General features: G+C 41.3%; 1 protein-coding gene, 1 long non-coding RNA gene and 1 pseudogene across 14 annotated transcripts; 2 read left to right on the plus strand and 1 right to left on the minus strand.

The window, feature by feature from the left end:
• The first annotated feature begins 29,992 nt into the window (after positions 1 to 29,992).
• Positions 29,993 to 31,493, plus strand: LOC138445071 (histone-lysine N-methyltransferase SETMAR-like; annotated as a pseudogene).
• A 13,181-nt stretch (positions 31,494 to 44,674) lies between these two features.
• HMGN3 (high mobility group nucleosomal binding domain 3) lies at positions 44,675 to 99,271 on the minus strand. 13 transcript variants are annotated; one of them, XM_069598048.1, is made up of 8 exons: positions 98,945 to 99,142; positions 79,859 to 79,909; positions 73,755 to 73,784; positions 70,460 to 70,510; positions 68,568 to 68,641; positions 68,228 to 68,344; positions 68,009 to 68,108; positions 67,433 to 67,683 (listed from the first exon to the last, which is right to left on the minus strand). In XM_069598048.1, exons 1-7 carry the CDS (start codon positions 98,957 to 98,959, stop codon positions 68,039 to 68,041), a joined length of 408 nt encoding a protein of 135 aa, XP_069454149.1. In that variant the 5' UTR covers positions 98,960 to 99,142; the 3' UTR covers positions 67,433 to 67,683; positions 68,009 to 68,038. The 13 variants fall into 13 exon arrangements, with proteins under 13 accessions (XP_069454160.1, XP_069454149.1, XP_069454154.1 ...); XM_069598053.1 differs by lacking the exon at positions 68,568 to 68,641 and having other exon boundaries at positions 98,945 to 99,271; XM_069598054.1 differs by lacking the exon at positions 68,009 to 68,108.
• LOC138444718 (uncharacterized) lies at positions 98,562 to 105,878 on the plus strand. Its single transcript, XR_011258552.1, has 2 exons — positions 98,562 to 99,429; positions 102,670 to 105,878. It is a non-coding gene; the product is annotated as an uncharacterized lncRNA (long non-coding RNA).
• Positions 105,879 to 144,179: the final 38,301 nt, after the last annotated feature.

Genomic DNA, 144,179 nt, shown 5'->3' on the forward strand with positions numbered 1-144,179 from the left:
TTCAGCCAACTGATGAGATTAGGTTAGGAGATTGAGCCACCCTTTATACTTGATATGAGATATCAAAGGAAAGAGGTTTGAACCTAGGCTAGGAGGCTCTCTATAGCTGAGGGCAATTCCCAAAGAAAGCTCCAAGCTAATAGCTGTCAGCAGGCAAAATTCCTAGGCTCCCCAGAGAATAAGACATTTAGTCATGGAAGGGGACTCTAGGCAGTGCAGCACACGATCCAGAAGTCGTGGGGAACACGTGTCATCTCTGGGGCAGGTGTTGGCTACGGATATGAGGTGGAGATAATATTTGAGTGGTCCCCTTCTCCTCAAGGGCTTCCCTGGTGGCTCAGAGGTTAAAGCGTCTCCCTCCAATGTGGGGGATCTGGGTTCGATCCCTGGGTCAGGAAGATCCCCTGGAGAAGGAAATGGCAACCCACTCCAGTATTCTTGCCTGGAAAATCCCATTGATGGAGGAGCCTGGTGGGCTACAGTCCACAGGGTCCAAAAGAGTCGGACACGACTGAGCGACTTCACTTTCACTTTCACTTCTCCTCATACACGTTCCTATAGTCCATACTTCTCTGCCATTGTCTCTGCAGAAGGTTGAAACAGCAGAATGCAGAGAACAAATGGATCAATTCTTTGCTTTTGAGTTTCAAGCATTGGCCTTGGCAAAGACAAAATATTTGGAAGAAGGTAGAAAGTGTCAGAAGAGAAGTTTTCTCAGCTCCTTCCAGACTAGGCAGAGAATCCTTTGGCTTTGGTAGGGAATGTGAAGAGACTTAGAAGCCTGTAGATTCCTGTGGTACAGCTTAGGGAGCTGAGAGGACAGGAGCGAAGAAGCCAAGACCCCTGTCCCTGCCCTCATAGAACTTACAGAGAAGATACATTCAACAAATAAATGCAATAAAACAAATTAAATTATTATGATAGAACATATAAGAAGGGGATCTCATCTGGCTTATGAATCTGGGGACAACTCATTTAAAAAGAGATATTTAATTTGAAACCTAAAGCATATGTAGATATTGTCTAAACGGAGAGTAGAGAGACAAAATCATCTCAGGGAAAAGATGATGACTGTAGCCTGTTTTGAAAGTGAAGAGAAGACCGATATAATGACTGGAATACAGAAAAAGAATAGTAGAAAAGACAGGCAATGGGCACACTCAGTCACTCAGTAGAGTCCAACTCTTTGCAACCCTATAAACTATTATAGCCCACCACGTGCCTCTGTGCATGGAATTCTCCAGGCAAGAATACTGGAGTGGGTTTCTATTTCCTACTCCAGGGGATCTTCCTGACCCAGGGATGGAACTTGAGTCTCCTGTTACAGAATCAGTACTGTAATCGAGAATGGAAGAGAGGGACTTCCCTGGTGGTCCATTGGCTAAGTCTGCATGCTCCCACTGCAAGGGGCCTCAGTTTGATTTGGTCAGGGAACTGGATCCCATATGTCTAAAGAACTAGATTCCACATCCTTAGTTCTCACCTATTCACAAAAATAAGTCTTCAGTGCAAAAGTTTGGATAAATGAATCAATAAGCAGAGCTCACCAAAGAGTATAACTTTTGAGCTGTCAGGAAAGTAAACTTCCACGAGACTCAAAACTTTTCCTTCCCTCCACCCTCCTATTTCCACCTAGGAAATTGCTGGGATCTTTAGACCTAAAGACCTAAGGATGAATAGCAATTAAAGATGACTGAGTACCCTGGCAGCTCTTTCAAAGTGAAAGTGAAGTCGCTCAGTCATGTCCGACTCTTAGCGACCCCAGGGACTGCAGCCTACCAGGTTCCTCGGCTCATGGGATTTTCCAGGCAAGAGTACTGGAGTGGGTTACCATTGCCTTCTGCCATTGCAGCTCTTTCAAAGCTGCCTCCAAATCACTAGCCCTAAAGGATCACCCCTAAACCTAATTTCATTTATCAGCACTGTAGGATTGAAAATATGCAGCTCTTCAAATTAGATTGAAACCTGTCCAATAGACTTTTCTTTTACTTATATCTTTCAGGAGATTTCCTGATCTCTTCCAAGCGCAATTAGTCATTTCAACCTTCTACTCAAAGCCCCTACATGACACTTTCTTAGAGCAGCTCTCTTTCACTTCTTTTCCATCCCTGAGCTATTATTATAATGCTATTATTCAATAGCTAACATGACCACCTCCAATTCTGTCCTACCCATGTAAGTTAACGTTGAGTGTATCTTGAGGGACTTCCCTGGAGGTCCATTGGCTGAGATGGCACATTGTCAATGCAGGGGGCCCAGTTTCAATCTCTGGTCAGGGAACTAGATCCCACATGCCACAACTAAGAGTTTGCATGCCACAAATAAATATCCCACACTCTGCAGTGAAGATCCTGTGTTTTGCTGTCCCACAACAAAAGATATAAAGAAAGAACCACAATGGGGTAAGTAGGAGGGGTGGAGATGAGATTGAGTCAGGATCTCCCCTCCTGGTGTGATAACCCACAAGCAGGTAGGCTATCCCAACCACAGAGGTTCTCCCCAAGGAGGGCAGGGTCTGAGCCCCACACCAGGCTCCCAGGCCAGTTTTCTTACACCATATACTAATAGATTAAAGACTATAGATTAAAGACTAAAGACTCATAGATTAAAATAAACTCATAGATTAAAGACTTAAATGTAAGACCTTGAAATCATAAAACTTCTAGAAGAAAATAGAGAAAAAACTTTGACATTGATCTTAGCCATATTTGGGGGGAATATGTGTGCTCAGATAAGGGCAACAAAAGCAAAAATACAATAAATGGGACTACATTAGACTAAAAAGCTTTTGCACATGAAAGGAAATCATCAACAAAATGAGAAGACAACAGTCTTAATGGGAAAAATATTTGCAAATGATGGTAAGTTCAATAAAGCATTGATATCCAAAATATATAAAGAACTCACACATCTCAGTATTAAAAAATTAAATCAACAAATCAGTTTAAAAATGGGCAGAAGATCTGAGAGATATTTTTCTAAGGAAGACTTACAGGTCAGCAATAGATACATGAAAATATGTTCCAATATCATTAATCATTTAGGAAATGCAAACTGAAGCAACAGTATGATATCACCTCACACCTGTTAGAATGGCTATTATCAGACATAAGAAATAGCAAAGACAGGCAAGAAAGTGGAGAAGAGGAAACCCTTGAACACTATTGGTGGGGATATAAACTGGTGTAACCACTGTGGAAAACAGTACGTAGGTTCCTCAAAAGATTAAAAATAGAACTACCACATAATCCAGCAATTCCTCTTTTGAGTATTTATCCAAAGAAAACAAAAACACCAATTCAAAACCACGTATGCTTCCTATGTTTGATGGTGATGGTTTAGTGGCTAAGTCAAGTCTGACTCTTGTGACCCCACGGACTGTAGCCTGCCAGGCTCCTCTGTCCATGGGATTCTCCCAGGCAAGAATGCTGGAGTGGGTTGCCATTTCCTTCTCCAGCCTCCTATGTTTACTGCAATAGCAACCTAAGTGTCTATAAATAGCTGAATGGATGAAGAAGATGTGAGATACATATAGAAGGGAATATTACTCAGCCATAGAAAGAACAAAACACTGTCAGTTGTGACAATGTGGGTCTAGATGGTATTAAGCTAAGTGAAATAAGTTACACAAAGACAAATACTGTATATTCTCACTTATATGTGGAATCTAAAAAAACCAATAAACAAACAAAACAAAACAGAAACACACCCATATAAAGAACAAACAGCTTATTGCCAGAATAAAGGGGAGTGAGTGTGGGTGAAAAGGGTGAAGGGGATTAAGGTGCACAAACTTCCAATTATCAAATAAATAAGTATGTAATCCAACTCTTTGCGACCCCATGGACTGTAGCCTACCAGGCTCCTCCATCCGTGGGATTCTCCAGGCAAGAGTACTGGAGTGGGTTGCCGTTTCCTTCTCCAAATGTACAGCACAGGGAAAAAAGTCAATAATATTGTCATTTGTATGGTGACAGATGGTTACTAGACTATTGTGATCTATTCATAATGTGTATAAATGCCAAATCACTGTTCTACACCTGAAATGAATATAACATTGTGTACCATCTATACTTCGGTTTAAAACAAGAAATGCAAAAAAGGAAATTACTGAAAAACAAACAAACAAGCAAACAAATCCTGAGTTAAAAGTAAAAATCTTTCCTTTCCTCCCCTTCCTGACCATTGCTCCATCTTTCCCTTAAACATCTTTCCACCAATGTAGCCATAAATTCATAGTTTGTTGTTGTATATTTTTTCAAAATCTTAAAGTATGTTTTATGTTTAAAAGTAAGGATTTCTATCTCACAAACAATAAGAAAGTAGTTTTTTTAAGGTCCACTCTCAGTTGAAAACTGGCAGAAAAGAGCAACACCAAGCAGGTGACTAAATGGAACACACACACGCACATTTCTAGTAGTTTTCACAAAATTACTAAGCACAGATTTCAAGGAAACCCAGACTGACTTCTTAAAGATTCAGCCAACTCACCAAACCATTTTACTAAGTGCTATCAGAGTATGTTTGCTAAGCAATACTGCACGTACAACCTCAAAGTAAACCCTTGCTGACAACTGTTATTTCAGCTTGTTCTACAGGTCAGGGTGTGAAAGGCAATGGAAACTAACCTTAAATAAGGAGAGGGAGATGGTATTAGTATCAGCCTCATGTCTCTTTACTCTTTCTGCTGAGTTGTAAATATTATGTATGAAGCCCCTGTATTGAGGAAGGAATACAAGCTAGTATTGACTTGTATACATTTTTTAAAACTCCAGAGTATGCCAAGAGAGACTGACATTTTAACCATTAGAAAAATTTTAGAATGTATGTATATATATTATACAAATGTGTATTATAAGCATTATAAATACTTGGTGAATTTGTAGGTAATTTTTTCCTACCATTATAAACACTGCTTCAGAATTATTTCCAGTCCTTGATATAACATTCTGCTTGCAAAGTATAGTCACCCTAGAAAGAGTTAATTAAAATTTCACAACCAAAAGGAGAGATGGTAAAAATTCCACAGTGTTATTTACTGAAGACCTCTGTGTCACACTTTTCAAAAAAAAATCATTTTTCATAGAGAGCATAGATGATTATTCTTGTAGGTTAATTTTAGAGACTTTTCATAAAATGTTTTTTTACATGATCACCTTTAGTGAACTTTCTAGCTTATTAAGTGGAATTAAAAATTAAAGAACAGCTACAGTTCATGGTGAAATAATTAACATAAGATTTACACAGAATTTTGCATATATCTATGTATTTATAAAGTACAATGGATTTGTAGCTTAATGTAATAAACATGAATAAATTAAGCTACAATTACATATTATTTCAGAGAAGGCAATGGCACCCCACTCCAGTACTCTTGCTTGGAAAATCCCATGGTCGGAGGAGCCTGGCAGGCTGCAGTCCATGGGGTTGCTAAGAGTCAGACACGACTGAGAGACTTCACTTTCACTTTTCACTTTCATGCATTGGAGAAGGAAATGGCAACCCACTCCAGTGTTCTTGCCTGGAAAATCCCAGGGACTGGGGAGCCTGGTGGGCTGCCGTTTATGGGGTCGCACAGAGTCAGACACCACTGAAGCGACTTAGCAGCAGCAGCAGCACATATTATTTTCTCTAATTTATGAATTTGATATGTTTTACTGTTTTACTATTATGATATAAATAAGGTGATTTCTTTAAAATATTAAATTGTAAGGGAAATATATGTCAGTTAACAAAGAACCTAGATTTAAAATGTATACTATAGAAAGAAACCTGTAATACTGCATAATATGTTTTTGTAAAAGAGTATGACAACTTTAAACATGCAAGGAAAGTTGAGTAATTAAAATTCAAGGCCATCTTCAGACACATCTCCATGGTAAAATCATAGTTGGCCTGTCTCCACTTTGTATATATAGTAGCGGAAAGTCTGTTTTCTCTTGTGCAGTTATATACTCAGTAGTATACACACACACACGCATACCTTTTCCACGTTTCTTTTTTTTCTGCTAGCTTGCTTTGTAGACAAACCAACTTGCAGTCCAACCTCCAGTAGAGTTTAGTTGCAAACAAACTCTACCACTTCAACAGTAAAGAAATTTGTTGGAAGGATATGGGTCAGCTCACAGGATCAAAGATAAAGCTCATAAGCCAGCCTGGTGAGGACAGACCCTAGAACAGTTCCAAGGATCCAGGTAGGAGGAATCCATAGATTATCCATAGAATCCACAGCTTTGGAGGAATCCAAAACTGTCCATAGAAAGCTTATTGGAATGAATCTGTGCTTGCCCTTTTCTGTCTGAGTGTCTTTCAGCTCAGGATCTACATTCCTGGGAGACAGTCTGATCTGCTTAGCGAAGTTCACAAGGCCACAGCTGAACTGGGGCAATCTGGACATCTTCCCTGAAATGACCATGAAGAAGGCTAGCAGCTGGGAAGACACAGACCCCCCAAAACAGACACCTACGTGTGGTCACCAAAAAAGGAGAGAAGATTCTAGGTAGGCAAAAGCAGTACATGTTTTCAGATTCTAAAATATAAGATACCAAGACATTTATTTAGAATTCCTCTATATATGGCTTTGATCATTAATAGTTAAAACATTCATATAGGAGGATATTGTAACTAGCAATGACTTTTGTTAAGAATAACAAATAAGATAAACAAGAATATTTCCTGTTTATCCAATTTCTCTTCTCCGTTCACTCCTTCCTCCTAAGCTTTCCACGGAGCATGCAAATCTCATATGCAAAATCTCTTTGCACTTGAATATGTATAGAGTACACGCCAGGAGACCTAAACTGTATTTCCGGTTGCTTCTCTAATACGCTAGGAGATCTTGAAGCTAGAACTTTTTAAAATTTTAATTTTTTACTTATTAAACTTTTGATTTTGTACTGGGGTATATTCGATTAACAATGTTGTGATAGTTTCAGATGAACAGCAAAGGGACTCAGCCACACATATATATGTCTCCATTCTCCCCCAAACTCCCCTCCTATGGAGGCTGCCACATAACATTGAGCAGAGTTTTATGTGCTACACAGTAGGTCCTTGTTGGGGGTTGAACCTTTTTGAGGGTTTTGCTTCTTCATCTGTAAAACGAAGGTATTAGGGTACAGGAAGTTCCAGCGACTGCATTCATTCAGTAGTCCGATGGCAGCAGGCAGAGTTCTCTGCTATTGGTTCCTACCAGCCTTTTCCAGGGTCAGGCCATTCTTCAGAGGAGCCAGGGCCCTGTGCTTACAGTTCCTGGAAGTTGACAGGTGGTCAGAGACTATGAGGGCGCTGCTGAGGAGCTGGAACGAGTCCAGTCATTCATTTATCCATTCATTCAATCAATCATTTGCCAAGCATCAGGTGATGCAGATGAGAGCTACTACGCTCAAGAAGCCCACAGATTCTGGCTCAAATAACTCCTAAGAAACAAGAACTTGCGAATTTGAAGAAATGTAAAGGGAAAAGAGTGTCGTACAGATCAACCAAGCCTGCCGTGTTCACTGCAGTTACTGGGTGTATTATGAACACCATGGGGCTTATGAGGGTAAGAAGAAGGGCTCCCCCTCCGATACAGGAGAGCATCAGGGCCTGGGGATGGTGCTGAGGAGACTGAGACGAGAGCTAGAAATCTGGTTCGTTCATCCATTCATCCAACCTTTACTGAGCACCTTTGTGAAGACACCGTGCTGAGTTAGGCGATGCAAACGAAAGACAAACAGTCTAGAAGATGGGAGTGAGGAGGACAGAGGAGAGGAAAGAAAAGAGGCTTTAGACAGAAAGTAAAAATAGAAACAAAACAGTATACCTACAGTTATCACTCCATGAAAACTGAATGATATAAATGATTGACACTTAGTGATTGTTCTTTGCTAGGGATAATTTTAAGTTCATGTACCAGTTTATTTTTGAGACAGGTACTGTTATTCCTGTTTTACAGTTGAGAAACTGATAGAGTCGAAGCAATCTTCCCAGGGTAATGTTCTAAAAATTCAATGAGTTTGGGATTTGAGGCCAGGCAAGTTGAACTCTAGGGTCTGGGGTCTGTGCATTTAACCCCTATGGTATGTCACCCCTCTGCACATACATAACAGCTGAACAACCATCCAATACAAACTTAGTTGGGTTTGTCTGCTTTAGACCAATTCTTAATTCTATGGCAGTTTAAAAGAATAAATTAGTCCCCATAGCTATAATATTCTTTAAATTACACTATTATATTCTTTATATTGTTTCTTTTTAACCCTAAGGCTAAATCTCCCCAAAGTTAGCCTTTATGACAGAATCTTTGGCCAGAAATTAACACTTGGCTAGGAAAACATTGGGAAAAATCTAATCCATCTGGATCTTTTTGGGTTGGAAAAAGGAAACTTCTTCTGAAAATTAAAAAGTGTGGTTATTTTGAATGAAAAGCAGTGACTCTGGGTCATACTAATTTCTAAGTAAGAAACAAAATCTTGTGAATGTGAAGAAAATATTAAGGTAAATACATCAATGTACAATTGTAGAAAAACTAGTCACCTTTTCCCACTCAGATTTAAGCTATAACATTATCATTAAGTTATATATATTAAGTTATATAACTTCTTATTCATTATAGAGTCTTTTGTTAGTACCACTTGTTTTCATAACTGAGTTTATATAGATTCATTATCTGGAGATATATAGTCATGTGACAAATACTGTTTTGTTGGGTTTTCATTGGTAACTGAAAGAATTTAGAAACTAAAATCATCAAAATTTAAACAGCATGGCATACACAATAGCCCAACAGAGTCATACAGCTCAGGTAAGAGATAAGTAACTCTTTGGTCTTTGTATAATTACGTTCCTCTAAATAATGAAAATCTTCACTATAAAGCCTGAACTTCTTTCAGAATTCTTTCTAGATCCTCACAACCTGTAGATACCTTTTCTTCCATTGAACTTTCAAGATATTCACTCTTTTCAGTCTATTTGACCTTCATCACACCTTGCCTGAATGGTAAATGACTGTTGTTCATGTAACATTGTTGTTATCTTGTTCTTGTTTTTGTTGTTTAGTAACTAAGTCATGCCTGACTTTTTTTGCAGCCCTATGTACTGTAGCCTGCCATGCTCCTAGGTCCATGGGATTTTCCAGGCAAGAATACTGGAATGGGCCGCCAATTACTACTCCAGGGGATCTTCCCAACCCAGGGATTGAACCTGGGTTTCCTGCATTGGCAGGAGGATTCTTTACCACAGAGCCACCAGGGAAGCCCTGATATTATCTTGCTGGAATACAAAGGCTCCCTAGATAGGGACAATGTTCTAGAGGATTTTTCTGTATCCTCTAGAACAATTGAGCACATAGTAGGCCCTTAGTAAATATGTATTAATAAGATATTTGATCAACTATCTACCACATGGATAAGTAAGTAAGTGTTAGTCACTCAGTCATGCCTGACTCTTTGCGACCCCATGGACTGCAGCCTACCAGGATCCTCTGTCCATGAGATTTTTCAAGCAAAGATACTGGAGTGGGTTGCCATTTCCTTCTCCAGGGGATCTTCCCAACTCAGGGATTGAAAACCCGGGTCTTCTGCACTGCAAGCAGATTCTTTACTGATTGAGCTATAAGGGAAGCCCTTGGATATTTAGCCACATGGATATTTCAAGCTAAAAAATTCATTCAAGAACACTATTTAAACTGTCTAGCAGTCTACGTTCTTATAGGTGACTTCAAAGTTACATTTCATATTAACCATCTATACCCATATCTGAATAAATGCATCAGGAAAGTCAGATTTAAATCAAACAATTGTTTTAGCTGTAAAAAGTGTTGACCACATAAGCCTTGCCTTCTGTTTCCTTCATAGATTTTTTTTTTTCAGTAGTCAGTCTACTCCTAGCCCAATGAATGCTGTGTGATTTTTAAATGTATATCTACTTACAGCTTTGCAAAGGTTCTGTTTTATCATTATTCCAAAAATGTAAGCTGATAGATTTCTACATCTTTTTCATACTCTATTTTTAATAAATAAACTAAAAAACAAGCAAACAATCGTCCCCTGCTAACATAAGAAAGTAAAAATAAAATATCTCTTTTCTGGTGAGTGAGTCACACTTTCTAGATGTCACTAAACCCCGCCCCTTTCTTTCTTTTGAGACTTTCTCCTGTTTTTTAAATAACTTGGTCACTTGATGAGAAGAGCTGACTCATTGGAAAAGACCCTGATGTTGGAGAGATTGAAGGCAGGTGGAGAAGGGGACGGCAGAGGGCGAGATGCTTGAATGGCATCACTGACTCAATGATCTTGAGTTTGAGCAAGCTCTGGGAGATGAAGGACAGGGAAGCCTGCTACAGTCCATGGGGTCACAGAGTCGGACACGACTGAGCGGCTGAACAACAGCAGCAATGAATACAGCTGGTGGATCTAGAAAGGTCAATTTTGCCTACTGTACAAAGTTTAACAATTTTAAAGTTTCTGATATTTGGATTTAAAGTTGAAACTCCAAATAGTATTTTCATGCCATTTTCATACAATAGTTGCCCAAACTCACCTTTCACAAGTGATAAACACACCAGCTTTGGTATAGAATTCTCACCCTCTGGGACTTTGCCAAGCTATGAATATGTATGGCAGACAGGAATTCTGGATGCATTAGATTGGTAAACAGATTTCAAGTGCTTAGCTTATGTCACAATTCCCTTGGAAGTTTTGTAACAGTACGATAAAACAAAAACTCATACATGGCAAGACAATTGTCTTCTTAAGACATTTACATAAGTTGGCTCTCTGTCTAGCCCAACTATTCCATTTGCATCAAATAAAAAACCCACAGTGAACACAGGGCATGTTGTCCAGGGTTTTAGTAAGGGCTTGACCTTGTAGACACTGGGCTCACAGTCAAGCAATGTCAGCCCTGGGCAAAGCCCATGATTGTGCATGCAGCGCCTCATGGTCAGGCAGGGCTCAAGGCTCGCAGTCTGATCTTCAGCCCACCTGGTTCTATGGAGAAGGGAACAATGATTAGGATTTTTAAATCATAGACATTTCCAGTGTACTGCAGCTTACTGGGTTTGTGGCAAGTTTACTGTACAGCTATAAATAAGGCCCCAATCATACCAATCAAGGTTGTTCCATGCTAGTATTTTCCCAATTTATTGACAATGAAAGACTCAAAATTTTGGTACTCACGTATGCCTGGATGAAGCTACTCTGTAAAGAAATAACCTCGGGACTTCCTCGGTGGTTCAGTGGTTAAGACTCTGAGCTCCTAATGCAGGGGGCTCAGGTTCGATCCCTGGTCAGGGAACTAGATCCCATATGCAGCAACTAAGATACAGTGCAGCCAAATTAATAAAAAACTAAAATTTGCTTAAAAAGAAATAAACTCACATACACGTTAAAATTGCACAATGTTATATGCCAATTATATCCCAATAAAACATAAGAAATATTAATAAATGAAATGACCTCACAAATGAACTGAATTCTGTGAGAAATGATTCAAACTTGATTTGTGGCTTGAAAAATATCTATATCGCAATTCCATGAACATTAATAAGAAATTAGAGATATTAAAGCATTTTAATTATAAGATTACAAAGAACAATATATATTTAAAGCAAGCATGCATTTAATGATTTTGTTGGAAAATACATCACATCAAAAAGCACCTAACATTTGAAATCAGTAAGCTGATTTCTTTTTTAATTACTAAGTACCTATTTAATATTAAGAATGATATTCCTAGTTCACACTATCGTTTGAAACTTTGTTTTTATGGTATGCAATTTGAAAAATAAAGACCATTTTCCACAGCTCTATTGAGGCAAAGAACAGGACACGGTCACTGTTTTTTAATAGTCAGGCATCTTAAATTAGACTGACCACTGTCAATTTGCATCTCCAGCCCAGATCCAAGGAGCCAACTGTTTCTGCAGGGCTCCATTTGGATTCCTCCCAGGAATTTCAAACTCAGCAAGTCCCAACTGAACTCAGTGTGCGTTTGCCTTGCTCACCTGCTTGCTCTGTCTCTGGGGTTGCTTCTCCGGGTAAACCGCACCACCAGTTGCTCAAGCCAGAAAGCTGGACTGGTTCTGAGCGCCTCTTCATCTGCCCCGAGGCCCACTCAGTCCCAAGCCCTGTCGCTTGCACTTGCTGAAGAGCTCTTGCATCGATCCGCTTCCGCGGCTGCCTCAGTCTGAGTCCCCAGTCACCGGGGGATCTCTGCTCACTCTGCCGCATCCCCACCTCCTTTCTGGGCATCCTCAGGGTGACTCAAGCACGTGCAGATTCCCCGGCGAGCAGCCCTCTTCCCGTCCAGGTCTTTGGCCATGCTGTTTCCTCGACTTGGATCACCTTCACCCTCTGATTCACCTGTGTATTCCTTCAGGTCTCAATTTCAGTTCAGTTCAGTTGTTCACTTGTGTCCGACTCTTTGTGACCCCATGGACTGCAGCATGCCAGGCCTCCCTGTCCATCACCAACTCCCGGAGTTTACTCAAACTCATGTCCATTGAGTCGGTGATGCCATCCAACTATCTCATCCTCTGTCGTCCCCTTCTCCTCCTGCCTTCAATCTTTCCCAACATCTGGGTCTTTTCCAATGAGTCAGTTCTTTGCATCAGGTGGCCAAACTATTGGAGTTTCAGCTTCAACATCAGTCCTTCCAATGAACACTCAGGACTGATGTCCTTTAGGATGGACTGGTTGGATCTCCTTGCAGTCCAAGGGACTTTCAAAAGTCTTCTCCAACACCACAGTTCAAAAGCATCAATTCTTCGGCACTCAGCTTTCTTTATAGTCCAACTTTCACATTCAGAATGACTACTGGAAAAACCATAGCCTTTACTAGACGGACCTTTGTTGGCCAAGTAATGTCTCTGCTTTTTAATATGCTGTCTAGGTCGGTCATAACTTTTCTTCCAAGGAATAAGCATCTATTAATTTCTTGGCTGCAGTCACCATCTGCAGTGATTTTGGAACCCCCCAAAATATCTGTCACTTTCTACTGTTTCCCCATCTATTCGCCATGAAGTGATGGTCTCAATTTAGATATTGCGCTTACCAGGAAGCCCATCTGGCAACATCCCCCCCCTCCATTCATTTCTATGTTCTCCAGGACAACCTCCCACTTTGCAGGTCCTCCATGAATATGTATTAAGGAAATGTTTGATCAGCAAGACACATGCTGGCAGGGTCAGGGTAAAAAATGCACCCCATCATGTCCTTTCTCTATGCTCCCATACCACCCCATTATTGTGTGTTTTCTAATAAATTTATTTATTTTTAATTGAAGGACAATTGCTTTACAATATTGTGTTCGTTTCTGCCATACATCAACATGAGTCAGTCATAGGTGTATGTATGGCCCTCCATCTCATACCTCCCTCCCACCTCCCACCCCTTCATACCCACCTAGATCACTACAGAGCCAGGTTTGAGTTGCCTGAGTTATTCAACAAATTTCCCTTGGTTATCTGTTTTACGTATAGTAGCATATATGCTTCCATGTTTCTCTCTCCTTTCCCCTCTCTCTCTTTCCTTCCTCCCGCCTACCTATGTCTATAAGTCTGTTCTCTACATCTGCCCCTCCATTGCTGCCCTGCAAATAGGTTTATCAGTTGTGTGCTCGTTTTAAAGGTCCATCTATGTGTCTGCATTCCTATGGATGGTTAGCAAGGGCTCCTTTATTACCTGACAAAAAACATGGCATCTCCTAGGTACCATAAATATGAACCCATTTATATTTATGGTGACCTGGCCTTTTAGAATTCCTGAAGCAATTTTTTCCCCCAGATTCTTGCAAAGGCTCTCTTTCCTCAATTTGAAATTTTGAGAAAAGTTTTCTCATGAATGAATGATCCTGATCTCACTTAGCTTTATGATTTATCCTTTCTGTATTTCTCAACTCTGACATATGCTTCTTAATTTTAATTCAAGGCTCTCTCTCCAAGCTACTAGTAGTCTTACTCAATGCATACTTCCAGGTGAAACTGCTTTTAGATATACAACCTTTTGTGTCATACACCCAATTAAGGGAAACGTCAGGCAGTCCTGGGCTGTTGTCACTCCTGGAGACTGTAGTCCCTGTTCCCTAAGAGGGGAAGTCGTGCTCAGACCTGGTCCTCTGCCACCACTTGGTTTCCCTTTCACAACTTCTGAGCTGAATCCGCTGGTCTCATCCCCTGGTTTCTTCTACTTGGAGGCTTGTAATTGGCCTGAACTCGGCCTCTTGTCTGTGTCCTGGCTTCCTGGCCCAGGGCTGGGCTGTGCCCACTGCTTGTCTAGGTCTGACAGTGAGTGGGTTTTATATTTACAGGTTCACCGTAACTGAATTTGGGTAGTTTACTCAGTCTCTTTGGGGAAAACGCTAATTATTTAAGAATTTTCTCTTCCACTTCCTTAGCTCCAAGACACAGTCCTGATATCACGGAAGGAGGGTGGAGGTGAGGGGAGCAGTGGTGAGGATTCAGATGGTGACCTCCATGGACCCTCCCTGCTCTCTTCAGCTGAATGCCTGGTCCGGTCCCTGGACGCATGACAGTGGGTTGCTGATGGTCACATTTGCCCTGTGAGCCACCACGTAGACACACACCAGTGGATCATTTGTCTCTATGCCTCACCATGAATTGTATTGGTCCACTGGGCCTTTCTGGATTTCTGTTTTCCCCACCAGGACACACACTCACTTCTGGATCCCTTGCTCGCCACACACAGGCCAGGGGAGCCGTGAGTCCAGACCCTAAAGGTCTAGATAACTTCTTTACACCAGACACTGTTGTGGGTGCCACTGTCATCCCATGTCTCCTCCCAGAGTCCCGCAGAAGGAGCAAAGGAAAGGCCTTCTGCTTCTAAGGGTGTTTAGCATCTTTAAAACACCTTCCCTTCTGGAGCAGCTTCTGCCTGCAAAGCGATGGTTGGGAGTGGGTCTTTCTTGTCATCTCTGTCTCTCTCCTCTTGCTGCAAATCTTCCCCAGGACTAAAGAGATAGTCTGAATTCTCTGTGGCCTTGGCAAACTATGAGGTCTTCCCTTAAGTCTTGTCCTGAATCCCCCCAGGCATTTGATAACTGCTGTGGACAAAGTCAACATGGAACTAAAACAGTTTGGAAACTTGCAGAGTCTTTTCACAAAACCTGGATTTTAGGATTATTTTCTTCCTGCAGATTCAAAACCCCTGCTTTGCATTCCTGCTTTGGATATGAAAAGCTGTAAATTGAAAGCCTCTATTTTTGCATTCCAGATATAACATAACCCTAATGCCTTGGGCAGAATGAGCAAAGGTCACATACTAAGAAATGCGAAAGAGAAAAACTCAACAATACCCTTACAATATTGATTTGGAGAAAGCATATTAACTATGGCAGGATTACTGTTATTGAACATTTGGATGGGCTGTGCTGTGCTGTGCTATTCTTTGTTGCTCAGTCATGTCTAACTGTTTGTGACCCCATGGACTGTAGCCCGGCATGCTCCTCTCTCCATGGATTCTCCAGGCAAGAATACTGCAGTGGGTTGCCATGCCCTCCTCCAGGGGATCTTCCCAACCCAGGGATCAAACCCAGGTCTCCTGCATTACAGGAGGATTCTTTGCTGTCTGAGCCACCAGGGCTAGGATTTACATACTGTGTGTGTGTGTATATATATATACACACACATATATATGTATGGGGCTTCCTGGGTGGAGCTAGTGGTAAAGAACCCGCCTGCCAATGCAGGAGACAGAAGATGTGCAGGTTGGATACCTGGGTTGGGAAGATCCCCTGGAGGAGGGCATACAACCCACTCCAGTATTCTTTTCACTCCAGTATTCAATTCACTCCAGAAAACCCCATGGACAGAGGAGCCCGGTGGGTTACAGTCCATAGTTTCACAGAGAGTTGAACATGACTGAAGCACTTAGCATGCACAGCACACATATATAAATATTTAAAACACGTATATGCCTATATGTGTAGATATACCTTATATCACACATACTTGTAGATGTATATGTTAAGTACTTTCCATGTACGAGGCTTCTCTGGTGGCCCAGACAGTGAAGAATCTGCCTGCAATGCAGGAGACGGTGGGTTCAGTCCCTGGGTTGGGAAGATCCTCTAGAGAAGGGAATGGCTACCCGCTCTGGTATTCTTGCCTGGAGAATTCTGGGGCCTGGCAGGCTATAGTCCATGGGATTGCAAAGAGCTGGACATGACTGAATTACTAACACTTTCACTTTATCCATATGAACCAGTTTATCTCTACAACTCATTTTACAGAGGAGATTTGCCCCCTGTAGATAGTTGGTAAGTTTTTTGCTAGGGTAGCCTGCTTTGGAATCCTGATCACTTTTATAAGCCTAGCTTTAAAAAATATATTATATAAAGAGACCTCTAACCAATAAATGAAAAAAATGTAGCTAGTATATTCTGTATAGAAATGACACTCCTTGACAATGTTTTCTTTTATTCTTCTGGTATAAGGTACAAAAATTTCCACTGTTTATTTTCTTAAGAAACATTTCATAAATTTTACAGTGAAATTTTTGCTACTGATTTACCTAGTTTTGCAGAAAAGTCTACCATAGAAGTTAAACATTCATGAGATTTTAACTGGATGATTTTCACAGAGCTAAACATAATCACTCCTTATGATATTTGCTTATTTATCTACTTTCTTTAGATACTTTGTAATTATAAGATGTCAAAATATTTAGTTGATTCACTAAAAGTTTTTTAAAAAACAGTCAAAGGTCCCATACACTTAGCATCACTTAACCAAATAGCCACTCAAGCTGATTGAATGGGCGTAGAAAAATTCATGTTTTCAGACTCTGAGTTTAATAAAGACATACATAGAAACAAAACCGTGCAAATTACTTGCTTAAAATAAAAGGCTCCATATTCAATATAGGCAGAAATTTTCGACTAAAAATGACTTTTGCAAATTGGAACTATAAAGTATCAAAAACTTACAATAAAACTGTAACAAAAATAATCCAAAGTTTTCAAAACCAACTTAATGGAAGCAAAAGAATGGTTTTAAAATATTTTATTAAATTTGGTGCCCAGATCTTTAATTCTCCAATAGAAGAAACCAGGTCTCCTTGGAGAAATGACTGATTCTAGGATGGAGGCAGGGAATATTCCTAATGAGCTTGGGGTATCTTGTCTGCCAGAAAGTAAGGAAGTATTTAAAACATACACCTTGCCTCCTCCCCCTCACACACAATGGCGGGGGTCTGACAAATGAACCACCTGTAAAGAGCTCCCAAAGACCAAAGCTGGAATATTTTGAGCAACAAAATAAATAACATAGTTTTGGATTATAACCGAAAGTATAAAATAAATAACCCTGAGTCCATACTGATATAAACACATGATTAAATGATTAAATATATATTCAATAAATAGAAAAATTAAGAAGGATTTTAAATAATATATGTAGTTACTCCACCTAAAGAAGATGCCGAGTAAATCTCCACTCTGAATAGGGGCTTCAGAAAGAGCGTTCCTTTGAAAGGGTACTATAGGGAAAGAGGGGATAAAAAGAGTAGGTTTATAATGGAGAAGCCTGAAAAACACAACCTCAGCCAGATGACCACGGTTATTATCAACAGAGATAAAACGTGTCTAGGATGTACCTTTGATGACAATGGCACTTTACTTCTGTACTGTTCCTCCCCAAAGCTCTTAAATCCCAGTTTAATGAGACATCCCAGTTCGGGGACATTTTACAGAATGCCTCCCTGGTACCCCTCAACACTGTTAAGGTCATCAAAAATAAGAAAGGTCTGATAAACTGTCATAGTCAAGAGGAGGCCAAGGAGATATGACAACTCAGTGCAACACAGTTTCCTAAATGGGGTCCTGGAACAGAGAAAGGACATTAGGTAAGCACTAACAGCATCTGAATAAAGTATGGATTTTAGATAATCATACTGTATCAATATTTGTTTATTAATTATAACAAATGTATCATGCTAATTTCAGGGGTTGACCATAGGGGAAACTGGGTGTGAACTTTTTGTACTGTCTTCACATTTTTCTGTATAGCAAACTATTCTAAAATAAAAAGTTTATTATAAAAAAAGATGTTACATGCAGATATATTTTTAACTACTAGTATTCAGGAAACACATAAGACTGAAAAACAAATTAAACTATACAACAGGTTGCACTCAGTAATATCTAGGCTGTAGAAAAGACCACGGGACAAATGACCCAGTTTCTTCAACAAATAATTTGCAAGGAGGAGAAAAAAGAGAGAGTTGAAGATTAAAATAGAATTAAGAGGCATTTCAACAAATTGCAATGTGTGGCCCTTATTTGAATACTAAATGAAACAAACTGCAAAAATCATAATAAAAATAATTGGAAATTGGAATACACACTGAATGTTTGATACTATTAAGGAGTTTTGTTAATTTTATTTTGGGTGTTATAATGCACTAGTAGGGACTTCCCTGTAGCTAGTACGGTAAAAAAATCTGCTTGCAATACAGGAGACCCAGATTTGATTCCTGGATTGGGAAGATCCTCTGGAGAAGGGAATGGCAACCTACTCCAGCATTCTTGCCTGGAGAATCCCATGGACAGAGGAGCCTGGCAAGGTACAATCTGTGGGGTCGCAAAGAGTCAGACACGAGTGAGCAAATAACACTACTACTAATGCTATAGTGGTTATTGGGGGGAGGGGCGTGAATCCTTATCTTTTAGAAATATACACTGACAAATATAAGCATTAAATTACATGATCACTGATGCTTGATCCAGAATGATATGGGGTAGGGAAGTGTTGAGGGTAGAGGTGAAGCAAGATTGACAGTGAATCATTAATTGTTGAGCCTTGGTTAGGTGTATGAGGACTTCTTACGTCACATGCTTATGCACATTTAAAATTTTCTGTAACAAAAAGTTAAATGAAACCTACAAAGTGAGAACAACTGTCTAATAAGACTTACTGTATAGTACTCTATTTCTAAATAGTAAAATGTTTTCCACCTACACATCACCAGTTCTCAAAATAGCAGTTTGAAGATAGAAAGTGACATTTAAGCTGTGTCTACAGGAAACCCAAAACCTACTGGTTGATTTGATTAATTCAGACAAAGAGTGAGTCCATTTAGAAGAGGAAAAAAATAAAACTGCTCATTTTGTGAGTTTACTGAATAGTACTTTGTGTAGTGCTAGGCACATAATATACGTGATTAATATTTCCTGGTCAGTAAATCAATGAATTTAGCATTTATTCTTACACCTTTATGGATATACGATTTGACTGTCAACAACCAATATAAGAGAACTCAAAACCAAAGGAAAAGCCTAACTCTAGGCCAAACTATGGAGAAGACAATATTTATTTTCCAAATATTCTTGTATAGTTAACATCACTATGAATGAACACAGCCTAAGTTGATGGTAAGGCCAGGATCATGAAACTATCATAAAATTAAATATTTAAAAAACTCGACCAAGTGTTATAACAATTTACATTTATGCTGAATTGGTATTTCAATGATTTAAGTATTATTTTATATATATATTTTAAGCCTAATGTAAGGACCCTAATGGATAGGACCCTTTAAAATTTGCAAAGCACTTTTACTTTGCAGTATATCACGTTACCTCATTTTGTGAATCAGACAAAAACAGGTAACATTATCTCTGTTTTTCAGGTACAGAACCTGCTCTAGGAGGCATCCAAGTGTTGTCAGTGCCAGAACCAGAGGAACAGGGACGGAAACCCAGGTGTCCTGGCACCAAGTCCAGAGCTCTGTGCTACAGTTAGCTGTTTCTCCAGGGGAAATACACAATATATCCTTGTCGCTTCCACTTCCATTATAGTGGAAAGAAAGTTGGCATGAATAAATGTCTCTAATTTAGGAACACAAATAACCTTCTCTTTTTCCAACCACTAGTATTTAAATTGTATCAGTAAACTGCTGCTTCTTTTTAATGACTGTAATATTATAAATAGTCAATATTCTGGGCAAAGCAGAGCTCCATTAATATTACATTCTGTTTGTTCAGTGATGCACAGCTGAAATCCAGAAATTAAGCTCTGTGAGGATGCTAAACACTCCTTCAGCATTATTAAATCCTTTGATGTTGAAAACGAATATGTATTAAGGTATATTAAAATATTATATAGCAACTGTATAACGCCAGTGACTACAAAGCCCATCATTCTGGTTCATTATTTGGCAAATGGCTATATTATTTCAGTGTCTTTCTCCAGGAGGATTTCAGTTGTTTCTCAGTAGAGTTAGCCCATTTATTTAACACACCTTCACTGCTGCTTGAATCCTTTTTTCAGCCTATTTTGTGTGCAAAGCAAACCATTCATTATAGCTTATGTGTGACTGCTTTTTTACCTCCAGTCAATGACCATTTTCATTCAAACTATTTGCATCTATTCTATATTTTTTCCTAATTCTCCCAAATGACTCACTCTTGCCTTTGTTTTTAATTTAAGTTTCCTCTAAGGTTTCTTCCTGTGTATCCCCTTTGGAGTGAGACAGATAACTTGCTTTGCACAGAAGTATGTCCAGCAGAAAACAAACAAAACAAAATACAGACATGCGTTGCCACAAGGTTTCAGTGAATTTAATCAGAATGCCGTCAAACAGTTCAAATATTTCCTGGACCACAGAAGCACTTAACGTTCTCTGCTCTCTGTTTCAGCAGCATAAACAATCCAAATTGTCAAACACTGTACCAGTGGAAAATGAATGTACTTCCCAAACATTGCCTTGATCCACTACAAACAGCTTGATCACACTGAAGAATGTGACCCACGGGGTTGCCAAAGTGTGTTTTCCCACTTTATCTCACACAGAATAATCAGACTAAGAGGATCTGAAATGTCACTTCACAAACACAAACTGAGGAAACTGGAGGAGATAAACTAGAAGAGATTTCTGGCTTGGAAAACACGCCTGAGTGGTGGTCCATAGCAGGGTGGTGGCGTATGTACCTGGGAGAACCCAGAAACTTGGGAGCTAAGATTTGGGGATTTGAGCTCCCTGGAGCGTTCACACCAGGAGATGGAAGGCACCATCTGAATGTGTCACTTCCCTGCTTCACCAAGTGTGTTCGCTTTTTACGGCTACAGTAACAAATTGCAACAAAATTTGTGGCTTGAAGAAACACACTTACTGGACACTTATGAGACTTTTGACCTTCTGTAGGTCAAAAGTCTGGTAAGAACCTCCCTGGACTAAAATCAACGTGTCAGCAAGGCTGTGTTTGCCTTTAGAGGTCAGCACTGCAGGTTGAGTCTGTCTCCCAAGTCGCACTGACCCTGTGGTCATCACGTCTCTTTATCCTAGCACAGCTGGGAAAGGGTTTCTGCTTTGAAAGAGTTCTGTCATTAGATGAGGCCCATCTGGATATTCTCTGGGCTTCCCTGGTGGCTTAGTGGGTAAAGAATACACCTGCAATGCAGGAGACCTGATTTTGATCCCTGGGTCAGGAAGATCCCCTGGAGAAGGGAATGGCTACCCACTCCAGTATTCTTGCCTGGAGAATTTCATGGACAGAGGACCCTGGCAGACTCTATAGTCCATGGAATCACAGAGTCAGATACAACTGAGCGACTAAGCATGTCATCTCGATCAGTTTGGTTCAGTCGCTCAGTCGTGTCTTACTCTTTGCAACCTCATGGGCTGCAGCGCGCCAGGCTTCCCTGTCCATTACCAACTCCCAGAGCTTACTCAGACTCATATCCATCGAGTTGATGATGTCATCCAACCATCTGGATATTCCAGGATAATTTCCTCTATTTCAGGTCTGTAATTGGAACCATATTTGCAAGGTCCCTAACATATTCACAGGTTCTGAAGATTTGGACACTGATGGGGGGACATTGCCTACCACCCCCAGTGAAGAGTAGAGTGATGAAGACTTGGGAGGTGTTCTTTCTAACCTCCATCTTTCACATTATCCTTAGATCTTAACCTACTGATGGATCTGGGATTACCACCATACACTTCAACATATGTCAGCCTTATTCTCTTCTTATTGTTTAGTTTTAACATACCTGGCTTGAAAATCATACCATTCCTTCATTATTCTCAACAATACTGGGGAGTGCAGAAAATTTATAAGAAATAAGTTACCTTTTGTATAGGCTGAAAAAAGACATCAGTTTATTTTAGCAAAAATCTTGGGTCTTCACAGTAGCTATCTTCCAGGGTCATCATGGGTCATAATATATTTAACAATGACAACCAGTTGGATTCCTTGAATGAACAAAAATCGTTTTCTTCAGATGCAGACCTCTAGGGAATTCTTACCTTCCTCTAAGTCTGTGACCTCTATGGCCTCGGGAAGACAGATTATTTTATTATATTAAATCCAAATTAATAAATGACCATTTGCCTATTAAAAACTAGAGTATTTTATTTTTAAAGAATTTGTGCCAGTAAAAGTTTTAAAGTGGATGATGCAAGTTTTAGCAAACCCCAGGAGACAGTGAAGGACAGAGAAGCCTGTGGGGCTGCAGTCCATGGGGTCCCAAAATGTCGGACATAACTGAGCAATTGAACAACAGCAATATATATTTTGCTACAATTTTACTGATGAATAGAATCAGAGTTTTTCCAACATATATTCTGAAGGCAAAATTGAATTTATCATGAAGATAATTAAACTTCAGGGTCTCTAGTTTTGAAATAGGAGTTATTTGGTCACATTTTCTAAAGAGGATCACAAAAATTGCATGTATTTAAGCCCCATAAAACCTGAGTCCACCACTGACTGGAGTTTTCTGTTGGAATTCCCTAAGTGTTTAATAATCATAATGTTTTCTTTAACATAAATGTACTGGTTATATTATTGTGCTGTTTTCTACATGTTAGGTGTGATAAATATTTATTTGTTCACAACTTTTCATTCCTCTCCACTTTAGCCACACTTCCTTGTAATGCAACAAACTTTCTCAAAGTTTGCAAAGTCCTGCTGACTTTGGACTTGCTTTGGCCAACAGAAGGTGAGCAAAGGAGAAACGCACTATGTTTTAGCAGAAAATTATGACGCTCTAGTGTGGTTTGGCTCTGCCTCTCAACTTCTGCCCTCCACTATGAGTATTGCAAGCCCCAGATAGCAGCTGCTCTTTCTACTTGGGTCCCAGAGAAAGACACATAGGGTGCAGCCAAATTCAGCACAAGTCCAGTGAACCTACAGCCCTCATGTAACGTGAACAAGAGATAAATATTTGCAGTTGCACTGAGATTTGGCTATTATTTGTCATTATAGCAAAACCTATAGCAATGGTCATTCTGCCTACTTTTTCATTTCACCACGATTTATCTATCTGTCCATCCATCTGTCTATCTACAGTAGTATATTCCTGGATTTGCAATATGTATATTATACTCTTTGTTGCCTTTCACTAGCATACTTATTGATGGTTGCCAAGGTCTGAATCATTAAAGGCATACCTTCTTGCCCCTGGAGACTATCCTTTGTAAATGTTTTCTTCTTTTCTTTTTTGAAAAGTGTATTGGCAGGTTTGCACAAGGAAGGAAGCTTGTGTCACTGGGGACCTCAGACCCCAAGCCTGTGCTACGTGCTTACCACCCTCTGAAAATGCAAAATCTGTTTTCTTGAAGTCATTTTATAAAATATGTAGGGTTTGTTTTCTAATTATTTTTAATTATGCCCCTATAGAATTAATGCAAACTCCCCCTACTTGTTTATCTGAAAACCCATTATGTGAAGTGAGGCTATGCTCCCTGATGGGCACTATTTACATTTTAAAGCATCTAAACACGGGTCTCTTCTGCAGATCCTCTCCAGTGTGGACAAATTAATGTCATTTCAATTTTTCCAGTTCCACTAAATTTCCCTAATCAGTGATAACAGATGTTATTTGTGTGTGTGAGTTCATTAAATATGTTATTTCCTTAAACACACAAACTTTTCAAGAAATCGATCTCTTCCCTAAAAGGTGCTATGGTTCTAAATTACCAATTTTTTGAATATGTAAGATGTTTCAATCCTGAGGCACTGGGATGTATATCTGTTGAAAAACTCATCCCTGATAGAAGGAAAAGCTATCTTTGAAAACATCATGATATTCTCTTTATTTTATAATTGCTTTGATGGACCTGATTTGAATGTGAACCCTGAACCTGTTACAAACCTTTCGTAAATCTAAATTGTAAAAACAAGCTTTATTTAAAGAAAAACAATTTTTAGAACTAACCAGTTGCAGTTATGTAAAGTCTTAACGCTATTTAAAACATCCTAAATTTAAGCAAAGGAAAAGAGTAAAACAAAAAGTTAATACTCCATAAAGTAGATTAAAAAATAATTCAGGATGTAGAAACTGCCAGAATATCTTTATACCTTTTTTTGTGTGAGTTCAAATGTATTCTTACACTAAAATTAAAATATCCATAATAGGGGAAGAAGGATTTCATGAGAGGTTAGACCATAAATTATAGGAGGTACTCAACAAATGTTGAAAGAATAAATTAAACTGGGCTGAAGAAATGTGTCTTTTTCTTTTCAGGGGATAAGAAAATGGAAAAAGGCACTTTTGGAACATCGCATGAATGTCTAAATTTAGGTTAGTTGGATACCTATTTGGAATTGTTATAGAATACATTTAATTGCTCGACTGTATTTTATTCTTATATTAAGTGGAATGCTCTTTTAGTAGAGAACTTTTACTTCTTTTAGGCCAAGATCAGTGGAGTGTACAAGGTCACCTGTGAACACTGCTGTTACTTTTGCATTAGTAAGGACAGCACCCTGTAACTGACCAGGTACCAGAGGAGCCTACCAACAGTGCATCCAGGTGGCAGGAGCTTTGGGGTGAATCTCAGCTCTGGAAGACACCAGGACACCTAGGCCAAGTATTTATTCTTTCTAAATTTCATCTTCTTCATTTATCAACAAGAGCTAATGATGCCCCCCCCCCCCATCACAAGATTGCTAGAAAATTTAATGCAATTCTGGAATAAAGCGTAGTGGGCTGAAAGATGGCTCACCACTCTGCAAAGATTTCCACGTGTGTGTGCGTGCACACGTGCCCAGTTGCTCAGTCACGTCTGACTCTTTGCAACTCCTTAACCTGCAGCCTGCCAGGCTCTTCTGCCCATGGAATTTTCCAGGCAAGAATACTGGAGTGGGTGGCCATTTCTTCCTCCAGGGGATCTTTCTGACCCAGGGACTGAACCCATGGCTCCCGTGTCTCCTGCACTAACAGGTGGATTCTTAACCACTGAGCCACCTGGGAAGCCCCAAAGATAGCCACATTCTAATCCTCAAAGTCCATAAATGTTTGAGAAAAGGGTCTTTGACATCTCGCTAAGGACTTTGAGATTAGAAGGTCATTCTGGCTTGGACAGGTGGATCCAAACTCCAATGACGAGTGTCCTTATAAAAGAGTGAGATAAAGGAGAGGAGGAAGCCACTGGGGTCAGAGACTGGAGGAAAGGAGCCCAAGTCAAGGGAAGCTGGCAGCTACCAGACGCTGGAGGATCAGGGGCTGCATCCTCCCCTAGAGCCTGTGGCAGGAATACAGCTCCTCCAAAAGCTGGCACCCTGATTTCAGAGGTTGGGCCTCCATAACTGTGAGAGAGGTCTGTTATTCTAAGCCACCTAGTTTAGGGTAATCTGTCACAGCAACCATAGGAAACTAATAAAATTATTCAGTACATAATAGGTTTTTAATAAATATAAATTTTCTCCTTTTATTCTCAACCCATCATCATTGAAATGTACATTAAAAAAAATCTATTGGAATATGGTTGATTTACAATGTGTTCATTTCCACTGTACAGTAAAGAGCTACTTTATGATTTTATGGTCCTTAATGGCAAAAGGAACAGAATATAGAGTGGCCCTTGGAATTTAGATAATATCAACACAAAACTAGCCCAGTGTGTGTCACTGGGAGAGTTACTGACATCAGGGTCTGAAAAATTACTTTGAGAGAATAGTCTCAAGCCATGTGATACCTCTAGTTTTTCTTGCCCTTACCTGCTAAATGCTAGCACTATGCTCCAAATCATTGTGACAACCCCAAATATCCCATCTCTCCAATTGCCCCCCAGCTGCTATACCAGCCTTATTGAAGCCACAGCTATGCATTTTAAATCCAAACTACCTCAGGCCGTTCAGGCTAGTTCTACATTTCCTCAGAAAAATCACTCTCTGCCTTGCCCTTTGCCCCCTAGACCTTTGTTTAAAACCAACTCCATGGTTGCTGCCTACCTGGTACAAGTAGAGGAAGCTACTCCACCCCAACCTGACCCCTGGGAACCCAAACTGCAGTAGTGGCTGTCTGGTACCTCAACAAGGAGGGGCTGGATTTGGAAATAAATGTAAAAGTCAACAAAAGAGCTTAACATTAAACAAACAAAAGCCCAGGGCTAGATGACTCCACTGGTGAACTTTACCAAAAGTTTAGAGACGAGCTAACTGCTCAAACTCTTTCATAAAATTGCAGAGGAAGGAAGACTTATGAACACATTATATGAGGACACTATCACTGTGATACCAAAACCAGACAAAGATGCCACACGAAAAAAAAAAAAAAAAAAGAAAGAAAATTATAGACCAACATCACTGATGAACATAGATGCAAAAATACTCAACAAAATTCTAGAAAACAGAATCCAACAACACATTAAAAACATCATACATTGTGATCAAGTGAGCTTTATCTCAGGGATACAAGGATTCTTCAATATACATAAATCAATCAATGTGATACACCATACTAACAAACTGAAAGATAAAAACCATATGATAATCTCAATCAATCCTGAGGAAGGATCATACCTCAACATAATAAAGAACTTATATGACAAACCCATAGCAAACATTCTCAGTGATAGAAAACTGAAAGCATTTCATCTAAGATCAGGAATAAGACAAGACTGCCCACTCTCAGCACTACTATTCAACATAGTTTTGGAAGTCCTAGCCACAACAATCAGAGAAGAAAAAGAAATAAAGGGAATCCAGGTTGGAAAAGAAGTAAAACTCTCATTGTTTGCAGATGACATGATATTACACACAGTGAGTGACTGAACTGAACTGAATCAATGACCATAGTAAAGTCATAGGATATAAAATCAATATGCAGAAATTACTTGCATTCCTATATGTAACAATGAAAAATCAGAAATAAAAATTAAGGTGATTAAAAAATTAAGTCTCATTCACCATTGCAACAAAAAGAATAAAATACCTAGATATAAACCTTCTTAGAGAGGCAAAAGACCTGTATGCAGAAAACTATAAGACATTGATAAAAGAAGTCAAAGGCCACACAAACAGATGGAGAGATATACCATGTTCTTGGATGGGAAGAATCAATATTGTGAAAATGACTATACTACCAAAAGCAATCTACAGATTCAATGCAATCCCTATCAAGCTACCAATGGTATTTTTCACAGCACTAGAGCAAAACATTTCACAATTTGCATAGAAATTCAAAAGACCCTGAACAGCCAAAGAAATCTTGAGAAAGAAAAATGGAGCTGGAGGAATTAACCTGACTTCAGACTGTACTACAAAGTTACAAGTCATCAAGACAGTATGGTAGTGGCACAAAAACAGAAATATAGAGCAACAGAACAAAATATAAAGCCCAGAGATAAACCCATGCACTTATGGGCACCTTATCTTTGACAAAGGAGGGAAGAACTTACAATGGAGAAAGGACCGCCTCTTCAATAAGTGGTCCTGGGAAAACCAGACAACTACATGTGAAGGAATGAAATTGGAACACCTTCTAACACCATGCACAAAAATAAACTCAAAATGGATTAAAGACTTAAATGCAATGCAGGAAACTATAAAGCTCCTAGAGGAAAACATAGGCAGCACACTCCTTGACATAAATCACAGCAAGATCCTCTTGGACCCACCTCCTAGAATAACGGAAATAAAAACAAAACTAAGCTAATGAGACCTAAATAAACTTAAAAGCTTCTGCACAGAAAAGAAAACTATAAATAAGATAAAAAGACAGCCCTCAGAGTGGGAGAAAATAATAGCAAATAAAACAATTGGCAAAAGAATCTCCAAAATATACAAGCAGCTCGTGTAGCTCAATATCAGAAAAACAAACAACCCAACCAAAAAGTGGGCAGAAGACCTAAACAGACATTTCTCCAAAGAAGACATATGAATGGCTAATAAACACATGAAAAGATGCTCAACATTGCCCATTCTTAGAGAAATATAAATTTAATATACAATGAAATATCATCTCAAATTGTTCAGAGTGGATATCATCAAATGTTCTACAAACAATAAGTGCTGGAGAGGGTGTGGAGAAAAGGGAACACTCTTGCACAGTTGGTGGGAGTGTAAATTGATATAGTCACTATGGAACAGTGTGGAGATTCCTTGAAAAACTAGGAATAAAACTACTACATGATCCAACAATCCCATTACCAGGCATATACCCTGAGGAAACCAAAACTGAAAAAGACACATGAATCCCTACGTTCATTATAACACTGTTTATAATAGTTAGGGCATGGAAGTACCCTAGCTGTCCATCATCAGATGAAATGAGCTCAAATTCAGTGCTCTGTGACAACCTAAAGGGGTAGGATGTGGAGGGAGGTGGGGAGCAGGTTCAAGAGAGAGGGGCCGCATGTCTACCTATGGCTGATTCATGCTGGTGTATGGTAGAAACTAACACAATATTGTAAAGCAATTATCCTCCAATTAAAAATAAGCTTAAAAAGACCTCAACATTATAAAAAATGTAATTCATGTAGTAGTATATGTTAAGTCACATATATGATATATTTCATACCATTTTAAAACATGATATGTAATGTAAATTTTCAGAAAATAGATATAATGTATCTCAAATGTTAGTTGATTATTTTTTAATTTACAACACAACATTGTAAATCAACTATACTTCAATAAAAATGATGAAATTATAGAAGAGAAAAAATATTTTTAAGTTATAATTTTTTAGAAATGAGAAAAGATGTGTCAAAAGTCTTGATATTCAGAATCTTTAACTCAGTGGTGCCATGTCTAAACTCTTTCACAGGAAATAATATTAAATATGGCCAAAGAATTATACATAAAAATATGCATTGGAATATTGTTCTTTATAATACAAATTCAAAACAATCTAAATATCCAACAATAGAAGAATGAGAAATGTCCATGTCAATTATGGCAGTTCTGGATGATAGACTCATATGTGGTAATTACAAATGGTTACAAAATATTTTTAATATTTGCTGGGCAGAAGAACTGAATAGACATTTTCCCAAAGAAGACATACAAAATGACCTATAGGGATGTGAAAAGGGGAAAGCAATAATCTTTGGGGAAATGCAAATCAAAACCACAATGAGACAGCATCTCACACCTGTTAGAAAGGCTTTATCAAAAAGATAAAGACCTTTATCTGGCGAGGGTGTGGAGGAAAGGTAACATTGGGCACTGTTGGTGAAAAGGCAAATTGGTATAGCAACTGCGGAAAACAGCATGAATTTTTCCCCTCAACTTAAAAACAGAACCACCACATGATCAGCAATTCCATTTCTAGCTATACATCTGAAGGAAAAGAAATCACTATCTGGAAAAAATATCTGCATTTGCAAGTTCATTGCAGTATTATTTACAATAGCCAAGATATAGAAACAAAATAAGTGTTCATCTATGGATAAATGGATAAATAAAATGTGATATATATAAATAGTGAAACACTATACAGTCATAAAAGAGGGAAATTGTGTAATTTTCAACAACATTGATGGATCTAGACAGTATTATGCTAAGAGAAATAAGTTAGATAGGCAAAGATGAATATTGTATGATCTCACTTAAATGTGGAATCTAAAAAAAACTCATATTATGTTAGTGCAAATGTAATTGTGGTTTTTGCATTGTTGAAATTTGTCATTTGATATTGGAATATGTTCTCAATAAATGTTATGTTATACATCATTTTAATGCACATTTATCACTTCATGTTTTTTGCTAATGACTTATTACTTGCTGCTTATTTTACATTAATATTTATTTTAAGACTATGAAAATGATGGCAGACAAAAAGCAAATTTGAGTGATTTTTTTACTTGAGCTCAAAATGGGTCATAAAGCAGCAGAGACAACAAGCAACATTGACAATGCATGTGGCCCAGGAACTGCTAGTGAATGCACACTGCAGTGGTGGTTCGAGAGGTTTTGCAAAGGAGAGGAGAGCCTTGAAGATGAGGAGTGTTAGTGACCTGCCATCGGAAGTTGACAACGGCAAATTAAGAGCAATCTTCAAAGCTGATCTTACAACTACGTGGGAAGTTGCTGAGGAACTCAACATTGACCGTTCTATGGTTACTCAGCATTTGAACCATATTGGAAAGGTGAAAAAGCTTGGTAAGTGGGTGCCCGCCGAGCAACTGCAAAAAAAAAAAAAAAAAAAAATCACAGTTTTGAAGTGTCATCTTCTTTTATTCTAGCAACAACAACGAACAATTTCTTGATTGGACTGTGACAAGCAACGAAAAGTGGATTTCATACGATAACCGATGACAACCAGCTCAGTGGTTGGACCAAGAAGAAGCTCCAAAGCACTTCCCAAAGCCAAACTTGCTCCCCAAAATGGTTACAATCACTGTTTGGTGGTCTGCTGCCCATCTGATCCACAACTGCTTTCTGAATCCTGGTGAAGCCATTACCTCTGAAAAGTATGCTCAACAAATCAATGTGATGCGCTGAAAATTGCACCACGTACAGCTGGCTATGGTCAACAGAAAGGGCCCAATTCTCCATGACCGTGTCCTACCGCATGTCACACAACCAACTCTTCAAAAGTTGAACACAGACAGTAGCATGGAAGCATATACACTACCATATGTGAAATAGATAGCCAGTGGACATGTGCTGTATGACTCAGGGAACTGACACCGGGGCTCTGTACCAACCTAGAGGGGAGGGAGGTGGGAGGGAGGCCCAAGGGGGTAGGGACACATGCACACATATGTCACTTGCCTGGTGGCTCAGATGGTGAAAAAGAGCCTGCAATGCGGAAGACCAGGTTCAGTCCCGGGGCCGGGAAGATCCTCTGCAGAAGGGAATGGCAGCCTACCCCAGTGTTCTTGCCTGGAGAGTTCCTCGGACAGAGGAGCCTGGCCGGCTACAGTCCACAGGTTCACAAAGAGTGGGACACGACTGAGTGAGTAACACACACATGGCTATTCGTGTTGATATATGGCAGAAATAAAGCCAATATTGTAAAGCAATCATCAATCAATTAAAAATAAATATACTTTTTTTTTAAGTTAAATGAATTAGACTACAAAGTTTTGCCTCATCCACCATATTCACCTGACCTCTTGCCAACCAGTTACCACTTCTTCAAGCATTTCAACAACTTTTTGCAGGGAAAACACTTCCACACCAAGCAGAAGGCAGAAAATGCTTTCCAAGATTTCACTGATTACAAAAAAATGGATTTTTATGCTACAGGAATAAGCAATTTTATTTCTTGTTGGCAAAACTGTGTTGGTTGTAATGGTTCCTATTTTGATTAATAAAGATATGTTTGAGCTTAGATATAATGATTTAAAATTCATGATATAAAACTGCAATTACTTTTGTATCAACTTAATATGCCGCAAATTTGGAAAACTCAGCAGTGGCCACAAGACTGGAAAAGGTCAGTTTTCATCCCAATCCCAAAGAAAGGCAATGCCAAAGAATGCTCAAACTACCGCACAATTGCACTCATCTCACATGCTAGTAAAGTAATGCTCAAAATTCTTCAAGCCAGGCTTCAGCAACACGTGAACCGTGAACTTCCTGATGTTCAAGCTGGTTTTAGAAAAGGCAGAGGAACCAGAGATCAAATTGCCAACATCTGCTGGATCATGGAAAAAGCAAGAGAGTTCCAGAAAAACATCTCTTTCTGCTTTATTGACTATGCCAAAGCCTTTGACTGTGTGGATCACAATAAACTGTGGAAAATTCTTCAAGAGATGGGAATACCAGACCCCCTGACCTGCCTCTTGAGAAATCTGTATGCAGGCCAGGAAGCAACAGTTAGAACCGGACATGGAACAACAGACTGGTTCCAAATAGGAAAAGGAGTACGTCAAGGCTGTATATTGTCACCCTGCTTATTTAACTTATATGCAGAGTACATCATGAGAAATGCTGGACTGGAAGAAACACAAGCTGGAATCAAGATTGCCGGGAGAAATATCAATAACCTCAGATATGCAGATGACACCACCCTTATGGCAGAAAGTGAAGAGGAACTAAAAAGGCTCTTGATGAAAGTGAAAGAGGAGAGTGAAAAAGTTGGCTTAAAGCTCAACATTCAGAAAACGAAGATCATGGCATCTGGTCCTATCACTTCATGGGAAATAGATGGGGAAACAGTGGAAACAGTGTCAGACTTTATTTTTCTGGGCTCCAAAATCACTGCAGATGGTGATTGCAGCCATGAAATTAAGCTTACTCCTTGGAAGAAAGGTTATGAGCAACCTAGATAGTATATTCAAAAGCAGAGACATTGCTTTGCTGACTACAGTCCGTCTAGTCAAGGCTATGGTTTTTCCAGTGGTCATGTATGGATGTGAGAGTTGGGCTGTGAAGAAAGCTGAGAGCCGAAGAATTAATGCTTTTGAACTGTGGCGTTGGAGAAGACTCTTGAGAGTCCCTTGGACTGCAAGGAGATCCAACCAGTCCATTCTGAAGGAGATCAGCCCTGGGATTTCTTTGGAAGGACTGATGCTAAAGCTGAAACTCCAGTCCTTTGGCCACCTCATGTAAAGAGTTGACTCATTGGAAAAGACCCTGATGCTGGGAGAGATTGGGGGCAGGAGGAGAAGGGGACGGCAGAGGATGAGACGGCTGGATGGCATCACTGACTCGATGGTCGTTGAGTCTGAGTGAACTCTGGGAGATGGTGATGGACAGGGAGGCCTGGCATGCTGCGATTCATGGGGTCGCAAAGAGTCGGACACGACTGAATGACTGAACTGAACTGAGCTGAATAGGCACAGAGAATAGGTGACTGCCAGAAGCATGAGGTGGGAGTTGGGAAGATGAGTGAAGGTGGTTACAAGGTATAATCTGTTAGGTATATAAATAAGTTCTAGGGATGTAATCTACAGCATGGTGACTATAGTTAACAATACTGTATTGTATTCTTGAAAACTGTTAAGACAGTTGATCTTAAAAGTTCTCATTACAAGAAAAAATGTGTACTTATGAGAGGTGATGGATGTTAATCAAATTTGTGTTGTGGCAATTATTTCACAGTATATACATGTTTCAAATCATTACATTGTACATCTAAAACAAATATAACATGATAGATCAACTATATATCAAACAGGCAAACAACTTATTTTAAAAGATGTTTATTGCATCTAAATCAGAAAAGAAGAAATAAAAATTATTTCTGTTTGCAAATGACATGATCTTTTGTGTAGAAAAACCTAAAGAGTCCAGACACAAAACAAGTTAGGACCAATAAACAAATTCAGCAGTTTTTGGATATAAAAATCGACACAAAAATCAGTTGCATTTCTATACATGAACAGTGAACAATCTGAAAAGGAATTAAGAAAGCAATTCTATTTACAATAGCATCAGTCACAAAAAAGACAAATACAGTATCATTCCATTTATAAGAGATATCTGCATGCGTGCATGCTAAGTTGTGTCCAACTCTTTGTGATCCTATGGACTGTAGCCTTCCAGGCTCTTCTGTCCATGGGATTTCCCAGCCAAGAATACTGGAGTGGGTTGCCACACCCTCTTCCAGGGAATCTTCCCGACTGAGGGATCAAACCCTGGTCTCCTGCATTGCAGGCAGATTTTTAACTGCTGACCCATCGAGGAAGTGTATGAGGTATCTAGGGTAATCAAATTCATAGACACAGAAAGTAGAATGGTGATCACCAGAGGACAGAGAGAGCAGGGAATGGGAGTTATTCAATGGTCTAGAGTTTCAGTTTTGCAAGATTACAATGTGAATATATTTAACACTACTGAAAAAGGACACTTGAAATAGTTATGATGGAAAAACTATTTATTTTGGAAAGCCTTTAGAATGTTTTATAAAAATACATATAATAAAATGAGATTAAATATAGAAATAAGAGAAGATGGAAAGTAGGACAGAAGAAATCTGAATAGAAAAGCATAAAATTAAGCTGGGAGTGAGTTTTGTCCACAGCGCGAATGTTGTAAGGCTTTGTACTTTTGATGCCAGGCTTTTCAGCAGTTACTGCCTACAAGGTGACTAGTTATATGATTCCTATAATCCACAAAAACGAATTTACAGTGTGCTCTCCACTAGGTAAAGAAAATGATATATATAATTTTAGAAAGAAACATGCTAAAATGTTTTTTTAAAAGGTTATTATTAGGTAATGGCTGTATTTTTTTTTCTTTATAGTTTCATATATTTTCTGAAATTTTCACAATTGGCTAATGACATCATTAGGAGAGTGCTGTCGTGTATCTTGATGACTTCGGTAGAAATTTGTTAAATGCCTCAAAGGGTGAAAATGAAAAAGTTTCACAGGTGCAAATCTAGTGCCAGATAAAACTGGCTTCAGGGAGAAAACCAGAAATTTTCAAGGACGAGGATTGGTCTCAGTGTGGTCGAAGGGCCCTGGGCCTTGTTCTCTGCATCGACGAGATTTACGAAGCCCTGGGTCCTTTATGGGGGTGGAGCGCTGTTTGGGTGAGGACAAGCAGTTCCTGAAACACAGGCTCGTCTCACAGCCTCTTGCCAAGAGTAAGAAAGAGGGTGCAGGAAGGTTCTGCGAGTGTGGGGAGACAGGGCTGAGGTTCCAGCACTTTTTTCCTCAAGGCAAGACATACAGTTATTGTTTGCTTTTGTCATTCTCTCTCAAGAACCCAGCTTTACACTCAGGCTGTGAGATTCCATTAATTCAGACAAATTTGGTGTAAAGTCAAATGGAAAGTTATGGAGTTTAATTTATGATTCTGACAAATGTTAATAGCTTTTGTGAGACACAATTTATACACCATAAAATTCACCCATTTAAGTGTATTATTAAGTGATTTAATATATCCTATACAAAGCTGTGCAACCATCAGCAAAATCTTTCTTCACTTCAAAAAGAAATCTCATATCTACTAGCAGACACTTCTCATTCTCCTCCATCCCAGCCCAGGTAACCATGAATCTACTTTCTGTCTTGAAAGATTTGCTTCTAATGCACATTTCAAGATAAATGGAATCATACAGTATATGGTCTTCTGTGAGTAGCTTCTTTCACTAAACATAATGGTTCTTTGAGGTTCGTTCATGTTGTATCAACCGGAGAAGGCAGTGGCACCCCACTCCAGTACTCTTGCCTGGAAAACCCCATGGACGGAGGAGCCTGGTGGGCTGTAGTCCGTGGGGTCGCTAAGAGTCGGACATGACTGAGCGACTTCACTTTCACTTTTCACTCTCATGCATTGGAGAAGGAAATGGCAACCCACTCCAGTGTTCTTGCCTGGAGAATCCCAGGGACAGGGGAGCCTGGTGGGCTGCCGTCTATGGGGTTGCACAGAGTTGGACACGACTGAAGTGACTTAGCAGCATGTTGTATCATATCAGTATGTTGTATCATTTCATGTTCATATCAGTATTTTATTCTTTTTATGGCTGAATAGTATTCCATTGTAGAGCTATACCATACTTAATTTATTCATGGATATTTGGATTATTATAATATTTCCATTTGGTGGATAGATGCTTAAACTGATAATTTTTTCTACATAGAGCTTATTTCTTAAAATTTGTTCTCTATGAAAGCTTTATTGGTGATTAACCTATTTATTTTAATCAAAAACATTAAATGGCTGTACTTCAGGGTTTCCAAATAGCCTGAGATAATCAATTATCAATCAATTATTCTCTGAGACAATAAATTACTGTCCTAGGCTGATCTAATCTCAGTCAAAAGAAACTTGACAAAACAGATAGCTCATACAGCTTTAAGTTAAATTTCCCATTTCTGAAAGGTTTTCTGCTATCATGAAAATAATGCACAGATTCCCCTCATTACCTTTGAGGCCATCAAGGGGCCTGGAGATAGGAGGCTGGGCATCCCTGTTTCAAATTACAGAAGAGTATAACAGGCACTTAGCTTTATTGTTTTCAATTACATAAAGTAACAAGGACTAATTTCCAAAGCCTAGGCATAAAATGGCCCCAGGGGATTTGGTTTAATGAACAGCTAAAAGTGATCCACAATAAACATATTTGCAATTGTATATAAATGGTGCTTTTAAAGGGCTTTAGAGTTTTCTTCTTAGGGAGATGAAATCTGGTTCAGCCTATTCATATTTGTTGGTGCGCAGAAGGGGATTGTCACCAGCGAGTGTCCCAGTGATGGCCAGGTGGTCCCCAGAACAGCGAGCATGAGTCTTCCTCTCTGCTGCCTTTCTGCACAGCTTGCTTCCACCCAGGGTGGCTGATCCCAGCGATCCGACTTCAGCATGTGGAAGGGTCTACTTTCCCAGGGGTGGAACTATCAAAGGAGTCCAGCAATTTCAAGTAGGGTCCATTTTCTCTGATTCCATTTTAGTCCTTTTTTTCCCTTCACCAACACTGAATTCAGCTTTGCTGCTCTCACCGGAGAAGCAGAAGCAAAGCAAAGAGAACTGGCGCCTCTTCTTATTTACTTGTTTATTTTTGGCTGTGCTGGGTCTTCCTTGCTGTGAGCGGGCTTTCTTTAGTCACATTGAGTGGGAGCCACTCTCTAGTTACAGCGCCTGGGCTTCTCACTGTGGTAGCTTCTTTTGTTGCAGAGCATGGGTTCTAGAGCACGCAGGCTTAATAGTTGTGGTTAGCGGGCTTAACTGCTCTGCACCACACGGGATCTTCCCGGACCAGGGATGGGGAAGCCATGGGACCAGGGGAACCCATGTCCCCTGCATTGGCAAGCACATTCTTAACCACTGGACCACCAGGGAAGTCTGGGAATGGCAACTGTTAAATGAATTTTTGAGAAGAGTCCAATGTTGATGGGAAGAAGGAAGGTAAAATGTCATGAAACTTAGCTATCTGAAGACTAATGGCCTTTTCCATACTCTCCTACAAATCCAGCTTGGTCTGCCTCTGTCCAGAGGTTAGATCTCCTTGACTGAGCTTTGCCTTTGTTAAGGAGATCTGTAGCAGAGAGTTTAGGTTAGCCATTACTGCCTCTTCATTTCCATTGGCTGGAACTCACATGGCCCCAGCCTAACTGCTAAGGGGCCCAAGAGGAAAGAAAGTAAAATGGGTTTGGTAAAGACTTGATAATGTCTCTCTTGGTTAAGTGGATGAAAGCTATTTTCTATTGCTCTCTGGAGGTCTGATTTCATTGTCTCTCGAGAGGTTCCCTGTCACACTTCAGTAATAAATTCTGATATTTGGGTTTGAATTTAGTAATTAATGGAGACTCATCTGAGGTTGGATCCCTATATATTCCTTGTTCTACAGGCTGAAACATCATCTCAATAACATCTACCACTATGCAAATCAATTATGAATAAGTAAAATCCAAGAGCTTTTCTAGAAATACCTGTTTAAGTGGATTTTATTTCATATTATAAAGGGAAAAAGGACCTTTACTAGAAGACTCACTCTTCTCTGATTTACCTTGTTGGAATTTTTAAACCGTTTATTTAAAAATTGAAATATAGTTGACCTACAACATTATGTTAGCTTCAGGTATACAATATATAGTGATTCAATATTTAAATATATTACAAAATGATCACCATGATAAATCTCATAAGCATCTGTTCCCACAAAAGTTTATTACAATATCATTGATGCTATTTCTTATGATTTATAATATCTCATAACATATATTTTCTGATTGGAAGTTTGTACCTCTTAATTCACTTCACATGTTTCACCCAGTCCCACAACCTCTGGCAACCATCGGTGTGTTCTCTTTCTCTTTAAGTTTGTTTTCATTTTCTTTTGTTTATATTATTTTTTAGATTCAACATGTAAGTCACACCATGTGGTGTTTGTCTTTCTCTGTCTGACTTATCTCTCTTAGCACAATACCATGTAGACCTATCCATGTTGTCTCAAATGGGAAGCTTTCATTCTTTTTATGGCTAATGTTCCATTGTGTGTGTGTATCACGTCTTTATCCATTCTCCTATTGATAGACACTTGGGTTGCTTCCACATCTTCATTATTGTAAATAATACTGCAATGAACATAGGTGTGCATGAATCTCTTAAGTTAGTGGTTTTGTTTTCTTCAGGTAAATACCAAGAAGTGAAATTGCTGGATTGTATTAATACAGTGATTCTACTTTTATTTTCTGAGGCACCTCTATACTGTTTCTGCAGTGGTCATATCAATGGCAAACCACTTCAGTATTCTTGCCTTGAGAACCCCATGAACAGTATGAAAAGGCAAAATAATAGATAACTGAATGAGGAACTCCCCAGGTCAGTAGGTGCCCAATATGCTACTGGAGATCAGTGGAGAAATAACTCCAGGAAGAAAGAAGGGATGGAGCCAAAGCAAAAACAATACCCAGCTGTGGATGTGACTGGTGATAGAAACAAAGTCCGATGCTGTAAAGAGTAATATTGCATAGGAACCTGGAATGTCAGGTCCATGAATCAAGGCAAATTGGAAGTGGTCAAATAAGAGATGGCAAGAGTGAACGTCAACATTCTAGGAATCAGCGAACTAAAATGGACTGGAATGGATGAATTTAACTCAGATGACCATTATATCTACTACTGTGAGCAAGAATCCCTCAGAAGAAATGGAGTAGCCATCATGGTCAACAAAACAGTCCAAAATGAAGTACTTGGATGCAATCTCAAAAACAACAGAATGATCTCTGTTTTCCAAGGCAAACCATTCATTATCACCGTAATCCAAGTCTATGCCCCAACCAGTAACGCTAAGAAGCTGAAGTTGAACGGTTCTATGAAGACCTACAAGACCTTTCAGAACTAACACCTAAAAAAGATGTCCTTTTCATTCTAGGGGAATGGAATGCAAAAGTAGGATGTCAAGAAACACCTGGAGTAACAGGCAAATTTGGCCTTGGAATGCGGAACGAAGCAGGGCAAAGACTAATAGAGTTTTGCCAAGAAAATGCGCGGGTCATAGCAAACACCCTCTTCCAACAACACAAGAGAAGACTCTACACATGGACATCACCAGATGGTCAACACCAAAATCAGATTGACTATATTCTTTGCAGCCAAATATGGAGAAGCTCTATACAGTCAGCAAAAACAAGACCAGGAGCTGACTGTGGCTCAGATCATGAACTCCTCATTACCAAATTCATACTGAAATTGAAGAAAGCAGGGAAAACCGCTAGACCATTTAGGTATGACCTAAATCAAATCCCTTATGATTATACAGTGGAAGTGAAAATAGATTTAAGGGCCTAGATCTGATAGACAGAGTGCCTGATGAACTATGGAATGAGGTTCGTGACACTGTACAGGAGACAGGGATCAAGACCATCCCCATGGAAAAGAGAGCAAAAAAGCAAAATGGCTGTCTGGGGAGGCCTTACAAATAGCTGTGAAGAGAAGAGAAGCGAAAAGCCAAGGAGAAAAGGAAAGATACAAGCATCTGAATGCAGAGTTCCAAAGAATAGCAAGGAGAGATAAGAAAGCCTTCTTCAGCAATCAATGCAAAGAAATAGAGGGAAACAACAGAATGGGAAAGACTAGAGATCTCTTCAAGAAAATTAGAGATACCAAGGGAATATTTCATGCAAAGATGGGCTCAATAAAGGACAGAAATGGTATGGACCTAACAGAAGCAGATGATATTAAGAAGAGATGGCAAGAATACACAGAAGAACTGTACAAAAAAGATCTTCACGACCTGGATAATCACGATGGTGTGATCACTCATCTAGAGCCAGACATCCTGGATGTGAAGTCAAGTGGGCCTTAGAAAGCATCACACGAACAAAGCTAGAAGAGGTGATGGAATTCCAGTTGAGCTGTTTCAAATCCTGAAAGATGATGCTGTGAAAGTGCTGCACTCAATATGCCAGCAAATTTGGAAAACTCACCAGCAGCCACAGGACTGGAAAAGGTCAGTTTTCATTCCAATCCCAAAGAAAGGGAATGCCAAAGAATGCTCAAACTACCGCACAATTGCACTCATCTCACATGCTAGTAAAGTAATGCTCAAAATTCTCTAAGCCAGGCTTCAACAATACCTGAACCATCAACTTCCTGATGTTCAAGCTGGTTTTAGGAAAGGCAGAGGAACCAGAGATCAAATTGCCAACATCCGCTGGATCATGGAAAAAGCAAGAGAGTTCCAGAAAAACATCTCTTTCTGCTTTATTGACTATGCCAAAGCCTTTGACTGTGTGGATCACAATAAACTGTGGAAAATTCTTCAAGAGATGGGAATACCTGACCACCTGACCTGCCTCTTGAGAAATCTGTATGCAGGTCAGGAAGCAACAGTTAGAACCGGACATGGAACAACAGACTGGTTCCAAATAGGAAAAGGAGTACGTCAAGGCTGTATATTGTCACCCTGCTTATTTAACTTATATGCAGAGTACATCATGAGAAATGCTGGACTGGAAGAAACATAAGCTGGAATCAAGATTGCCGGGAGAAATATCAATAACCTCAGACACGAGGATGACACCACCCTTATGGCAGAAAGTGAAGAGGAAATAAAAAGGCTCTTGATGAAAGTGAAAGAGGAGAGTGAAAAAGTTGGCCTAAAGCTCAACATTCAGAAAACAAAGATCATGGCATCTGGTCCCATCACTTCATGGAAAATAGATGGGGAAACAGTGGAAACAGTGTCAGACTTTATTTTTCTGGGCTCCAAAATCACTGCAGATGGTGACTGCAGCCATGAAATTAAAAGATGCTTACTCCTTGGAAGAAAAGTTATGAGCAACCTAGATAGTATATTCAAAAGCAGAGACATTACTGTGCCAACAAAGGTCCGTCTAGTCAAGGCTGTGGTTTTTCCAGGAGTCATGTATGGATGTGAGAGTTGGACTGTGAAGAAGGCTGAACACCAAATAATTGATGCTTTTGAACTGTGGTGTTGGAGAAGATTCTCGAGAGTCCCTTGGACTGCATGGAGATCCAACCAGTCCATTCTGAAGGAGATCAACCCTGGGATTTCTTTGGAAGGACTGATGCTAAAGCTGAAACTCCAGTACTTTGGCCACCTCGTGCGAAGAGTTGACTCATTGGAAAAGACTCTGATGCTAGGAGGGATTGGGGGCAGGAGGAGAAGGGGACGACAGAGGATGAGATGGCTGGATGGCATCACTGACTCGATGGACGTGAGTCTGAGTGAACTCCGGGAGTTGGTGATGGACAGGGAGGCCTGGCATGCTGCGATTCATGGGGTCGCAAAGAGTTGGACACGACTGAGCGACTGAACTGAACTGAACTGAAAGAGCTTTTCCTTTGCAGCCTCACCAATACTTGTTATTTCTAGTCTTTTTAATAGTAGCCATTCTGACAAGTGTGAGGTCATATCTCACTGTGGTTTTTGATTTGCATTCCCCAGATGATTAATGACGTTGAGCATCTTTTCATGTGCAGGTTGGCCATCTGTGTGGCTTCCTTGGAAAAAGATCTGCCTTGGAAAAAGACTCTCTGCCTGCTCTAGCTGTGTGTCATCTAGCAGTAAATAAAGTGGAGTTTAGTACACACTGTAAATTTGCCTTTTACACTCGAATTCAGGAAAAGCTATTTGGCCCTGTGCTGCCCCCATCACATAGATGATTGCAAACAATCCCAAATTACTCTTAAGCTCTCGGACTCTGTAAGGACACTGTTGGAGACAGAAATGTATCAGGAACGGATGTATTTTATTAAAATCCTCTTTTAAAATCAATTTGTTTAATTTTGGATGCCCATTAAAGATGAATAATGGACTATTCTTAAAACAAATGCTACATAAGAGAAGAAAATTAGAACTATCACAGTATGGTGTGTGGTTACTCTGCAATTTCCTTTGAGATTTAAAAAGCCTAATTTAACATTCATTACTTCACCCTGAAGTTCATTCAGTAGCCTTTTTCATAAATTACATTTTTAATGAATGCTTTGCATTAAAGCTTTCAGAATTGTTTCCTTTTGCTGCTCTTCTTATTGAGCTCATTTTTTTAAAATCCAAAATGGCTACTGACTTGCCATGTTTGAGGAATTTTCATAGTTCAATATTATTAAAAGCAGTAGCGTGACTTTTGTGGGTAATAGCAAATGTTTGTTATCAATGATAATAATGATGATGATACTTTTTTGATAAAAGAGAGTATAGTCAATTAGCTTTTCTTGGACATTGTATAACCATTGATTTTCACACTGACAACTTTGCTGAACTTGACATGTTAACAATCTTACATCCTTTCTCAAAAAAGAAGAATTGCAAGATGTCACATAAAAGAGAAAAAGGATACACTTTAGAACCAGGTAGACTCTGGTGAGATTCTTTCTGCAACTTTTATTAACAGCTTTGGATACGAATTATTCCTAAATTCATGTTTCTTTATTTGTAAAATAGGAGTAAGTTCTTGCTTAGATTTTTTATGAAGATTAAAGTTCATAATGTCAACACAATGCTCAGCAAAGTACCTGGCACAGCAAATCTATGAGCTGCTCCTTGTGACCACAGACAAGATGTTAGTTTCCTCAGTAAAATATGTTTTTGTCAGGGAGGCACACACTGAAACCGCCCACCCTGGCCAGGCACCATAGTCACCATTTGAATGAGTTGTTTTACGACCAGGAGGTCCTGGTAAGGAACATGGAATTAAGAAGCCACCACCAACCGGGAGAGTTCAGGAAAGGTCAAAAGGAGACACCACATGTCTGACCACTTCCCAGAATCCTTTTCGCTGGCATCCATCTTGGCTGAACAAGGTGTGCACCACCAGGAAGGGCTCTGAGTCAGAATGATTGGCTAAGGACAACCCAGAAACTAATCCCATCACCATAAAACCCGAGATTGTGAGCCACATGGTGGAACAGTTCTCCTCGGTTCCCTTACCCTACTGCTCTCCACCCCGGTGCCCTTTCCCAGTAAAATGTCTTGCTTTGTCAGCGCGTGTGTCTCCTTGGACAATTCATTTCCGAGTGTTAGATAAGAGCCCAGTTTCGGGCCCTGGAAGGGGTCCCTCTTCCTGCAACATTTCCACAATATTAGGACAAGTTTGTCAAGGCCTAGTACATACATATATATACATATACATTATTATATATATATCATAATTATTATTATTATTCTTTACAAATAGTCAACTCTCTTTGAGCCAGAGTATTTGGCTAACATAGTACTTCTAAAATATGACTGATAACAAAGAATTACTGTATTTATTGTAAGTCTCTCAATAGTTCTCAAGTACAAAAAAATTAGAACAAAACCAAGCTTATAGGCCTAATGCCATAGAATCAGTTCATGAATTGCATTGTTGCATTAAAAGAAAAAGAGAATTTTTTTGTTGAGCACCTGTTTCTTTTAATCACCAAAGAATGAGAGATTATATCTAAAAATTTTGTCTCTGAGCCCAGAATATAAATTTACTCCACTGATGGTTTTCATGATATTTCTAAACAGGAACTACACATTCTTCATGAAAGTATTAAATATTCTTACAGTTGTTCCTAGGAATGTTTTATGTTTACAAACGTGATTTGAATTATAACTGTCTAGGGCTTTGAAAAGCCTAAGGCAGAGGGCCATTGGTAGGAATGGTGCCATTTACACTTTCTGCAAGGATCATTTGTAGGTGCTCAGGACTGTGTTTTCAGCTTGGTGTGCAAAGATGTTCAGAGTTGCGAAGAGTCAAGTGTTGAGAGTTGTGTGTTCTATTCACTTTGACTGTCAAAGTCAGGACCGCTTGCTGGTCTTCAGTCTCAGTCATGTCCGAATTTGCGAGCCCATGGACTGCAGCATGCCAGGCTTCCCTGTCCTTCACTATCTCCTGAAGTTTGCTCAAATTCATGTCCACTGAGTCAGTGATGCCATCCAACCATCTGGTCCTCTGTCGCCCTCTTCTCTTCCTGGCCTCAATCTCTCCCAGCATCAAGGTCTTTTCCAATGAGTTGGCTCTTTGCAGTAAGTGGCCAAATTATTGGAGCTTCAGCTACAGTATCAGTCCTTCCAATGAACATTCAGGGTTGATTTCCTTTAGGACTGACTAGTTTGATCTCCTTGCTCTCCAAGAGACTCTCAAGAGTCTTCCCCAGCACCCCAATTTGAAAGTGTCAATTCTCTGGCGCTCAGCCTTCTTTATGGTCCAACTCTCACACCTGTACATGACTGCTGGAAAAACCATAGCTTTGGCTATACAGACCTTTGTCAGTAAAGTGATGTCTCTGGTTTTTAATATGCTGTCTAGGTTTGTCATAGCTTTTCTTCCGGTACAAATGGCTGACTGTGTCTTAGAAGTCGAGGATATGATTTCCTTCCAAACAGCCAGGGCCTCTTGTCCCATTAGGGTGCAATCCAACTCCAGGGAATACTGATCCTGATCCCTCAGAACTGTCCTTGATTTTGTGTGTGTGTGTGTGTGTGATCAGGCTCATAAGTGCCTTGCCAAACAAACAAGTCCTGCCCATTGGTGTCAGTGCTGAGTTTTATGATGCTGCAAACCTCAACTTCCACTCCAGGTATGACCAAGAAATACCCCAGGCCAGGCTCCACCCCTCAAGGCTAGAATATTTGACACAAGAGACTACAACATAGAAATCAGGAATAGATAATGAGTAAATCCTCTTTTTATGAAGAAAAAATAAACTTTTATTGATTTTGACATTTCCCAATTTAATAAAAACTAGTGAGGAATAATTTACATACCATAAAATATATTCATTTTAAGTGAAAAATGATTTTTAGGGGGTTAGTTTACCAAGTTTTGCAATCATTGCAAAAGACCCAGGTTTTGAACATATTGGATTGTTCATTGTTAGTACATAGAGATACAATTGATTTCTGTATATTGATCTTGCATCCTAAGATCTTGTTGAGTTTATTTTTTTCTCCTTAGTTCTAACAGTTCGTGTGTGTGTGTGTGTGTTTCCCTTAGGATTTTCTATATACAGGATCCTGTTGTTTGTGAATAAAGACAGTTTTACTTTTCCCCCAATTTTTAATCCAATCATGTACATCAAATCTAGTCTTTTCATGGGAAGGAGGTGCTTGTAGGAGGTATTGATCTTGGCTCATACAAGCCTTCAGAGGGTATGTGTGTGCGTGCTCAGCCAGTCGTGTCTGGTGCATGGCAAGTGATAAAAATCAAGAGCCTATTCTTTGGTTTCAGGAATAGGCTATCCCTTCACAGTTATTTATTTATGACTGTGGTTATTTATCAAAGTTAATGAGGATGTTTCCCTTCTTAGGTTGAAAAAGAAAGGCTGGCAATTCAAGTACTTTTCAATGGCATTTATGGTGTAAGCTGTCTTTCGTGGGTATAACATGTTCTATGTTATGTACACAGTATAAGTTATGCACTATGCACCTGTGGATACCAGGTATCAATCACATTACTTCTTACCCAACTGGGCAATGAAAGAATCACTCACCCCCTATAAAACTGTCTCTTCTTTTCCTTCATAATTTCTCAACAGCACTTGATAACTTCATCAACCCCCTTTAAGTCCATGTCCATTACTAATTTAGTACTAAGTCCCACTCCTTTTTCTCACCATATTGCTGCTAACCTGATCACTTTCATTGTTCCTCTCCCTCTCTCTCCTTGACCATCTAGAAAGCCAATGATATTTTCTCCATTATTAAGACTACTAAAGAGGACTTCCCTGGTGGTCCAGTGGTTAAGAATCTGTCCTCCCATGTAGAGGACGCGGGTTTGATCCCTGGTCAGGGAACTAAGATCACACATGCCATGGGGCAACTAAGCCCATGTGCCGCAACGAGGGAGCCTGCACGCCACCACAAAAGACCCAGTGCAGCCAAAATAAAATAATAATAAGTAAATAAAACTACTCAATATTGTTCCAGAAGAAATGTCCATTCATACAGTTACCATTTCCCGCCTCGATTAAAGTAAAGTTGTCCAGTTAGCCTTACTTATAAATCACTTCCATTCACCAAAACTCACGTTCCATCATTGTCCTTGTAAGAAAAGACTGTTACTGGCCTCCTCTTAACTTCAGTCCCCTAGCAGGATCTTCATGATTTTGTGAATCAGGTTTGTCTGTATGCGTGTCTCTTTTGGTCTGATTTGGATAATCTTGCAAGTTTGAAGTGCAAAGCAGCCAAATCTGAGAAGACATTGGTCTCTGTGTAGTTGTCCTACTGAAGTCATTGGTCCTGTCTCCATTTCAGAGACTATATCACACATTCACAGGTTTACCAGCTGGAGGCTTGGAAAGAGGGAAGGTGTTCTGTCCTGGTCAGCGTAGCTGGGCATAGACGATGCCACAACTTCCAACAAATACCCAGCACAGAGATGCCACAGCTTCCAACTGATGACCTGCTGGGGTCTGCGGACAGAAAGAGAAGGGAGTGTGAGAAAGACTTAGGGCAGTGTGAAAAAGACACCTAATGAGTTACTGTGATGAGTGCCAAGATGGATGCACTGAAGCTCAGAGAAAAGACCTGCATGGGGAGGGTCACCAAAGATTTTAGGAAGAAGGGGCCATGGGAATGGGGACCTCAAAGAAGTTTTTGTTAGAAGGGAATCTGAGCAGAATAGTCCCATGACACTTCAGCTATCAAAGCAAGATTAAAAACAGCCTAAGAAAGCAAACCTCCCAGGCTCTGGTCCTGTCTTTGCTATTTTACAACCGTGTGGTCTGGGGCTGTCACCTATCTGTGCTCGCATTGCCTATCTTTTACATGAGAATGACACGCTATCCCTCTCAAAACTTTTGCAAGGGTCACATGATACAGTGTCTGTGTAAACTCATTGGTAAATTCTAAAACACCATATGAGAAGAGCTTAAGTGTAATATCTGCTATACACATGTTCTGAAAGTTTATTTTCCCTATTTGAAAGCCAATAGATAATATTTATGATTACAAATTATTTGTATAACCTACAACATATTATTATAGTGTGTAATTAAAATGACTATGATTTTAAAAATCACACTTTAGGGGGAGGAAAGCACATTATTTAGAATTATGAAAGCAAATATGAGAGAAAATATCTGAGAATATATGTTCTTGGGGAGAGGGCTTGGGGTTGTGTGTAGCAGGGAAGTGTTAAGACCACTTGACTTTTCAGACAGAGAAAGACAAATATATGATATCACTGCTAAGTGGAATCTAAAAAAAATGATACAAATGAAGTTATTTTCAAAACACAAATAGACTCACAGACACAGAAGACAAAGGGGAAGGTGGGGTTGGGGTGTGGGAGGGGTGAAAAATTAGGACTTTGACTTAATACATATGCACTGCTGTAAATGAAACAGAGCAACACGAAGGCCTACTGCACAGCACAAGGAACTGCATTCAATATCTTGTAATAACCGAAAATGGAAAAGCCTCTGAAACAGGATATCCGTATGTATGTGTATATAACTGAATCCCTTTGCTGTGTACCTGAAACTAACGCAACACTGGTACATTAACTACACATCAATAAAAAATCTATTATTTCACATAATAGACTAGACTTCTTGACTTTTAAAGCATTTGATTCAAAAACAACAATGTACAGTAAGTCCCCTACACAGGAATCTTAAAGTTGTGAACTTTCAAACATGTGAATGTGCTTCTACCCAGAATCACTGGAGGGTTTTTTTTTTTTTTTTTTTAAGAGGGTAGATAGAACTGAATCCAGCAAGGAGCCAGAACCTGTGCTATCAATGTCAGGTGTGAGTGAGACTGTAGCTTGCCCGTGCTGAGCCTTCAGCTCTCCCATCTCCTGCCTCCTCTTCTCCAGTCAATAACTCCTCTTGCCTGCTCACACGATGCCAGCCCCTGGATACCAGCTGCTGTGCTGTACTACTATACTTTGCAAGGTGCTACTACTACTACTACTAAGTCGCCTCAGTCGTGTCCGACTCTGTGCAACCCCACGGACGGCAGCCCACCAGGCTCCCCCGTCCCTGGGATTCTCCAGGCAAGAACACTGGAGTGGTTGCCATTTCCTTCTCCAATGCATGAAAGTGAAAAGTGAAAGTGAAGTCACTGAGTCGTGTCCAACCCTCAGCGACCCCATGGACTGCAGCCCACCAGGCTCCTCCGTCCATGGGATTTTCCAGGCAAGAGTACTGGAGTGGGGTGCCATTGCCTTCTCCGTTCAAGGAGCTGCTATCCTGTAATATTACAAATGTTTTCTTTTTGTGTGTGCTTGTTTTTTATGTCTTGTTTGTGTGAGAAGTATTATAAGCTTACTACAGCACAGCACTATGCAACCAATTGTGTTAGTTGGGTATCTAGGCTGTCTTTGTTGGACTTATAAACAAATTGGACTTATGAATGCACTCTCAGAATGGAACTCGTTCATACGTAGGGGACCTACCATAAATTAAAATTTTTAAGTCAGAAGGGAAAAACATAGAGAAGGAAGTTTACCTGTGATCTCAAACCTCTCATTGCATCCTACTCCCAAGGAAGAGCACAGACCTCACCCCTTGGGGCCTGACCTCTCACCCTGACTTCACAGGGGAGGTGACTGGGGTTTCAGAGCAGTACATCTTACCATGGGCTGTACTCTGCTTCAGAGGGTGTGGAGACATCATTAGTTGTCACAATGGCCAGAGTGGGGAGGAGAGTGAAGGTGGTCCCCAGAGGAGGACTGGCACTTCCTGGGCAGGACCCAGGGGTGCCAGGCATTCTGCCGCATGTGGACAGTCCTCATTCTGCCGCATGTGGACAGTCCTGCACAACGCCGCATTGTCTCTGCGTCTCTCATGAACTTCACGTGTCCACCTGGGCTTTCACGTAGAAAGTCCAGGATTTTAAAGAAGTCCTGTTTATAAGTTTCTGAGCCTAGAATCTAACTCTGTTTTGACATCTACACACTGAGTATTCTGACTGCATTTTGCACAGTTTTAACCGTTGTGCTCGGAGAAGGCAATGGCACCCCACTCCAGTATTCTTGCCTGGAAAATCCACGGACGGAGGAGCCTGGTGGGCTACAGTCCATAGGGTCGCTAAGAGTCTGACACAACTGAGCGACTTCACTTTCACTTTTCACTTTCATGCATTGGAGAAGGAAACGGCAACCCACTCCAGTGTTCTTGCCTGGAGAATCCCAGGGACGGGGAAGCCTGGTGGGCTGCCATCTATGAGGTCACACAGAGTCGGACACGACTGAAGCGACTTAGCAGCAGCAGCAGCAACCGTTGTGGTTAGTTTGAAAACTTTAACAAGCATTGTGCACCATTTCAGGAAATCACATCACCAAGGGCAATGCCATTTGTAGCGTCTGAATCTCTGATGCCAGCGCAGCTGCTGCATTGCTGTAATTCCAAGCTTAGAAATAAACATATTTATCTCCTATTTTAAAGTCTCAAGTGTAAAGGAAATATGCTGATAACTCACTGAATATGTCTTACTTTTCTTAGAGATGACCTTATTTAATGCATCTATCTATAGTTCATTATATCTTCTTGTGAAGTCACACCCAAATATTTACATATTGAAATACATAGGTCATCATAAATGACTTTGATTTACATCCTTCTTTATTTTACAGTTAGAGCAGTCTACCAAGGTTTTTTGTTTTTTTTAAAACTGAGGTCTAACTGACATACAATATTAGTTTCAGGTGCACAACATAATGATCCTATATTTGTATCCAATATTACATGATGACCACAGTAAGTCTAGTTAGTGTCCTTCCACCATAATATCACAGACACTTTTCTGGTAATGAGGACTTTTATGATCTACTCTCTTTCAAATATGCAACACAAATGCTGTACTCTATATTCCCAAGACTTACTTTCTTTTTATAGCTGGCTGTTAGAGTGTACCTTTTGAACCCTTGACCTATTCCCAAATCACCCTTACCCCGGAAGCTCCAGTCTGTTCTATCTATGATCTTGGTTTTTCTTGTTGTTCTTGTCTTGTTTTTTAGATTCCATATATAAGTGAGATCATGTGGTATTTGTCTTTCTCTCTCTGACTTTTTTCACTTAGCATAATGCCCTCCAAATCTATCCATGCCACAAATGACACGCTTTCATTCTTTTTTATGGCTAAATAGTATTACATTTTAATATACCTCATCTTCTTTATCCATTCATCCATCAGTGGTTGTTTCCATATCTCGGCTATTGTAAATAATGCTGCAATGAACATATATCTTTTCAAGATACTGTTTTCATTTTCTTCAAATAAATACTCAAGAGTAGAATTGCAGGATCACAAGGTAAGGAGCAGCAGCTGTGCTTTGCTGGAGTAGCCGTGAAGAGATACCCCAAGCCGAAGGTAAGAGAAACCCAAGGAAGATGGTAGGTGTTGCAAGAGGGCATCAGAGGGCAGGCACACTGAAACCATGCTCACAGAAAACTAGTCAGTCTAATCACACTAGGACCACAGCCTTATCTAACTCAATGAAACCAAGCCATGCCTACGGGGCAACCCAAGACGGGTGGGTCATGGTGGAGAGGTCTGACAGAATGTGGTCCACTGGAGAAGGGAATGGCAAACCACTTCAGTATTCTTGCCTTGAGAACCCCATGAACAGTATGAAAAGGCAAAATGGTAGGATACTGAAAGAGGTAATCCCCAGGTCAGTAGGTGCCCAATATGCTACTGGAGATCAGTGGAGAAATAACTCCAGAAAGAAAGAAGGGATGGAGCCAAAGAAAAACAATACCCAGCTGTGGATGTGACTGGTGATAGAAGCAAGATCCAATGGTGTTAAGAGCAATATTGCATAGGAACCTGGAATGTCAGGTCCATGAACCAAGGCAAATTGGAAGTGGTCCAACAGGAGACGGCAAGAGTGAACGTCGACATTCTAGGAATCAGTGAACTAAAATGGACTGGAATGGGTGAATTGAACTCAGATGACCATTATATCTACTACTGTGAGCAGGAATCCCTCAGAAGAAATGGAGTAGCCATCATGGTCAACAAAAGAGTCCAAAATGCAGTACTTGGATGCAGTCTCAAAAACGACAGAATGATCTCTGTTCGTTTCCAAGGCAAACCATTCAATATCACTGTAATCCAAATTTATGCCCCAGCCAGTAATGCTGAAGAAGCTGAAGTTGAACGGTTCTATGAAGACCGTTCTACAAGACCTTTTAGAACTAACACCCAAAAAGATGTCCTTTTCATTCTAGGGGAATGGAATGCAAAAGTAGGAAGTCAAGAAACACCTGGAGTAACAGGCAAATTTGGCCTTGGAATGCTGAATGAAGCAGAGCAAAGACTAATAGAGTTTTGCTAAGAAAATGTACTGCTCATAGCAAACACCCTCTTCCAACCCAAGAGAAGACTCTATACATGGACATCACCAGATGGTCAACACCAAAATCAGATGGATTATATTCTTTGCAGCCAAAGATGGAGAAGCTCTATACAGTCAGCAAAAACAAGACCAGAAGCTGACTGTGGCTCAGATCATGAACTCCTTATTACCAAATTCAGACTGAAATTGAAGAAAACAGGGAAAACTGCTAGACCATTCAGGTATGACCGAAATCAAATCCCTTATGATTATACAGTGGAAGTGAGAAATAGATTTAAGGGCCTAGATCTGATAGATAGAGTGCCTGATGAACTATGGAATGAGGTTCGTGACACTGTACAGGTGACAGGGATCAAGACCATCTCCATGGAAAAGTAACGCAAAAAAAGCAAAATGGCTGTCTGGGGAGGCCTTACAAATAGCTGTGAAAAGAAGAGAAGCGAACAGCCAAGGAGAAAAGGAAAGATACAAGCATCTGAATGCAGAGTTCCAAAGAATAGCAAGGAGAGATAAGAAAGCCTTCTTCAGCAATCAATGCAAAGAAATAGAGGAAAAGAACAGAATAAGAAAGACTAGAGATCTCTTCAAGAAAATTAGAGTTACCAAGGGAACATTTCATGCAAAGATGGGCTCGATAAAGGACAGAAATGGTATGGACCTAACAGAAGCAGAAGATATTAAGAAGAGATGGCAAGGATACACAGAAGAACTGTATAAAAAAGATCTTCATGACCTGGATAATCATGATGGTGTGATCTCTAATCTAGAGCCAGACATCCTGGATGTGAAGTCAAATGGGCCTTAGAAAGCATCACTACGAACAAAGCTAGTAGAGGTGATGGAATTCCAGTAGAGCTATTTCAAATCCTGAAAGATGATGCTATGAAAGTGCTGCACTCAATATGCCAACAAATTTGGAAAACTCAGCAGTGGCCACAGGACTGGAAAATTTCATTCCAGTTTCATTCCAATCCCAAAGAAAGGCAATGCCAAAGAATGCTCTAACTACTGCACAATTGCACTCATCTCACATGCTAGTAAAGTAATGCTCAAAATTCTCCAAGCCAGGCTTCAACAATACCTGAACCATCAACTTCCTGATGTTCAAGCTGGTTTTAGGAAAGGCAGAGGAACCAGAGATCAAATTGCCAACATCCGCTGGATCATTGAAAAAGCAAGAGAGTTCCAGAAAAACATCTCTTTCTGCTTTATTGACTACGCCAAAGCCTTTGACTGTGTGGATCACAAGAAACTGTGGAAATTTCTGAGAGAGATGGGAATACCAGACCACCTAACCTGCCTCTTGAGAAATCTGTATGCAGGCCAGGAAGCAACAGTTAGAACCGGACATGGTACAACAGACAGGTTCCAAATAGGAAAAGGAGTGCGTCAAGGCTATATCTTGTCACCCTGCTTATTTAACTCATATGCAGAGTACACCATGAGAAATGCTGGACTGGAAGAAACACAAGCTGGAATCAAGATTGCCGGGAGAAATATCAATAACCTCAGATATGCAGATGACACCACCCTTATGGCAGAAAGTGAAGAAGAACTAAAAAGCCTCTTGATGATAGTAAAAGAGGAGAGTGAAAAAGTTGGCTTAAAGCTCAACATTCAGAAAATGAAGATCATGGCATCCGGTCCCATCACTTCATGGGAAATAGATGGGGAAACAGTGGAAACAGTGTCAGACTTTATTTTGGGGGGCTCCAAAATCACTGCAGATGGTGACTGCAGCCATGAAATTAAAAGACGCTTACTCCTTGGAAGGAAAGTTATGAGCAACCTAGTTAGTATATTCAAAAGCAGATACATTACTTTGCTGACTAAGGTCTGTCTAGTCAAGGCTGTGGTTTTTCCAGGAGTCATGTATGGATGTGAGAGTTGGACTGTGATGAAGGCTGAGCGCCAAAGAATTGATGCTTTTGAACTGTGGTGTTGGAGAAGACTCTTGAGAGTCCCTTGGACTGCAAGGAGATCCAACCAGTCCATTCTGAAGGAGATCAACCCTGGGATTTCTTTGGAAGGAATGATGCTAAAGCTGAAACTCCAGTACTTTGGCCACCTCATGCAAAGAGTTGACTCATTGGAAAATACTTTGATGTTGGGAGGGATTGGGGGCAGGAGGAGAAGGGGACGACAGAGGATGAGATGGCTGGATGGCATCACGAACTCGATGGACGCCAGTCTGAGTGAACTCCGGGAGATGGTGATGGACGGGGAGGCCTGGCATGCTGCGATTCATGGGGTTGCAAAGAGTTGGGCACGACTGAGTGACTAAACTGAACTGATGGTAGTTCAAGTTTTCATTTCTTGAGGAACCTCCATACTATTTCCATAGTGGCTGCACCAATTTACAATCCCACCAATGATGCTAACTTTTGAATGCCTGTAGCATGGTATATCGTCTGTGAATTTTAGCTCAGGACAGTAAAAGGAATGTTAACAAATATTTGTTATACAAAGTGGGTGGGTCTGATAGAGTTGAACACAACTATTCAACTGAAGGCCTGAAGGTTCTTTTTCGTATTAGACTTGTATCCCTCCTGTCACAGTTTAATGCCATTTTCCATTTTCAGTCTTCCCCCTCTCTCTTTGGAGATGGAAAACAGCTACTGAAAACGACCTTAAAATTCTCTTTGTTTATGTCCCAAAGCGTAAATGATGTAGTATCTTACGCTCACCAGGTTTGGCATTACGAAGTCTTTTCTGGGTATAAATATAATTTTGCGTGGCTCAAAGTTCAAAACCCACATTCCTGTGGACTCAGCCAAAAGACAGCAGCAGCTTTTCTGCAGTCTTTTCACTGCAGCCTTTTGTGAGCATCCCTGGCCAGCTGCGGGAAGGTTCCTGCTTCGTGATCCGGGAGCCTCCTGAGTCTCCACCCCCGGGGCTGGGCCCACTGCACTGTGTATTCTGGCCTTCGCACTGCTAATTCACCAAGCTAATTAGGCTAGTTAAGGGTCCATAAAGGCAGAAATCTGTTGGAGTTTAGTCTCATTCATTTCTTTCAGAAAAATTTGCAAGGAAGCTCCTGTCAGCTTTTGGAATGGGAACAGAATCTCCCAGGCTTGGCATGAGAAACAGTTGAAGGCGCCAACCTGCCAGGCCAAAAGATTCTGGTCACAAAGAGTCTCAATTCAACTTTTTCCCTTGAGGCAAACTTCAAAGTATGTAGGAATCAAAAACTCATATTATGAAAATAAACCCAGAAATAACGCATGTAGCTAAGAATTGCTGGAAACACATTTCTCCCGCTGCACCTCAATTCTCTCTGCCTCGTGGTACTTAATCACTTCTCTGGAAAACAAAGGCAGCTTCTCTGACGGTCACTTTAGTCCACTGGTGCCTGCAGAGTTTCTTTCACTTGTGTTTAAACATTTTTATTCAATGAAGTTATATAGTTTTCCACATGACCAGCACTTTTTCTAAGCACTTTAAAAAATATTAATTCATTTAATCCTCATAACAGCCCTATGAGATCGGCACTTTTATTCTTATTTAATAGATGAGGAAAAACGTAAATACCATTTCCTATTTCCTTCGGTGGTATTTCCTTTCTCTCTTTCTTTTCTTTTTTTTTGTTTTTGCTTCTTTTTTTTTTCCCCCTACATAAGGTTTTAGGACTGTGCCTAGTAATACTTTGGAACGATTTTTTTTTTTAAATCATTGAAAAAAATTGGAAAATGACTACAATTTGGAAAATGGATAATTTGAAACCAAGTTTTTAGTCATTGAGAAAATTGGAAAATGACTTTTTTTAATCATTGAAAGAAACTGGAAAATGAGATCAGAGTAAAGCATTATCTCAAACCACAATGTTTGAAGTTGCAGGGGTTTTTTTTGCTTCGTTTTGTCTTAGGTGAAATATAAGCCACTTTAGGAATTCCACGGAAGAGCCCAAACTAAAACCTCTTAGAGAATCATTAGGCCATCAGGATCACGTTAGCAGAATAAAGCAGCAGCAGAGATTTAATCTCTTGGATTTCTCTTGTTTTACTGCGCTCTTGGCATTGCTGAGTTTTTCCCTCACTAGTGAATTGCTTACCTCCAGGCTTTTTGGGGGGTGGCCAGGGAAGAACAGCACCCTTGCAACCTGTGTCAGGACGTTGCTCACGCATCAGTGCACATATTCAAAGAGCAAATGCCCAACTTCATGACTACTGCAGAGGGTCATTCACATTTTTTGCTTGCATCTATACAGTACCATCTATCTGGAAGCTTTTGTGACGATTTGATTAAAATTTAATGCACATTCAGCTAGTTGGGTTTACAAAATTCCCAACGCGCTGGCAAAATTGTGACATTTGTGGCCTGTTATGATTAAACATTTCCTGCAAAAGAAGAGCGTTCGGGAGCTTCATTTGTTAAATCTTCTTCCCTCATATACTTTCTTTAGGGTATTGAAATTTTTACCACCCTTATTTTTGAATTCTGAAGAACATGCCATTCTGATTTGGATTATTGTCAACTATCAATTAGTAGAGAGAGGTGTGGGACTGCTCTCTCTTTAAAGCATTTTTTCCATGCCACTGACATTTTATAGCAAGCCTCCTGTTAACCGGGATGGTTAGAGAATGTGGAGGTCTCGTTACTTGGACAAGGGAGAAGTTTATGAGAAAGCCCATTCTGTTAGAACTCTTGGACTTCTTTACAAAATTAATTAGTCCACTTAATGACCTTAGCAAACAAAGTGTGTAGTACTAAACATCACTGAATCTTTCAGGGCTTGCTGTCTTATTATGCCTTAGGGTCTTTATCCTAAAGACCCATTATTATTGTACAGAACTGTAGTTAGAGAATGGAGGATCTAACCTGGACCTACCTACTCTGGAATTCTATTCACTTACTTCCCTGAGATGAGCTTGCTTCCTTATTAGCAAGAGGTACAAGCTCTGGTGCAGCCTGGCAAGGGTTAAATGCTAGTTCCACCATTTACTCACTGCATAACCTTCGGCAAGGGAGTTATCTGTTTCTGAATTTTTCTAATCTGTAAGACAGGCAAATAGAAAGCCCCATCACAACTCATTAATGTTCATGTTAGGAGTATTAAATAGTTATACATAAGTATAACATGGAAGGCCTGAGCCCTAGGTAGCCAAACTGCAAAGTCTAAGGACACAGTCCCCTAGACAATCCTCACTTCTGACCCCAACCTCACCTCTGAACACTGCAGATTTGGGAGTTCTCAAAGCCACCCCCAGATTTGATAATGGGATAAACCTGAGAGGACTCACAGAGCTCACTGAAGGCAATTACACTCATGGTTATGGTTTATGATAAAGGATACACATTAGAACCTGCTAAAGGAAGAGCCACATAGGGAAGAGCCCAGGAGGGTTCCAAAGGCAAAGCTTTCATTGTCCTCAGGAAGTGTTTACTGCTGCTTGACAATTCACAGGGAGGATTACAGGCCTGGAGTGTTCACCAGGGCTTTGATGTGCAGAGGTTTCACTGGGGTTTCATTATAGAGGGATGCTTGATGATTGATTGCCCTTGTGGTTGAACTTGGTTTCCATTCTCCCCACCCCCAAATTGGACTGAAACCACGTGGCCCAGGGGCTCACCCTGAATATCAAAGACACTAGTATCAACTGCAGAATTCCAAAGGTTTAAAGGTTACCCCTCAGAAGCTAGAGACATAGGCCAGATTCTTTACTGGCACAGATCAAGTACTGTCCTAATAGGTATGATTATATTATAGTGTAAGGAGCACCTGTATTCCCACCACTGGATCCAACAATTAATATTTTGCCATATTTGTAGTATCCATGTAGATAAATATATGTGTACGAATGGGTGAATACATATAATACACATTGTATATACATGCATTATATATTCCTATATATTATATATACATTATATTATTATATGTACATAAACAGTATATGTATAATATAGACATCATATGTATACTGTGTGCTCAGTTGTGTCTGACTCTTCACAGCCTCGTGGACTGCAGCCTTCCGGGCTCCTCTGTCCTCCTCCTCTGCCACTTTCCACTCCAGGGGATCTTTCTGACCCAGGGACTGAAATGGTTTCTTAGGTCTCCTGCATTGGCAGGCAGATTTTTTACCGCTAGTGCCACCTGGGAAGCCCCATATATATACTATATACACTACTTATTTTCAAACAATTCAGACGTAGATATAGGTGTATTTCTATACCTGAATTGTTTGACAATAAGTTGCAGCTCTCACATGCTTTCATCCCTAAAAAACAAAAACAAAACCCTGCAGCACACCACACCTTTCCTAAGAATAACTACAATACCATATTTTACCTTAGAAAACGAACTATAGTTCCCTAGTACGCGATATCCAGACTACATTCCAATTAAAGGAAAATAGGAGTTAAGTGAGGAATCCAGGTCATTACCGGGCTCCTTTTCCCTGCATACCATGTTCATTTTGTCAATACCCCACGGAAGAAGCTAGGGTGGCTCCAGGTTTCAAAGCTAAGCTACTGGCGAACACAATTCAAGGCCTCTCTGACCATGTGGACAGCACATTCCCAGCCTACGACAGTACATACCCACGGACACTGGCATGTCATTTCCTTAGTGCCTACTGTGTGCCAGGCCCAGCTCCACTTCTGTTTCCCACCAGCAACCCTCTCCTCCAGTCACGGCATTTTTCCGTTTTCCTGCAGATCTGTGCACACTGATAGCCGGGAGGAGTCAAACTGTCACTCAGGCCTTTAGGATTCCTCTGGTTCATCAGTCTTCAAATTGTGTCCCGTGAGCTCACCCAATGAGCCTTAGGAGCTGCCCAAAGAGGTGAGGTGATGGCCTCGGGGCTGGGTCCACCTCCCTCACCACCATCCCCAAAGAATTGTCGGCATCCTACTGCTTGCTCCCTGGCAGCTCAGTGGTAAAGAATCCACCTGCAGTGCAGGATCCATAGGAGATGGGGGTTTGACCCCTGCGTTGGGAAGATCCTCTAGTTCAGGGCACGGCAACCCACTCCAGCATTCTTGCCTGCAGAATTCCATGAACAAAGGAGCCTGGCAGGCTACAGTCCATGCGGTTGCAAAGAGTCAGACACAACTGAAGCGACTTAGCATGCACTACTTTGAAAAATGGTTTTAAAAGCCATTAATCAAACCCAACCTATCACTTTGCAGAAAAAAATAGAAGCAGGAAACAGTGAATCTATTTTCGCTCACGTACCCAAAACATGGTTTTAGGAGATGAACCTAATCCAGATGTGACTCCACGTACTTCCCTCCAGCCTTATAAAGGTTGTTCCCCATCTGACAAGTTTTCCTGCTACGCTCAAGACTTATTCAGACCTCCTTCAAACATCAGGAGCATATGTGCATAATACACCATAATCCTTCCACAGCTACTCAAAATGGTTCCCTGCTCTGGTCTCCTAGAGTCTTTTTTAGACTGAACTGCACACATATATAATGATTGATTTTTTACCTTAGAGTCTTTTATGGTATTATAGTATCAGACAGAATGGAATCAGTATAAAATATAGGTCAAGAAGGTGCTCTAAGAATGCAAAAGCCCAAAGCAATGCATTATGACGGAAAAGATCAGTCAAGTGTCCAATCCTTTCTTTCTGTCATAGGGACACTGTAGCCACTCAACAGCTAAACTGATCAACTGAAGATTTCACACAATTTGATTAATCATTATTCAACTCATTGTAAAAAAAAAAAAAAGAAAGAAAGAAAACAAAAAAAACTAGAAGTGTATATGGCTAAAGGTCTGTCTGGACTCGTAAGAATGAAGCCCCAAATTACATCTCTTCCTGGGTTGTTATCAATTCTTTAGCAAAGTGCTCAGAACACAGCAGCAGCTCAGCAACTGCTGGTTAAATGTAGTTCTTGGGGGCTTTGTATATGTTAAGTAAACCAGTTTTTAAGAACACTGTTCATTACCAATTATTCAAGCTGAACTCAACCAAAAAGAATGAATGAATACTGTAAAAATTTATCTTATCCTGATTTAGATGCTACTATGAAAAGACCTTAAAAATTTCACAGGTAAAAAAGCAATTCTTTTGGAATTCAAAGGAGACTTGGCTCTAAAAATAAAGGTACCCATACAGGTCAGTTCCACCTGTTTCCTTCCTCCCATCCTCTATTCTCCCCAAATTCCGTTTTGCTTTCAAATCACTCCAGTTCCACAGGTTGTTGGGTGCAATGGGCTGGAGTCTTCCAGCCCAAAAAGACATCAGTGGAAGAGTCACAAGAAGTATTATTCAAGATCAATTATTTCCTGGAAATATAGCTAAACATTTATTCCAAGTCCAAGGAGTCATTTTTCACAGGCACTCTACAGCAACCAGGTAAATAATATTTTAAAGTGCTATTCAGTAAATTAACTTAGTATTATGTATGTTTGTTTGTGACTAAAATCTGTTCTCAAAATGAAATCCATTAGAGTAATTATATGAACGTTTTACGGTGGAAAATGTTAGGATTCAGTAATGGCTTTTATAAATACACATTTGTGTTACTAAGAAACTAATAATGCTAGCTTCCCCACTAGACTCTGAGCTCCGTAACAGCAGGACAATGACCTTCTCAATACTGCATCCCTAATACCTTGCAAAACGCCCAGCGTTTAGATGTTCAGTATGTTTTTGATGAATAGATGAATGTGGAAGACAGACTTTGGTGCAACCCTGATATGTCCTTTGTCCTGAAAACATACTTATTCACAGAAGACACACTAAATCAAATTTCCACAAAGGAGAAAGACTGAGGAAAAGGATCAGTTGAATCATGTGAAATCCCTGTTTCTGAAGGTCCAAAGAGAAAATAGGATAGGCATTTCATACAGTTAGGCCTAATGTGATTGTTTTAAAAATGTTCTGCTCTCATTTCTCAATCAGTGTGAATTTATGAGACTAATTTAAGTACAATTATATCTTAAAAAGAGATCTTTCCTCCTATCTTTATAGAGGAGTTTGAGAAACCAAAGTGTTTCCAGGGGGACGTAACAGGTGTCTTCAGACACTTGAAGGGTCACTGGATGAAGAATGTTAGTTCTATACGTCCCTGGTCCTGGGAGACCTGACATTAATAGCTGGCAGGTTCAAGGATAGGGCAGGTGGCTCAGTGGGTAAAGAATCCGCCTGCAAGGCAGGAGACTTAAAGGAGGTGGGTTCGATCTTTGGGTCAGGAAGATCCCCTGGAGAAGGGCATGGCAACTCACTCCAGTGTTTTTGCCTAGAGAATCCCAGAGGATTCTGGACAGAGGAGCCTGGTGGGCTACAATCCAAAGTATTGCAGTCATACAACTGAAGCCACTGAGCAGGTACCCCCAAGGATACAGTTCTTTGCTCAACAATAAGAAAGTACTTTGTAACAGAGCTGTTTGAGTGATAATGTCAAGACTGAAGGAACTCAAAACTCTAAGAAACTCTTTGTCATGTTGTAAAGGGAATTTAAACCTCCTTGGAAGGGAGTAAGATGATCTCAGGGGTTCTTCCCGTTTTCAGAGTTGATAACCTGGCTTCAAGCAACTCAGTGAGACCCATCAACCTAGGTCTGCTGCTGCTGCTGCTGCTAAGTCACTTCAGTCGTGTCCGACTCTGTGCGACCCCATAGACGGCAGCCCACCAGCCTCCCCCGTCCCTAGGATTCTCCAGGCAAAAACACTGGAGTGGGTTGCCATCGCCTTCTCCGCAACCTAGGTCTAGGTGTATTTATCTCTATGTGAATATTTTCTGTTAAATTGTTACGCAATTTGTAATCTAGAAAGATACTACACAGAACAAACATGGTGTAATTTTTGTAGAAAAGTGAAGTTGGGTCTAAATTAAAAAAGAAAATGTGAGCACACAGGTCAAACTAGTATTGTCCCAAGACTAGTACCACAACCAAAAAAGATGTTCCTTAAGTTATGATGTGCCTGTGTGGGTGCATGCTAAGTTGCTTCAGTCGTGTCTGACTCTTTGCAACCCCATGGACTGTAGCCTGCCAGGCTCCTCTGTCCATGGGACTCTCCAGGCAAGAACATTGGAGTGGGTTGCCATGCCCTCCTCCTGGGGAATCTCCCCATCCCAGAGATTGAACCCACATCTCCTATGTCTCCTGCATTGGCAGACAGGTTCTTTACCATTAGTGTCACCTGGGAAGCCCCAAACTGGATTTTAAAAGGCTTTAGTTTAAATACAAACAACCCGCCTGCAACTCAGGAGACCCCAGTTCAATTCCTAGGTCGGGAAGATCTGCTGGAGAAGAGATAGGCTACCCACTCCAGTATTCTTGGGCTTCCCTGGTGGCTCAGCTGGTAAAGAATCCACCTGCAATGCGGGAGACCTGGGTTCTATCCTTGGGTTGGGAAGATCTCCTGGAGAAGGGAAAGGCTACCTACTCTGGTATTCTGGCCTGGAGAATTCCGTGGACTGTATAGTCCATGGGGTCACAACTGAGTGACTTTCACACAAAATAAAGATGATTTAATTTTTTCATTAATTCCAAGGAATATGAGCCTGAATTGTGGTTCATATGTTTGGGTTACACTGTCCAATTAGCTTAATTTGGAGACACATAGAGCAATGATAAAATCCTGAGCTTGGATCTTGTTTATTGAAGACCACACTGAGTCCAACAAGTATTTACTCTGCCTTAACCATATGTCGAAAAGGTGAAAGAGACAATGGTCACTGGTCCCCAGGGACTAACATCTCACCTGCTGCATGGTTTGACTCATACTTCCTGAACATCTCCATTTTATATCATTTCACACTTTTAACACCCAATCAAGTGTACTATTTTTATTCTCTTTTATAGACAGGAACTCTTAAGATATGCAGAGTATAGAGACTAAGTAACCTGTCCATGGTTATATGGAGAGTAAGAAATAAAGACAGGACTTGAACCTAGGGAGTCTGGTTTCAGAGTTTACAAGTTTAACCACTATATTATATTGCCTTTGATATGAAGCATAGTTTTTCCTTTTGCACACCTATGACAGACATACCTGATGTATGCACCAGCCCACACCTACAAGGCCCATTTGTATTCATCCAATTTCCATTCAGTTGGCATTTATGGAAAATCCACTGCATTTTAGGCACTGCATTACGTGATTTCATAGTAACTACCTCATTCACCACTAACAGCTTTGTTGAACAGATATTCTATTTTAGGGATGAGAAGCTGAGAAGCAGAAGTTAAATGACCTGGCTGGCTTAACACAGGTGAGCAATGGTGACCTCCTGAAGTTCCGTGCTTTCAGTAGCCTCATAAATGTCATTTTTAATGGTGTACAGTCAGTGGATTTTAGTATAGTTACAAGGATGTACAACCATTTTTAAATTCCAGAACCGTTTCAATATCTTCCCCAAAGGAAACTGTTTCCACTATCAGTCAGTTCCCACTCTCCCCTCCCACTACCATGAGTCTATTTTCTGTCGTTATAAATTTGTCAGTTCGGGACATTTTGCATGCATGAAATCGTATAATTGTTTTTTGTGACAGCCTTCTTTCACTGAGCAGGATGTTTTCAAGGTTCATCCTTGGGAAAGTATGTATCAGAACTTCATCCTTTTATGTGGTTGAATAATATTCCACCACGAGGCACATTTTGCTCATTCATTCATCAGTGAATGGACATCTACACGGCTTCCACTTTGGGGAAAATAAAAAATACTGCTATAAACATATCATGCATCAGTTTTTGAGTGAATATGTTTTCAGTTTTCTTGGGTATATATAGAACTCCTGGGTCATTTGGTAACTCTTTCATTTTCTGAGGAGCTTCCAAACTGTTCCCCAAAGATGCTGCACCATTTTCCATTCCCACCAGCAACAAATGGAGGCTTCAGTTTCACCAGGTGCTCTCCAACACTTATCTTCAGTTTTTAAAGTTATCCTAGTGACTGTAAAGTATAGTCTCCTTATGAGTTTCACTTGCATTTCCCTAATTATTTTGAGCACTTCTTCATTTAAATATTGGCTATTGATACAACCTGGAGAAGTGTCTATTCAAATCCTCTGCTCATTTAAAATTTTTAAAATTGTTTATTGTTGGGTTTTAAATTTTTATTATATGTTCTGGATAATAGGTCCTTATCAGATATATTATTTGTAAAAATATTCACCCATTCTGTGGATTGTACCTTTACTTTCTTGACGGTTTAAATTTTGATGTACAATTTATCTAGTTTTTTATTTGGCTGCTGTGCTTTGGATCTCATAGTTAAGAAACTGCTGCCTAACCAAGGTCATGAAGCTTACTCATAAATATAATCCTAAAATCGGCTTTCACTTTCTCTTCTCATACAAGGGAGAGATGTATAATCCCAAATTCCCTTTGCAGTTTTAAAAGAGCCTGAACCTCTACTTGGCACTGGAAAAGAAGGCTCATTTTTACTGAGGCATAGCAGCATCATATTAATATATTTAAAGAATTCACAAATTTTCTCCCAAATTAATTTATGAAAAGTGCTTATTACAGGGTAGTAAATAAATTGTGGCTACTTATGATTATTATCTTAATCATTATAATTATTACAAGATATTTTATATCAGTGTCCTGGATAAAATGATAAAAAATAGTAAAAGTTCAGAGCTCACAATTAAGAGAGGCATTCAAAGAGATACATGAGCATAGGTGACAGCTAAAAATTGCGATGGCCTCCTTCTATCTGCTGGGATTGGAAACCTGAAGGACAGCATTTGTACCTCTAGCTGAGAAAAACATCTCCTAAAATTTGAGGAGAGGGAAAAAAACTTTCGTTTCGTAAACCTGTTTCAAACTTAATCATTTTAATGTCCACCAAAGATGTTATAGAACAGCTCACCTGTCAGGCTGATGTATCTTTTCAGTTCACACGGTCTTTTCACAGAACATAAAAATGGGAATTACAGAGCCACTTACTTCTCAGAGCCCACTCTTACTCCACCACAATCCACGGGCCGGCCTCAGGGAGAGTTTTAGGATTACCACTTACGGCTGAACAAGCAGTGCACTGCTCAACCATAAGGCCATGCCATTTGACTCAAAGTCACTGTAGATCCAAAGAGTTATGATTTTCCAGCAGGTGAGGCAGACAAGTGGGCTTTCCAGGTGGTTCAGTGGTAAAGAATCCGCCTGCCAATGCAGGAGATGCAAGAGACAGAGGTTCAATACCTTGATCGGGAAATGGCAACCTGCTCCAGTACTCTTGCCTGGGAAAATGGGTTGCCATTTTCCCTGGAGTAGGAACTGGTGACCCACTCCAGTGTTCTTTCCTGGGAACTCCCATGGACAGGGGAGGCTGGTCAGAGTCCATGGGGTCGCAAAGAGCTGGACACAACTGAGCACAGCACAGCAGAACACAAGCAGACAAGTATTTTGGACAACACACATTTTTCTAACTTGTGTCCATTCACTGAAGGGGTAAGCAATGTGGCAGTGGATGGGATTCCCAAACCTTCGTTGCATTTGCTGGCAGCACACTCATCCCCTTGGCAGCACATCCTTTGGTCAAGTTCTTGGGGAGCAATGCGGGCTTCCTATTCGGGTAGCTGTCTGCTCGACAGTATTCCCTTGCTTTGTCAACGTGGCAGTAATAATACCCAGAACTTTAAGAGACGTAAACCAGGGGCCTACAGAACCCCTGATCTCTGTGTTTGAATAAAAAGTAACGACAGCAGCGGCCATGGCAAATAAGGACTTAAAACACACTGCTTCCCTCAGAGAAAAACATCACAATTCATAGACGAAATTAAAGCGACACTAAACATAGGAAAAGCTCAGTTTTACTGGTAATAAATTTAAAAACTAAAACAGTACAGCATATGTTTCATTCATGAGACTAACCAAAATAAGGGTGTTGACAAATGCAGGAAGAAATGGCATTTATACCCTGTTGATGGAAGTGGACAGGGACCATTTTTTGGCCATAGCGAGAACATCGAATGTATATTCCCTTTGATTCAGACGTTCCACTCCTAGGAAATTACTTGAGTTGAAATATGTAAGTAGGCAAAACTTTGTGTACAAGAATGTTTACTGCAGTACTACTGGCGATACTGCACTGTTAGAGATAATCTTTATACCCAATACAATTTATTGGTTGAATTCAATTCCAAATAGAATGCATAGTATGATTCCTTCTTTTAAAATTATATGCACGTATGCACACAAGCGCACACAAGTGCTTATATATGCACATACAGTAAAATAGAGAAAATCATGGGACAGTGATTATCCCTGGGAGATATGAAGGGGAAAAAGGAGGAGTCTGACTTTATGTATCTTTGTAATCTTTTTTTAAAGAAAGATCACCAGCAGCACTTTAGAAATTAAATGTCAACCTGTGAAGTTTCTACTTCACTTTGGACCTGGAAGCTAGCCAGAAATGCACTTCAACTGCGTATTAACTGCATGATGAAAATATTTTTGTCAAGTGATCATAGGATACCAGCTATTTTCCTTTGGGGTAAAAGTTCTTGGCATATCTGACACTCATCAGCCAAGGTACATTTCATAATCAGAAACCAAAGAAACTATACATGAGATTATCCTCCATATAATACGGTTCCTACCTGTAGGAGATTAATGCCAAACTTGGGACAATGACACAGGTGTAAATTCTGAGTCCTGAAATTACACCTTGGAGGAGGGAGCTTGTTTTTGTTGATAAGAGAAAAGCATGGAGGGCCCTAGGAACAACAGCCTTTGTGCAAGAGTCCCAGAGCAGCCCAGGCAATAACTATTCTCCATTTCTTCATCCAAGAGGAATCCGCAGATTTCAGCCTTTCTGGAGGTGTTCATGCAGTTACCCAACTTCTTAGGAATGCAAACAAACAAATTTGCATTTAGAAAACAGCTCTTCTGCACCTCTGTCCTTCCAGAAACAAAAAGACATTGCTATGGCCTGAATGCCTGTGTCCCCTCAAGTTCCTATGCTGAAGTTTCAACTCTCAAAGATGCTGGTAGTAGGAGGGGAGGCTTAATTCATGAGGCTGGAGCCCCTGTGAATGGCATCAGTGCTTATAAAAGAGAGATCCCCAGCACCCTGCCCCATGTGTGGACACAGGGAGAAGTCTCAGATCTGTGGGGGGCCTCACTCAATCCTTCTGGCACTTGATCTGACTTCCAGCCTCCAGAACTGTGAGAAAGAAATTTCTGCTGTTTATAAGCCACCCAGTCAGTGGTATTTTGTTGCAGCAGCTTGAACAGACTAAGACAGATGCTATTCAAAAGATCACGTTTAACTCCTTTCCCAGAAGTGGCCACTTGGGTAAAGAGCGTCCAAAACTGTGAAATTCTCAATGAATGGGGAAGTATTTTAACATGAACCTAACTTAGTACTGGCTTCCCAGGTGGCACTAGTGGTAAAGAGCCTGCCTGTCAATGCAGGATATCTAAGTGACGTGGGTTCCATTCCTGGGTCAGGAAGATCCCCTGGAGCAGAAAATGACAACCCATTCCAGTGTTCTTGCCTGGAGAATCCATAGGGACAGAGGAGCCCGGTGGGCTACTGTCCCTAGGGTCACAGAGCTGGACATGACTGAAGGGACTTAGCACAACACAGCACGACTTAGTTTTTTTTGAAAGTGGGAACATTTTCAAGGATGAGGCTGAGTTTACAGTTTTTCACTAGTTCTGGTTTAGCAGAATGCCATTCTATTTATAAGGATTTCAACAAAATAATGTTGCATTAAGTGTTATTATATGGTTGAATATTGCTGGCCACTTCTGGTATTAAGGATATTAGAAATAATTCTACACTGGCACTCATAGATGATTCTATTAAAATAACATTTTTAAAGGCCAGAAAACTAAGAAACAACCCTATATGAATTATTAGAGGGACCAGCATGGGACAGACTGTACAAATTCTTTCCATCTTCTGCAACAAGAAAACGAAACAATGCCTACATTTAGCAAAGACACTACTAAGGCAGGTATTTTGCAGGCAGGAAAACCTTTTATTTTAAACCACAAATAATCAGCAGGTGGCCACAACTATCCATGTTTCATTAAAATCACATAAAACCTAGGTACAAAAGCACCACTGATTATTGCTCTAGAAAAACGGCATGAAAAAATTCGAATACGCACAGTAAAAGCACCACAGAATGCACAGGACTAAAATTTTAAAGCGAGAGCATGGAATACTGAAATCAATTTTATAGACAGCTTCCAATATTAAACTGGTATTTATTTTACTCAAGGATGATGGAAATTTCCAAAAAGCACGACTATGAGAAGGTAAAATGTCCATCCTTATATATTTTTGTATGCCAACTAGTAGAGTCCTAAAAAATTAGCATTTACAAAATACTCGGTAAAAATAGCTTTTAAAAGTTGTCCCAAGAGGTACATAAAATCAACCCCAATTTTCATGACCATTCATTCTCCCTCGTTAGCTACAGATTCAGTTTTCTGTGCCTGTGAAAAAAAGAAAGGAAGACAAAAAAGACAGTTACTATTAAAACTACCATAAGCCAAAGAAGACTCCACCCGGGCAACATGCACAGTTTGGAACGTCTGCTTTTAGCGGCTCTACTGCAAAACCAAGTTCAACTCTGGGTGTAAAAACAGACAAGGCAGGGATATATGACACAAACACTTGGCTGCATTTGCTGCTTTCTGCTTTGCAAACGACCACAAAAGCTTCGCCTGCGGGGCTCCCGCGGTTCACGATTAAAGAAAAAGAACACCACACTACTATCTGATGCTAGTCACTGCAAACGTGCAGAACTGTCTACTGTACCCTTAACTCTCACTGTTTCAATCTGCCCCTTTACTGACAGTGTGCCGGGTGGGGTACCTCTGGAGGCTGAGACATTAACAGTTGAGCGAGAGATGCGGATCTGCAATCACATTATGGGCAGTAAAGAGACACATTATGAACGGGCGGCCACTGGCTGAAGGGTCCAGCGACTGCTTTCATGACACTGATTCATCAGCGGGAGGCGTCTGGGGAAAGTACCTCTTCAGCTTTAGTGTCACCATTTTCAGACGGTGCTGCGGGGCCTTCCTTTCCAGCGTCCTGCTTCTCCTCCTTCTTCCCTTTAACACCTTTGCTAACCTTTGCTGCCGGTTCTTTCTAACAGAGGATCAAAGCACAGGGAGACAGGGTGTGTGAGACAGGGTGGGAGGCTGCGTCAACTCAGCCAGCCTCCATCCAAACGCAAGGGGAAGCACAAACAAGGGGGAGGGGTGGCTCTCAGGGGAAAAAGGGAACCCGGTTCTGCTGAGCTTTGAGTGGGTTACATGGAGGCTCCCGTGAAAATGTAACAGGCAACTCAGGAAATCCACCGGACTTTGACCTCTCCTCAAGTGTGTGTCTGGTGAGCATCCTCTCTCGATGCAGTGGGAAGCGGTCCTGACGTGGGGAGAGCAGCTGCAGGGGGACACAGTGAAGTCAGGGCAGACCCAGTGAGAGGAACCGCTGCACGTGAGGACCTGGGGCTAAAAGCTGGGAGAGCCCCTGAGAAGGAAGGCCCAGAGGAAGAAAAAACCCCAATTTTAAGACGAAGCTGGGACTGCCCTGGTGGTCCAGTGGTTAAGACTCTAATGTGCTCCCAAAGCAGGGGGCCCAGGCTCCATCCCTGGTTTGGGAACTAAGATTCCAGATCCCACAGGCCATGAGGCGTGGAACCCCCCCCAAAAAGAGACCAAAGCCACAAAAATGAGTTCCGTTTCACAATCGCCTTTTCACACCTCAATACACATCATTTCAAACAATGCACACACAACAAGGGGTGATGCTCTGAAAGGCAAAGTAAAGAAAGGCCATTTGGGGGTACACTTCCTACCCCCGATAATTCTGCAATGTATCCCTACTTAGTAGGACTGATGTGAGTGTCTATCCATAAGATGAAAGAGAAAGGCACTCAGTCATGTCTGACTCTTTGTGACCCCATGGACTACACAGTCCATGGAATTCTCCAGGCCAGAATACTGGAGCGGGTAGCCTTTCCCTTCTCCAGGGCATCTTCCCAACCCAGGCCTCTTGCATTGCAGGGGGATTCTTTACCTGCTGAGCCACCAGGGAGGCCCATGCATAGGATGAGGGTCTGACATAGGACAAGAGGCTTTCCAGGTGGCTTAGTGGGTAAAGCATCTGCCTGCAATGCAGGAGCTGGAGGTGAATATGGATTCAACCCCTGGGTCGGGAGGATCCCTTGGAGAAGGAAATGGCCACCCACTCCAGTATTCTTGCCTGGAGAATCCCCATGGACAGAGGAGTCTGGCAGGCTACAGTTCATGGGGTCACAAAGAGCTGGACATGACTGAAGCAACTGACCACACACGCACACAGGACAAGGGCTATGTAACTGTTTGCTTGTATTCATTATTTGCTGTGTGTTGTTATTATTACTGTGTGTGTTAGGCGCTCAGGCATGTCTGACTCTATATGACCCCGTGGGGTGTTGCCTGCCAGGCTCCTCTGTCCATGGGATTCTCCAGGCAAGAATACTGGAGTGGGCTGCCATTTCCTTCTCCAGGGGATCTTCCTGACCCAGGGATCAAACCCAGGTCTCCTGCTTCCCTGGTGGCACAGCTGGTAAAGAATCCACCTGCAATGCAGGGGGCCTGGGTTCGATCCCTGGGTTGGGAAGATCCCTTGGAGAAGGGAAAGGCTACCCACTCCATATTCTGGGCTGAAGAATTCCATAGTCCATGGGGTCACAAAGAGTCAGACATGACTGAGCGCCTTTTACCGACACTTACCTGCAGTGCAGGCAGACTCTTTACCGTCTGAGCTACCAAGCAAGCCTTAATTATTTGGTAGTATTGATTAATTATTAGTCAGCAGACTGGCCTCCTAAGACCAGTTCTAGGAAGCCAGAAGCCCCCACAAGTCCTCCACCAGCTGTTGGCAGCAGGCCCAGGCTCACTGTTCCAGAGAACCATCTGAACTGTGTGTCTCATGAGGCAGCTACCAAACTCCACCTTGGACGTGAGGCTTCTCAGAGCAGCATGTGCTCTGACTCCCTCTGCCGCACGGACCAAACGGAAAACAGACTCCCAGCAAAGTGTAAGAACTGTGCTCTCTGCTTTTTGAGAAAGCCTGTCTCCAGCTCGGGTGAGTTTTCTGGTCCAGGCACTGAGCCTGAATCATTAAATGTGATCTTTCCTTGGATGACTCTGGGATATGGAATTATAATTCATTCACTGTTGAAAAAGCCAAAGCGGGGGAGGGAGCACCTCTTACCTTAGCAGATGTTTTTCTTGGTTTAGGTTCAGGTTTGGGGGGAGCAGGTTTCTGCAAAGATAAATGAAGTTATACAAATACTGAAAAAGACAACCCTCAGCACCAAAAGAAACAGCAACAAGACTGCCAAAGACAACAGTCCATTTTGACTATGATGTTCATTTCAAAAGGAAAAAATGTCCTATTTTCAGCACCAGCAAAAAGACCTCCGCATTTCATGACTAGTTTCATCCTGGGTTCTCAAGTCGACGACAGGTGAGATCTGGAAGTCAATTCACCATTCCCTGGGCCAGAGTAACTCTCTGGGAACACGTTTAAGCTTCTGTCTGATGTCTCTTTATTTCCTTTTATCACAGCAATGCAGCAAGAGGAACGACTCAGGCCCTCGGCCAAATGACTGTGAATTTGGTTCACCCCGGCCTTCCAAACAGTCTAGAAATCCTAGCACCGTCACAGGCGAAGCCCATGTGGGAACGGAGAGAGCCGCCCATGAAGTATTCCAAAACCAGTTCCAAATTCTCCCACCTCTGATGTGGGTTTCAAATGCCTGTCTGAGCTTGAGCATCTTCCTACTTTTCTCTTCCAAGGCCAGTTCAAGGTGAACAGAATCTCCTGGCCACCCAGACCCTGGGCTCCCTAGAGTCTGTTGTTAGGAACACAATGATAATGATGCAATGTTCGCTGTGTGTGTGCGCGCTCAGTCACTTCAGCCGTGTCCAACTCTTTGTGACCCTATGGACTGTAGCCCACCAGACTCCTCTGTTCGTGGAATTCTCCAGGAAAGAATACTGGAGTGGGTTGCTGCGCCCTCCTCCAGGGGATCTTCCTGATCCAGGGATCGAACCTGTGTCTCTTTCATCTCCTGCACTGGCAGGCGGGTTCTTTACCACTAGCGCCACCTGGGAAGCCCACAAGGTATACTGTTAGCTCCCAAAGTTCAAGATCTTTCACAGACCTTATTAGCTAAAGGGCCCACCAGGCGACCTTTTTTTTCTTGCTTTGTGTGTTTCTCCCCACTCCTGGAAGCAGTGCCCTCCCTGCCCTGTGGCCCCAGGCCCCTCCACACAAGCCCTCAGCCTGGCTGCTCCCTAAGGACCTGAGATGGGTACAAAGAGACACCGGGGAAGTTTAAACCTGTGGTTTTTCTAAAGCTATCTTAGGGCAAATATTTCTCTCTCATGGAGATAGGAAAAAATTATACCTCTCTCCTGGCAGCAGGGAGCATGGTTTTTAAATAGAAAACACTGCCCAGAGTACCTCCTCCACTCCCCCACCCCCCCCCCACCCCCCATGGAGAAAAACACTTGTTTCGACAGTCCCTCCAGGTGTCCTGGACCATACCGAATCTGGCCCTTTCCATCAAGGTCATAAACTGAAATTATAATCACTTCAATTCCGGAAGACTGGTCGTTGGACATAACCTCTCAAATGAAAAAAGGAAATTGAGCTTGAAAAGCAGGGGTTGTTTTCCTTTATCTTCTGACCACCATAAATTTGCTCCCCAAATATATCAGCTTGCATAGCTCCTAAATTTTCAGGATATAAAACATTTCACTTCAGGCTTTGATACATTGTACTAACATGTCCTTGTTTTCTCAATTTACAGCAAAATGGACCTTTTCCTCCTAAACTCAGTATTGGTGTTTTAATGGGACAGGAAATGGTGATGTTTTCGTAGTCTGTAATCCCACTGGCTTCCGAGGCTCTGCATCAGCACTGCAGGCCATGATGTCAGTGGAAGGTATTATATTGCTGGACCCTGGTGCTCAGGAAAGGCCTTGTTTTATATTTTTGTTTTTAACTTAAAGGTCTGCCCCCTCGCCCTTGATAAGCTAGATGTCCATGCAATACAACAGCTTTCAGCATAATCTACAGTGAAATCTAAAAGAGTTAAGACATAGCTTTTAACCACAGTGAAAATCATACCATTGGACAAGCATAACACCTTTTGTGTTGGTATATTGTATTGGTATTGTAGCAGAATCTGGATTAACTACATACACACACAAACACACCTCCCAGGTCTTAACCTTCCAGGTGACTCTGATGTTGCTTCTTAGGTTGGGCCTCATGTGGTGCTAGCGGTAAAGAACCTGCCTACCAACGCAGGAGACACAGGAAACGTGATCCTTGGGTCAGGAAGATCCCTTGGAGGAGAAAATGGCAACCTACTCCAGTGTTCTTGTCTGGAGCACCCATGGACAGAGGAGCCTGGGGGGCTGCAGTCCACGGGGTCACAAAGAGTCAGACACGCCCGAAGTGACTTAGCACGCACACATGCGGAACACTGGCTCAACCCAACCTAAACCCAGCTATGCTTCCCAACTTGAGAATGGTTCCAACACCTATTTCTTTCCTTTTCTTTTAAATTTGTGAAACAAGTTTAGCAAAAATATATTGAGAAGAAAAGCCAGAAACTGATACATATTTTTTTAATTTGTGAGAAGTTTCCAATATCCATTTCAGCTTGGGTTCCCTGCATTGCGCCAGGCACAGGCGTGGGCTGAGAAGAAAGCCAGGCTCCCTTGAAGGTCCCAGTGCCATCTAGTATGGGCTGTGAGCCAAGAGGTCAATGCCTTTCCCCCTGCATCTCAGTGGGCAGCGCACGTCCCCCTCCAGAGAGCCAGGCTGACCGGTCTCAGCAGGAGGAGGCAGGGCACACCAGCAGGCTGGGTGGGAGGAGCACCAGATTCAGCCAGGAGCACGGCAGGGTGAGGAGGGCTGGGGCAGTCTTGTCAAGGCTTGATCACTGCCCATCCCAGCTTCAATGCTCTCAACCCACGACCCTTCCTTGGGCTTGGCCTGGAGGGGGAAACCCCAGGTGGCACACTAGAAATGGTTCCTTTTTTAAAAAGATTCTCTGCTTCTGAAGTAAGGCGACAGTCTATGGATTCAGAGGACTTCCAGAACATTCTGACTAAGGTATGGATTTTCTCTTTCTCGTGGAGACAGAATCAAGACTTCTTGTCTCCTTTGGTACATCAGGTGTAGAATAGGAGGTGAGGGCTTTGCTAATAAAGTCACTCTTCATCGCACAGCTCCAGCCATATCAAACAACTTTCTGGGCTTCGTATGCTTGCTTGCTGGGCTGGCCACTGTTCTTCACCAGTCTATTTGATTAAGTGAATTGCTTGGCAACACTTGTCAAACCTGCTCGAAATTCTGACCCAGGTAATTTCCAAAAAGGAAATTAAACAAAGCTCAAAGGAAACACTACCTTAGTCTTCATTCTGCTGCCGCGGACAGAAGGAGTGTGTGTGTAAGAGCTAGCAACAGTGGGGCCCAAAGTACTCACCGCTGACAACCTGGCTGACCGTCTGGTGGGCTGCAAAGGAAAAGAAACACAAAACATAATTCTTCGTGATTTTGCACAATCAAGCTGATTTTTTAAAAAAATTCATTCTTACTGTCTTACTTTGTTGAAAGAATAGTACGCATGAGTCCCATTAATCCCCCACCTCAACCCCCCATGAGCAGTTAAACATACCCCAAGTGCCCTGCGCACTGGAACATTCCAGAAGAAGTGTCTGTAAAGAGGTACAGGTGCACTGTTCAAAGAAATGGCCTCTCGCAGGGGAGGGCGCCATGGGCAAGGCAGGGAAGACGTGTTTAGGCTGCCACCCAAACCATCATCTACTGTGTGATAAAATGGGCAGCAACAGCACTGAGGCGCTATTTCAGAACCAGTCCAGTCTGACGCGCATTCCTTACAAGCGGAACCGAAGCTTATACATTTATACAAAAAGAGACTTATATAATTGTGCAGAAACCGAAATAGCAGGAGTCCCCTCCCTGGTTACTATGTTAGAAAAGAGAATGACTACAAATCTTAGGCAGTTAACAACCACAGCTTCCTTTTACCTGTAACAAAATAAACACAATGACTGATCTATGAAATGCACATCGCTGAAAGATTTAAATAGAGTATAAAGCTCTTTTCATTTGGAAGTTTACAAATTTAGAGAATCTCTTGAGACCAGAATTTTTCAAGGAAATCTTCCCTAAGGATGGTGCAACTTCACAGCAAAGGAAATGGCAAAGAAAATTACTAAGAGCAGAAATGCTCTACATATTTCAGAAAAACGCACATACAACTGATAATCTGCTCCTCACCAGCCAAAGACAGAGCCTCAAGGGATTTCACTTTCTACAACTTCCTTTCTTTATAAGTGTTCCAGGAGCAAATACTCCTCCCGTTCTCTTCGGTTCGTAGCTCTATTTCTACTAGAACCGTGTACCACCTAACATACAGTAGATATGCAAGAATACTCATTAAAAAAAAAAAAGGAACGCAAGCTTTTCCCTAATTTGCTGCCTTATGCGGACTCTGCCTCATGACAATAGCTTAAAGGTCTCAAATAATCTTTCTGATGGTCAGCGCAAATCGTCAGCAGGAACCTGGGTCACAATTCCAAGGAATCACGGAATTCTCAAGTCAGTCTGGGTGAGCTGGTCAAGACCAAAGAGCCTTGGAGTGTTTCTTGCCATCTCGACATGGAAGAATTTTCTTGCTGAATATAGCCAGAAGAAGCTAAAGCTGTCTTTCTTTAAACTACAGAAGGAAATGAAAGGCCAGAGCCTCCAGGAATAACTTTAACCTTGGTTTCGTGTGCACAGCTCAGAGCTGGACTTCAGGTGGGCGGGCAGAAGTGTCGAGACAGAAGACTGTGCAGACACATCACTGCACAGGGTCAGGGGGTGCACAGCGCAACACACAACGTGGGCTTTCCCTCCTGCGCCTTGTCTGTGCCCCTTCTGCACGGAACCATCTTCTCTAGCACTTCTGAAGCTCTGATGCCTCGCGGGGGCCCTCAGCAAACATGGAAGTGATTGGACTGGGTGAGCACCAGACACGCACAGCAAGAGTGAACTTGCAGGGAGCGGTGCCAAGGCCACTGGCTACTTAGGATCCAGTCTGGAGCCTGAAAAGGGGCCAACAGGTTAACCATTATTTACAACTGCCTCCCTATCAACCAACGAGCTGTCCTGAGTAAGAGCTCATTGAAGGGAAGCCAGATCTTGTGAAAAACTCCCCAACTAGACGGTTCTCTGCCCCCTCCCTCTCCAAGCAAGAGGGAACACATGAAGAGGCAGAGTGATGTCACACCCCACCCTCACCCCGGGATTTCCAGAGGCGTTCCAACAGAGCACTGGCCTGCCAGCTGTTCCCATCCAAATGACTCACTACCTTTTCATAATTCAGGTCCAGCACAAGAGTTTCAAAATGAAAAGTCTAGAAAACGCATGCAAAACAAAGTCTGCCTTTCTAGGCTGTCTGAATGGAGCCACATCTAAAAAGCATATATTCTACAGTAAAATGGTTTTATGACTTCCTGCCTAAAATTCACCAGCTCTTCTTTCTATGTCAGGGAGGGGGGGGGTGAAAAAAAACCCCAAACTTCTCTTAAATATTCTTCTCTTAAACCATCCTAAGAGATGCTCTTTCTCACTGCAGAGAGGGGAGGCTCAAACAAACTTGCGCTCACAGTCAGTAGTACTGACTTTGCAGCAGGTACGTACACCTTCCTGCAAAGTTTCATCACATTTCACAAATCTTCCTATAAATGACTGGACTGTATTTACTGGATATATGCTAGACCAGGCTGCTCTTCTCCCTTCTTTCAAACACTAGAATTCAAAGTATTCATTTGAGACTCACACTGTGGGGCAGAACTACTATTTTAAAAAAAGATTTAGGAATTTCTTTCAATAAACAAGGGTTTACTGTATAGCACAAGGAACTATATTCAATATCTTGTAATATAGTGGAAAGAATTTTAAAAAAGAATATAGACGTATACATGTATGTGTATCACCAAAGCATCTTGTTATGTGCCTGAAACACAATATGGTGAATCAACTATACGTCAATTTTAAAAAAAAATGTCTCTCCATTTGTTGATTGTGAATCCGCAGGAAAAGTGGCCGAAAGAGCAGTTCTCAGGGGAAAAAAGGCAGGCTTTTAGAATGATGGGTCGTTGAGAGTTATAGAAACCACGTGAAGGTTTGTTACTGTGGTACACAGGTGCTGGACAAAATGGAATTATTCAGTAGGCATTGACTGCTTACCTGACAAACTCCCTAGGCTGGACAAAATTATAGTGAGGGCTACTATGAAAGATACAGAGTCTTTAATGTCCTGCAAAGGCAACACAGAAGTCTGATCTCAATATGACAGAACTCCCTGGGAGAGCTAGGAACAAGTAGAATCACTGGACTTAGCTGAACACTGCTCAAAACATATGGGCCATTCCAGTGGAATTCAGAAGTACATTTACTTTTATGAGACTTCCTAATGCCTCTGTGCTTCACCATGCACTTCCAAGTAAAGCCCACAAGTCAAGTTGCTTTTAACTTTCAGAAACAAATGAAGAGCTAGGTCGAATTCCCCTTCTTTGCAGAATTGAGAAGTGGAGCAGGATGCGTATCAGGGTCTTGCCTGGAGGACGGAGAAGACAGAGAAAAGGCACTGGGTGACCAGATTCGATTTTTTGGGGCCATGACGTGTGGCATGCGGGATCTTATAGCTTCCTGACCAGGACTGAACCCGGGTCCCCTGCACTGGACCACCACGAAGTCCCATGACCAGATTCACGATGACCCCAAAAGGGGCATGAGGACAGGGGATTCTGAGTCAGAAGACTCAGACGGCTTTCCTGGTGCTGCAACTGACGAAGTGAGGGAAAAGTATGTTATTTCTCTGAGAACCTTTTTCACTCTTGTTAAATGGGGATAATAACTCGTGCTTCTGTTGACCAAAACAGTGCTTCTCTGACATAAACTGCTCCCTCTGATTGCTTTCTTTTTCTTCATAGCAGATTTCTGATCATTTTATTTGCTCTCTCTTTCTCCCTTCTAAGTGGAAGCTCCATGAAGGCAGAGACTTTTGCTCCTTTGTCACTACGCAATCTGCACAGCCTGGTGCATCAAGTCTCCATACATCTTTCGGTTGCTTTGGTAGGAATGCTCTTGCTGTTGTTCGGTCGTTAAGTCAGTCGTGTCTGACTCCGCAACCCCCTGGACTCCAGCACATCAGGCTTCCCTATTCTTCACCATCTCCCAGAGTCTGCTCAAACTCATGTCCACTGAGTCAGTGATGCCATTCAGCCACCTCATCCTCTGTCGCCCCCTTCCCCGCCTGCCCTCAATCTCCCCCAGCATCAGGATCTTTTCCAATGAGTCGGCTCTGTGCGTGGCCAACTAGCTCTATGGAAATCCCGAAGTGCTCTCTCCCCTTGTTCCAGGGTTAAATTAAGGGTCAGCTCAAACAATGGAGGTGAAAGGGCTTAGGAATCTGCCCAGTGTAATGACTGTAGCCCATCACTTTGGTCATTTATTGTCCAGATACTATACTCTGCACTATGCCCTTCAAATACCACTGAGAAGATTTTCAAAAGGGGATCCTCCTTTGTAACTGATATTTATTGACTGTAGACTGGGTTGGGCACACTCAGTGACATAACTAGAAAGCCCCATCAATTTAGCAGGGAAAATCAACCAATATATGATTAAACAGTTCTTATCCCAAAGCACTTCTAATTAACCAACCTTTTCACTTTTTAAACAATTGTGTTGGTGTCCTGAAGACAAATCATAAGTTTTAATCTGATCCTGATTTAAATGATAGGAAGAGTCTTTTCTAGGAAAGATTTCTGATAGCAGCAAGATAATATATGCAATCAGATAAAACATTAAAAATAATAATGTAAAAATATAAGTAGTAAAAATTCTGAGGCTAAAAGAATATGCATAAGACAACTGTATGAGCAAGAATCTCGTTCATATATTCTAACCAGCTTGCTTTTAGTGTTGAAAGGAGGGAAAAGTTCTCACTGTCCACGATCTGTTGTACATAATGGTTTCTAGGTTTTCTGACAGATCAATTTAAATAGCAGTCCCCAAGGAGAAACCCAACTGCATTTGTGCCAAAACCTAAAAACATTAAGGCGTATTACACTTAGTCAATTGTCCTACAGATTATATTTCACCATTTTCCAGAAAATTCAAGCACTGGAACTTTGGTATAACATTTTTTTGTTTGGTTCTACCATCTGTCTGGGCTTCCCTTGTGACTCAGCTGGTAAAGAATCTGCCTGCAATGTGGGAGACCTGGGTTTGATCCCTGGGTTGGGAAGATCCCCTGAAGAAGGGAAAGGCTACCCACTCCAGTATTCTGGCCTAGAGAATTCCATGGACTGTACAGTCCATGGGGTTGCAAAGAGTTGAATACTACTGAGTGACTTGCATATGGCAGTCCACTCCAGCACTCTTGCCTGGAAAATCCCATGGACGGAGGAGCCTGACAGGCTACAGTTCATGGGGCCGCAAAGCGGCGGACACGCCTTCACTTTCACTTTCACCATCTGCTTAGTGACTTGACCTTGGATTGCCAGTTTTACCTCCCAAGCTCCGCTAGACACTGAAAACTGGGTAAATGCATGGCGGGGACTTGGCTATACGCAGTTCTGTTTGTTCTGCTTTTGAAGTATTTCTTTACAGATTCTGTTGAAGATTTTCCACTCGGCAGAACGAACTTCCTTTTACAAATCATGTGTAGGGGTTTTGCTCTCATGACAACCTCTGAATTACTAACACAATATGAGTCACCCAATCAAAGACTCTGTAACTAGATAGTGTTTTCGTCTCTCTCCTGACCCCTTTGAGTTTGTAAGTTCAAGGGTTAAGAGCTGCAGTGTTTCTACACACTGTAAGGCTCTGTGCGAAAGGGAATGGCTATCATCACAGTTACCATCTCATTCTAGCTCGTCTCCTTTTAGAAGCTCATGATATTGCCATGGAAGGTCAAAGGCAAGCATCTCTTCCAAGCTCCTAGCCTTTTGGAGTTTTCTGTATTTTCACACAGAGCTTCTTTGACTTATTATCTAATTATCCCAAAACCTAAGAATTTTCCTAGTTAGAAGTAAAAAACTTCAAAATTCTGGCATTTTACATATCTTTTGTAGTTTTTGACTTTAAAAGACGACTGCTTTTAGGCAAATATTCAGAGCCCAAACGGTAATTTATAGTTCACTCACTGGAGTGGAGAATTTATTAAATCAACAGTCTTTCATTTCCTTACTGTGAAAGGCGGACATTGTTCTCCTTGATGAATTTACCTATTATCTCACTCTTTGCCCAGAAGGAATTCTCAGCATCTGCTTTAACAGACAGCAGTACGGACAAGCAGAAACATAAACATGCTAAGTGGGAAACACCTCCTGAGTGCCCCTAACTGAAATCTGCCCAGGCCAAGGGCGGAAACACAGCCACACTTCTATCTCTGGTTTGCGTAGTCTCAACAATCCAGTTTAGAAGAGCAGTCATTCAGATGCAGACAGTCATAACAATACTAGAAATTCCAGTTAATAACTGAATACAGGATGTCAAAGACACACTTACCTCCTGCTTAGTTACTTTGGATCCATCCTTGCCCTCTGTATTCTCTGGAGACTAAAAAGAAAATATTTGGGTGAATTGTATTTAAGTTGGAAAATGCATATTAAAAGACTACATAAGCCAATGATAATTTCCAGGGAAAAGTAAATTTGTAAAAGGATACGTCTTACACACACACACACACACACACACACACACACACACACACACACAGCATTTATCTGCATAACTGCTCTAATATTTCACCAGAATTGTTGCAAGAACTGATCTGAGCCCCTGTTCTCAATGTACATTCACTTGAAGCAATTTTCATTGATTTCTCTTGCCACTGGGGGAAAGAACAGAGAGCCAATAGTCACTTTGTTCCCTAAGATGAGAGCAGGAAAAGCCCAGGCCAAGCGCAAAATTGTTATTTTCACCCCATACTCAGCTAGCTTTGATTTCTAGCCCATTTCCTGATAAGACTTGACACATTTATCCTGAATTCCCATTTTTCCATCAGTAACTCCAGGGTCTCTCCCACACTCCCAGCCCCAGCGGAACGGCCCAGCACCCAGCCACGCTAGCTGATTTCTTTCCAGAGTTTGATCCATGCCCCCGGGGAAGCATCTGCCCACTCTTGTGACAGCTCCTTTCCAGACTCCATAAATACACTTAGATTTATAAGACAAATCAATTATGTCAATATGTTTTTATTGGCTAGACAATAAATAAGATGAAAACACTTCAAATAATCAGAAAATTAAAACTATTTGACACAACACAGGAATAGAGTGGGCTTCCCAAATGGTGCTAGTGGTAAAGAACCTGCCTCCCAGTGCTGGAGACCTAAGGGACGAGGGTTCAGTCCCTGGGTGGGGAAGATCCCCTGAAGAAGGGAACGGCTACCCACTCCAGTACTCTTGCCTGGAGAATCCCATGGACAGAGGAGCCTAGTGGGCTACGGTCCACAGGGCTGCAAAGGGTTGGACACAAGTGAAGTGACTTAGCAGAAAAGCATGCAGGAACAGAGGAGTGTCTCAGACGCTAAAGAATCTGTTTGTGATGCAGGAGAACCAGGTTTGATCCCTGAGTCGGGAGGATCTCCTGGAGAATGGAAGGGCTACCCACTTCAGTACTCTTGTCTGGAGAATTCCAAGGACAGAGAAGCCTGGTGGGGCTACACTCCAAAAGGTCACAAGGAGTCGGACACAACTGAGAGACTAACACACACACAGGAAGAGTTCCCAGGACAAAAAACATACAAGAGCAAACTGACATTTGACGCAATGCACGGCTTAGCAAAAGAAAACAGCTGTGTGGTAAGGCCTAGTCTGATAAAATGAGAAAAACATTTAAAAGCTCCTCAAACCCACTGTTCGCTGGGGTTGGTGACACTGTAAATCAATATATTTTCAAAGAACAATCTGGCAATATAAAAAAGACACAGAGGACTAATCATGTAATGATGGAGTAATTCTGATTTCGGAACCAAGAGTCAGAGAAAGAAACAAGAAGCTTTGTAAAAATACCGTTTTATTTGTACTCTAATATGAAATAATTGGAAACAACTCACAGGATCGGTAAATAACAGGCAAATGTTTAGATAAACAACGTAATTATTAATGTTATGGGATTAAAAATAGTTAAGCTATGTGAACATATGGAAAGTCCACATAAAGTAAGATTAAATTTAAACACTTAGGTTACAGGAAAATCCCTGGCAGACCAGTGGTTAGGACTGCACACTTTCACTGCGGAGGGGCTGCGTTCAATCTCAGGTAGAGGAACGAAGATCACGTGAGCTGCACAGTGTGGCCAAAAAACTATTAATAAATAAACGCTTGGATTATAAAGTAATATGTAAAAGTCAGGTCAGAAGTAGATAAAGTCTTTGAGAAAGACAAAACCTTTTCTTCAATGCAAACAACACAGTAAGCCTCTTCTTCCCTGGGGCTGCCTGTTGGCCAGTTTACGGATTTCTCTCTCTTCAGAACCTCCCACATCCCTGGAGTTCTCTCCTGTTTCCACACCAACCGTTTTCCCCCTCATCCGTGCAATCCTCTCTATCATCAAGGAAAACAGAGCTTCTCTTTCCTCTCCCCACTCTCTGGCGCAGGATGTCCGGCTCGCAGGTCTTGTGCTGCATCAGCCGGCTGAGTTAGAGACAGGGAAATCTTGAGAAAGTCTAACAAGCGAGCCATTTGGCTTTGCCCATTTCCCCAGGTACCAATGTGACCTGTCTGGCCACAACCAGATGCTGTGTTGTCTGAAGTGCTGGGCTCTCATCCTTACTTATCAGGCCACTCAGTAGATCTGATCTGGGCTACCCTCTACCTGTAACTGACAGGCTTCTAAAGCAGCAGCACACAGCTACTACTTATTTGTTTTTTGGCCACGTGGGATGTTAAGTTTCTTGGCCATGTGGGATGTTAAGTTTCTTGACCAGGGATTGAATCCACCCTCCCTGCATTGTAAGCACAGAGTCCTAACCACTGGACTTCCAGGGAAGTCTCCACATAGCTTCTACTGACATTAAATGACAGTAAAAATTTTTTTCCTGAAACTGATATTATCCACAATTTTTTTTCCCCTTAAACTGATATTAATGACATTATGTTCAATATGCTTCCAGGCAGTGGATTTGTGACAGCAATATGACTGATCACTCTCTAAACTGACCTAATATTGTTTGTATTGGATGCCAATTATTGAAAAAGAGAAACCTGGAAACCACCCCTCCCCCCAAAAAATGGCAGGTATAACTGACTATGTTAATACTTGCAGATGAATGAATGAGCCTAAGCCTGGAGACGGAAGAGAGACAACTGTAGCGCAGCTGGTTTCTCTGGCAACTACTCCCCGAGATCACTCTATACACAGGCACACAGCAAACTGGTAGGCAGGAACAACCCAAATGATCTTCACCCTGGCGTCCGTGGGGTTCTGCGGCACACATGCAGGTCCAGACACCACTTCACTCTCGGCTCCCTAGCTCAGAGCCGGGTGGTCTGGGACAGTGACCTGATCATGTGACTTTCTCTGATCGATGATAGTGACACCTAACTCAAAGGGTCACCTTTACGATCAAGCGAGATACTGGGGAGAGCATTTCATAGACCGAATGGCTATACAAATGTTATACAACAAAACACATAGCAGGAGACTGGCTGCTTGGGGCTGGTGCACTGGGCCAACCCAGAGGGATGGTATGGGGAGGGAGGAGGGTGGGTGTTCAGGATGGGGAACACGTGTATACCTGTGGTGGATTCATGTTGATGTATGGCAAAACCAATACAATACTGTAAAGTAGTTAACCTCCAATTAAAATAAATACGTTTATATTTTAAAAAAATAAAAAAAAATTAGGCCTTAATGAGTCTTTTTTTATAGCAACAATTTTTATTTGAATATAGAGGTAAAATAACCACCTTTTAATCCTGAAATTCTAGACTTCCATATTTGTGACTAATATCTACTAAGCCATATTTGTCATTATTAATGAGTCTGTAAATTATCATATATGATATATTAAATTCAATGGAGCCTTGAGGTTGAATGCAATTCCTTACATCCAGATTCCCTGCAACCTTGTCATCTGCTTCTGTTACACAGAGTAACAGGCATACAATTTCAGAAGGACCTACCACCTTTCAGGCTGTCTTATCACACTGCTAACACTTAGCCATGAGGCTGGAGAGAGCAGGAGGTCATGGTATAAAGGAATCAAAAGAGAAGCGCAAAGCTTTCGTCCAAGATTTTGAGGAATAAAAATGAAGAAAAGTGAGAAATAAGGCTTGGGGGTGTACACAGATGATCTCAGATATACTTCAACCACCCTGTGAGCAGAAGGGAAGGATGAAGTGAGTGAGACAGGCTGCAGGGGGATCCAAGGCAGACGGGTTCTTGCCTACTCCCCTAGACAGGGCAGCCTCACGCTAATCTAATGTGAATGCAGAATGGCCAAGAAGGCAGAGAACCATGGTTTAACAAAAAAGATCTTATTCACACATCTGAGGCTCCTTCAGCATCCAACTGGATGGGGGCTGAACTAAGAACCAGCCAGGGGTAGGGGACACATGTGGTGGCCTGATGGAAGGCACAGCGGGGATTCTGGGGGAGTCACTGGGTGGCGGGTGGCGCAAGTCAGCAGGCAGCTGGATCACCTGGTAACCCAACGAAAAAGGAGAATCAGTCGAGAGCACAAACTGTGCATGGCAAAAATCAACAGGTAGTTGAACTTTTTAAAACTGCAAGTTCTGAAAATGAAAGCAGGCTCCTTGAAATTAAGAAGAACTCAAAAGGTAAAGTCTAGGCCAGGTACAGCAGGAGAAATAACGAATTGTCATGGAGTGCTGAGGAACTAGCCCAGAATGTACCAAACAGCAATAAGCAGATAAACAGTATGAAAGAGCGGTTAGGAGACATGGTGGTTAACTGCAAGGGCCCACACATGTTTAACAGACTTTCAGAAGCAGAGAACAGAGACACTGGGAGGAAGGCAAAGGCGTAACGGGTGAGAAGTTTCCCAAACTGAAGTCATGAGTCTCCAGAAGAAAAACTCACACCAAGGAGCAAACTGGAAACAAAGCAAAGCAAACATATACAACGAGACATAATGAAACCACAGAAGGTCGAAGAAAATGAAGAAAGCCGTTAGAAGTTTCCAGAATTAAGAGATGGATTATTTTCAAAGAACTACCTTCTCACCAGAATCTGTAAACAGGAAACTCCAGAGAAATGTTCAAGGAGTTGAGGAAAACTGTCAGCCTAAAATTTTACACCCAGCTATCATTCAAGAGTAAAGATAAATGAAGGTATGTCATAATATAAATACTAAGAAGAGTTTACTGCCAACAGAGTCTCTCTTTCAACAAGGATCTAAACCTAAAGGATCAAATTCAGCAAGAAGAAAAGAGAATTGACACGAAAGAAAAATGTATAAGAAAAAAGTATAAAATATATTGGCAAATCTAATATCTATTTTTTGTGTATTTAAAATATTTCAATAGAAATCACAGACTAGTGTTGCCCTATGAAATTATAAAATGTAATTTCAGATTTTCTAATAGCCACATGAAGAAAGTAAAAAGACAAAGGTGAAACTAATTTTGATAATATATTTAGCTGAAGATAACTAAAACTTTATCATTTCAACATGCTATCAAGATTCAAATTATTAATCAGATACGTGACAAACGTTCCTCACACTAAATCCTCAAAACTCGGCATGTCTTTCACGTCTACAGCACACTTCCACTCAAATGCCAAGTTTTCACTAGGAACATCTGACCCACATTTAGCGGTCATAAACTATATTGTATTTTCACATATCCAGGTTGTTGCAAACATGTTTAAAACCTCCCAGTATCTGAATCGAATATCAGCTTTTAAATTTAAATTGATGAAATTAAAATTTTTTAAACTTGGCTCATTCTTTCTCAGTGGCTAACAGCCTCGTGTAGTTAGTGGCTGCCATCCTGGGTGGCACAGGTCTAGACAGTAACAGCCATAAAACATGAGAAGAGGGGGGAGACAGCATCTCCACCTCCAGCATGGGAGGGTCCTGGTTTTGTTCTGGAGGATTATACAGACACAGAATCATTTTAGATCACACTAAAATAAAAATTTTAAGACAGGCATTATGTTTTTTAAGAAAATAAAAAGAATCTATACACTTAACAAATCAGGAGGAGTGAAATAAAGCAAATTTTACAAATCAAAGGCAGGGAAGAAAAGAGGAAAACACATGATAAACATAAACCACAAAACAAGTCATTAGAAACAGTCCACATATATTAGTTATCACAATATACCTAAACAAGCTACACTCATTCATTATGTCAAATAACAAAAGAAATAGAATGCAATACATGATTACTTATAAATTTCAAAACATGCACAAATCAATTATCATGGATTTACATATAACATACACATCATGAACATCTAAAATCATGACCTGCAAAGATACACAATCAATTCATGATCAAGGTTATCTTCAGGAAGGTTCACAAGGGAAGGGAATCAAGGAGGTGTTTTGAACTTAAACTTCATAACATTTTATTCTTAGAAAGATCTGAAGCAAAGAGGATAAAAAACGGTCAAATGTGTGAATTCTGAACGATGGGTAAATAGGCATGTCATATTATTTTCTGAATTTTTCTGTATTTAAAACTCCCAAAGTATTACCAATATTCAGGGGGAAGAGGGGTGAAAGTAAAGCCCAATGGCAGTGCCACACCTCCTGCCAACACAAATTCCACAACTATTAGTGTTTCTTGTGTTTCTTACAAGTCTGGGCAGACACCACCTCTTCCTCTTCTGGCCAAAACATATAATTCACAGTCATTTCATTTGTGCTGATATGAAGGAATCTGGAGTCAGGCAAGACAGGAAGCCAAGATCATCAGAAACCCGGATTCAGAGCTGTCCTCTTGAGCGGGCGTGGGAGGAGAGCTGGTGAAGGAAGCCAGGGTTCCTTCAGCAGCTGACCAACTTCACTTTCTCCACTCTCCCATCTTACAAAGATGCCGGAGTCCTGCATCTGAGGACACGAAAATGCACTGACGGGGACAAAATCGTACTTCCTTAAGACTGCAACAGGACGAGGAGTCCTTGGGAAACGAAGGAAATGAAATTTGGAATTTTCATTCTGTAGACCATCCACAGGAATCAACAGAACAAATGCCCATTTATTGAGATTCTCATTGAATAAACAGCAGTTACCACTTTACTTAGGGGTTCTTATGGGGACCATCGGCCCAGCTTTCTCTCTCCAAACTCAGGAAGGTATCTGCAGAGATGAGAGAATTATTACGGCCCTCAACAGTTGCTTGGAAACAGCGCTGGATGGTCCTAGCCTCCAAATTTGTCACTTCGAGAAAAATACTGAGGGTGTGGCAGGAAGCTGGGAAGAATAGTACCTCCTGGTGCCATCTTTTTCAGATGCAGAAGAAAGACAAGAGCTCGGGATTCTTAGCAACGAGTGCTGGACCCTGTGTTAAAGTTCCAAATAGTCTTTACCGGTGAAGCGCAGGCTCTCGGAGTTTTCCTTCCAAGACGTTAAGTGACAAGGGTTATTGTTTTCTAACTTAAGTGAATTCACTGAAATCTTAGCGTGTGTACACAATTCAAGTAACCCATTAGCCAGCTGCCATAGAACAAATCCAGACTCAACTCCTGGATTATCTATGCTGATGCAGGAAAGTTGGGAGCAGATATAACACTGCAAATAAACAAAATCACTTCTGGGGGAATGTATTACTTTGAGTGGGGGGTACACAACCCACTCCAGTACCCTTGCCTGGAAATTCCCATGGACGGAGGAGCCTGGTAGGCGACAGTCCATGGGGTCGCAAAGAGTCAGACATGACTGAGCGACTTAACTTTCAGAATAACAAGGAACAATTTCCCATTAGAAACATGACATGTTAACTGCTTCCAAGTTCTGGCTATCTGCAGTGAACAATGGGGTGCATGTATTTTCCCAAATTACGGTTTTCTCTGGATATATGACCAAGAGCGGGACTGCCGGATCATACGGTAGCTCTGCTTTTAGTTTTTTAAGGAACTAAATGTCCATATGAATGGATAAACATGTGGGGACTTCCCTAGTGACCCAGTGGCTAAGATTCCTCTTTCCCAGTGCAGGGGGCCCTGATTTGATTCCTGGTCTGGGAACAAGATCCCACATGCTGCAACTAAGAGTTCGCAGGCCCTAATTAGAAATCCTGCATGTCCCAACTAAGACCCGCAGAGCCAAATAAATAAAGACTCAAAAAGGAGAAGATGTGGTACATATATATACGATGGAATATTTCTCAACCATAAAAAGAATGAAACAATGACCCCGGCAGAAACATCGATAGACTCAGAGATTATTACACTAAGTGAAATGTCAGGCAGAGAAAAATACCATACGACATCATTTATATGTGGGCTCTGTAAAAATGAGACAAATGAACTTATTTACAAAGCAGAAACAGACTCAAAAACAAATTTACAGTAAACAAAGGGGAAAGGTGAGGGTGGGATGAATTAGGAGTTTCGGATTAACATATACACACTATTATATACATTAATAGGACAGATAATCAACAAGGACCTACTATACAGCACAGGGAACTTAATTCAATATTTTGTAATAAGCTATATAGGAAAACAATCTGAAAAAGAATAGATATATGTACATGTATAACTGAATCACCTTGCTGGATACCTGAAACTAACATAATATTGTAAATCAACTATACTGAAATATAACTTATACAGCAAATAAAAACATAAAAATTTTAAAAAGACTAAACCTATCATAAAATAAAACTTAAGATAATTCTGAAAAAATAAAAATATTACATGTTGAGATGCACATAAATTTACTATTCTAGGTTTTTAAATGTCCATACACATGCTATAAGTACTTTCATCTTACTATTAAAAGTAAAGACAAAACAAATCATTTCTATCATTTTCGTAGCACTTTATGTTTCTCTATGTACATTCAACTTGTTGCTGTATTTGATCATCTCAACAGCACTGAGATACACAGGACTGTCTCAATACTCCCATTTTACAGATGAAGAATAGAGGCTCAAAGAGATCAAGCGACTTTCCCCCATTAAAGAGTGGGGGAGACCACCCTAGACCCCAGTCTTTCAACTTTTACACCAGGGATTTTAGAGGGATGTTACCAAATCCCTTAATTTTCCTATTTGCTCAGATACGAATTTACTTCTACTAAATGGTAAACAAGTTATGATGCTCCTTATATTTTTGCAAAATGAATCAAGCTGGCTCTGATGTGATGGACGTGTGACCCTTAAAAGGGGGAACAGTAAAAGTAGAAACAGTAAATAAGAGATAAAGGAAAGCAATGGAGAGGAGACATAAAAGATAGAGTTCAAAAATGTATTCTATGGCATATATATCGAACGTCAGAAGCCTTTCAAGCTTCACACTTAAGTCTTTGGTGTGTTTACCTCCCACATACACCAGGTCTAGGACTCACAGCAACTTCCCACAAAGTAGAATTTAGCTAATTGTGTCCAGTATTGTAAAAAGTCACAGTTTATACCCAAAAAGAGAAAGAGAGAAAAGAAAAAAAAAAACACCTATCTTTTGGGGTAATCTTTGTATTTATCTTTGGATGGGATCAAAATAATAAAGATATAATTTTAAAATAATGTCACTTCATACCTTTTAAAAATAACTTTTGTAATTAAACATTAATCAGCTGGTAATCCAGAACTCTGAAATAAAAATCCGTTCAGTTCTAGGTCCGACAGCGTTTCCAAGCTATGAGGCTTTTATTCTTTATTTGATGAGTTCCAAACACAAAAGCACCTGCTTGTTTTTAAATCCAATGCCTAAGCAATGGGGGCTTCATACATGTATTACAACCTGTCACTATTACTGTATAATATGCAAGTGTTCATGGGGTTCTCAGCTCTCTGAGACTCAGATTCCTCATTTGCAAAACTGGGCTAAAAATATATTCTACCTTGTTGGGTTACTGGAGACATTAAACGAGCAGGTGAATGCAAAGTTCTTGAACAGTCAATGGATGCGTCATATTGTGAGGCCAGTATTTTTTTTTTTAATTGCAGTATAGTTGTAAACTATACTTTGGAAAAGACCCTGATGCCGGGAAAGACTGAAGGCGGGAGGAGAAGGGGACGACAGAGGATGAGATGGTTGGATGGGATCACCCACTCGATGGACATGGGTTTGAGCAAGCTCTAGGAGTTGGTGATGGACAATGAAGCCTGGCGTGCTGCAGTCCGTGGGGTCACAAAGAGTCGGACACCACTGAGGGACTGAACTGAAACTGATGCAAATGTATTTACATATTTCTGGCGACAGGCAAATATCCCCGTTAACTGAAATATAACAGACAATATATCTTGGAAATAGTAAATCCACCACTTCATGGTGGAATTCGAGAAAATATGAAGCTTTAGACTTTCAACACTCGAAGATACCAATGCTTAGGGATGGAAACTTCACATAAATACCTTGCATAGGAGCCTGCAGTCCATGAGTTCCTGAAATACCCAGAAGGCTTCATGATAATGGGCATCTTTCAGAAGCCAGAGGTCTGGACCCTGAGGGCAGCCTTAGGGTGTGATCACAAATAATAATGACTTGTGGGGTAACTTCCTCTGACTGGTGCCTAGAAGCAATGGCATCAGCCTATATCTTAATAAAGAGAACATTTTAAACAGAGGACACACATATTTACATAGCTTGAGTCCTTCTTGTTTCATTCATTGGGCGCCTTTCTTTAAATACCTATCACTGACTCAATGGACAGGAATTTAAATAAAAATTCACTAGCTCTAGGGAGCTAGTGAAGGGGCAGGGAAACCTGTCTTGCTGCAGTCCATGGAGTCGCAGAGAGTCGGACACGACTTAGAAACTGAGCAAGGACCACCACTGAGATTATCAGGAATGAACATGTATGGGAAGTACCGTGCTGTCACAGTTAGGAGTAAAATGCCTGAGGGCTGGGGTGGAATTCCTAGTTCTGTCACTTCCCAGCCGTGTGACCCAGGGGAAATGCCTTCATCTGACTAAGTCCCAGTTTTCCCACTGTGTCTGGGGCTGAGACCAGCTGCAGGCTCCATGGTTCTGGAAGCAGACCCGTCTCGGCCACCCCCTACCTCAGAAGATGTCATTGTGGAGAACACACCTGACCAGGTGCTTAGATGATTCAGGTTATTAATGCAAAGTGCTGGGAACAGTGCCTGAGTCATAGAAAGCTACCTAAATGTTATTTATTATGGCTGTCAATATCATACTCTGTGAGACGAGACCAGCCTTTCAGAAGTGCAGGGAGAATAAAATGAAATAATATGAAATTACTCCATAATGCTTCCCACCCAGGTTTATTTCTAACAACTTCACATATTTTTATTTAAAAGAAGGTGTCTAATGACTATAAAGCACAAAGCTCAGCCAGGCATTCAATAAGTGGTAGCTATTTAACTTTTAATGGTAATAAATATACATATATGTTGTTACTGGTAAGTTACTCTTAAAATATTAAATTTTGGAACCAATTTTGAGATTTAAAACATTTTTACTCTACTTCCCTACTTCTGATTATGCATATCATTCCCTTTTGTGACTGAACAAGCATTCGCTTTGGACAGATCTAAATGGCCCTGTTTTCTGGATATGCCCACAAGACATAAAAATACTGGACTCAATAAACACCTTGACCAGCAACCAATACATGATTCGATTGAACTCTTCTAAGAAGGCAGCGAAATGCACAATAAATGAGCAGCCAGTGGGGGGAAAATTCAACATTTTGATTTGGTTTGTTATCTTCAACACTGATTTTTAAATTACTCAGGAGACTAACATCGTATTTCAACACACTAGGTACTCTGAAAGCAGACAGCTTAAATGGTGTTTATGTCAGTCGCCATTTCCAAACTGTAACCTGCAGAAAAGTGGAATATACTTAAATTTGGTGTAAACAAAGGCAGTGGTTTAGGGGGAAAAAATATAGAAGAAGTGGATCACTTGATAACTGATTTGCCAAGGGAATTTTAATGTTATATGGCAATATTTTTAAGCATAATTTTTTCTGTGAGAAAAATCAACCATGTAAAAATGCACCAGATGAAAGCTTGTGTTCTCTTAAAAACACTACATTTGTTATCTGGTTGTTGAACACTGACTCCTATAATTGCAGTTAATTGGACACACAGGTGAGATCTATGTGCCACTGGTCCTGTAAAATGAAAGCTTGGATTACTACAAGGCTGTTATTTCACTGCAATTCTCTTAACAATTAAAAATTATCATTCAGTATCCCATGATAAACTATAATGGAAAAAATATATATATTTCTATGTGTAAAGATAGATATATATACATAAAACTGAATCACTTTGCTATATAGCAGAAATTAACACAACACTGTAAATCAACTATACATCTTTAAAAAAAAAAACCTGTCTCACAATATGGAGCATCTACTGACGGTTTCACACATGCTAGGCCCTGTGCTGAGAACTTTTCATACACTATCTCATTTAATGTCTCCAATGACCCAACAAGGTAGCATATATTTTTAGGCCAGTTTTGCAGATGAGGAATCTGAGTCTCAGAGACCTGAGAGGCTTACAGAGTTAAGCAACCTACCCTAAAACATACAGCTAGTAAACAGTAAAGCCAGGTCAAACTGGACGATCTCCCCAACAAAGACATGAAGTAAGTCAAGTTACTGCTTTCTTTTTTTGGAAACGATTCATTCATGAACTTGTTGAACAGTTATAGTACCTGTGTTAGGTGCTGTGGCAGGGATTGAAAAAAAGACCAGAGCCCTCAAACACTCCATGGTCAAGTGAAATTAGAAGGACTACAGAATTAATTCAAAATTAGGTAATCAATCAAATAATATATGTCAATTTAGAAACATGGTCCTCACCTTTTAAACATCAGAGGGTGGTTACAAGAAAAGCATGGGGCCAGGAAGTCACAGAATCTTCACTAATGAGGGTACCTACTGTGCACAATCTAACCTTAACTGCTAATAATATGACAGGCCTTGAATTTAACTTTCTTCTACTTCAAAGAAAGCCAAGACTTCACAGACCACCTCTATTAACAAACTAGAAAGATCCCCTTGAGATTAAGAAAAAAAAAAAAAGTAACCCCCAACCCTTTTAACCAAACAACTTTTTGTCAGTGTTTTTCCTTTGGACATGCAGTCTGGCCAAACTTTTGAATGTTTAGAGCTCATGGCTTTTCTTGTGGCTCATTATCATTTCTTGCCATGAATTATAAATACTGTCATATTTATATTACTTACCCTCTCAGACTGAAAGATCCTTAAAAACAAGGGCCTTTACTCATTCATTTCAGAAAGAGTTTGTAATGTCAATAATTCACTTACTTTCCCAAGGTAATGGTACTCTGCATTAAGGTGATGCTTAATAAATGTTTATGTCACATGAAGTGAGTGAAGGGCTGAACAAAATGTATAACCCTGACATTTTGGAGCCTTTACTCAAATATAGGTTTCATATAAGTATCAACTCAATTAAACTCAGCAGGTATTTATGGATGGCATACTACATGCCAGGCCCTTTCTCATTCAGACTGGGTAGCTCAGAATGGCTTGCGTGCATGCTCAGTTGCTTCCATCGTGCCTGACTCTGGGTGACCACATGGACTGTAACCTGCCAGGTTCCTCTGTCCATGGGATATTCCAGGCAAAAAACACTGGAGTGGGTTGCCATTTCCTCCTCCAGGATGTCTTCCCAACCCAGGGATAGAACCCATGTCTCCTGCACCGCCTGCTTTGCAGGCAGATTCTTTACCGCTGAGCCACCGGGGAAGCCCAAACCAATTTATAGATTCAATTCAAGCCCTACCAAAATCATGGCAGGCATGCTGTAGGAACTGACAAGCTGATTCAAAAATTTGTATGAAAGACAAAACAATTTTGAAAAAGTACATAGTGAGAAACTGATATTACCAGTATCAAATCTTACGATACCATAGTAATCAAGATAATGTGGTATTAATATATGAATAAATATATAGATTGTGAACAGACATCAAACCTTTACATTTATGATGAACTGATTTTCAACAAAGGTGCCTACGCAATTCAGTGAAAAAGGATGGTCTTTTTAACAATTGGGGCTGTGACAAGTAGATATCCACATATACCAAAACAAAAATAATATAAAACTGAAACCCTTATCTCACACTATTTACAAATTTAACTGAAAATGGATCATAGATCTAAACATCAGAGCTAAAATTATAAAACTTCTAGAAGTAAATATCTGTGACCTTAGATTAGGCAAAGATATATTAGATAGGACATTAAACAGATTTCATCAAAATTAAAAAAACTTTTGTTCTTCTAAAGACATCAAGACAATACTTTTAAAAAAGCCACAGGTTGGAAGGAAAGATCTATAAATCATTTATGATAAAGGACTTGTATCCAGAATAGGTAAAGAACTCTTACAAATCAATAATAAGACGAAAATCCAATTTAAAAATGGGCAAAACATTTGAACAGACATTTCACCTAAGGTATCTATTATGCTAGTAAACACATGAAAAGATGCTCATCATCATTACTTATTATGGAAATATAAATTAGGCTAATTAAAAAGCTATACGCAAAAAACCCCAACAATATTAGCTATGAGTACAGATGCAGAGAAAACTGGAACCCTCATGCACTGATGATACAATTACCATCAAAATCAGTTTGGAAGTTTACTAAAACATTAAAGATAGACTTTCATACCACCTGTCAGTTCCACCCTTAGGAAACTTCCCAAGAGAAAATGAAAACATGTCCATGCAAAGACTTACATATAAATACTCATGACAGCATTATTTATAATAATTCAAAATGAAAACAATTCAGATGTCTATTGACCTGCGAAAGGGTAAACAAAAAGTCAAAAATTCATACAACGGACTACTACTCCGCAGTAAAAAAGAATGGAGTACGGATACAAGCTACTCTGTGGATGGACCTCAAAATCATTGAGCTGAGTGAGAGAAACCAGACACTATTAGACTACATATTGTTTGATTCCTTTTATATAAAACTTCCAGAAAAAGCAAATATATACAGATAGTAATCAGTGGTTGCCTAGGACTGGGGCGGGGGGAGTAGGGACTGTCTGCAAACAATGGAGAAGACCTTTCTGGAGTGATGGAAGTGGTTTAAAACTGGACTATAGAAATGTTACACAACTCTATAAATGTATTAAAAGTCACTGATTTGTATACTTTGTATAGATAAATGGACTCTATGGTAAGTACATCATACCTCAATAAAGCTTTTCTTTAAGGAAATTATAGCCCCATCCATATTGCTTGGGAGTTGCTGAAATGTCAGTGCCACTCAACACTGCACAGTGACACAATCTTTTTTTTAAAAAACAAGACTTTTAAAAAACTCACATCTCATTATTCTTAATAATATACATTTATTTGACTTCTAGTTAAACATTTTCATCTATTGGGTCTGTTATTGTCTTATAAAGATATACATCTATTTCATAAGGACATCTTTTTTAAAGTAGCACGCTTTTTTCAGTGGTATGTGGTAGAAATCTTTTTTCCCAGTTTTACATGAGTTTTAAAATTTTGTTAACATGGTTTTCTTTTTCTTTGCCATACTGACATATTCATTTTCATGTAGTCAAATTTATCTGTATTTTCATTTACAGAGTCTGTCTGTTGTCATATTGGTGTTATAATATGCAATCTCCTTTTGAAAGATTAATCAGAAACCTTGAGTATTATTAGGTAAGCATCCCCTGTCCCAAGCCCAGCGTTACTAGGCCTTTCCATTTTATGAAAAGAGATAAAACAGAATTTCAAATCTCAAAGCTGGAGGCAGACGGACTTTTCTGCCTTTAACCTTTACGGGTAAAGAGGGACTAGTGTTGACATCACAAATTCCTGGAAAACTGTCTCATTAGAGAAAACTTCTGATGTGATACACTTCACATTTCCAATAGTTCTGGTGATGAGGAATTGGAAAAATAAAAAGAAGGATGTGAAAATGTGCCCGCTGCTGCTAGTCATGCCAGGACCATGGCTAGAGGGCTCACTGGCTGAGGCCTCTTTGTAGACCATCAGGTCATTCCATAACAACGTGATCACTGCATTCAATGTGATCAGGCATTTGTGGATGTCTGACCGGAACAGTCTAGAACTCAGTCACTCACTGTCCCACCACCACCTGGGTCCAGGAATATTATCATTTTTCCTGCTGCTCCATTCACTATTAGTGGGTGGTCACTCACTATCCATTAGGCAATGCATACAGGAAACACAACTTTATTTAAATCTCGCCGACTCAGGAAGAGACGTAACACTAACTGAAGAACTCGTCACTACTGAGTGATATACTCATCGAAAAATACTACTGCAGCTCCAAAAGCCACTTGCTTTCGTGTACCTATGACTACCACACAAAGATGCAGAGAAAACTCATAAAGGTAAGAGAGGCCCAAGGATGTATTGTACAACACAGGGGCTACAGATAATATTTTGCATTAACTGTAAATGGAACATAACCTTTATAACTGGATAAAATTTTTTTTTTAAATAATACAGTATTTGCCATAAATGCCATAAAAACATTTTATATTAATGTGGACACTATGGACTTTAAGGCATATACCTGAAGCCCAGTCATGTTAGATACAATCAGAAGAGGCATTCAAATGCCTGAAAATAGAAAATGACTGATTTTTTTTCTTTGTATATATGAGTCTCCCCCACACACATACATTTTCAAGACTGGCCCCAATTCAACCTCTTTCCTTATCTATCCTATAGTTTTTGGAATCTATACTATATATTCTGGGACCTATATACAGGTTTAATATTATTTAATTGTTTTGTGCCCACTACTCATCAAATTAAACATAAGCTCCATGAGGGCAAAATTTGTATTCCTATGGCATTCAAGCAGTGCTAGGATTCCAGATGCTTCTACTGACTTTGTTAGTGCCATTTCTTCCTCTGCAGCCTCAACAGTGCTCATTAAATAACATTTCTTGATTTCTGGAAAAAGCTGAAAAAAAGGGGCCAAGAAGGTAAAAAAAAAAAAAAAGTATTGTGAGGGCACTCTGAAAACTTACAATGTAAAACAGGCAGTGCTTTAGCTAAGAAAAATACCACGGAGTAGTATGTAAATGCTTTGGCAGATACCCCAGCTTTACAGATCTCAAAGAGCAAAGCACAGATTGTCTCCAGTTCTCTTCTTTGCACCTAGGCAGGCTTTATCTAATGACTATAGTTTCCTATATAAGTTTCAGGGACCCCCCCCCCAGGGTTCCATGAGGCAGTTCCAGGGTTCTATGGGGCAGCATCAAGGTTTGCCTGGTGAACAGGATGGCCATGGAGCCATGTTTAATTTGTGGCTGCTCCTATCCAAGTAACAACCCAGGTCTTTGAGCTGTATGTATAAATGAAAAGAATTTCTATTAATCAAGGAGAGGTTTCCTATCTCTGAAGAAGACGGACACACCGGTGCCTGCCCACAGGTCCGCCCTTAGTCCCAGGATGCCTGGCTAGCTTCTTCTCTGCTTTCTAGGGAAATAAAACAATAATCAAAGGCCAGTTTCTCTACTGCTCTTCTGTTCTTCCCTTCTGTTCCCTTGAGAGAGGAGGGTAGTGAGAAAAAGTAAGAGTAATGGTTTCACCAACTCTGACTCCTGGACAACAGGATTCCAGCACATCAGGATCTCTTATAATAAAGACTTTGTACCATCTAACTATTTGTCTACATTTGTTAATAATTCCCAGAATGGAGATGATATCAACTCACTCTGGAACCCAGTTCTTGGTGACTCTACTAGAATTCCCAACCTCATCATTAAACCAAAGTTAAAATGCCGAAAATGGTGGCATCATTCTAACATCCTCATTGTAGTACTGGAAAAACCGTACTTTCATAATAATTACGTTTAACTAATAAATCTGAAATATTAGTACTCTTAATATGCCATTCATCTTCTCAGGCTGGGCGTTTCTTTGCATTTCAAATTCCTCTTCACTACCCATGAATGAGTAAATAAAGAGAACGAGTAAACAATGTCTGAAAGAAAGCCTTTACCTACAGCATCTAATTAAACCTTTGGTACTAGTTATTGGTATCTGAGATTCTTAGGTAATTCCTGTCTTATAGCCCCAGTTCAATCGCAATACCACCATCTCTCAAGGGGTTCTGAGGTTTAAATGCGACGTTAAATCAAACTCCGCCCACAGTATGAGGCATATAGTATGTGCACAATAAACTCTTTTTAAAAAACTTTTAATTATAATATTTCTTTTTCCAAATGGAGACAAGTTTCCATCAACTTCTAAATAAGGACAGATAAAAAGGCAAAAGCCTCTGTATTTTTAAAGCTGCAAGATTTTGAAAACAATGAGATCACTTACAAACACAAATCACTCCACCATCTTTAACTGATATAGCAACATACTCTTTGCCCTTTTGCTTCCAATTTAATACCCTCACTGCTTAACACTGTTGGACACGCGAGGCCAGGCGGTGGGAGGGTGCAAAGTATTTTCTCAGCGACAGCCGCCACACTGCAGTTTCTCCTCGGGGTGGAAAAAAGCCTTCCCCTCCTTCCCTGGGACAATGACAAGTCGCAGCCGGACTCCGAGGGAAACGTGCGTCCCTGGTGCGAGTCACTTGGGTGTCCGGGGCCTGCGCGGAAGGGGACACATAATAGTCCTCCAGGAGGGACCCCAGGTCCCCCCTCCGCACCCAGGGGCGCGAGAGCACGCGAAGCCCGCCTTCCCGGACCGAGTGTGAGTTCGGGTCGCCGAATCGGACCCGGTGACCCCTGCCCTTTGCAAACACAGTTGCGCGCGCCCCCGGAGGCGTCCCATTCCTGCGCAGGGCCAACTCCGCGAGTCCCCGCCGCCAACTGCACGCAGGTCCAGCCGCCCTGCCCTGCCCGACACTGGAATGGGCACATACGGGTCTGCAGCGGGGGCGGCAGCGGGGTGAGCGCTCAGTTAAAACATGGCTTTCCCTCTCCCGTGGCCTGAGCGCCTTCGCGGCGCACCGGCGTGGGCACGGCCCACAAGGGAATAACCCCGACATCTGCCCGACTTACTGGATTCATTTTCGATCTCCCTCTGCGTGTTACTTGTTACCCCTCCCTTCCCCTCTGCCCTCCCCCCCCCCCGCCCCGCCCCCGGTCTCGCTGCTTTTTCCTGCACACTAACCTCAACCTGGCAGTTTTGGAAAGAGAAAACTCCCCTTCTGGAAGCAGGGGGCGGGGGGGGGGGTGGGGTGCAAAGCGCTTTTGCTTCTTGTTCGAGGTAGAAACCATTCCGGCTAGAATGAGTTCGAAAAGAAGGGAAGTCGCGTCGCCGTAGAGAAAGTAACATCCAGAGATCGATGAAGACAGAGGGAGGGAGCAAGATTTGCAACAGGCACCTGAAAACAAGCCTGAAGGAGCAAAGAGAATCGCCGCCCCCGAGTTACTACCGAGTGCATTCCGCGCCATCCATAGCAATGGCAAGATTTGCTCTTCTCACAGTCTGAAGGCCTTTGAAATCTTTTCGGGTAAGACTTACCTTTCTCTTCGGCATAATGACTGTATTCGTGCAGCTTAAAAGTAAAGCAACGGGCTGGAACTACTGGCACCGCCGCTGGATGCTGCCGCCGCCGCAGCTGCTCACGCGCAGGTCTTGGCGTAGCCCGGCCTCCGGGACCTCAACCTCGGCGGCTCCCTCCAGGGGCCCTCTACTCGCTGGTCTCCCCGCTCCTCCAATGAGGAGCCCCGGCAGCCGGCCGCGAGGCCCCATTGGCTGCGGCAACGTTCTAAATTCCACGAGGGCACGCCCACCTCCGCGCGCACGGTACGCGCTGTTGTAGTTTCCACTTCACCGAAAAATCTGCCTGGCGACTGAGCATGCCCAGTTCAACTAGTAACCCCCGCAAGCCACGGGATCCTGGAGTTTCATTGTTTTGTTGCTCCGTATTTGGATAGTTATCAGTAGGACGTGTGGGCCTTCATAAGAAGGAAAAAGAGTAAGGATGGACACATTAACTTTATAAGGTAAATGTATACGCAGCAAGCATTTTATGTTTCCTGTAAAAGCTTGTAATGAGTGCTATGTGGTGCAGAGCTTTGAAAGTGGGAAGGTACTCTGTTCTGAGACAGTCTGGCAGTCTCTAAGGGTCTCAGTTTCCCCTTCTAGATTTCTAGGGACAGTAAACTCTAAAACTGCTAAGGAATAATTTCCTAAAATCTGATTTCATATCTTTTACTAATTCAGTCACCAGCAAACTAGGCTTGAAGGTGAATAGGGTGTGTTTACTATGGAAGTTCGGAGAAGGCAATGGCACCCCACTCAGTACTCTTGCCTGGAAAATCCCATAGACGGAGGAGCCTGGTAGGCTACAGTCCATGGGGTCGCTAGGAGTCGGACAGGACTGAGGACTTCACTTTCACTTTTCACTTTCATGCATTGAAGAAGGAAATGGCAACCAACTCCAGTGTTCTTGCCTGGAGAATCCCAGGGATGGGGGAGCCTGGTGGGCTGCCGTCTATGGGGTCGCACAGAGTCGGACACGACTGAAGCGACTTAGCAGCAGCAGCAGCAGCACTATGGAAATTAGAAAAGACTGAACAAGGTCAGATAGGATTATTTTATTTTTTGGAACATATTTAAATGACAATTCAAATATGCACAATTTAATGTTTCTCAAAGTTCTGCAAGGCATTCAATAGGCATTGGATGCCTGGATTAAATATAAATATAAAATATATAAAATAAAATATAAAGTATTTTAATATAAAATAAACACTCTGAATTTATTTTATGAAATCATTCTTACTCTGATACCTGATACCATAACCAGTGATAAAACCTCAAAAGTAGAACTAGAGATCACTTTCCTTCATAAACACAGACATGAAATCTTAAATAATATTTTAGTAAATTAACTGTAAATGAAATGTAAATTTTAAAAATTGTGAATCACTTTTGTGTTGAATACTTGGAATCTATATAATATTCTACATCAGCTCTACCTCAATTAAAAAAGGTCTTTTTAGGAAGTCAAATCCAGCAACATTTAAGAGGATAAGACTTCATGACCAGTGAAGTTTATCCTGGGAATGCAAAATTGGTTTAACATCTGAAAGTCAATCAAAGTAGTTCAACATATTAATAGAATAAAGGAAAAAAAAAACAGTTTTTCAACAGATACAGGAAAAGCACTAGTGAATGGTTAAACAAAGTTTAGTAACTATATACAATAGAATACTACTCAACTTGATGAAGAGGAATAAAATATTCCTCCCCGGATGAATGTCAAAAACAAAGTGCTTTGTGAAAGAAGGCAAGTATAAAAGACCATACTGAATAATTCCACTTACATAAAAATTTTTAAAGCAAAATTACACATAGTTAGTTTTATAATCATGTTGGGAGGCAAAAGTTCACATAGGAAAACACTGAGACCTTACGCTACAAATATGGCCAAATCCATTTTAGTTACCCAAAGGCTACAAATATGTATTAAATAGCATCATCAAGTAATTAATTTTAATGTGTGACATTTTTCTTTGTTAATTTTCACAGTAATGAATTAGTATCCTAGAAAACTACAGAAGTGATCAATGACTTTCTTTTCTGTAATATCTTTAGGAATGCATGGATTTTTTGGCATGGATATTTTTTTGGCATGCTTCACCCTGTTGCCATTATTACTTTTTTTGATACTCATATTGCTCCAATGTGAGAGACTTTTTTCAAATTAGTGCTTGTATACTTTTGACATGATCCCAGTTGTCTTTGATAGACTCCTTATTTTCAGGTATTCAGTGGATCACAATACACTCAAAAGAACTGGGATAAAACCAGTTCTTTGCTTCAACACTGGATGGAATTTGTTTATAATTTTACCATGGTAATTAATTTATAATGAAATTGTTTTGAAAGACAGTTAACTTGCAAAGTGCTTTTTATTTTTATTTTTTCATGTAAAAATTTTTGTTTTGGCTGAACCGCATAGCATGTAGGGTCTCAGTTCCCTGACCAGGGATCAAACTCTGCATTGGAAGCACAGAGTCTTATCCACTGTACTGTCAGGGAAGTCCTTGCAAAGTGTATTTTAAACCAATGAAAACATTTTAAAATAAGGTATGTGTGGGAAGGATGCTGAGTAGCACTTGAAATCTGGGTTGAATTGTTTTTCTTTATGGAGATAAAATGATGTCACAACAAAAGTGGGACTGGAGTGATTTTTTTTTTCCCTGTGATGAAAAGTGATTCATGAAGTTGGCTGCTTTAGCTGATGTTTGTCAAGACTAACCACTCAACCAACAACAGCAAACACAACTGGGACTGTTTTTACTGCATATAATTAAATAGTGGCACTGGTTTATGGAATTCTTTAAGCCCAGTACTGGAGTGGATAGCCATTCAATGAAAATGAGCATTGCTAATTGGATAAAGAGGGTTGATTGTGGGGACCTTGGGTCCTTTGAGCCCCAGAATTCATTTACAAGTGATGAGAATAATGGCTTTAGTTGTAAAAATAAATAACTGCATTGGTTCTTTTTACTTTGAAGGCACTTGTACCTGCCTGAGCAGGATGTTAGGGAAGGAAGGTCTCTCCCTGTGCCTTCGATAGCCTTCACTGGCAGCCCCAAGGGTGAGGAGGCAGGCAAGGAGAATGATTTTGCAGGTAGCTGCGATTCCAGATTAGGAGGTAAAGACAGCCAAGCAGAAGTGAGCATGCCCTTTGCAAGTCAGCGAGAAGGCCAACCTGGTAAGAAGACTCCTTGGTTTATCAGTAAATTCCTCTGAGTGTTTCACTTACTTTAACCGATCCACCTCTAAGACTGTAAAGTCTTCTCTGTAGGTTGTGGATGCTGTTTTAGCCAAGATAGACAAAGGATACATGAAGAGGGTTACTGCCTGAGGAAGGAAGAAGGAAAAATGAGTGAACAGACCTCTTTTCCAGTTCCAGGTCCTCTTGCCTTCTTTCCTTCCCGTAATGGTTGGAATCTTACATGGACCCCAGCACTTTTCAAACACCAGGGTGAAACCATATGTGGTACCATGACTGTCAGTAAAGAAAATAGGGGAGGGAGAAGGGAAAAGGAAAAAGGGCAGAGGGTGGATAATACTAGAGTGCACATCCCATGATAAAGGCAAGTCATGTTTTAGAAAGTGTTTCCATTTTCCATATGTTTCCACGTAAACGCATGCCACACTTAGATACACATATGTGGAGTGTGTCTGTGTGTGTGTGTTCTAGGTTGTGACTTGAAATTTATTTTTAGGAGGGGTCTTGGTGAAAAATCTTGAAGCTACTGCACAGCCCTAATAAATATTCATTGGAAGGACTGATGCTGAAGCTGAAGCTCCAGTACTTTGGCCACCTGGTGTGAAGAGCCAACTCATTGGAAAAGACCCTGATGCTGGGAAGGATTAAAGTGAGAAGGAGAAGGGGATGACAGAGGATGAGATGGCTGGATGGCACCACTGACTCGATGGACATGAGTTTGAGCAAGCTCCGGGAGACGGTAAAGGACAGGGAAGCCTGGCGTGCTGCAGGCCATGGGGTCGCAAAGAGCTGGGCACAGCTGAGTGATGAACAATAATAGCCCTAATGAATCTTGTGGTTTTGGGGGCTCAGGCAGTTTCTTCCTCTGGAGGAAAGATGCTTCATCTTCAAGTCTTGGAAAGAAAATTTGAAAGGGAGAGGTCACCTCCTTTTTCTGTCCCTCCTTCCCTCTTTCAGGCAGGCACAGACAGGTTTTGCTTGAAGTAATGGCAGCTGTGGAGAAATCAGAAGTAGAATCATATTTTGTTGCTCCTGATAGATCTGTAATTCCTGGATAAGTTACTGTTCTTCAGTGAATAGGCCAAAGAACTCCAGAAGTAAATGAACAAGAGGTGGCAAAAGAGTACTCCTTTGTTGGTGGTGGTGGTATTGTGATCAGGCAAGTCTCTAATTGGACTGAGTGCTTTTTTTTGAAGAGACCATAGTTTTTACAAAGTAACTAGAACGGTCCATGGCTTCCCAGGTGCGCAGTGGTAAAGAACCCACCTGCCAATGCAGGAGGTGCAAGAGACTCAAGCTTGATCCCTGGGTCGGGAGGACCCCCTGGAGGAGGAAAGGGCAACCCTCTCCAATATTCTTGCCTGGAAAATTCCATGGACAGAGGAGCCTGGGTCACAAAGAGTTGGAGTTCTTTGTGACGTTTGTGGGGTTCCGTCACTCTAACCCCAGTTTACTGAATCAGAATCTTACATGGCTAGATTTGGGAACGTATGTTTCAAATAAGCTTCTCGTGTGTTTTTAATACTAGAATTTGAGAATTCTAGTCTGGGCCTGAATGCTGGTACTTAGACTATATATCTGTGAAAGCCTCTAAAGTTAACTTCCAAAGTAGGACCTTCATTCTGTGGGTGAAATTTCGCCCCCCAGACCTCATCTTGTGCTCGGGCTTCATCCCTGCTCAGTTCCAGTTTTGCCAGGCACTACCTACCACCTTCTCTAGTTGCAAGGAGAGTAAAAATGTCCCACCTTGAGATCTTAGAAATGCGTCTCATCCCAGCTTCCCAGGCAGCTCCTCAGCCTCTGGCAAGGTTAATTTCCGTGGCCTCGCATCCTCAAAGGGTACCCAATCTGAGCAAAACCCCACAAGTCATGCCTCCAAGGCTCTATTATTTCAGCAACTGGACAAGCACACCTTGTAACTGCATTAACGAGGAGGCCCAGGGTGTTCTGTGATCTTCCAACAGTAACCCTCTTTTTGTTTTCCCAGCCTTCAACAAATGTGGTTTACACAGTTTTCCCAACCTCCCCCCACCCCCTGGTCCTTTTCAGGTTCAATCTCTGTGTTATTTACCTCTCCTCCTTCTTCTTGCTGCTGCTTAAACTCACAGGAGTGTAATTAATTTGCTCTTTGTAGTTCTCCAAAGACTATTTGGGCAGAAATTAGCCATGCTCTGTAACTAGAACCAGGGATTGGACTGCATTTGTTCAGCCGTCCCTTTCGGCTTGGATGATCTCTGTGTCCTGTGCCAGGAGCCAGCCAAGTTTAAGGTGGTGAAAGTGGGGGAATCCCAAGGTTCAAGGCAAGGACACAGCCAAGTCAGGACACATCCTATCCCTTTAAGGCAGAAGCCACAGCCTGCCAGGTGCCCAAGGCCAGCTAGGGGTTGTTGTCAGGCTCCCAGGCAGAGCTGTACTTTTTTTTTTTTAATTGATGTCTTAATTTTTATTTATTTATTGTTTTGGCCTCACTGTGAAGCGTGCAGGATCTTGGTTCTCAACCAAGGATCCAGCCCGGGTTCCCCTGCATTGCGATTGCAGAGTCTTACCCCCTGGGCTGCCAGGGAAGTCCCCTGAGTTGCACATTCTTGCAAACTATGGCCAGGGCAATGCACTCTAAGCAGACCCACCTCTGTCCTCCCAGCTGGGATCTTAGTACCCATTTCTGATGTCTCCTGCATTTTCTTCAAACCTCAATATCCTTTCGAGCTTGTACAAAACATCCAATAGCTCCACCCCCATCACTACTCACAGGGCTCCTGTCTTTCAGGGCAGATCAAACCATTTCCTTTCCTCAATGGTAGCAAAAACAAAACAAAACAAAAAACACCAACCAAGAAATAAAAATATCTAGGTTTAGGGAAATGAGAATCAAATGAATCATTCTGGAAAACACCATATAGCAACTGGAGAAGGTCTTCAGGTTAGCTTGGTTAAGAACTGCTCTAATTCTCAGGCATTAGTTTAGAGTTAATAGAGGCAATAAAATGACTGCCAGGTCAGAATGAGTTCTAGCCACAAGGCAGTGAATTTTTTACCCACAGTGGGAAACTAGCCTGAAAATATGCCATAATCTTTAAGGTTGCTTTTAAGCATGGAGGGTTTTTATCATTGTTGTTTTTATTGTTTAAGCATGAGATTATGCTATTCTCACCAAAAATCTCATCCTTTCCTCCTTTCTCATTCCTACTTCTACTTCTCCAGAATATTTAGCAAATGGTTTCTTTTTTGTTTGTTTGTTTTCTGAATAATTCAGTTTATCCCTTTATAGGTCAAAATAATTTTGATTTAACTATTTTAAAAGTAAATTCTTTCACAGACATGGAAAACAAATTTATAGTTACCAAAGAAATTGTGGGGGAGGGGATAGATAAATCAGGAGTTTGAGGTTAACAGATACACCCTACTAAATAGAAAATAAACAAACAACAAGGTCCTACTGTACAGCACAGGGAACTATTCTCCGTATCTTGTAATAAAGTATAATGGAAAATAATCTGAAAAAGAAAATTTGTATGTATATGTACAACTGAATCACTTTGCTGTACACTTGAAACTAACACAGCATTGTAAATTAACTATGTTAATTGTTCAGTCAAGTTGTGTCCAACTCTTTTTGATCCCATGGACTGTATAGCCTGCCAGGCTTCTCTGTCCATCGGATTTACTATACTTCAATAAAAAAATTCCTCCTGCCAAATAAATAAATTCTTATCAGAAAGCCCTGAATTTGCACTTAACAGAGCTTGAATTCCCAAGTCATTGAGCTATGATCATGTTACTCAACCTCTTTGAACCTTGGTTTCCTTGTTGTCGAATGAAAATAATGTTTATCTGAGCCAGACACTACCAGTTACCTGACCAATATTCAAAGTGGTTTTCTTTCTTACTAACAGAATTCTGATTTTGGTAATAGCTGTCACCAAAACAAAACCTTTAGTCCCCCCAATTCCCCAGAAGAGAGAGGTTGCTATGTAACACTGTTTTGGAAATAAGATGTGTGAGGAAGTCAAGAGGTTGTAGTGTAAACACCACCTGTAACTGGGTGGACCTAGCCCCACTGCTGCCTTCTGCCTTTGAACCTCCCCTTTCCATTCTGGAAGTTGCTAGTAATGTCTGGAGGTGGTCTTATATCCGTGAGGATCAGGTCCAGAAGATTGGAACTAAAGAAAAGAAAGGCAGCTAGCTCTCTATATTAGTCCTGGCTTGCTCCCCTGCAGACTGCTTACTGGGACTTCCCAAGTGGCTCAGTGGTAAAGAATCCACCAATGCAGGAGACATGGGAGATGAGGGTTCAATCTCTGTGTCAGGAAGATCCCCTGGAGTAGGAAATGGCAACCCACTCCAGTATTCTTGCCTGGAGAATCCCATGGACAGAGGAGCCTGGTGGGCTACAGTCCACAGGGTGCCAACAAGTCAGACATGACTGAGCATAACACATAGAGACTGCTTATTACATATAGAAAATTAACGCTTTGCTTGTTCAAGCTGCTGCAGCTGGGTGCCTGTGACATACAGCTAAACACAATCCCTCACTGATGCATGACCTCATAGAATTGGTGTCAGAATTGGAGACTAAGCTATGAGAATGCATAAAAGCCTGAAGCACAGTCCTTAACATGTTGTGTTTGATGAAACTGTATTATCAGGTCTTCCCTGGCCTAGTGGTTCGGACTTTGTCTTCCAAAGATGGGGGAGGACAGCAGTTTGATGTTTGGTTGGGGAGATAAGAGCCCACGTGCCCAAAAAGCCAGAACAAAAATAGAAGCAATATTGTAATAAATTCAATAAAGACATTACATCAAAAATCTAGGGTTTTTAAAGTATATTATCTTCCCCATAGATTGTAAAAGATAACACAAAAAATTTTTAAGTTTTCCAGAATCCCTAAGGCCCTGACTTTGGATGTTCAGTGTAAACCTCTTAAAGTAGGTGGGGCCTGGGGGTATGTGAAAATTATAAACAAGCTTTATTGTTGCTATAGCACCTGCTGCCCTACCGGTGGCCTGCTGCCGAGTCGTAAAGGATGGATGTGTTGCCTAACAACCTCATCTTCGCTGTGGTGGGCCCCCATGTATATAGATGCTAGAGTCTAAAAACCAGATCCCAGAGCCCACTGCAGCTCGGGTTCTGGGTGTGCTTTGAATCTGGCCAATCAGATTATTTCTGCTTTATTGACTATGCCAAAGCCTTTGACTATGTGGATCACAATAAACTGAAAAATTCTGAAAGAGATGGGAATACCAGACCACCTAACCTGCCTCTTGAGAAATCTGTATGCAGGTCAGGAAGCAACAGTTAGAACTGGACATGGAACAGCAGACCAGTTCCAAATAGGAAAAGGAGTACGTCAAGGCTTGTCACCCTGCTTATTTAACTTCTGTGCAGAGTACATCATGAGAAATGCTGGACTGGAAGAAACACAAGCTGGAATCAAGATTGCTGGGAGAAATATCAATAACCTCAGATATGCAGATGACACCACCCTTATGGCAGAAAGTTAAGAGGAACTGAAAAGCCTCTTGATAAAAGTGAAAGAGGAGAGTGAAAAAGTTGGCTTAAAGCTCAACATTCAGAAAATGAAGATCATGGCATCCAGTCCCATCACTTCATGGGAAATAGATGGGGAAACAGTGGAAACAGTGTCAGACTTTATTTTGGGGGGCTCCAAAATCACTGCAGATGGTGACTGCAGCCATGAAATTAAAAGACACTCCTTGGAAGAAAAGTTATGAGCAACCTAGATAGTATATTCAAAAGCAGAGACATTACTTTGCCGACTAAGGTCTGTCTAGTCAAGGCTATGGTTTTTCCTGTGGTCATGTATGAATGTGAGAGTTGGACTGTGAAGAAGGCAGAGCACCGAAAAATTGATGCTTTTGAACTGTGGTGTTGGAGAAGACTCTTGAGAGTCTCTTGGACTGCAAGGAAATCCAACCAGTCCATTCTGAAGGAGATCAGCCCTGGGATTTCTTTGGAAGGAATGATGCTGAAGCTGAAACTCCAGTACTTTGGCCACCTCATGTGAAGAGTTGACTCATTGGAAAAGACTCTGATACTGGGAGGGATTGGGGGCAGGAGGAGAAGGGGACGACAGAGGATGAGATGGCTGGGTGGCATCACTGACTCGATGGACGTGAGTCTGAATGAACTCCGGGAGTTGGTGATGGACAGGGAGGCCTGGCGTGCTGCGATTCATGGGGTCGCAAAGAGTCGGACACGACTGAGCAACTGAACTGAACTGAGCACGGGTTTAGAAAATCGAGACTAGAAGGCCATGCTTGCATCTGTCTGTCCTGTCTGCTACTTTCTCTTGTCCTGTGACAGCATCAGCAGAGATACCAGGCACCCGCTCTGTGGGTTCTGAGAGGCCGGCTTCCCGGCACCCAGCCTGTGGACCTAGACGGTGCCAGGTGTGGTGTGGTGTGGTCTGGAACTAGTGGCGATGCTGCTTTCCTGGTGGAGAGGGGGAGTTTTCACCCTCAAGGGGTCCTGATGCTAGTGGACTCCTGATTGCAGGGGAGACACAGCTCCGTTGATGACCTAGTTCTGGGGTGTGACTTTGGGAGACTTTTCTGAAAGCTCAACCTACAATCTATTTCTTTATTCCTCCCAATTGTCCACGAACCACTGAACCTTCGAATCCCTCTCTTCTGCCTTGAATTAGATACAGTGGGTTCTGTTCCCTGCATCTGAACTCGGAGCTATAGAGCTTCTATTCTTGTGTATGTGTGCTCAGTCGTGTCCCGTTTTTTTGTGACTCCATGGACTGTAGCCCTCCAGGCTGCTCTGTCCATAGGATTTCCCAGGCAAGAATACTGGAGTGGGTTGCCATTTCCCACTCCAAGGGATCTTCCTGACCCAGGGATTGAACCCGTGTCACTTGCACCTCTTGCACTGGCAGGCGGATTGCTGCTTACCAAATATTTCCAGCTCTAAGAGGCGCCCTGTCTTCCCCCAGAGCTCTGCTTAAGAGAGCAGTTGTTGAGACAGAAACTGGCCGTGTGTTTTCCCGAGTGACCACCTTGAACAGAATCATCTCAAGACCCCTCCAATGGACATGGGACACAATAGAAAAGAAACCTCTTATTTAAGCTGTTGATATGGGAGGGAAGTTTGTCACCATGGAATTATATTATCCTGAAATGACACAGAATTTGAAAGAGTGAGCTGCTACTTTAATAATAAACCCTAAAATATGTGGCATTTGGCTTAACCACTGGTCAAAGGAATCAAGGTAACTATTCTTGAAGGACTGAAAGTCTATCCATGTTATTTTTTTAAATAAGTTTTTCCCATGCCCCCTGCGGTGAATGCATGGAGTCCTAACCACTGGGCCACCACGGAAATCCCTGGAAATCCATGTTCTCTAGTGGGCAAAGAGTCGGTAAAGTGTTGCCAGCGGTCAACTGGAAAGTAAAAGGCATACCTAACTTTAGGGAAAAGACTGAAAGCAAATTATTATCATTACTGTTTATTTGCTTGCTATTGACTGCATTTGACAGGATATTGCAAGAAAGAGATATGAGGAGGAGATTGGTCAGTTTGGGTAAAGATGCATAAAAGAGACAGAGTTTGCAAATTCAAGGACTTACAAGGTTGGAAAGGCAACGGCTTCTCAACCCAAACAATATAAAATAAAACTGATACTTTGAGCCATGAAGTCTATTAAAACCCAGCATTGCAGTGAGGATCAGAACAGTGGAATTGGATTAGGGCGTGGTGGCTGATATCCCCTTCAGTTGGACCAAATTGCTCCAAATGACTTAAACACGGTTCAGGGGAAGACATATTGCTCTCACTGCTGAGCTCAAGGAACCCACGATTAGGGAGAGAGGCAGAGAAAGAGGGAGAGAAAGCAGGGAAATATGGCAAAGAAATATGTCTAGAAAGGAAACATGGGGGTAAGTAAGAAGTCAAACAAGGTTTAATTGAAAAACTGTTTTACTGTTAAAAGAGGTACCAACTTGGATTAAAGGCAGTTGGAGCTGCTTGAAACTTAAAATGATCCTTGATTCCTATCAGAATGGGTAAGAAGTATGCTGACAAGACAGCTCAACCTCTACAATAGATAAAATCATTGTCCCTGGGTATCCACTGGGCGACTGGTTCCACAACTCCCGTGGATACCAAACTCCACAGTGATCAAATCCCTTGTATAAAATGGTGTGGTACCTATAGCCCTCAGATGCGGAACCCCCAGATATGGAGGGCTGACTGTATTTCTCAATACCTACTTCAGACAAGGCCAAGAAGAAGAATTATGGAAAGGGAAGAGCCTCCCAAAAGGAAAATCCAAGGCCCCGTGGAGATCAACAGACAGGGGACTCCCTCCTAGGAAGCTCAAATGAAGCCTCTTCAGGGAAAGCTCCTCACCCTGCCAGGGGGGTCCTACACCTTCGGTGCAGACTAATATCAGGATTGTCATAGGCCAGTGACTGCCGTGTGTTTTCCATCTGTCTTATTTTTACTTTTAGTTTTTGAAACATTGTTTATTTGGCTGCACCAGGTCTTGGTAGTGGCACACAGGATCTAGTTCTCTTAGCCGCTGGACCACCAGGGAAGTGTCAGTAAAGTTGATTACAGTTATCCTGATCCTGCTCTACCGCTGGAGTGTGTGTGTGTGTTAGGGGAGGCTTGGGTCTGTGGATCAAGAGGAGCTGCACCTGGCCCTGTGAGAGAGGCTGGTTGCACATTCCCCTCTGATACAAACTCCCAGGCATCACCCAGAGACCCTGGGCTTTGAGCTTGATACCATCACTGGGACTTCCTGGAAAGCGAGTGAATGAATGCATCTCACATGCAGGAAGGAGGGTAGAAGAATTATTTCATATGCAGAGGAAGAGCTTGTGATAATAATACTGTTCACCAGTGCTTCCCTGGTAGCTCAGCAGTAAAGAATCTGCCTGCTAATGCAGGAGATACAGGTTCGGTCCCTGGTCCGGGAAGATCCCACATGCTTTGGAGCAACTAAGCCCATGTGCTTAGTTAGGGTTAGGGTTAGGGTGTATTGAGCACCTGTTGAGCCTGTACTGTAGAAAACGGGCTGCAGCTGCCGAGGCTCAGCACGCTAGAGCCTGTGCCACAGGAGAAGCCGTGCACGCAGCCAGAGTAGCCCCCGCTTGCTCTAACTAGAGAAGAGCCTGTGAAGCAACGAAGACCCAGCACAGCCAAAAATAAATAAAATTATTTAAAAAACAACTGTTCACCAAATGGATTTGCGTTACTGCTAATGGGCCCATACTAGGTTTATACCGCCCCTCCCCCTACTGGTAAACTCAGGCGCAGCTGCTGTAACTTACTTTGCTAATTAACTGTGAACAGAAGCCACACTTTTCCTAAACATTTTTTAAGTTGTGGTTAAAAATCCGTATTTTTTACCCGTATAGTTTACCATTGTAGCCGTTTTGAAGTGTACACGTCTGTAGTGTGAAGCATACTCATGGGAATGTCAGTAAAACAGGTCTCCAGAACTTTTCCATCTCGCAAAACTGAAACTCTATGCCCATTAAACAGCGACTCCCCATCCTTCCCTCCCCTCAGCCCTGTATAGCCACCCTTCTGCTTTCCGTCTCTGTAAATTTGACTGCTCTGGCTGACTCACGTAACTGGAATCAAGCGTGCAGTATTTGTCTTTTGTGACTGCTGCTTTTGCTTAGCATAGTGTCCTCATGGTTCATCCACATTGTTGCGTGTGATAAGATAGCCTCCCTTTTAAAGGCTGAATAGTATTCCACTGTGTGTGCCTCTCGCGTTTTGTTTATTCATTCATCCATCAATGGGTGTTTGGGTTGCTCCCACCTCTTGACTATTGTGAATAGAGCTGATTTGCTGAGCACCATTTTTAAGAGCCCCTTTTCCTGCTGTGACAAGCAAAAAGGCACATGTTAAGATGAGCGTTTCTCAGCCTGAGTCCCTGAATTATTAAAATGAGTGGTGCTCCGTGCTGGCCCACATTGAACAGGTGCAGTGAACAAGAAACAAGCCTTTGTTGTTTTAAGGCACTAAGATCTTGGGGTCCTTTTTCCCCTAGTGAAAACTGGTAAGGTTTTAACTTTTAAAATGAAGGTTTAACTCCTGGAAAGTTTGCAGAGAGAGACGCTGATCAGAGGTTCCCCCAGTGTAGAGTCATTTGAACCCCGCTCTTCTGTTGTATCTCTTCAGTTACACTTTCCTCTTGAGGTTTTGTTTCGTTTTTGTCATACTCGTGCCTTTTTCTTCAGCTGGCCAAAGACTGGAGAAATTTCAAATCCCTTTTTCTCATTTCCGTTTCATTTATCTCGTCTCCTATACTTTGGATTGGCAGCGTCTTTGCATCCTGTGTATTTGATAGGAGCAGGTTTGGTTGAGCATCCAAACCCCCTGATAAGAGAAGCTAAGAAGATAGATGTTAATTCCTCCCCCTGCCCTGCCGCTTGCATTAATGACATAGGGTCAATGGGGTAGTTCACAATCCACTGGGACGCTGTCTCCCGTGACTCTCTCATCCTCATTATGCACCTCCTCTGTCGTATTCCACAACGCCTGACCCAGCGTCATTCTTCACGTGTGCGTTTTGGCCAGCAGAAAGGATAAAAAGAAAGGGAAAGATATGCCCTCTCTCTTTAAGGCAGCTTCCAGAAGTTGCGCATATCACTTCCACTTCCATCACATGGTAGAATTCAGTCATGTCAAACATATCAGAGGAAACTGGGCAACATGATCTCTGCTCTGGGCAGTGATAGTCCCTGCTTTTGGTAAATAACATGGAGGTCTTACTTCTGAAGAAGTGGAAAATAGATATTGAGATATATGCCTGTGGTAGACAGAATAATTATCCCCCAAAGATACCCATATCCTAGTTCTCAGGGTGTTTCTGTGCATACGTTACTGTTTATGGAGAAATGACCTTTCAGTAGGAACCTTAAGATGCAGAGATTCTCCTGGATCATCCAAGTGGGCCCAATATAATCACATAGACTCTTAAAAGTGGAGAACTTGGGCTTCCCTGACGGCCCAATGATAAAGAGTCTGCCTGCCAATGCAGGAGACACATCCCTGATCCAAGACGATCCCGCATGCCACGGAGCAGCTAAGCCTGTGAGCCGTAACTACTGAGCCTGTGCTCTAGAGTGTGGGAGCCGTAGCTACTGAGCCACATGCCACAGCTACTGAAGCCCGACTGCGCTAGAGCCCACGCTCTGCAACGAGAGAAGCCATCGCAATGAGATGCCCGCGCACAGCACCTAGAGGGTAGCCCTGCTCGCCACAGCTAGAGAGAAGCCCTGCAGCAATGAAGACCCTGCACTGTCAAAAAATAAATAAGTAGGTAAAAAAAAATTTGTTTTTAAAGAGGCAGAGAACTTTTCCTGGCTGTGGTCAGAAGGCAGGTCAGAGATTCCATACAGGCTTTGAAGAAGAAGGATACTATGAGCTAGGGAATGCAGGTGGCCTCTAGAAACTGGAAAAAGCAAGGGAACAGATTTTCCCCCAGAGCCTTCAAAAGGAACACCTTAACCTTAGTGCAGTGGCAAGAATGTTGGACTTCTGACCTGACTGTAGGATCATAATCTCCTTGTCTTTAGCCACTAAACTTACGGTACTTTATCACAGCAACAGTAGAAATTGAACACATTAGCATCTCAGCCACAATGCCCTCCATGGGCCACCCAAACACCCGTGCCCCGTCTTTTCTTCACACACACAAGAGATTCACCTTCTGGGAGAAACCTCTCAAATTCCATTCATCTCTTCCATTTACATTGTCCAGCTCAAAGTCCAAGACTCCCGGAGCTATTCAGTCCTCTCCATCAAGTCTGGATGTAGCCAAGCTACCTGCTTCCCAAATACCTGATATATTGCTACTGGTAGACAAGGCTTATTCTCTAGCACCTAAGTTCTTTGACTGACTCATCTGGCAGCCTTGATGGCAAAGTCTCATATCCAGAAGGCTCTCCCATGCCCACTTTCTCTACATACTCCCTGACTCTGCCCTCTGAAAAGGTCTTCCTTGTGCTACGTCTTCCAGGGCCAATATTATGTGGGCATTGAAAAGCTCGTACCATTTGAAAGCCACTAAACTTTAGTATAAAAGCAAAGACATCACTTTGCTGACAAAGGGCTGTATATTCAAAGCTATAGTCTTTCCACTAGTCATGTATGGATGTGAGTGTTGGACCATTAAGAAGGCTGAGCAGGAAGGAATTGATGCTTTTGAATTGTGGTGCTGGAGAAGACTCTTGAGAGTCTCTTGAACAGCAAGGAGATCAAACCAGTTGATTTCCTTAGGAAATCAGCCCTGAATATTCATTGGAAGAACTGATGCTGAAGCTCCAATACTTTGGCCACCTGATGCAAAGAACTGACTCACCGGAAAAGACTCTGATGCTGGGAAAGATAGAGGACAGGAGGACAAGTGGCAACAGAGGATGAGATGGTTGGATGGCATCATCGACTCAAAGGACATGAACTTTGGCCAACTTTGAGAACTAGTGTAGGACAGGGAAGCCTGTGGGCTGAATTCCATGGCATCACAAGAGTCAGACATGACTTAGTGAGCGAACAACAACAACAATAAACTTTGGTATCCCACCTTTTCTTGGCATGGGTTTGAGTGCCCAAGGATTGCTCTGCAGAGTAAACAGTTTAAGGTTTTCTAAGTTTGCTCTTTCTTTGACAATCTGTTTCTCCCAAATGCTTGATAGGCATTTATTTACTTTCAGTTAATTCCGTTGGCAATTAACAATAGCCATATGTGTCTAGATATAATTATTAAGCCTCAAGGTTATTCTTTAGGGCTACCATGATAGCTCAGTGGATAAAGAATCTGCCTGCAATGCAGGAGACCCAGGTTCAATCCCTGACTCAGGAAGATCCCCTGAAGAAGGAAATGGCAACCCTCTCCAGTATTCTTGCCTGGAGAAGCCCTTGGACAGAGGAGCCTGGCAGGCTACAGTACATGGAGTTGCAAGAGTCGGACATGACTTAGCCACTAAACTACTACTAAGATTATTCTTCAAACCTTAAGACTATTAATTCACTGGGCATATAGAAACAGAGGTGTTGGGCTGTGCATGGCAGCTTCCCAAAGACCCTGATGGGTTTTGCTTTAATTGTTGACCTCATGAAAGCTAGACAGTGTGCTTCCTAGTTTACAAATTCTCCAAAACTGAGGTATAAGAGCCACAGTGACCTTCACCATGGCCAACTGTCACACAAATACATCATTCTGACTGCCAGGGGACCAGATGCCAGGAGAGTTCCTTAATATCAGGTCCAACCATGTAATACTAGATACAGTATAACAAGCTTTTGGCTTCTCTTCACGATGGAGAAAGCCTTGAGCACTCTGGTTAAGTTCAGAAGGACTTTTGTAATCGACTCAAGATGGCGGAGTGGAAGGATGTGCACTCTTCTTCTCCAAAATTACAACTAACCACTGTACAGCCATCGACAGGAGAACATTGGATTCCACCAAAGATAGATACCCCATGTCCAGCGGCAAAGGAGAAGCCCCAATAAGACAGTACAAGGGGCAAAATCACATTTAGACTCAAACTCCACACTGTCCAGAAATGCTCGCAGGGCTCAAACAAACCTTGTGCTCACCAGGCCCCACAAGAGACTGAACCAGACCTGCCTTTGAGTGTTTGAGTGTCTCCTACAGAGGCATGGGACAGCAGTGGCCTGCCACGGGGACAGGGGCTCTGGCTGCAGCAGACCTGGGTCACACAGTGTTACCCACCATAGAGTGGTCGAGTAGACAACCCACAAACTGGAGAACAGTTACACCAAGGAATTCTTCCACTGTTGCAAAAGGTCTACAGTCCACAATGATTCCCCAACCGGAGATCTGGCAAAAGTACTGAGAACCACCAGGGGATTTGAGTTTGAAGGCCTATGGGATTTGACTACAGAACTTCCACAGCACTGGGGAAACACTCTTGGAGGGCACAAGCAAAAGTTTGTGTGTACCAGGACCCAAGAGAAAGGAACAGTGATCCCACAAGAGGCTGAGCCAGACTTGCCTGTGAGTGTCCAAGAGTCTCCAGCAGAGTTGTGGGTTGGCAGTGGCCTGCAGTGGGGTCAGAGGCACTGAATACAACCATCCTGGCATAAGCCCTTTCGAAGGAGGTGCCTGTTACTGCCATTAGCCCTACCATAGTTTGGCCTCAGGCCAAAACTGTGGGTGAGGACACAGCCCCACCCATCAACAGAAAATGAGATTAAAGATTTACTGAGCATGACCCCACCCATCAAAGACCCACTTTCCCTCACTGCCAGTCCCTCCCATGAGGAAGCTTTCACAGGCCTCTTATCCTTATTCATCAGAGGGAGAACAGAATGGAAACCACAATTATAGAAAACTAACCAAACTGATCACTTGGATCACAGCCTTGTCTAATTCAATGAAACCATAAGCCATGCCGTGTAGGGCCACCCAAGATATGAGTCATGGTGGAGGGTTCTGACAAAACATAGTCCACTGGAGAAGGGAATGGTAAACCACTTCAGCATTCTTCCCTTGAGAACCCCATGAGCCGTATGAAAAGGCAAAAAGATAGAACACTGAAAGACGAACTCCCCAGGTTGGTAAGTGCCCAATATGCTATGGAGATGTGAAGTGAAGTTGCTCAGTCGTGTCCGACTCTTTGCAACCCCATGGACTGTAGCCTACTAGGCTCCTCTGTCCACTGGATTTTCCAAGCAATAGTACTGGAGCGGATTGCCATTTCCTTCTCCAGGGGCTCTTCCCAACCCAGGGATTGAAACCGGGTCTCCCACATTGTAGACAGACGCTTTACCGTCTGAGCCACCAGGGAAGTCGCTATGGAGAAATACCTCCAGAAAGAATGAAGAGGATGAGCCAAAGCAAACAATAACACCTAATTGTGATACCTGTAGTAACAGGCAAGTTTGGCCTTGGAGTACAAAATGAAGCAGGGCAAAGGCTAACAGAGTTTTGCCAAGAGAAGGAACTGGTCATAGCAAATACCCTCTTCCAACAACACAAGAGATGACTCTACACATGGGCATAACCAGATGGTCAATACCAAAAACAGATTGATTATATTTTTTGCAGCCAAAGATGGAAAAGCTCTTTACAGTTAGCAAAAACATGGTCTGCAGCTCAGACCATGAGCTCCTTATTGCAAAATTCAAACTTAAACTGAAGAAAGTAGGGAAATCCACTAGACATTCAGGTATGACCTAAATCAAATCTCTTACGATTATGCAGTGGAAGTGACAAATAGATTCAAGGGATTAGATCTGATAGAGTGCCTGAAGAACTATGGACTGAGGTGCATAACATTGTACAGGAAAGTGAAAGAAAGTGACAGTGAAAGTTGATCAGTCGTGTCCGAGTCTTTGTGACCCCATGGACTATCCAGTTCATGGAATTCTCCAGACCAGAATACTGGAGTGGATCCTTCACTGGTAGATCAGTTGGTAAAGAATCTGCCTGCAATGCAGGAGACCCCAGTTTGATCCCTGGGTCAGGAAGATCCACTGAAGAAGGGATAGGCTACCCACTTCAGTATTCTTGGGCTTCCCTTGTGGCTCAGCTGGTAAAGAATCTGCCTGCAATGTGGGAGACCTGGGTTGGGAAGATCCCCTGGAGAAGGGAAAGGCTACCCACTCCAGTATTCTGGCCTGGAGAATTCCATGGGGTCGCAAAGAGTTGGATGCAACCGAGCAACTTTCACTTTCTCCTGCACTGCAGGTGGATTCTTTACTAAGTGAGCTATCAGGGAAGCCCATAGGCAGTGATCAAAATCATTCCCAAGAAGAAGAAATGCAAAAAAGCAAAATGATTGTCTGAGGAGGCCTTGCAAATAGCTGAGGAAAGAGAAATGAAAGGCAAAGGAGAAAAGGAAAGATTTATCCATCTGAATGTAGAGTTCCAAAGAACAGCAAGGAGAAATAAGAAAGCCTTTCTCAGTGATCAATGCAAAGAAATAGAGGAAAACAATAAAATAAGAAAGACTAGAGATCTCACAGGAATTTCATGCAAAGATGGGCACAATAAAGGACAGAAATGGTATGGACTTAACAGAAGCAGAAGATATTAAGAAGAGGTGGCAAGAATACAGAGAACTATACAGAGATCTCAATGACGCAGATAACCACGATGGTGTGGTCACTCAGAGCCACACATCCTGGAGTGCAAAGTCAAGTGGGCCTTAGAAAGCATCACTACAAATAAAGCTAGTGGAGGTGATGGAATTCCAGCTGAGCTATTTCAAATCCCAAAAGATGATGCTGTGAAAGTGCTGCACTCAATGTGCCAGCAAATTTGGAAAACTCAGCAGTGGCCAAAGGACTGGAAAAGGTCAATTTTTCATTCCAATCCCAAAGAAAGGCAATGCCAAAGAATGTTCAAACTACCTCACAATTGCGCTCATCTCACATACTAGCAAAGTAATGCTCAAAATTCTTTTAGCCAGGCTTCAACAGTGTGTGAACCAAGAACTTCCAGATATTCAAACTGGATTTAGAAAAGGCAGAGGAAACAGGGATCAAGTTGCCAACATCCATTGGATCATAAAAAGGCAAGAGAATTCCAGAAAAACATCTACTTCTGCTTCATTGACTATGCTAAAGCCTTTGACTGTGTGGATCACAACAAACTGTGGACAATTCTTCAAGAGACGGGAATACCAGACCACCTTAGCTGCCTCCTGAGAAATCTATATGCAGGTCAAGAAACAGTTAGAACCAGACATGGAACAGTGGACTGTTTCCAAATTGTGAAAGGAGTACATCAAGCATATTGTCACCCTGCTTATTTAACTTATATGCAGAGTACATCATGTGAAATGCTGGGCTGGATGAAGCACAAGCTGTAATCAAGATTGCCGGGAGAAATATCAATAACCTCAGATATGCTGATGACACCACTCTTATGGCAAAGAGCGAAGAGGAACTAAAGAGCCTCTTGATGAAAGTGAAAAAGGAGGGTGAAAAACCTGATTTAAAACAAAGATCATGGCATCCTGTCCCATCACTTCATGGCAAATAGATGGGGAAACAATGGAAAGACTTTATTTTCTTGGGCTCCAAAATTACTGCAGATGGTGACTGCAGCCATGAAATTAAAAGACGCTGGCTCCTTGAAAGGAAAGCTATGACAAACATAGACAGCATATTAAAAAGCAGAGACATTAACTTACCAACAAAGGTCCGTCTAGTCAAAGCTATGGTTTTTCCAGTAGTCAAGTGTGGATGTGAGAGTTGGACCATAAAGAGAGCTGAGTGCTGAAGAACTGATGATTTTGAACTGTGGTGTTAGAGAAGACTCTTGAGAGTCCCTTGGACAGCAAGGAGATCAAGCCAGTCAATCCTAAAGGAAGTTAGTCCTGAATATTCATTGGAAGGACTGATGCTGAAGCTGAAGCTCCAATACTTTGGCCACCTGATGTGAACAAAGAACTGATTCATTTGAAAAGACCCTGATGCTGGGAAAGATTGAAGGCAGGAGGAGAAGGGGACGACAGAGGACGAGATGGTTGGATGGCATCACCAACTCAATGGACATGAGTTTGAGCAAGCTCTGGGAGTTGGTGATGGACAAGGAAGCCTGGTGTGCTGCAGTCCATGGGATCATAAGAGTTAGACAGGACTGAGGGACTGAACTGAGAAGGACTTTTTGTATTTTGGACCCTAAACAAAATTGGAGTTTCATTCGGCCTCCGTTTCCCACAGTACTGGGGATAGGAGCTTATAGAACTTTACTTATGCCACTGGTCTTGAAGGGAAGCTTTGAGAAATGAACAGCGGTTCCCAACAAAATTTTTAAAGCTTTAGTGTGAATGAGGTTATAAATAAATTAAATCTTATTTATATAGCAAAATGATTATGTATTTTTTTTTCCTATTCAGAGTTTTTTAAACTCAGTTTTCAGCTAACTCATCACTTCATTTGGAGTACAAGAACGTATCAGTTCAGGGAAATGATCACACCGCTTCCCAAGTCTCCTCTGCCTAACTCTGGGCCTTTATAACCTGTGCTCCACACAGGGCCACCCAGCAGGGACATTAGAAACCCCTTTTGAGATCTTTAATCTACTCTGACATTTTACATTCTTTTGACCAACATCTCTTACTAGACCAAAGAGAAAAGGCTCTCAGAAGGCTTCATGTTGCCCTAAGAGGAAACCATGGGAAATGTTAGTTATCAGCTGAGGATCAAGTGACTTTATGTAAGAAGAATTTGAAGAGCTTTTGCCCCACAGTCTGAGCATCACTGTGGTTCCCAGTGTTGTAACCCATTTTTTTTTCATGTATTATTTCATTTAATATTTTTATTGGGGTATAATCTGCCTGCAATGCAGGAGACCCTGGTTCAATTCCTGGGTCGGAAAGATCCTCTGGAGAAGGGAAAGGCTACCCACTCCAGTATTCTGGCCTGGTCACAAAGAGTCGGACATGACTGAGTGACTTTCACTTTCACTTTTCATAATTGCTTTACAATGTTGTATTAGTTTCTGCTGTACAACAAGGTGAATCATCTATGCATGCATGCTAAATTGCTTCAGTTGTATCTGACTCTTTGTGACCCTTTGAACTGTAGCTTTCCAGGATCCTCTGTCCATGGGATTTCCCAGGCAAGAGTATTCATGTGGGTTGCCATTTTCTTCTCCAGGGAATCTTCCTGACCCTTGGATTGAACCTGCATCTCCTATCTCCTGCATTGGCAGACAGATTCTTTACCACTAGCGCCATCTGGGAATCAGCTATGCTACTGCTACTGCTAAGTCACCAGTCATGTCCGACTCTGTGCGACCCCATAGACGGCAGCCCACCAGGCTCCCCCATCCCTGAGATTCTCCAGGCAAGAACACCGGAGTGGGTTGCCATTTCCTTCTCCAATGCATGAAAGTGAAAAGTGAAAGTGAAGTCGCTCAGTCGTGCCCGACTCTTAGTGACCCTATGGACTGCAGCCTACCAGGCTCCTCCATCCATGGGATTCCCCTCCCTCTGTAACCCATTTATAAATATTTCATTTTGGATACTTCCATGTCCTAAGACCCCTTTCAGAGTAACCTTCCTAGTGTGTTACTAGGCTGGAGAAGTAATCCTCACCTCAGATGCTGGCATGCCCCTCCTGACTTAAAGGCTTAAGTGAAGTCGCTCAGTCGTGTCCTACTCTTTGCGACCCCATGGACTGTAGCCTATCAGGCTCCTCTGTCCATGGGATTTTCCAGGCAAGAGTGCTGGAGTGGATTGCAGTTTCCTTCTCCAGGGGATCTTCCCGACCCAGAAATCGAACCCAGGTCTCCCACACTGCGGGCAAACGCTTTACCATCTGAGCCACCAGGGAAGTCCAAAAGTTTGGACACTATGCATTGGCCGGGAATTGAACTTGGGTCTCCTGCATGGGAGGCGAGAATTCTACCACTGAACCACCAATGCGCTAAAGGATTAGATTGAACATAAAATCCCTGGATCAGTTCAGTTCAGTTCAGTCGCTCAGTCGTGTCCGACTCTTTGCAACCCCATGAATCGCAGCATGCCAGGCCTCCCTGTCCATCACCAACTCCTGGAGTTCACTCAGACTCACGTCCATCGAGTCAGTGATGCCATCCAGCCAATCCCTGGATACCATTTATTTTTTTCCCTTTTCCCTGGCAAAATTAAAATAAATGGCATTTTGCCTCAGATAGGATGTAGAAAGTTGTGACAAAAATTACTTTCATCTTTAAAGAGAAAAAAATTAGATAAACTAAGAAAATCATTTTAAAAAGATAAATGGTTGTTGAGTGCAAAGAAGTTTAAACAAACTAAATTCCATAGAGGGGACAGATCCTAAATATGTATACATAATGTATACATAAATGTGTGTGTATATATGTGTGTGTCTGTGTGTACATGTATGTGTATATGTGTGTGTGTGTACGTGTGTGTGTGCATGTGCATGCTCAGTGGCTCACTGTGTCTGACTCTTTGATGGGCTGTAGCCTGCTAGGCTCCTCCGTCCCTGGGATTCTCCAGGCCAGAATACTGGAGCGGGTAGTCATTCCCTTCTCCAGGGGATCTTCTCAACCCAGGGACTGAACCCACATCTCCTGCATCTCCTGCATCTCCTGCATTGGCAAGTAAATTTTTCACCACTATGCCACCCAGGAAGCCCATACATATGTGTGTGAGTGTGTGTGTGTGTGTGTGTGTATATATAATAATGTATATTATATGTACATAATGATAATATAAATGTAACTGAATATTTTTAAATCACTCAAAAGTGTTATTTTTCTAGCAAAAAAAAGCTATTGAAAAATTATTTCTTAATTATTTAGTAAGCTTTTTTTTAAACTTTTTATTTTGTATTGGGGTATAGCTGATTAACAGACAATGTTGTGATGACTTCCAGTGAACAGTGAAGGGACTCATCCATATACATGTATATATATCTGTTCTCTCCCAGACTCCCCTCTCATCCAGGCTGCCACCTAGCATTGAGCAGAATTTCATGTGCTATATATATTAGGTCCTTACTGGTTATTCATTTTCAATATAGCAGTTTGTACATGTTCATCCCAAACTCCCTAACTATCCCTTCCCCCCATTAAATTAATGTTTTCTGATATTTAAGTTTCTTATTGAAATATAGTTGATTTGTAATATTATATTAGTTTCAGGTATACAGTGTAGTGATTCACTACTTTTATAGATCATGCTCCATTTAATGTTATTATAAAATAATGTGGAGATGGAAATGGCAACCCACTCCAGTATTCTTGCTTGGGCTGTATTTTCCTGTGCTGTTTAAAATTAAGCTCAGACTTTTGCTTGATATGAAAATATAACTTTTAATTTAGTTGCTGGATATTCATGCCAAGATTGTTGACATTTTTCTTTTCAGCACTTGACATCATTAAAATTGTATCACACAATTTTTGTCAAGTTAAATAATGAAAGAGAAAGTATTTTTACTTAGTTCTGAAAGTCCAACTCACATACAAGAGCATGAGGAACAAACAGAAACAACTATGCCACTTGAGAAGCCCTTACACCACTCATAGAAAATATTTACAAAGTGAATATTTGCAAGAAAGACATATTTCCCCTTGAATTGTATAATTTAAAATACTTTGACATCTTATATGTAGTTTTATATGCACAAGGGATAAATTGCCCCCCTCTAAAAAAGTTTTCCCTAAGTTGATTACAAAAGTCAGTGATCCAAAAACTCATTTAACAAAATTTCATTTTGGAGCACGCTTTTCCTGGGGGATCACCTTGTGCAGTGAGGTCTATCTAGCCTTTGATCTTTAAATAATTACAAAAGTAGTTAATGGATGTCATGAGCTATTTTCGATATTGCAAAATGCAATCATACTATTGCTGGGCTTTCCCTCCCCACAATGTGCACAGTTTTATAGGTCTTTCTTCCATAAAAACAGGGCATCAAATTGTTGCTTAATTACCTGGTGAAACTGACATGTCCTTCTGGCCCAGTTACCTACCTTACCCTGTGCCTTTCACCGTTTCACCAGTTTTTGTGTCACCACCATTTCTAATTCCCCTTAGAGGTTTGTCACAATTAAACAAACAGAAAATGAAACATTTAATTATTGTTCACTAAGTGATTTTTCTAGACACAATATTTTGGAACACAAAGTTCATGGTTAAAAATTATGAGCAGAAGAGCTCAGTAGTGAAAATGTTTCAACTGTTCATCTGGTTTAACATTCTACAGAGGTCTAAAGAGGTCAAATGCATTTTCCAAGGTCATGCAACTGGTTAATGACAGAGGCAGGACTGTTCCCAATTTCTAACTAAAACCTGTCATGCTTTTCATTAGTGCTGTCCTCAGAGTGGACAGCATTAAATGCTGTGCCGTAAATGGCACGAAGGTCATTTTCTGTGGGTGGAGGTCAGTGGCTGTCTTCACCGCCTAAGGCATGTGAGAGCTACTTCTGCTTGAGCTCGTACTCCAGGGCACAGTCGACAGCCCAGACACAGCAGAAGACTGTGAAGCAAAATACTGCTGCAGCATTCTTCACAGATCCCTGGAAAAAAGCTGGCGTTGTCCGTGACTGCTGAGTCGTGCTGTGATGATAGTGGTTTGCGAATGATGTCCCCAAGGCACTGCAGGTCTCCAGGATACAATATGCAGGATCAAGGAGTTATTATATTTGGAACTCTTGCAGCATTTACTGCACATGATAGCATTCTAAGGTGACAATATGGCAACTCAACAACCAAACGCAGTTGTTTAATTGGACTTGAAGACTTCTGGAATACAATTTAAATGAAGACTAAAGGCCTAGAGTCATAATGCTTGTTTTTATAGTTTATACTTGTTATAATAGTTTCACTTTTGCCTCATCAAGCCTTTGTTGACTATTATGGTATGGCTTTCCTTGATTTTTTTTTTTTTTTTTACTTCTTTGAATTACTGAGTTCATGAAAATAATCAATTCATCATTTATGCATTCATTTAATATGTTCATGGAGCATTTACTATGGGCCAGATTTATGCTAGATATTGGCAAAAAAACAGACATAAATCGTAGAGACTATAGAACTTATATTACAAGTAAGTATAAAATTACCCATTGATGAGTGCTTCTTAAGGGAGGGTATGGTGATATCACAGTTTATTAAAGGCAGATTTGATGAAATTGGGGATAACAGAAAGGGGTGTCTTGAGGAAGGGATGATTAAACAAAAGTCTGAAAAAATAGCCTTTAAATAAGTGAAAAAAGCAGAGAAGGGGCTTTCAGGCAGCACAGCATGTGCAAAGGCCCTGTGGCTAGAAGGTGGTTCACTGAAATGAAGGTTAGTGTTGCTGAAGTGCAGACAAGTTTGGAAGCTGTTAGATGAGATTGATGTGAATTAAGACCAGGTCATGAATGATTTATAGGCAGTGTTAGGCATCTTGGCTTTATTCTGAGGGCTGTTGAAGGCATTGAAGGAGGTGGGGTGATCAAGGTTTATGTTTTGGAAAATCTGTCTATACTGTGAGGAGAGAACAGATCGGGGAGGCAAGAAGGAGGTACAGTAGACCACCCACTCCCCTTATTGATGGGGACTACATTCCAAGACCCCCAGTGGATGCCTGAAATCTAAGATTGTACTGAGCCCTATATATGCTAAGGTTTTTCCTATACATACATACCTACGATAAAGATTAGTTTATAAATTAGGCACAATAAGAGATTATCCATAAGTTCATTTTCTATGTTTGTGAGTCTATTTCTGTTTTGTAAATAAGCTCATTTGTCTCATTTTTCTAGATTCCACATGTAAGTGATATCATAGGATATTTGTCTGACTGACTTTACTTAGTATGATAATCTCTAGGTCCATTCATGTTGCTTCAAATGACATTATTTCATTCCTTTTTATGACTGAGTAATATTCCCCTATATATGTGTGTGTGTGTGTGTGTGTGTGTGTGTGTATGTGTAATCTCACATCCTTTTTATTCATTCATCTGTTGATGGACACTTACAATGCTTTCATGGCCTAACTATTGAAAATAACGCTGCTATGAACATTGGGATACATGTGTCTCTTTGAATTATGGTTTTCTCTGGGTATATGTCCATGAGTGGGATTGGCGGGTCACTTGGTAGTTCCATTTTTAGTTTTTTAAGGAACCTCCATACTGTTCTCCATTGTGGCTGCACCAGTTTACATTCCCATCAACTATGTAGGAGAATTCCCTTTTCTCCACACTCTCTACAGCATTTATTATTTGCAAACTTTTGGGTTTGTTGATTTTTGGATGATAGCCCTTCTGACCTTTTAACTTGGGCATTTTTCTTAGCCATTCTTAATCCTCTACTGAATATAAAGAGTAAGCTTTATAATTACTCTTTTTCTATATAAATCACAGCTGTCCAGTATATTTGTGGTATTTACACTTCATGGGTGGAATAATAGGAAAAAATTAGAAAAAGTGTCTAAAAGTTCTTCTTGAAACATAATAATAAAATAAGTGTAATAAAAGTGGTTTAGATTATGGTGATGAAAGTAGAAATGCAGAAATACAGAAAATTGGGGGATGGGGAATCTCTAGGATCCAGTGATAAATGGGATTTGAAGAGGGAGCAAGGGGAAGGTCTAGTTTACACAACATAGGTGATTCAGCTCGCCACTTGATTGGGAAGCACTGGAGGAACCCCAGGAATTTGCCATCTAGTTGTTTATTTTGTGGAGTCTATTAGTGTATATGTTTGTGGGCATACATTTAATGAAAAGTTCTGGATATATTGACTTTCAGTGGTAGATGGACTAATGGTCTTCTCAAAATTTCCACATTCAAACCTCTGGAACCTGTGAATAAATGATGTTACATGGCAAAGAGGAATTAAAGTTATAGGTGGAATTAAGGCTGTTAATTAGCTGACCTTAAGATATTAATGGTAGGGACTTCCCTAGTGGTCCAGTGGTTACACCTCTGTGCTTCCTCTTCAGGGGACATGGGTTCAGTTCCTGGCTGGGGATCTAAGATCTCACGTGCTGTGCAGCATAGCATAGGCAGATAACAAAAAGAAAACAAACAAAACCAAAAAGATATCAGTGATAATCCCCAGAAAAACCACTAAGAAAACTCAGAAATATATACTAAGAGATAAATACCACAAGGAGATTTTAATACTACACTGCTGCTAAGTCACTTCAGTCATGTCCAACTCTGTGTGACCCCATGGACGGCAGCCCACCAGGCTCCGCCGTCCCTGGGATTCTCCAGGCAAGAACACTGGAGTGGGTTGCCATTTTCTTCTCCAATGCATGAAAGTGAAAAGTGAAAGGGAAGTCGTTCAGTCGTGTCCGACTCTTCGAGACCCCATGGACTGCAGCCCACCAGCCTCCTCCATCCATGGGATTTTCCAGGCAAGAGTACTAGAGTGGGGTGCCATTGCCTTCTCCTACACTAGCAAATATCTATTTGGCACAAAAGAAGGCAGTAATGGAGGAACTGAGAAATGCCAAAGACATAAGACATATAGAAAACAAATAGCAAAAGAGATTTTATTATGCATAGAGTATTAGACACCTATAGATAATAAATTCTATATTAGCAATAATTGCATTATGTAAATTAATTAAAAACTTTCATTTAATTTAAAGGGAGAGATTGGCAGATAAATTTTTAAAAGACATAAACCAACAATACGCTGCCTAAAGAGACTCCCTTTAGATCCAGATATTAAATAGGTTGAAAATAAAAGGGTGGACAAGAGATAACTGCAACTCGGTAATCAACTGAGACTAAAACTAGACAAAACAGACTCAAAGACAAAAAGTAATACTAGAGACAAAGATGGATATCTTATAGTGATGAGGTCAATCTACCAGGAAGATATCATAAATGTAAACATACATGTACCTCACAGAGACTCAATATATATGAAGCAAAAGCTGACAAAGTTAAACAGGGAAATAGTCAACACAGAAATATTTTAATTTAATACTTTAATAACACTTTGATAATAAGACTTTAATGTCCTACTTGCCATAATGAATAGTTGAGTAGATGGAAGGTGAGCAAGGAAATATATTTGAACAACACTATCAACCAATTAGATCTAATAGACATCTGTAGAGCACTCCACGCAAAAACAACATAATGTACATTCTTCTCAAGTACTCATGAAATGTTCACCAGGATAAACCATATGTTAAGCCATTAAGTCTCAATAAATTTAAAAGGATTGAAGTCGTATAAAATATGTCCTTTCAACCACAATAGAAGGAAATAAAAAACAAAAGGAAATTTTGAAAATTCACACATATGGGAGAATTAAACAACCCACATCTAAAGAACCAATGATACCAAGAAGAAACCACAAGGGAAATTAGAAAATGCTTTGATATGAATGAAAGTGAAAACGCAGCACACCAAAACTATGGGATACAAAAGTAGTGAATCCTTTGTATCCCTGTTACACTAAGGAAATTTATAGCTTGAAGTATCTACATTTAGAAAAGAAGGAATATCTCAAATCAATAACCTAAACTTCTGCTTTAGGATATAAGAGAACAAAATAAAAAGAGAAAATTAAACCCAAACCAATTAGAAGGGTGGAAGTAATAAAGATTAAAGGTGAAATCATCAAAATAGAGAGTAGAAAAATAATACAGGAAATGAAAGACCATAAATTGATTCTCTGAAGAGATCAACAAAATTGACAAATTTTAGGTAGATTAAATATGGTAAAAAGAGAGAAGATTCAGTTACTAATAGGGGGAATGAAAAAAGGGATTATTATTACCAACCTTATAGAAATAAAAAGGCTTATAATGAAATAGTATAAATAATAATGCTATAAATTAGATCATCTAGATAAAATGGACATATTTCATTATGTGAAGTGAAGACATAAATTACCAACACTGACTCAATCAGAAATAGAAAATATATATGATTTGTAACAAGGCGATTGTATCAGTAAACCTTTCATCAGAGAAAAGCCCGGGACCGGATAGCTTCACCTGTGAATTCTACCAAGTATTTAACAATAATTAGCACCAATCCTGGAGAGGCAATGGCACCCACTCCAGTACTCTTGCCTGGAAAGTCCCATGGATGGAGAAGCCTGGTGGGCTGCAGTCCATGGGGTCTCTGAGAGTTGGACACGACTGAGTGACTTCACTTTCACTTTTCACTTTCATGCATTGGAGAAGGAAATGGCAACCCACTCCAGTGTTCTTGCCTGGAGAATCCCAGGGTTGGGGGAGCCTGGTGCGCTGCCGTCTATGGGGTCGCACAGAGTCGGACACGACTGAAGCGACTTAGCAGCAGCAGCAGCAGCAGCAGCAGCAGCACCAATCCATTACAAACTCTTCCCAAAAATAGAAGAGAAAGGTCATTTATAAGGCCTCATTCTATAAGGCCAATATTACCTTGACACCAAAGCCAAATAAGAACATTGTAAGAAAATTACAGACCAATATCTCTTATGAATATTCAATAAAATACTACTAGTAAACCAAGTCAACAATATATAAAAAGGAATATATACCATGACTAAAGGGGATTTATTTTAGGAATCCAAAGTTATTTCAGTATATAAAAATGAATCAATGAAATATACATAGAAGGAAAAAACCTCCCACGATCATTTCAACAGAAGCAAAAAGAAAGGAAAAAAAAAGAAAAACCCAAAAGCATTTAACCAAAATATTTTTCATGACAAAAATACAAAACAAACTAGGGGCAGAAAGGAATTTCCTCCAACTAGGAAAGGGCATCTGTGAATAAGCTACAGCTAATATTATCGTTCATGGTAAAAGACTGATACATGCTACCACATGGATGAACTAAGTGAAAGAAGCCAGAATCAAAAAAGCCATATATTGTATGCTTTCATTTATATGAAATATTCATAACAGGCAAATCCATAGATTAGCTACTACTAGTCCAGAGTAAATTAGTGGTGTTCAGTGCTGCGGAAGGGAGAAATAAAGAGTCTCTGCTAAGAGCAGTAGGACATTTTTTTGGGGTGATGGAGAAATTTTGGAATTAGGGGTAATACTTATACAACTTTGTAAATATACTAACCACCACTGACTTTTCTATTTTAAAATAGTGAATTCAATGATATAGAATTACATCTCAATTTTTTTAATAAGTGAAGAAGGAGGCAGAAGAGAGTCAGAGAAAGCTGCAGTGTTGCTGGCTTTGCAGATGGAGAGGGGACCGTGACCCAAGGAATACAGGTGGTAGACTCTGGAAGCTGGAAAAGGCAGGGAAACAGATTTCCTTGCGGGGCTTCCATAAAGAAAATTAACCCTACCTTCCCCTTGATTTAAGACATGTGTGTGAGCTCGGTTGTGTCTGTCTCTTTATGACCCTATGGACTGTAGCTGCCAGGCTTCTCTGTCCGTGGGATTTTCCAGGCAAGAATACTGGAGCGGGTTGTCATTTCCTCCTCCAGAGTTTAGCCTGTATCAAACTAACCTTTGTCCTCTGTCGATGGGCATTTACGTTGCTTCCATGTCCTTGTGAAATTGTGCACAGTGATATAATGAACGTTGGGCTGCGTGTATCTTTTCAAATTAGAGTTTTTTTCAGATCTATGCCCAGCAGGGGGATTTCAGGATCATATGGCAATTCTACTTTTAGTTTTTTAAGGAACCTCCATACTGTTTTCCATACTGGCTGCACCAGTTTGTATTCCACCAACACTGTAGGAGTACTTCTTTTTATCTACCCCCTTTCCAGCACCTGTTATTTGTAGACTTTTTAATGATGACCATTATGATGTTGTGAGGCGATAGCTCATTGTAATTTTGATTAGCATCAAAAGAAGTCATTTTTAGATATTTAAAACTTTTTATTGTTTAAAATGTTTAAGAACTCATTCTGATTTTATTCTGATGGGAAATGCTGATGGAGGGAGTGAGGAAATGGTGAAGAAAAATGTAAGGAAGAATAGGCATCTCTAAGAATTCTGAGCAAGAAGGAAGGAGGAGAGGTTCTTCACGCAGTGGAAGGATTGCTCTTACACCGAGAAGGGGCGGGTCTTTTACTATATCAGACTGGAGCGAAAGGGAAGAGGGTGGGTTACCACATTTGGCTTCAGGAGAATGAGGAAGTTGCTGCGGGCTTCTGTGTTTTCTCCTCTCCTGTGAGGTAGGAGTCAAGGTCACACAGAGGGTGGGGGAGGTGCCAGGAGCACAAGTGAGCCTAGTGACTGCGGCCGTGGCAGCACTGAGCCAGGAGCCTAAGGAGAGTGGAGAAGGCTGGCCCGCTCCCTGGAGAGCAGGAGACGCTGACTGGAGGGATACGGGGGGGAGGGGGGGGGGGATTCTTGTCAGTTTCAAGGGCCTATTTAAGGTTTTATCTCATTTGCTACTATGGTCTTAGGTTGACTGTAAATTATTGCATGTGTCTTAAACTTCTCATTACGCTCAGTTGTACTGTAAAATTCTTCTGACTTCTCAATGTCTAGGACAGTGTTGAGAAAGCATTTAGGAAATATTTTTGGACTGATTAACTAGAATGCTCAATTACTCAGACTATCTCAGTTCCCAACATTTCTGGACAAAGGAAGTTTATTATAACTAGGTTGTAAAAGGCAACTGTAATAATTTGTATTTCTCTCCCCAATCCTGATTTTAGCAAAAGTTTTCCATTAAAAAAAAAAAAAAAGCAAAAAAAAAAAAACCAAGTTATAGAGTATCTGGTTATCTTTTTTTCTAGTGTTTACAATGTTTATATTGTATTTTTCACTTTTTCATTTTTATTTGGTTGTTCTACCTTTAGGCAGACACAGACATGGAATAAAGAAAGGCCAAATTTTGACCTAATGGCATAGCATGGGAATTGTAGATACATTTTCATCCTCTTCCTGCACTTAGAGTATCTGTTTTCAAGTTTAACAGGAAAACAATAACAAAAAGACCTTCTCCTCCCACAAACGTTAAAAAAAAAAAAAAGCTTCAACCCTCTCTTTTATGGTGAGGATAATAAAAACCACCTTGCCATTTAATTTTATACATCTATTACCAATGGAGTAAATATTCAAACTGGAGTGTGGAACAGTGAGAAACTGTGGTCCTTTCAGGGGAAGTAGCTAGTGAAATAAAACAGGAGGGATGACTCTGCTCAGAGATAAGGAGGCTCCTGCCAAATTCCTTCCCTGCCTGCTACGGTCCACAAATATGCGTGTGGCTGCAGTTGAACTTCTCTGAGTCCTTGCTGCATTCCAGAGGCTGATAAAAAATGTGACCATTTAGCTACAAATGTAACTCTCCGAGTACTCGAAGCATAGCAAGCAGCAGAGTTTCAAGGAAGTCACCCAGCAACAATCAGAAAGTGGAAAACAAAGCAACCCAGTCAACAAAACATAATCTAGACAGATTAAGGAAAGAAGGAAACACCCAGGGCGGAGTGGAGATGTTCTGTGTCGGATTCAAGTCAGCAGTGTCACAAGACTCGTACTTGCCCACTCATATTTAGTGGATGCCTGCTGTGTGCTAGCGGAGAAGGCAATGGCACCCCACTCCAGCACTCTTGCCTCGAAAATCCCATGGGCAGAGGAGCCTGGTAGGCTGCAGTCCATGGGGTCACAAAGAGTGGACACGACTAAGCGACTTCACTTTCACTTTTCACTTTCATGCATTGGAGAAGGAAATGGCAACCCACTCCAGTGTTCTCGCCTGGAGGATCCCAGGGACAGGGGAGCCAGGTGGGCTGCCATCTATGGGGTCACACAGAGTCACACACAAGTGAAGCGACTTAGCAGCAGCAGCAGCAGCTGTGTGCCAGTACTTCACCCGAATTATTGCCAGTTATCCAACTCTCAGGTTGAATAAGCAACAGTCCCTGTCTTCAATAAAATTATAATATATATTTAGTCCCCCAGCGGTATTGTGTGATAAATGCTAATATAAACCATCATCAAAGGATCATGGCGACACAGAGGGTTGAGGGGCATGGGGCTGTGTTTAATCTGAGATGTTTGGGGTCACTCCAGTGGATCTACTCATTTGGCAGTTGGATGTACAGACCAGAGGTTAGATCAGATGTATAGGTGGTGGAGGAAGTCAGGGGTTTGGAGAGAGCCTTGGAGAAACTCATGAAAGTGAGTGAAGCGCTCTGTGGAGCTTCACACTCTATGGAGCATTGACAATTTAAAAGGGCAGAGTAGATGGAAGCGGGTAGAAGTAAACAAGGAAAGAGAAGCCATGGGCAGGGAGGGAACAGAAATCATCAAGAAGTGTCCAGTGCATCTGGGTACTCAAAGTCCATACTGAGTTGACATTCATCAAAACAGCTTAGAGCAGTGCCTGAAGGAAGCCACACTTCCAGCCTTGAGAAGTCACTGAGGTTGAGGAAGGAGGGAGAGCAAACGCAAGTATTGTCCTGGTATTGTAAAGAAAAATGCAGCAACCTTTGCGATGGCGTGGTGCCCTCTGACACACACTCGCTAGCAGCTATTTGAGTAATCATTCTAGGCTCTATTGCAAGACTTTCCCCTAATTGATAAGATCTGTGATCAAACCCTGAGAAGCCAGGGAGGGCAAGTGAACTGACACTTTCTAGCAGCTATCACGTGCGAAGACCTTTCTACCCATGATTTCATTTAATTCCCACAACACATCTTTTAATAGAGTTATCCTTCGTGGTTTAAGAACAGAAGTGAGGTGTAAGTTAAGTAGGAATTTTACTAACCTCAACTGTTATTATCTTGCTTTGATTTTGTAGATTCAGGAAGACCTTTCATTGCTCTTGCTGTGGTCTTCCAGGTTTTGAAAAGCACTCGGCCACTAACTGTGATTTACCTGACCACTGCTTTTAGATCTGTCTTTCCTTCTGGGGGGCTTCCCAGGTGGTCCTAGTGGTAAAGAATCTGCTTGCCAATGCAGAAAATGTAAGAGATACAGGTTCGATCCCTGGGTTGGGAAGATCCCCTGGAGTAGGAAACGGCAACCCACTCCAGTTTCTTGCCTGGAGAATCCCATGGACAGAGGAGCCTGGTAGGCTACAGTCCATGGGGTCGCAAAGAGTCGGACACGACTGAAGCAACTTAGCATGCATGCGCTCCTCTGCAAGCTGTATTCTGGGATCACTGCCCATGTCAGAGTGACCAGCTGTCCTAGCTCACCTCTCATCACTTAGCTGATCGCTCTTCTGCCCACCTCAGCGGACCCCCAAACCATCGTTTCTTTCAACCTCTATTTCCACCCCCCCCTTTTTTTTGGTCATAAACTGAAAAGCTCATGTTGCATTGAGAAGCTGTGTTCAATCCTCTGTTGATTTTCTTCCAACTGGAAAAATGTACTCTGAACAGCTAGTTGAAATCATTCACCTGATCATATTTCCATGTCATTTCAGGTTGGACCAAGTGAAACTGCCACTTTGGAAGGTCAGAAAAATTAAATGCCAAAAGTTCCATGTAGATTTATGGTGATTAACTTGTGCCTCATGGAGGAGATGTTAGGGATATTGACTCTTGGTGCTTTAATTTAATATTTATACAATTTTGTGTATTTTAGTTCTATTTTAAATTTTATGTTATTTACATAGTTGGAAGGTCAATCTGCTATTTTAATGTCTAGGAGACCAGGTCCTCAAAATGGTATAGATTAACTAAGGAAGCCATTTAAAGTTTTTTTTATCATTTAGCGGGGGACATATCTAAGAAGCTGAGATTTTATGGCACGGTTTTAAAAACAAGAAACTATCATGTATTGTGAACAGCCCTAGGCACTTTAATCAGACCTCTGTGTTGCTGAATAATATACTTTATACAGACTCAAATCTGGAGCTAAACTTTAACTCGTTTTCAATTTCTGAAATAACATGTGAACAAAACCCATATTTACTTTAAATATCAAGCTGTGTATTCATGTTGACAAAAAATATTACTATTAAATCACATAGACTAAATGCCTACTTTTTATTTGGTTTGAGTTCATTTAAATATATCCTTGTTTCCTAGAGGCTTAGACTTTTAGATCAGATACCCTGTTCTATGTTACACACTCTAAAATCTAGCTATTAGATTTAAACTATTCTGCAGACACTAACAGAGTGCTACCACTATCTTCGTATAGCTCTGGAACAAAAGAACCTCAAACTGAGAGGTCAAATTAAAATTCCATTTCTTTATTTTTGAAGAAACTATAAAATAGCTTCCATGCAATAGTTAATATAAATATTAGTTACACTTTAAAAAAAATGACTTTAACATCAGTCCATTTTCCTAACTATAATCTGTGGTTTCAGTAGAAATATATCTAATTCACTTCCAACTGACAATCCTTTTGATTTTTAGGGAAAACTATGAGATCCTTTCTAAGGTCAATTTCATTGTATCATTTTGATGTACAGTGTGATTTGGGAGGAACAAACAATATCCTTCTATTCTCAAGTTTTCAGTCATAAGGTCCACTTTGCCATGTGATAATAATGATTGTTGTACTAAAAATAAAAAATCCTAAGTTTGGTTTGTGATGTTTGAAAATGGATGTATATCTAACATCAAACAATAATAAAATAATTTGTGTAATAGTTGATTCCTGTACTCCCTAATGCCTTTATTTGGGAAAAAATGATAAGGAATCTAGGAGGAAAGAAATGAAAGGACTGGAGAAAAAAAAGCTGCCCTCAAATCTAACACAGAAGTATTTAAGAAATGTTCTTATTAAGACTTGCAGAGAATAAAACAAACGAGAAAAAGGACTAAATAATTGGCCGTGAAAGTGATAATTTGTTAAAAAAAAAAAATAGGACACATCTCCAGCAGAAGAAGGAAATGGTTGCATATGGGCTAATGGTTTTGTAGGAAAACTTATGAGTATTTTAAGGACAGGGCTGTGAAAGTGTGTGTGTCCAATTTTAGTCTAGAAAGACTGAGGGGTTCTAAACTGTCAGAGAATATGATCTAAATGGTTTGGAAATGGAGTTTTGTACTAGAATTTAAAATCCTTAGTAAATTGGCAGAGTAGAGGCCTTTGTGGTGAGCACTGTTAGTTAAACCATGTCATGGAGCAAACATGATGAGGTGAAAGAGAAGAGATTTCAAGGGCACAAGAGGAAAAATAGGGAGGGCTTGTCAAGGCTATGGTTTTTCCAGTAGTCATGTATGGATGTGAGAGTTGGACTGTGAAGAAGGCTGAGCGCCAAAGAATTGATGCTTTTGAACTGTGGTGTTGGAGAAGACTCTTGAGAGTCCCTTGGACTGCAAGGAGATCCAACCAGTCCATTCTGAAGGAGATCAGCCCTGGGATTTCTTTCGAAGGAATGATGCTAAAACTGAAACTCCAGTACTTTGGCCACCTCATGCAAAGAGTTGACTCATTGGAAAATACTTTGATGCTGGGAAGGATTGGGGGCAGGAGGAGAAGGGGACGACCCAGGATGAGATGGCTGGATGGCTGACTCGATGGACGTGAGTCTGAGTGAACTCCGGAAGTTGGTGATGGACAGGGAGGCCTGGCGTGCTGTGATTCATGGGGTCGCAAAGACTGAGCGACTGAACTGAACTGAACTGAACTGAGCCCTGGCTTTCACACCTGTGACCTTGTCATAGCATGGTCCAATCAGAGAGGTTTAGACCTGGAAGGGGCCTTGAAAACCTCTGCTTCTATTGTCTCATTTTCAGATGACAAAACTGAGCCTCAGAGAAAAGCTATGTTTGTGGCAGAAGTGGGATTTGAATTCGGAAACCTTGTTCTTGTTTTTGGGAAAAAATGTATATTATTTAACATCATTTTGTATGTTCTCATTAGTTATTGCTAAGGCATCATTGTAATAAAAGTGATGCTGTAAATGCACATTAGTGCATACAAATGAGCAGCAGCATTACTGTTTTTATCGAACATCTGGCAAGGAAAGTCTGGAATCCCTCCTAAGTGAATAATGAAAGGCCCAGATTCTAGATCAGACCTCTAAACTGGCTTGGATCCTCATCCAGAACCTGGACTTTTTCTTTGTGAGAAGTTCCTGCTTCCTCTCAATCTCTAACCTGTTGGCTTCATCTTTCTGAGAAGCCGTTGAATTACTGCAGGAATGTAACACGATATCTACACTGAGTGTGTCTGTTAAGCTAATAAATAGTATTAATTAATAGTCATTACACTATATATCGTGTACTCTGCCTGTACCACATACACTGATGTGGTATTCAGACACTCAGTCGTGTCCGACTCTGCTGTTTGTTGAGCATACATCATCTCATTGAATTCTCACAGAAATGCTTTGAGGTGAATTCAGTAATCACCCTTGGTGGCTCAGATGATAAAGAATCTGCCTGCAATGCAGGAGACCCTGGTTCGATCCTTGGGTTAGGAAGATCCCTGGAGATGGGAATGGCTACCCACTCCAGTATTCTTGCCTGGAGAATTCCATGGACAGAGGAGCCTGGCGAGCTATATAGTCCATGGGGTTGCAAAGAGTCAGACAAGACTGAGTGACTAACACTTTCACTTTCCATTTTGCAGGTGAGGAAACTCAGCCTCAGAGAGGGGAAGAAATATGCTAAAGATCACAAAGCTATCAAGTGGGTAAATGTATTCAAATCTGGGTCATTTAATCTCAGAGGTTATATATGCCTTAACCATAACATAAGTATGTCTCTTACATATGTGTAATTATTGAATATTTTTTAAAAACAAATATTTACATATGTTTTGACTTAAAAATTAGACTTTTAACTATTATATAATTTATAGTATATATGTGTTATTTTTGTCTTTTCATTATTTTTCTACACTGAAACTCCTTCAAGTATCATATGCTTGGTACATGATGCAGTATTTTTAAGAACTTTTTTTAAAGAATGTTGCTCAAAGCCTTTGTAAATTGGTGGAACATCACACTTTCACCTGCTCTTTTAACACATTCTGCTGTGCTTAGGCACAGAGCCACCACTAATTGTCCCCTTGTCTCAAATGAACACCGAGACACTTACCAATTAAGACCTTGAGTTACATCAATATTGTCAATTCTGACACACATAAATTGAAATAAAATAAGGTAAAATTGTTTTAATCAGCTGGCTATTTTCATTCATTTGTTCACACATCCAACAAATTTTTATTAGCTCCTAGCAGGCATTTGACCTAGGAACTAGAAATACAGCCTAGAAATGGTCCTGGCTAGTTGCAAAACAAAACAAAACCCCCCAAACTGACACCTGACTGGTTATTTCACCTATAACACTCCTTTTTAAAAACATTTGTATTTGGTATATACCCACTTAAAAGAAATTCACTTAGCAAATGTAAAACTTAAGAAATGTGGATGTTAGAATTTCACTTTGAAGAATTATCATGCTTGCCTGACCTCTAGCTTTTTTTTTTTTTTAAATAGAGGTTTTTTTGGTATTTACATGTTTGTTCATTTATTTATTTTTGGCTGTGCTGGGTCTTTGTCGGTGCATGCGGGTTACTCTCTAGGGCTTCTCACTGCGGTGGTTTTTCTTGTTGCAGAGTATGGCTTCAGGCGCATGGGCTCAGCAGTTGTGGTGCACAGACTTAGTTGCTCCGTGGCACGTGGAATCCTCTCAGACCAGGGATCAGACCTGTGTCTCCCGCCTTGGCAAGCAGATTCTTTACCACTACACCACCAGGGAAGTACCCTGCCCCCCCCGCCCCGCCCCACCCTCCACCTTCTAAAACTTCATTTGCCATGGGTCCCTCCACAGAGCTAGATCCCGTAGCTGCTGGCTCCATCTTTGAATCCAATTTGGCACCTCACAGCATGCATGCTGTGTTTGGGTACAAGGGGGATTACGGGGAAAGCTCTCAAAGAGCCTTCACTTCTGCTTTTTGGGAATAGTGTGCTCAGTCGTGTCCAACTCTTTGTGACCCCATGAACTGTAGCCCACTGGGCTCCTCTATCCATGGAATTTTCCAGGCAAGAATACTGGAGTGAGTTGCTGTTTCCTTCTCCAGGGACTCTTCCTGATCCAGGGATCAAACCCACGTCTCTTGTGTCTTTGGCATTGGGAGGCAGACTCTTTACCACTGCGCCACCTGGGAAGAGCCAGAAAAATTATGACTAGTAGATTTTTAGGCAATCTTATGTCAAATGTTTAGATTAGAATCCAGAGCTAGGTTAGACAGGAGGGATTTAAAGAGCTTTTGCCCATCTGGAAGTCCTCATCAGGACAGCTTTGCTGGTATCCCCAGGGATGTGACCCACATCTAAAGCTTAGGTTTGCCACTGCCCACTGGCCTGAATCCCATCGTGAATAAAACAGCATGTTCTAAGACCAGAGCCATCTCTTGCTTTGCTTTGTAGAATGCTTCTTTCCCAGAGTCTGCACTTCTATTCCTAACACCTTGGCAATGCTGAAGTCCTACTACTGGCCAGCAAACTCACCTGGTGCTCAAGTCATCTGCTCTGGATTGTCCATAATCAGGCTCAGCCTGTCTATTAGGAACCCTGGTTACATGGTTTTGAATACTCTGTTCGGCTGATCTTTCACCTGATGTTGGTGTAATCATTTTCATTCATTCAACAAACATTTATTGAGTGCCAGGCATTGTTCTAGGACCTGGAAATAAGAGCGAACAAAACAGAAAACAAAGCAAAACAATAGACCCTGCCTCCTTGGAGTGTTCTGCTATCAGTGTCTGTTCAACTGGGTTCCTACCTCATCTTCCACAGCTGAATAGTTTCCATACACCTGCAAAGCCTTTTCCAGCTTCCAAATCTTAACAGTCTGCTCTCCCACTGCAGTGAAGGGAACCCTCCTTTTATAAGATAAAGAAGTGTTGTATGAAGAAAGGGCACCTGGCCAAGAGCAAGTATATAGTTGGTAAATACACAGGAGACAGTAAACACAACTGTTAAAGTTGAGTTACCAGAAGAGGAACAAAGAAGCAGCAGAGCCATTGGGTTAAGTCAAGTCAGCCATGATCTGTTGTTAAACAATTACTTGGGAAAAAGCATGTGAGTGAAGCTCAGTTTTACTTCTGTCTTCTTCCGGAGGAGGGTCAAGAGGAGAGAGAAGGAGAGACTCACCAGCAAAAGGAAGAGAAGTCCAGGGTGGGAGGACTCAGTCACTAAATTGTTGCTCAATTCTGATAAATGACATTCCAGTGTGCTGTGGAAAAGCTGCAAATTATATGGCAGATCTAGTCTGTAAAGAAGTGGAATTATGCAGAATTGTTAGAGTGCCGGCTTGCAAGAGATGGGTAAGTCCTGTCCCTATTTTGACAGAGTGGAAGAAGGGAAGTGTCATATAATAAAGACCAGTGGCTTGATGCTAGATTTGTTTCGGGGGTGTAAACTATTCCAGTGTATAAAAGACCTACACACTTGTTTGTTCTTGATCACACCCACAGTGTGGTGGTCTTGGGGTGCTGGCCTTGGACGTAAAGGCACCAGAAGTGGCCCCTGAATCCTCTTTGAGTTTTCCTACTTTTTGCAGAGCTTATTATCCTCCAGATCACTGGCAGGAGACTGGATGTAATTTCCATCCTTCACGTCCTTCTGGGATGTGTTCCAGAATCAGTCTGGGATCTTGTCTTGACTGGGATTGTGCGTGATGGTGATCACAAGTTCCATTTCATCCTTAAGGACCTCTCTTTGGGAGTCAGTGTCTATATTCTCAGGACCAAGTGAGTATACTGTTGCCTCACCCCCTTTCTAGCAGGGATGGCAAAGGTTGTCTTCTGCAGCCCAACAGTGTGGGTGTCAAGAACTCACAGAATGAGCTGGAACTCCTCCGCTAGAGGTATGGTGGTAGTATGTAGGCTTCCTATGGAAGACAGATGTTGAATTTGTGAAGAGTTTGTTTCAAAGTCTCTAGGTCAGGAGCAAACAAACTATGGTCCACAGGCCAAATCTGGCCCGTTGCTTCTTTTTGTGAATTAAGTTCTGTTGCAGTGAAGACTTGCCCATTTATTTATGACTTCTTTTGTGCTATGGCAGCATTTTGGAGAAGTTGCGATGAAGATCATATGGCCTGCAAAAGCCTACTTTTACTAAGTGTAAAATTTACCACATTTAACTATGCTGACCCCTGTTCTAGGAAGAGATATTGGGAACTAGGGCTTAAGTTTCCTAAGAACAGTTAAATGCAGTGAAACTATAAATACAGTATCGTTTACTAGCTCAAGGAAGTATTTTTGAGGTTTACTAGATATTAATATATATATCAGGGAAATATTCACACTGAGTCCATGGTCTTCACTAAAATCTCAGCAACCGTATCTAAAGTATTTGCTAAAGAAAAGCTATGGCAAACCTAGACAGCATATTAAAAAGCAGAGACATTACTTTGCCAACAAAGGTCTGTATAGTCAAACCTCTTTGTTTTTCCAGTATTCAAACACAGATGTGAGAGCTGGACCATAAACAAGGCTAAACACTGAAGACTTGACTTTTTCAAACTGTGGTGTTGGAGAAGACCCCTGAGAGTCCCTTGGAGAGCAAGGAGATCAAACCAGTCCATCTAAAGGAAACCAGTCCTGAATATTCATTGGAAAGGCTGATGCAGAAGCTGAAGCTTCAATATTTTGGCCACCTAACGTGAAGAATAAAATGGGAAAGACTAGAGATCTCTCCAGGAAAATTAGAGATACTAACAGAATTTTTCATGCAAGTTCAGTTCAGTTCAGTTCATTTCAGTCGCTCAGTCATGTCTGACTCTTTGCGACCCCATGAATTGCAGCACGCGGGCACAATAAAGGACAGAAATGACAAGGACCTAACAGAAGCAGAAGATATTAAGAAGAGGTGGCAAGACTACACAGAAGAACTATACAAAAAAGATCTTCACCACCCAGATAATCACGATGGTATGATCACTCACCTAGAGACAGATATTCTGGAATGTGAAGTCAAGTGGGCCTTGGGAAGCATCACTATGAACAAAGCTAGTGGAGGTGATGGAATTCCAGTTGAGCTGTTTCAAATCCTAAAAGATAATGCTGTGAAAGGGCTCCACTCAATATGCCAGCAGATTTGGAAAACTCAGCAGTGGCCACAGGACTGGAAAAGGTCAGTTTTCATTCTAGTCCCGAAGAAAGTGAAAGAAAGTGAAAGTGGCTCAGTCGTGTCCAACTCTTTGTGACCCCATGGACGGTAGTCTATCAGGCTACGCAGTCCATGGGATTTTTCAGGCAAGAATGCTGGAGTGGGTTGCCATTTCCTTCTCTAGGGGATCTTCCCAACCCAGGAATCGAAACCGGGTCTCCTGCATTGCAGACAGATGCTTTACCGTCTGAGCCACTAGGGAAGCCCAATCCCAAAGAAAGGCAATACCAAAGATGCTCAAACTACCACACAATTGCACTCATCTCACATGCTAGCAAAGTAATGCTCAAAATTCTCCAAGCCAGGCTTCAGCAATATGTGAACTGAACTTCCAGATGTTCAAGCTGGATTTAGAAAAGGCAGAGGAACCACAGATCAAATTGCCAACATCCTTTGGATCATAGAAAAAGCAAGACAGTTCCAGGAAAACATCTACTTCTGCTTTATTGACTATGCCAAAGCCTTTGACTGTGTGGATCACATCAAACTGTGGACAATTCTTAGATATAGGAATACCAGACCACCTGTCCTGCCTCCTGAGAAATGTGTATGCATGTCAAGAAGCAACAGTTAGAACCGGACACGGAACAACAGACTGGTTCCAAATCAGGAAAGGAGTTCGTCAAGGCTGTAAATTGTCACCCTGCTTATTTAACTTCCATGCAGAGTACATCATGAGAAACACTGGACTGGATGAAGCACAAAATGGAATCAAGATTGCCAGGAAAAATATCAATAACCTCAGATATGCAGATGACACCACCCTTATGGCAGAAAGTGAAGAAGAACTAAAGAGCCTCTTTATGAAAGTGAAAGAGGAGAGTAAAAATTTGGCTTAAAGCTCAACATTCAGAAAACTAAGATCATGGCATCTGGTCCCATCACTTCATGGTAAATAGATGGGGAAACATTTTTGGGCTCCAAAATCATTGCAGATGGTGACTGCAGCCATGAAATTATAATACTCTTGTTCCGTGGAAGAAAAGTTATGACCAACCTAGACAGCTTATTAAAAAGCAGACGCATTACTTTGCCAACAAAGGTTTGTCAAAACTATGGTTTTTCCAGTAGTCATGTATGGATGTGCGAGTTGGACTATAAAGAAAGCTGAGCACTGAAGGATTGATGCTTTCGAACTGTGGTGTTGGAGAAGACTCTTGAGAGTCCCTTGGACTGCAAGGAGATCCATCCAGTCTGTGCTGAAGGAGATCAGTCTTGAATATTCATTGGAAGGACTGATGCTGAAGCTGAAACTCCAATCCTTTGGCCACTTGATGCGAAGAACTGACTCCTTGGAAAAGACCCTGATACTGGGAAAGATTGAAAGCAGGAGGAGAAGGGGATGACAGAGAATGAGATGGTTGGATGGCATCACCAATTTAATGGACATGAGTCTGAGTAAACTCCGGGAGTTGGTGATGGACAGGGAGGCCTGGAGTGCTGTAGTCTCTGGGGTCACGAAGAGTCAGACATGACTGAGCAACTGAACTGAACTGAATGTGAAGAACTGACTCGTTGGAAAAGACTTTGAAGCTCGGAAAGATTGAGGACAGGAGGAGAAGGGAGTGACAGAGGATGGGATGGTTGGATGGCATCATTGACGCAATGGACCTGCATTTGAGCAAACTGTGGGAGATAGTGAAGGACAGGGAAGCCTAACACGCTGCAGTCCATGGGGTCTCACAGTTGAGTGACTAACAACAGCAACAATATGCCAATCACTAGGAATATAAAGATGAATAATTTTCTGGTAGAGGATACACGTACAGACAGAAAGGGCAGGTCCAAACAGAGTAGTACTTTCTGTGAGAGGAGTATGTCCAGAATGGTGAGAACTCTGAGGGGAGTTTACCCACCTGAAGAAGATAAGGTGGAAGCTGAGTACTGAAGAATGAGCTGTAAACAGGCCCTCGATGAATCAGCGTATTGCAAGCAGAGGGATCTTCTTCCGCGGGGGTGCAGGAGATGGGGTAGCATGTTCGGTGGGAGCATAAAACTCAGCATGATATTGTTAGAAAGTGCAAAGTGGGAAATGGCAGGAGATGTAGGATGAGTCGAGGTTCAGAGAGGAAAGGTTTTGCCAAGCTGACGAGGGTCACCTTTATCACAGAAGCAAAGAAAACACTATTGAAGTATTTTAATTGCTGGAGAAAAACTGGCATATTTGCAAATTAGAGGAGCCCCTTTGGCAATGATGGGAGTCAAAACAGGAACCCCACAGCCTGGCTTAGGGGTTATTGATAGGATCCAGTGAAGAAGAGGAGGTTAGTGATGGTGTGGGTTGACAGGAGGAGCAGGTTTGAGAAATAAAGGATTTGAGACAGGCGTCATTTAGTGGCATTGGATTTAGTGAAGGAAGAGGGTGATAATCAGGAATAACTCGTAGATTTCCAGCACGGTACCTAGATAAATCACACAGTAGCTGTTACAGGGAATCAGATGGATAATCAGGTTTGGGCACATGAGAGATAATGAATTTGCTTCTGAACACGTTGATGTGAGGAACTTGTAAGTTATCTATTTGGAGATTTCCAAGAAGCAGTTACATAAGCGATCTTGAAACTTGGG

The sequence above is a fragment of the Ovis canadensis genome, chromosome 8, assembly GCF_042477335.2.
Source record: "Ovis canadensis isolate MfBH-ARS-UI-01 breed Bighorn chromosome 8, ARS-UI_OviCan_v2, whole genome shotgun sequence".
In the NCBI taxonomy this organism is placed as follows: domain Eukaryota; kingdom Metazoa; phylum Chordata; class Mammalia; order Artiodactyla; family Bovidae; genus Ovis; species Ovis canadensis.

What these genes read in the sequence shown, in the direction of transcription:
- HMGN3 (XM_069598046.1), bottom strand. An exon ending in CCAAAGTAACTAAGCAGGAG is followed by an intron (nt 73,785 to 79,858) that starts GTAAGTGTGTCT and finishes TTTCCTTTGCAG; the next exon opens with CCCACCAGACGGTCAGCCAG. An exon ending in GTGACACTAAAGCTGAAGAG is followed by an intron (nt 68,109 to 68,227) that starts GTACTTTCCCCA and finishes ATGTGATTGCAG; the next exon opens with ATCCGCATCTCTCGCTCAAC.